Source organism: Panicum virgatum, chromosome 1N, assembly GCF_016808335.1.
Source record: "Panicum virgatum strain AP13 chromosome 1N, P.virgatum_v5, whole genome shotgun sequence".
NCBI lineage: Eukaryota > Viridiplantae > Streptophyta > Magnoliopsida > Poales > Poaceae > Panicum > Panicum virgatum.
In genome coordinates, this window is record NC_053145.1 from 56,168,684 (window position 1) to 56,305,511 (window position 136,828).

The 136,828-nt window shown below is 49.8% G+C and overlaps 14 protein-coding genes and 1 long non-coding RNA gene across 30 annotated transcripts; 3 read left to right on the forward strand and 12 right to left on the reverse strand.

The window, feature by feature from the left end:
* The first annotated feature begins 4,605 nt into the window (after positions 1-4,605).
* Positions 4,606-26,256, forward strand: LOC120656830 (PH, RCC1 and FYVE domains-containing protein 1-like). 6 transcript variants are annotated; one of them, XR_005668003.1, is made up of 10 exons: positions 4,708-4,924; positions 5,461-5,559; positions 6,290-6,653; positions 7,119-7,253; positions 7,466-7,548; positions 7,670-7,775; positions 7,897-7,996; positions 12,824-12,881; positions 14,856-14,942; positions 22,121-22,210. XR_005668003.1 is itself a non-coding variant. In XM_039935010.1 (10 exons), the coding sequence occupies exons 2-10, from the start codon at positions 14,311-14,313 to the stop codon at positions 26,007-26,009; spliced, it is 3,168 nt and encodes a 1,055-aa protein (XP_039790944.1). In that variant the 5' UTR covers positions 14,010-14,268; positions 14,303-14,310; the 3' UTR covers positions 26,010-26,256. The 6 variants fall into 6 exon arrangements, 5 of the variants coding, with proteins under 5 accessions (XP_039790945.1, XP_039790946.1, XP_039790947.1 ...); XM_039935010.1 differs by lacking the exons at positions 4,708-4,924; positions 5,461-5,559; positions 6,290-6,653; ... (3 more) ...; positions 7,897-7,996; positions 12,824-12,881 and adding exons at positions 14,010-14,268; positions 14,303-14,367; positions 22,312-22,398; ... (3 more) ...; positions 25,441-25,811; positions 25,910-26,256; XM_039935012.1 differs by lacking the exon at positions 12,824-12,881.
* LOC120656833 lies at positions 12,800-13,676 on the reverse strand. Its single transcript, XR_005668007.1, has 2 exons — positions 13,494-13,676; positions 12,800-13,431 (listed from the first exon to the last, which is right to left on the reverse strand). It is a non-coding gene; the product is annotated as an uncharacterized LOC120656833 (long non-coding RNA).
* Positions 14,304-27,096, reverse strand: LOC120656831. Of its 4 annotated transcripts, XR_005668005.1 has the most exons (4): positions 26,501-27,096; positions 21,827-21,890; positions 21,140-21,251; positions 14,304-14,580 (listed from the first exon to the last, which is right to left on the reverse strand). XR_005668005.1 is itself a non-coding variant. In XM_039935015.1 (3 exons), the coding sequence occupies exons 1-3, from the start codon at positions 26,627-26,629 to the stop codon at positions 14,498-14,500; spliced, it is 324 nt and encodes a 107-aa protein (XP_039790949.1). In that variant the 5' UTR covers positions 26,630-27,096; the 3' UTR covers positions 14,304-14,497. The 4 variants fall into 4 exon arrangements, 1 of the variants encoding a protein (XP_039790949.1); XR_005668006.1 differs by lacking the exon at positions 21,140-21,251; XM_039935015.1 differs by lacking the exon at positions 21,827-21,890.
* Positions 27,097-32,191: 5,095 nt separating this feature from the next.
* On the reverse strand, positions 32,192-35,167 carry LOC120656834. The gene is made up of 6 exons (XM_039935016.1): positions 34,916-35,167; positions 34,689-34,787; positions 34,445-34,556; positions 34,276-34,337; positions 33,599-34,030; positions 32,192-33,315 (listed from the first exon to the last, which is right to left on the reverse strand). Exons 1-6 carry the CDS (start codon positions 34,928-34,930, stop codon positions 32,635-32,637), a joined length of 1,401 nt encoding a protein of 466 aa, XP_039790950.1. The 5' UTR covers positions 34,931-35,167; the 3' UTR covers positions 32,192-32,634.
* A 7,775-nt stretch (positions 35,168-42,942) lies between these two features.
* Positions 42,943-45,798, reverse strand: LOC120656835 (probable protein phosphatase 2C 25). The gene is made up of 5 exons (XM_039935017.1): positions 45,616-45,798; positions 45,048-45,476; positions 44,016-44,380; positions 43,572-43,808; positions 42,943-43,423 (listed from the first exon to the last, which is right to left on the reverse strand). Exons 2-5 carry the CDS (start codon positions 45,355-45,357, stop codon positions 43,172-43,174), a joined length of 1,164 nt encoding a protein of 387 aa, XP_039790951.1. The 5' UTR covers positions 45,358-45,476; positions 45,616-45,798; the 3' UTR covers positions 42,943-43,171.
* Positions 45,799-50,279: 4,481 nt separating this feature from the next.
* On the forward strand, positions 50,280-54,917 carry LOC120656836 (calcium-dependent protein kinase 5-like). The gene is made up of 7 exons (XM_039935019.1): positions 50,280-51,306; positions 51,972-52,115; positions 52,311-52,463; positions 52,699-52,814; positions 53,160-53,327; positions 53,684-53,908; positions 54,406-54,917. The coding sequence occupies exons 1-7, from the start codon at positions 50,541-50,543 to the stop codon at positions 54,526-54,528; spliced, it is 1,695 nt and encodes a 564-aa protein (XP_039790953.1). The 5' UTR covers positions 50,280-50,540; the 3' UTR covers positions 54,529-54,917.
* A 21,803-nt stretch (positions 54,918-76,720) lies between these two features.
* LOC120656837 (RING-H2 finger protein ATL8-like) lies at positions 76,721-77,668 on the reverse strand. The gene has a single exon (XM_039935020.1). The coding sequence runs from the start codon at positions 77,553-77,555 to the stop codon at positions 77,016-77,018; it is 540 nt and encodes a 179-aa protein (XP_039790954.1). The 5' UTR covers positions 77,556-77,668; the 3' UTR covers positions 76,721-77,015.
* A 7,729-nt stretch (positions 77,669-85,397) lies between these two features.
* LOC120656838 (uncharacterized protein At4g15970-like) lies at positions 85,398-89,367 on the reverse strand. 6 transcript variants are annotated; one of them, XM_039935022.1, is made up of 7 exons: positions 88,940-89,367; positions 87,501-87,866; positions 86,887-87,368; positions 86,648-86,754; positions 86,105-86,419; positions 85,765-85,849; positions 85,398-85,680 (listed from the first exon to the last, which is right to left on the reverse strand). In XM_039935022.1, the coding sequence occupies exons 1-4, from the start codon at positions 89,243-89,245 to the stop codon at positions 86,733-86,735; spliced, it is 1,176 nt and encodes a 391-aa protein (XP_039790956.1). In that variant the 5' UTR covers positions 89,246-89,367; the 3' UTR covers positions 85,398-85,680; positions 85,765-85,849; positions 86,105-86,419; positions 86,648-86,732. The 6 variants fall into 6 exon arrangements, with proteins under 6 accessions (XP_039790956.1, XP_039790957.1, XP_039790959.1 ...); XM_039935023.1 differs by having other exon boundaries at positions 85,761-85,849; XM_039935025.1 differs by lacking the exon at positions 86,105-86,419 and having other exon boundaries at positions 85,794-85,849.
* Positions 89,368-89,703: 336 nt separating this feature from the next.
* On the forward strand, positions 89,704-91,288 carry LOC120656841. 3 transcript variants are annotated; one of them, XM_039935029.1, is made up of 3 exons: positions 89,704-90,056; positions 90,462-90,621; positions 90,840-91,288. In XM_039935029.1, exons 1-3 carry the CDS (start codon positions 89,978-89,980, stop codon positions 91,060-91,062), a joined length of 462 nt encoding a protein of 153 aa, XP_039790963.1. In that variant the 5' UTR covers positions 89,704-89,977; the 3' UTR covers positions 91,063-91,288. The 3 variants fall into 3 exon arrangements, with proteins under 3 accessions (XP_039790963.1, XP_039790964.1, XP_039790962.1); XM_039935030.1 differs by lacking the exon at positions 89,704-90,056 and having other exon boundaries at positions 90,064-90,621; positions 90,691-91,244; XM_039935028.1 differs by lacking the exon at positions 89,704-90,056 and having other exon boundaries at positions 90,081-90,621.
* Positions 91,289-91,318: 30 nt separating this feature from the next.
* Positions 91,319-95,418, reverse strand: LOC120656840 (MYG1 protein C694.04c-like). Its single transcript, XM_039935027.1, has 7 exons — positions 95,074-95,418; positions 94,163-94,309; positions 93,761-93,859; positions 92,936-93,127; positions 92,681-92,800; positions 92,241-92,312; positions 91,319-91,850 (listed from the first exon to the last, which is right to left on the reverse strand). The coding sequence occupies exons 1-7, from the start codon at positions 95,377-95,379 to the stop codon at positions 91,626-91,628; spliced, it is 1,161 nt and encodes a 386-aa protein (XP_039790961.1). The 5' UTR covers positions 95,380-95,418; the 3' UTR covers positions 91,319-91,625.
* A 1,168-nt stretch (positions 95,419-96,586) lies between these two features.
* LOC120656843 (FCS-Like Zinc finger 2-like) lies at positions 96,587-97,549 on the reverse strand. Its single transcript, XM_039935033.1, has 2 exons — positions 97,219-97,549; positions 96,587-97,114 (listed from the first exon to the last, which is right to left on the reverse strand). Exons 1-2 carry the CDS (start codon positions 97,308-97,310, stop codon positions 96,922-96,924), a joined length of 285 nt encoding a protein of 94 aa, XP_039790967.1. The 5' UTR covers positions 97,311-97,549; the 3' UTR covers positions 96,587-96,921.
* A 2,346-nt stretch (positions 97,550-99,895) lies between these two features.
* On the reverse strand, positions 99,896-100,911 carry LOC120656842. The gene is made up of 2 exons (XM_039935032.1): positions 100,414-100,911; positions 99,896-100,280 (listed from the first exon to the last, which is right to left on the reverse strand). Exons 1-2 carry the CDS (start codon positions 100,686-100,688, stop codon positions 100,106-100,108), a joined length of 450 nt encoding a protein of 149 aa, XP_039790966.1. The 5' UTR covers positions 100,689-100,911; the 3' UTR covers positions 99,896-100,105.
* A 5,675-nt stretch (positions 100,912-106,586) lies between these two features.
* Positions 106,587-108,036, reverse strand: LOC120656844 (FCS-Like Zinc finger 2-like). The gene is made up of 3 exons (XM_039935034.1): positions 107,898-108,036; positions 107,297-107,453; positions 106,587-107,197 (listed from the first exon to the last, which is right to left on the reverse strand). Exons 1-3 carry the CDS (start codon positions 107,956-107,958, stop codon positions 107,035-107,037), a joined length of 381 nt encoding a protein of 126 aa, XP_039790968.1. The 5' UTR covers positions 107,959-108,036; the 3' UTR covers positions 106,587-107,034.
* An 18,053-nt stretch (positions 108,037-126,089) lies between these two features.
* On the reverse strand, positions 126,090-127,023 carry LOC120656846 (FCS-Like Zinc finger 1-like). The gene is made up of 2 exons (XM_039935036.1): positions 126,637-127,023; positions 126,090-126,527 (listed from the first exon to the last, which is right to left on the reverse strand). The coding sequence occupies exons 1-2, from the start codon at positions 126,774-126,776 to the stop codon at positions 126,353-126,355; spliced, it is 315 nt and encodes a 104-aa protein (XP_039790970.1). The 5' UTR covers positions 126,777-127,023; the 3' UTR covers positions 126,090-126,352.
* A 6,571-nt stretch (positions 127,024-133,594) lies between these two features.
* Positions 133,595-135,635, reverse strand: LOC120656845 (BOI-related E3 ubiquitin-protein ligase 1-like). The gene is made up of 4 exons (XM_039935035.1): positions 135,198-135,635; positions 134,990-135,081; positions 134,520-134,896; positions 133,595-134,427 (listed from the first exon to the last, which is right to left on the reverse strand). The coding sequence occupies exons 1-4, from the start codon at positions 135,242-135,244 to the stop codon at positions 133,897-133,899; spliced, it is 1,047 nt and encodes a 348-aa protein (XP_039790969.1). The 5' UTR covers positions 135,245-135,635; the 3' UTR covers positions 133,595-133,896.
* Positions 135,636-136,828: the final 1,193 nt, after the last annotated feature.

The following is a 136,828-nucleotide window of genomic DNA, read 5'->3' on the forward strand; positions in this document are numbered from 1 at the left end:
AGGCACGACTGTATGTGGTGTAGCACTCGGCAGGCAAGTATCCTTCATGCAGGGGCCACCAGCGGGCGCAGGGCAGCAAGGCTCGTGCAGTGGTGCTCGTCACAGGAGGAGGACGAGGAGCTCTAGATGGCCTGGTGGTCCCAGTCGTGGAGCCGAAGCCCAAGCCTAGCAAGTCGCCCCTTGGAGCGGAGCTCCTTGCCGCGGCTCGTCGGAGCGGATCAGAGCGGAGGGGCATCGGTGAATGGCGGCTGCCCGGATTTGGCGCGGAGGGGATGACAATGGCCTGGTAAGGTGCCCGGCGCGAGGGGTGAAGCAGAGAAAAGGGACAGATAAAGTGCGGGTGCAAGAATCGAGTAGGAGGGGTATTTTTATCATTTTCTAATTATTCTCTCACCTTCTGAGTTGGGAAATTGTAGTTTATTGGAGGCAGTGTGCTACAAACTAAATCGCGTTTTGGTGATATGCTAGAGACTAAATTGAAGAGTGGAGTGTGCTACGCACAAAATCACATATTGAGAATGTGCCACGGACAACCCTCCCCCCCCGGAAGAAGCCCTCATCTTGGCAGTGACTGCCAGGCAGCCATCGTGACCCCAGGCTCACGAAATCGTTGGCCTGGATGAGCTGCCTGGCCCAGGCAACTTTCTCAGGGTGTCATGCAAATAAGCCCTGACTGTGGCTGCCAGGACTGTGGGTGTGAGTCCGCGGGGCACGGGCTTCATTGGAACTTGGATATACTTGCATTGGCTGCCCGATAGGTACGATGACAACAGTTATTTTTAGCTCCCATAAGAAAAAACAGTTTTGGTTGCAAGCAAGTCATAAACACCTTCCGGTAGTAGCAATTTCTCTGGGTCGCGCACTGGTTTATGTATAATTTCACAAGAGACTAAAGGGTTTGGTCTTTCCTCTCCAAGACCAAACTAATCTTGTAACTTTTTTCTTCTTCTCTTAGCGAAATACGTGATCAGGTGTGGTCGTGAGAAAAACACAATTGTTTACTTAAATTGGAAAAATGTTATCAGGCTTAGATGGCTAACAATAGTTTTTATACTATGTTTGAGTGCAGGGTTAAGAACCAGTTAAAAGATATACTATGTTTGGCATGGTTTCGGTTCTTCCTGAACGACTCTGGCTACGATTTTTCTAGGGAAGCTGAAACTATTTTGAAAAATGTTTGGCAAAACAATTTATTTCTACTCTTCATGAATGGATAGAAGAGGTGAAGTCAGTGAAGCTAGTATTTTGACCTCCTCATACATAGTGTAAGCTATTTTCAGTTTCACGAGGCCCTTCATGCATGAAGTTGCCTGCAAAATGCCTCTTCAGTTTCAGATGAAGTTGGTTGTGAAGCTATTCAAAAATCTATGCTAAGATTCATGCTAAAAAACAATGCTAAGAAGGATCTAAATGTATAGGAAGAAATATCATAAATGAGTTTTTTTGAAAGGGGGGTTGGAAGGTACTCCTTCCTTCCAACCAGTAAGGATGGCAACAGGGCGGGTTCGGATCAGGTGGAGTGTTTGTGCATCCAAAACCGAAACCCGAAGTTAAAACTTGAATCCGCCCCAAACACTCATCCGGGCGAAAACCTATCCCCAAAATCGAAACCCGCGGATCCCCGAAACCCGACGGATAGGAGGAGCCCGAGCTCGAACCCTTGGAGAAGAGAGAGGGAGAGAGAGGAATGGTTGTCGTCGCCTTTGGGGTGGGAGCAGGGTGAGTGAGAGCTGAGAGGGTGGATGGATTCAGGGTTATATATCTAGGGTTTGTAATGGGCTTCTAGTGGCCTGAATTCATTCAGGCTCCAATGGTGGATCCGCGGGTGAAGTTAAGGGGTCCATCCCAAACCCGCTAGATTTTTGATAACCGAACCTGAAAATCTTTAAGGACAAATCAGACCCCGAAATCAAAACTCGTAAATCCGAAATCCGCGGATATCTGCTCCAAATCTGACCCACTGCCATCCTTCCCAACCAATCAGTTATGAACGAATGTACTCTCGTTACGAGAGCCCCACAGACCGTGAACTCATGTCCGCTTGGCCTAAACCTTGCAGATCTACTAGCATGTGTTTGGTTGCTGGGTCGAAGTGGACTGGGATGGGTTCGACCCACTTCGACCCGCGTTTGGTTGCAAAAGGAGGTGGGATAGGTCCAACCTAAAGAGGGTATATTCCTCTCAGATTCGGGTTGGGATGGTCAGTCTAAATCGAGCAGACCACTCCAACCCACTTGCACGCCGTCTCGGCTCTGTGGGGGCAAGCAGGACTCGGTCATGGCGGGAAGAGGTGCGGCCGAGGCGGCAGGGAGCGTGCGGAGGCGAGCCGCCGGCGCGGATGCAGGAGGAGGCGCAGCTGCGGAAGGGAGCGGGCGGACGCGGCGGCCAGGAGCGGGCAGAGGCAGGCCGCCGGCGCGGGTGCGGGAGGAGGAGCGGCCGCGGAGGGGAGCGGGCGTAGGGGCAGATGCGGCGGCCGGGAGCGGGAGGAGCGGCGCCGGCAGAGCTCCGCGCGGAGAAGGGAGGAGCAGCACCGGCCAAGATCCGGACTGAGGGAGGCGGAGGAGGGAGGAGCGGCGCCGGCGGAGCTCCGCGCGGAGAAGGGACGAGCGGCGCCGGCGAAGATCCAGACCGAGGGCGGGCGGAGGAAGGAGGAGCGGCGCCGGTCAGCGAGGGGGCCGCGGCGCCATGCGGGCGGCCGGCTCGGCACATGCTTGAGAGAAGGGGCCGCGGCGCTGTGCGGGCGAGCAGCAGGCCGGCGTGGAGCCAGGAGGGAGGAGGAAGAAGATGAGCAGAGTGAATGACATGTGGGTCCCGCAGTAGGACTTGCTAACGGTGTTAACAAGACTACATCAACCCACATCTATATTCTTGCAACCAAACATAAAATAAGGATCAACCGCAGCCCTCCAACCAAACATCAAATGGAACTAACCCAATCCAAAAAATTTGGGACAGGTTCAATCCATCCCATGTACTCCTAGCCCCCAAACCAAACACACCCCTAGTAAACTGTCAGTCTCTTCCGAATCGCCGTCCTCGGCTCCTAGATGCCAAAAACCTCAGCGCGCAACTTTGGTCGAGCCCAACCCTCCGAACCGTGGCGAACGGGCCTGCGACCGGTTAGTCGACAGCACCTCAGTAGCGCCCTCTCCTCCGGAGGTCTCCGGTTCGATCCCCTATGGGGACGAATTTCGGTGGATTTTCCAGGATTTTCTGGTGGCCTTCAACACATGCTGGAGACTAGTGTCTGAGACCATCTCTTCAATGCAGGCATGTGGGTGTGAGTATAGGGTATAGGTCTTAGCTTGCGCATAGGTGGTGTGTGTGGAGTGTGTGAGTGTGGTGTGTGTGAGTCTATTTATAAGTTCATTATACTTGGAGTAAGACTGACTCCAACAACAACTTTATTTTTTGAAGGCAAATTGCCGATTGCCTCGCGTGTACAGTGTTTTGCTTTTCTTTCCCCCAGCACCAGCTCCAACAGCCAACACGCAACAACAATGGCATTTCTTCCGCTCCCCCATCTCCTCTGCGCCTCGCGCTCGCGCCGCCTCCTCCCCCAGCGGCGAGCGGCGGCGCCTCCCCTGCTCCCTCGCCGCGGTCGACGACGTGCTGCTCCTGGCGGAGGAGGACTCCCTCACGCTCCCCGGGGCCTCGCCCGCGCGCCGCCGCCTGGACAGCGCCGTCGGCGCCGCCACGTTGCGCATGGTGGAGGAGTTCCTGCGGGTCAGGGTCTGGGACGCCTCCCCGCTGTGCGTCGCCGTCGACGAGCTCGCCCTGGCGTCTAGCGGCGCGTCGCTGCTGGTCTTCCCCAGCGCCGACGACAGGACCAGCGACGCGAGCTCCGGCGGGGAGGTCGACGCGTCCGACGGGACCCGGTCGAGGGCCAGCTCCGGCGTGCCTGACGAGTTCGCGGCCCTGTTGGAAGGCAAGGTCTGGCATGAGCTCGACCTCGTCCGCCCCGCGGGCATGTCCGTCCTCCACGAGATCGCCCTTCAGATGGTCCGCGCCGGCTGCACCAAGGAGCTCTTTCGGGCGTTCCTGAACACTCCCTGCGATGTGCTTGACAGGTGAAGCTTCTGGTTTCTGCTGGTCATCAATGGCCCTGCAGTTTCATTGGCCATGCTTGTCTGACGGATGGATCACGATCATGGATGTGCATCAGGTTCTTGTCCTCTCCGGCGGTGGCAGGTCGAGGCAGCGGCGGGGGAGGAGCACCTGCGGATCTGAGGGGCCGACGAGGCGGGGGGCCGTGGCCTCGCGGATCTCGACGGAGGAGGAGGATGCCGCTGACCGGTGGAGGCGAGGGTGCGGGAGCTGAGCAAGGCACGCGCCGGCGACCGGGAACGGCGGCGGAGTCGGGAGGAAGAGGGCAACGGAGCGCGGCAGCGCGACAGAGCGGACACGACGGGGTGACCCCGTCCTCCTCCAGCGCTCTCCTCCGCCGAGCTCCCCTTCCGCCGGCGGCGGCGCATCGAGCGGCTCGGAGGCCCAGGCCGGCGGAGCTCCCCGCCCTCCCTCTCCCTCTCGCTCTCCCTCCCCTCCCCTGCGGCGGGCTCAAATGCATCCGAGGAGAGAGGGATTGCAATTTTACCTCTCCTCTTGTTTGGCTTGTCTGTTGGAACGATTGCTTCGCGTGAACAGTGGCGATTGGAAAGGCAAAATGCATTTGCCCACCGTTGTTGGACTCAGTCTAAGTAGGCCAGTCAAAGAAAAAAAAACCCTCCGAACCGTGCGGCGTGCCCGTGCTCCGCTGCGATATCGATCGCATGGCCGGCGCCGGCGCCGCGCGGAAGATCTCGGCGGTGCTCTACCACTACCCGTGCCCGGACGGCGCGTTCGCCGCGCTCGCCGCCCATCTCTACTTCTCCGCCGCCGCCCGCCCCGTCCGCTTCTTCCCCAACACCGTCTACGACCCCATCAGGTAGCCCCGCCGAACTAAAAGCTGGCCCAACATGATCTGCTGGGAAGTAGGAGTACCCGAGTAACCGAGTTTCAGGGGTTCACTCTTGCAGTGCTGCAGATTTGGACAAAGCTTTACCCTATTGCAACTATCTGACTATAGCTGCAGACATTCAATTCGTTGGTTCCGATCTGCAAATGTGTGGTAATCTGATTGTGAACGGTGTAGATATGTTGAACACGTGCACATAACACAGTGATCGTCTGATGAGAGTTTGATTCGTAACTGAGTCTAGGCATTTTAAAGCTCTGCTTCAGACTATTGGACTTGTGTTGTTAGGGGGAGGGTTCATCTGGTGTTCTGGGCTTAGTATATCATAATCAGAGCTAGATGGAACTACCTCTGTTGGACTTCGTTGAATCATAAAATTCACAGTACCGCTTCTGGTACTTCTGTGGGATGGATCTTAGTGAAACAATCTCTTATGCTGATGCAGTGATGCTGTTGTTCTAGTGTCCTTCTGCAATGACACCACTTTTTTACTATCTGCTTTCCAGGAGTGATTCACTTCCATTGGATGAAATAGAAGATGTTTACCTTCTTGATTTTGTGGGACCTCCTGGTTTTGTCGAAGATATAGCCCGTAAGGTTGAAAGGTATGTAACCATTTGCAGTCAGTTTTCATATCTGAAGATATAGCCCCTGGAAAAAGCTTTGTAAACTTGCTGAACCTATGGTTTTTATGAGCTGCCAAAAGCTCCCTGAAATAAAATCATGGTGGGGATCCCCCCCCCTCCCCCCCTCCATAAAAAAAAGGTAGTCCTGTGTTTTTGTTAGTTGAATCTGGTGCAAAGTTAGGTAATAAGGGCAGGGAGTTCGAATTGATTTATGTAAGTGATTGTAAACTCACCTCTATTCTCAGTTCCCATTTTGTTAAGGGAGATAATGTCATAATCTAGATAAAATCACACAAAGTGTAAAAGTGTTCAAAGCTAGCCTTGGGATTACAAATGTGAGCTGGGGTGCTACTGTAGGTCAATTGTAGATACAGTTTTTCTGGTCACTGCACTGTGGTTTCAAATCCTTATTCTTCTTGAAAAACAATGCACATCACCTCCTCGATGTTCTCATTTACTTTAATGCATATGAAGGTTCACCCAATGTCATGTCTACGGCATGTAACTCAACCGTGGTTACTTTATGGCATATTCTGTTCCATGAAATTCATCACTCAAAAGCTTAAAGGTTTCTATCTAGTTCATTGTATACACATTGCAGTCATTTGAAGCTCTGTGAAGTTATGTATTCAGTCATTTTTGTACTTAGTATTCTTGTAACCCCTGTATGTTTGAATACTGTTGACCCTTAAATGCTTATCCTGTTCAGAGTAACAATTCTAGACCATCATAAGACTGCTTTTGAGAGTTTGTGTCAGAATTCCACACTGGGGCAAAATGTGACCAAGGTGATAGATATGCAGCGTAGTGGAGCAACAATTGCATTTGACTTCTTTAGAAACAAGCTCTTGACAGAAGCTAGCATCTTATGGGGTAGTGAAAGTGATAAAGATGTAGCTGAGATCAAATACGTACCGGACGACAAGGTTGAAACAGTGCACAAGCTTTTCAAGTTTATTGAAGATGGGGATTTGTGGAGATGGAAAATTCCAAACAGCAAGGCCTTCAGCAGTGGACTAAAAAATCTGGATATTGAATTCAACGTCAATGCAAACAGTAAATTGTTTGATCAGGTAATGACCTGCCTGATGTTAGTTCTTTACTGCTACAGTGATTCCTGCATCACCAAAAAAAATGTTGCTCCTTACATCACATGATGCTGTTTCACACCTGAATTATTGTTTTGTTGAAGTTGGCATGATTATCATCTCAAAGAGTCCAAGCTGCATCTAAATGAAACAGTTGCTTAAATAATCACTATAATCATTTGATATTGCATTAGAAAATATTGATTTCACAGTTATTGGTATTAGTTGAACAATATTCATCTGCTCATCTCAAATCTTCTCTAGTCAATGGAAAATTTGTTTAAATTATCAATTGCAGCACAATGTGATAAAGAAATTCAGAAAAATATTTCTTCAGAAGTTATCTTCCAAATCTCCAATACAGTGTAGCTCTGAGCTATTTTCTGGTGCTACTACACATGGTCATCTTCTGCTTCTAATGTTTACTTCACAATACCCTGGTTGTGACAGTTGCTGGAGTTGGATCCTGAGCATGTCATTTCCCGTGGACAAGTGACATTGTTAGAGAAACAAAGATTAATAGACGATTGCCTAGGGAAGTCCTATGAAATTTCACTGGGATGTGGCCAGTTTGGGAATTGTCTGGTAATTCTACTATCCTTACACAGATTGTTTTTCATACTCTTTTTGTTCGCATAGTTCAGCTTTTAGGGACCTTTTCTTTTATTCATACTCTTTCTAATTCCATGCTAGAGGTCTAACATAAAAAACGTGAAATCTTGTATTTCTTTTCCTACCTTTGTATTAACAGGTCGTATTTGTTTACTAATATAGTTTTGCCTTGTATGGTCCATTAGGCTGTTGATGCTGATTCTATTTCAAATTTGAGAAGCGAGCTTGGACATCAGCTAGCTAGCAAAAGCCGTAATTTGAATCTGAGGCAAGTTTTTGATTTATTTATTTATTTCCTTCTATCAATATGTATCCAGAGTCACTTGAAATGTGCATTTGCACTTAACCAAACAATATTGTCATTATGTGAGCTGTGCCCTTTTTTCCAGAGGTATTGGGGCTGTTGTTTACAAAGTCCCTGAGTTGAATAATGACCAGATGCTGAAAATAAGTCTAAGAAGTTTAGAACAAGAAGACACCACTTTAATCTCTCAGGTACATCGGTTCCCTTATGAGGTTTCTAGGACCTCACTTAGCTCATAAAAGGGGTGTATGTCAAGACTCGAAACTGATTCTATCACACAGAGGTTTGATGTTTGATCCTGCTTGCTTGTAGGAATATGGTGGAGGGGGACATCGGAATGCAAGCTCGTTTATGTTGAGCATTACCAAGTTTGACCAGTGGAAGGTTGGAGCTGAACCTTCTCAAACAAAAGGTGCTTAACCATCTGACTTTGTTCATTGTGTTAGAGTATATTAGGCAACTCCGGATATGGTTAGTTTAGAATTGATTGTAATCCCAGGATAACCTTTCTTATCTCTAGGAGAGGCTACTTGCCCTCCAAGCCATGTACTCATATATATACCGACCAAGGAGCTCAAGCAATACATCGACCACATTATACGCATCCTACCTTTTTTACATGGTATCATGAGTTAGGGTTTCGACCTAGGCTTCCGCTTCCGCCGCCGCCGCCGCGCGCAGCCCCCGGGGAGATCGATCTCCACCGGGGGCAGCGCCCTCGTAGGATGTGTGGCGGATCCCTCTGATCCGCCGCGCCGTCGTCGTCCAGTAGCAGCAGGGAACTTACCTCCCCATGGTCGACTAGATCTCAGCAGGCTGCCTCCGCCGTCCATGTCGCCCCCCCTCCCGCGCATCTGGCCCAGCGCTGCCCCTCTCCCCCTGCGCCGCCACCACCGCTGCCTTGGGCGCAGGCGCGCTGCAGCAGAAGGAAGCACGAGGGGCGCTGAGCTGCCGCGCCATCGGGGTACTGCGGTTGGGCCAGTCGCCGCGCCGGAGATGTCGTCGCCGGCGCCACGTCGAGATCCATCGCCGACGGTCGCATCGGTACTCCTCGCCGCGCCGCTCCACCGCCGTCGCCGGCGGACTGCAGCGCCATGGGGGCTCCGCCCTTCCCCGCCGGCTCTCTCTCCTCCGACCGCCGGTCTCCCGTGCAGCAGGAGCAGAGGCGCCGCTCGAACCGCACCTGGCGCCGTCGACCTCACCTCGTCGGGCCTCTCGCCTCCTCTCCTTTTTCTGCCCGTGGTTGACCACGATTGGGAAAGGATAAGGGAGGGGAGGGACATTTGCTAGGTGCACCCGAGCTTGTACCCGCGGTTCTCCAGTTGCTGCTGTTTTTTTCTTTTTCGATCTAAGATCGGTTTGCGTCGCCCTGCCGTTCGTCGCCGCTTCATCGTCGACACCCCCGAAGGACGAGGTTGTCGCTGAGCCCTTCCAGGCTACAGCGACGACGTTCGTGATCAAGCCACCCTACCGGTGTCGTCGCCTTTTCAGGCGGTGGCGCCACTCACCGCCGATCTTCGTCAAGCAGGCGCTCGATCCGCCTCTGCGCCTCCAGCCGTTCTTGCACGGACATCGCCACCGATGTTCCTGAAGGAAGACGTCGTCGCCACCCCTGATCTGAGCATGACACTTGCTGCAACCTGCGTCGTCGCCACCCCTGTCCTAAGCGTGACCTAAGTCGCAAACCGCGCCGTCTACCATCGTCATCGGCCACACCGTCCTGCTGCTGTCTTCGGCAACAAGCTGCTGAGTTTGTGTACTCGAGCACCTCGACGACGCTTCAACCCGCGCCCCCTCCACGGCTTCGACCACGTCCACCTCGACTTCGGCTACTACGGCACTAAAGGGCTATCATCTGCATGAATCTCCAATCAAAGCTTTCGCACCGGCGTTCCGACTGCAGGGGGGATACATTTCCATTGTTCTCCAGTCTGACCGTTCGTGTTGCTACCGCTACGACTGCAGGGGGATGTTAGAGTATATTAGGCTACTCCGGATATTGTTAGTTTAGGATTGATTGTAATTCCAGGATAACCTTCTTTATCTCTAGGAGAGGCTACTTGACCTCCAAGCCATGTACTCCTATATATACCGGCCAAGGGGCTCAAGCAATACATCGACCACATTATACGCATCCTACCTTTCTTACACATTGTTCTCTCCTTATGATAATCAAGAAGCTTCATAGAGAAGGACACAGCACGCAGAGAAACTTATACAGCTTGTCAGCGTGGGCACTTGCTTATACAAAGTTTGGAACCATCAGCGCTATAGGAGGGCTAGCATGTACCAAGCTCTTTTAAGTTATTGAATACATTGCATCGTAGCGATTGGCAACTATAAGCAGGTACATATCTTGTTACATGAAGGATGTGAATTGGTGGTGGCTTGAAATTCAGGCTGGCCTTGAACTGGCTTCTACCGCGTGGGCGGGCCTAGGCCAGCCATACGGTACCAGATGAGCCTCCACCCGAACTGGTGAGTTCGATCCGCTAAGCCCAGCTGAGCTCATTTTGGTTCCTCTTGGAACGCCGGGTGTGCGTGGACAATTCCTCTTTCAGAAACGAGAGATCCTTTTGTTATTTGCATAAAAAAAAAATTGACCAGGACCTGAATACCTGAGTAGGATTCCAAACGGGCTCTTTACGAGATGCCACACATTAAGGCCCCGTTTGGTAGGGCTTCGGTTCTTCCAAAAACAGCTCCGGCTCTGGCTCCTCAGATGAAGCGGCTTTTCTGGTGGAGTTGGAGCCGTTTTAGAAAATGTTTGTCAAAACAGCTTCACTTGTTAGATTGATGTGTAAGCCGCGTGAAGCCATGATTTCATGGTTTCACTTTGCCTGTGTAAGCCGCCGACGGCTTCAGAACCGGCTTCACACGTGAAGCCGGTCCTGAAACAAACGTTTGGGAGGGCTTCACCTGAAGCCGCTCGTGAAGCCGCCGGTGAAGCCCTCCCAAACGGGGCCTAATAAGTATGCTGAGCTGCTGGTCCTGCCTCAAAGAAGTCAGTGTTAATCTGCAACCATAACAGATGCACAGCATCACGTCGCGCGAACAGCGGGATGGCGACGAAAACACAGTTGAGGCCACGAGAGAGAGGCGAGGCCCGCCGCTTGGCAGGCTGCTAGGTCCCAGCCACAAAGGAAGTAGTCGTCCTGCTTGAGGCTGGACGGTGGCCAACCGGCCATGCAAAGCTTACCCCTCCTCGCACTATCTATTTGGGTCCCGACCCGGGCCAGACGCATAGGCCATGGCTGTTCGCCTGTTCCTTGTGTCCGGCACGCGACCACCCCGCAATCATCCATGTCCCACCTCAGCCTTACCACACCACCCCTACAGTGCTTGAAAGACTCGGTTCTCACTTTGCGGTGAGCTTGAGATCTATCGCGGCCAAGGGGACTTGCCGGACCCCCACCGCACGCGCCGGGGAGGGCATTCCCAGGGGAGGGGGACGCTCTCGCTCCAAAGGATGGAAGGAACACTCTTATTACACTCCCGCCCTGGGCACGCTGCTAGCTCCGCGTCGATCTTTTTCCCCCTTTGGCCGGCTTTGGAGAACCAAACCTTTGGTGGCGGAGCATGCGGGGTAACTGGCCGGTAAGGGGCTTGCTTGGGGCTTGGGCATCGTTTTCAAGAGCTTTATGATGTCACGGTGCCCTAAAGAGGAGGCAGCAAGCTAGGTGAGAGTGAGGGCGGCAGCAGCAGCGAGCCAGCACTCGATGCTCCCTTTTGATCCTCCTGTGGCAATGGCAGATGCATGCTCGTCCTCGCACGAATTGTTGCGCTGGCTGGGGACAGTTCTGTGACGGCAATGAGGACCACTAGTAGTCTACACTGCAACATGCACGCGTGAATGGATCCTGGCACAGCTCGTCGTGTTTGGGCGCCAGCTTCATCTGGGCCTGGAGGCTAGCAACTGGTGCAGCCTCCTACTAAAACAGAAGGGGAAGAGAAATGCAAACCACAACACTGACAATTACATGGAGACATGTCACAGGAGCCATGCACTAGTAGTACTCAGGACTGTAAATCCACAATAGCACACACGCGTGTGCGGTGTGGATCTATAGCAGGGCCATACCAAAATGAAATTTACCAACCTCTCCGATTTTTAAGCCCCTCTGTAGTTTTTTTTTTGGGCAAATCTCAGTAGTTCAGTAGCCGTGAGCCCCGCCGCGGTACGTGCCCTACTGGTAGCATCAACCACCACCGTTAATTTAGGCCAAATCACCATTAAGTGAGTCAGTCCAATCAGGCTAGGATTGGTATGGATTCACATGCCTCACACACAGGCCCTGTTTAGATCTTTACAGGTTTTTGCAAAAAAGCCGTAAACTCATTAAAGTGAAACGGAATCTTGCTAATTTGAAGTATTAAATGAAGTCTATTTACAAAAATTTTTGCATGGATGGGCTATAAATCGCGAGACAATTCTAATGAGCCTACTTAATCCATGATTTGCAACAGTAATGCTACAGTAACCATCCGATAATTATTGATTAAATATGGATTAATTAGCATCATTAGATTCGTCTCGCGATTTACAACCCATCTATGCAAAAAGTTTTGCAAATAGACTTCATTTAGTACTTCAAATGCCATCTTTACATCTTTACACAATTTTGCAAAATGAACTAAACACCCCCACAGTTTTCCGCTGCCAATGCAAATCCCACATCTAGCTCATGCCCATCAAGGCCATCATCAATGACAAAGTGAATCATTTGGTTTGCTATATTTAGCATCTAAATTAGATGTAGTGGCGCTACTGCAGTACCTGATCAGAAGCCATAATTAGATGCTACAACAGATCAAGAGCACACACCTAACGTGCTTGATCGCTCTCTTTAGACTCTTACCGTGCAGCAGATGAGCAGGACAGTACTGATACAAGTTGCCGCCAGCATTGTTCAGGCCGTGTTTAGTTAGAACGCAAATTTTTTTTGGAATCTTACTAATTTGAAGTACTAAATGAAGTCTATTTATAAAATTTTTTGTACAGATGGGTTGTAAATCGCGAGACGAATCTAATGATGCTAATTAATTCATGATTAATTAATAATTAGCGGTTGATTACTGTAGCATCACTGTTGCGAATCATGGATTAAGTAGGCTCATTAGATTCGTCTCGCGATTTACAGCTTATCTATGCAAAAAGTTTTGTAAATAGACTTCATTTAGTACTCCATATATGTGTCGAAACATTCTATATGACTTTTTTGTGTTTACGGGTTTATAGGGTGGAAACTAAACAGTGCCTCAATGCCAGAGCAGTGACGTTGCATGGTAAAAGCAAGGTACGAAACCCATCGATTATTACGCTTGCGAGCGCGAGGGACAGGACCAGCTTTACCGTTCCCGCCTGGCGGCCACGCTTTGTCCGTTCCGTTTCACATGGCCATGGTCGCCGCCACCCCCACCCTCTTCTCCACAGCTCCCAGCTGTAATAAACCTGTAACGGCTTCGTCGCCGGCCGTGTTATTACTAATTAACTTAACCCAGCAGTAAATATTTGTGCCTGGCCGATCGCTGTAGGCCGTAGAGGCAGTGGTACGGCGTCCTTGGCGACGCACACGCACGGGACGCGCAGCCGTCAGTTCGCATTCATGCCGACGCGACTGGCGTACGATGAGCCGGCAGTAATTGCGGAGCAATTGCGGAGGCCCGTGGGCATCGCCGTTCGCCACGGCCATGGCCATCGCAGGAGAGGGGACGGCCATGGCGAAGCCGGGTTCTGGCGAAGCCTCCGCCCGAGACGGCATCGTCTGCAAACAGCAGGACATTCTCCGCGCCGGCCAGGAGCATAACTCCAGAAGCAGAAGAATCCTAGCATTAGGCTGCAAAAATCTGCGTAGACTAGTTTAGTGCCAGTTGGTAAAGCGATGTTCAGAGCAACGCAACCATTTTACCTCCGCCTTGCTGGGCTTCTCGGGGCAGCCCGGTCTCATTTTGCCGGGACAGGACGGCCGCGGCCCGGTCTTCTCGGGGCTCTGTGCCTCTGTTTGCAACCGCGACAGATCCTGACATGCAATCCAACATTTCAGAAGCGCCCAGTACAAGCAGTGAGTGAGAGCGTATTCAGGGAAGGATTACACCTCTGCCGTAAGTAATGCTTCTGGCCGGCACGGGGAGATGTCTGCATCGTCTCTGCCTCGTCTCTCTGCTCTTTAGCAGGTATTCCGGCGCATGATTACGTGGAGGGGAGAGAAATTAGGAACGGCCGCGTAGCTCTACGCCGGCTGCGGTGGGCGAAATCGCGCAGCGCGCGTTGCGATTGGACAAGGAGAGAATCTAAGCATTAAATAGCAGCGGGATCCACCCTCTTGCGCGCGCCTTGCCGCCCGCAACCGGCGACGAGCGGGCAGAACTATAAAAACATGCTCTAAAGCGCGCACGTCTGAAACCGCTGCCGTTTCACGTTCCGGCTCCCTCCCTCCCTCGAATCGCGCAGCTCGCCTCCCTCTCAGCCACCGTCCTCCCCTCCCCAAGATCAGCTCTCAGATTTGCACCCTTTCTTTAGTCTTTACCACCTCCTGCTCGCTTTCACCCTTTGCCTGCGCGTCCTCTTTCCGTCGCTTCAATGCCGTCTTTTGCTCCCTCCCACTGTTGATCAGAGGAGGTCTGGACATCGCTCAGGGTGTGCTGCCCTCCTTTGCGTCCGCTTAATCTTTTCTTCCCCCCCCCCCCCCCCCCCCCCCCCCCCCCCCCCCCCCCCCCGTGGCTGCAATGGCTGGCGGCTTTGAGGGGAGGAGCTCGTCCACTACAACCAGAGGAGTCGAGCAGGTACGGAGCCGTTCTGCTTGCGCATTCTTCCAGAGCATTGTGGTAACTCAAGCAGATCTACGCGTAAGACAAGGGCCAGCAGCTTGCGCGCTCCTATGTCTCTTCTTTTCTTTTGCTGCTTGTTCCAGTTTCATCTCTGCATTTCGCTTAAAATGAAGGAGATGTTCTTCCTCTTCTTCGCGTCACTTTCTCCGGGGGAAGCCAGTAAACACCCTGCATTTTGTTCAGAACAAGGCATGTGAATTAGACAGTATGATGCGCATGATTTCTTATGAATGCGTAATGTGATTGTGCACATGACGTTTCCTTCTGTGCATGTCCCAGCTCTGTTCAGTACCTATATTTTCCTGCCTGAATCTTTTTGGATTTATGGATTCGCATGACAATATCAATGCTGGAAAAGACGCAACTTAGATAGAATATAGTTTCATGTTTTTTTTTGAAAAACTACAGTTTCATATTTTTGGTAGCTTGTTTCCTTCCTACAGGCCATTGTTTCTCTCAAGAAGGGTGCTCATCTTCTGAAATGTGGCAAGAGAGGGAAACCCAAATTCTGCACTGTCAGGCTATCTTATGTGAGTAGCTTTGACTCTGTAATTATGCAGTGCACAATGCTTCAAGGTTACATGTTCTTCCATTTGCTTCCATTTTTTTTTATTTTTTAAGAGATTGTGCTATGCAACCTTGCATTTGTGTGTCTTTTTCTTGGCCAACTAAAGACCTATATAGGCTAACAGTGACACCTCCAGAATTGTAGAGTCTGCTACCTGACTATCTAAGGAGAAGAGATTGATGAGGGCAGCATCGACCTTTCAGAACTTTTAACACGAAATGCCATCTATAGGAACATATATCTATCTACATTTTCTATATCATTTTTCTTAAGAAGGAAGAGATAACTTGGAAGTTTTGTATTAAGAAGAGAAGGAGCACCCGCATTCGAGCAGGAGAGAACTCAATTCTGGGTGATGGGTGATAGATAATTACCCATGCTCATGCTTGCTTTTTCCATGGCTAGTAATAGTAGTAGCACTAGCTTGTACTCAGTCAAACCTGCCATTTACTGTTGGGCGACAAAGAACTGTTGTGCATAGTAGCTGTCGGGTACCACGATTAGGGACACCCTAATCGGGGTACTAAGATCACCCTAAAAAACACAAACACATGTTAGGCGACTGAGCCCACGAAGGCCCACGGCCTCTTTCCAATCTGGAAGGAGGGAAAGAACTCAAAGAAGCCTAGCATGCGGCCCATCTGCGACCCCCTCGGACCCGCGAGGCGATCTCCGCCTCGCTCGAGGGTAGCGAATCTACCCTCGAGCGGGCGAAACATCTCCGCCTCGCTCGAGGCCACCCCTCGACGAAGAAGACAAACGTCCTTGCCGCTCACCCGCCCGTCCTACGGAGGCATTGAATGCCAACCACTCCTCCACAACACCCAGGACAGACGGCGTCAGGCTGCCATTCCCCACAATGGCTGTGACCGGAGTCCCGTCCGCCAACTCCGGCCACTGCTCCGCCATCCCGGACACTGTGGCGGCACTGTGGGAACCTGCAACGCGGGACGAGACGTGCTCGGCACAGTTTCCGCTACTATTCTGCCAACTCCGGCTGTCCGGACTCCACCTCACCACACGTATGGCCCCGGGGCCGCCTCCCGGTCGGGAAGGGGTCCGGCGTCGCCACATGCTCCTCAAGGAGGGACGCTCAGCACTAGCAGCCGGAGGCCCGGACCTCCCCCCTCGAGGGGTCCGGGATCTTCACGTGACCCCCGGACCTCCTTAGTGCACACGCCAGCACTACGTCCAGAGGGGTCCGGGACCGCCACGCACCTCATCGCCGCTGGTGCACATATATACGCAAGACCCTGACCTGCAGGGCCCAAGGAGCGCCACCACACCACATCTGGAGGACTGTACACCCCACAGCGACGACCACGCCGCCTGCCGGGGCTGGCAGGACGCCGGCGCGATCTCCGCAAGACCAAGGACGATATCCAGGACGACTGCCACGCCCGACGCCATGCCCCACAGTGTACTTCCTACAGTATTCGACCAGTGCACCCTCGCAATTCGGGGGAAAATGACGACTTCCCCGTTCCCCTGCACATGTACACCGTCCCTCCTTGAGACTATAAAAGGAGGGGACGGGCTTCCTTTAAGGGGGATCGTGACCTTGGACGTGGCAATCATCATCACGCGAACACGACGCTCAGCACTCGATATTGGCACTCGTCTCAATCGACTTCTCCTCTAGCAGAGACCTGGGAGCTTCCCTCCCTCTCTCGCCACGCCTGTATCCCCCTACTACAGGCACCACCGGTGCAAGATAATACAGTGCCCTCGCACACCCCCTTGCTAGACGTACGGCCCCGTGGCCGGAACCAGGATAAACCCGTGCGTTACTGTGTTGCCTCTTGCATCAACATCTGGGACGAGGAAACACGCAGCATTACTAGTTGGGATCCGGACCGCCGGGTCAGACACCGACAGTAGCCGCTGCACGTTGCATCATGGTAGCAGTAGATAGCTGTACATGTAATAGTCATGGTTGCATTGTACTGTAGAGCCATGCCTTGTAAATTCTCACTTTGATCGATGTGTCTATAAAGAGGAGAGCAGCTGCAGCTCAGAGTCTTAAGCAGCTCCACTTCGTGTGCTCTTCCTGAGTCCTTCTTCCTCTCATCTTCTTCCTCCACCTGCAAGCAAGAGGGTGTTGTGTGTGTGTGTGAGGGAGTGCCAACAAATGGTATTCAGAGCTTGAGTGTTCGAGCTTGGTGGCCATGGCTTCCCTGTATTGTGAGCATAGGCGCGGGCGTTCTCAGGAGCGTGGCCGTGGGCGCCTGACGACGTACGTCGTGAAGAAGACGGTGCGGGACGTCGGTGGCGCGCAGTACCCCATGCTCACTCGCACAAACTACGCCGAGTGGGTGGTGCTGATGAAGGTGATGCTCAAGGCGAGGCACTTGTGGGCGGCGGTGACCGTGGGCACCGCTGACGAAGAAGACGACCAGTCGGCCATGGAGGCCATTCTCAAGTCGGTGCCGACCGAGTACGTCGTCCCGCTCGGCGCCGAACCTCGGGCGGGCGGAGGAGGTAGAGGAGCAGTGGTACCTCGACACCGGCGCGAGCAACCACATGATCGGTAACCGCGCGGCCTTCTCCGAGCTCGACACCGGAGTCGTCGGCACCGTGAAGTTCGGGGACAACTCCGGCGTCGAAATCCAGGGGCGCGGCACGGTCGTGTTCCAGTGCAAGAATGGCGAGCACAAGGCGCTAACGAATGTGTACTACATCCCCAAGCTCCGGAGTAACATCGTCAGTATTGGCCAGCTCGACGAGCGAGGCTGCCAGGTGTTGATCGACGGCGGCGTGCTCTGGATCAGGGACCGCGAGCGGAAGCTGCTCGCCAAGGTCGAGCGCGGCAGGAATCGCCTCTACACCTTGGCGCTGCGCATTGCGCGCCCGGTGTGCTTGGCGGCAAGGTGCGACGATGCGGCGTGGCGCTGGCACGCACGCTTCGGCCATTTGAGCTTCAATGCTCTGGCCAGGATGGCGCGACATGGCATGGTGCGAGGACTGCCACTGATCGAGCATGCCGGCGAGCTGTGCGACAGCTGCCTTGCCGGGAAGCAGAGGAGGCTGCCGTTTCCCAAGAAGGCGAGCTACCGCGCTGGCGATACCCTCGAGCTCGTCCACGGCGACCTCTGCGGGCCAATCACGCCGGCAACGCACGGCGGGCGTCGCTACTTCCTGCTCCTGGTGGACTATTGCAGCCGCTTCATGTGGTTGCACCTCCTGTCGAGCAAGGATGAGGCGCCGGCGGCGATCAAGGAGTTCCAGACGCAGGTGGAGACGGAGACGGGGAAGAAGCTGCGCGTACTGCGGACGGATCGCGGTGGCGAGTTCACCTCGATCGAATTCAGCCTCTACTGCGCGGGACAGGGCTTGGAACGCCACCTCACGGCGCCGTACTCGCCTCAGCAGAACGGCGTCGTCGAGAGGAGGAACCAGACGGTGGTCGGCATGGTGAGGAGCATGCTCAAGGCCAAGAGGATGCCGCCGGCGTTCTGGGCGAGGCGGTGAGCACGGCAGTGTTCATCCTGAACCGCGCGCCCACCAAGAGCTTGGAGGGCACGACGCCATTCGAGGCCTGGCACGGGAGGAAGCCGGACGTGTCCTTCCTCAGGTCATTCGGCTGCGTCGGGCACGTGAAGAAGACGAAGCCCAACCTCAACAAGCTGGAAGACAGGAGCACTCCCATGGTGTTCCTAAGGTACGAGCGCGAGAGCAAGGCTTATCGGCTCTACGACCCGGCCAGCAGCAAGGTGGTCGTGTCCCGCGACGTCGTCTTCGACGAGGCGGCGTGCAAGGGTGGGAGTCCGGCGATGGGGAAGCGACGCCAGGCGGCCTGAGCAGCTCTTTCACCGTCGAGTACATGGTGTACCCGGTGCGGGCTAGCTGGATCACGACGAAGGGGAAGCAACACCCTCGAGAGCGGCACAGGGGGTGCCCTCGAGCGAGTCGCAGGGGGCACCCTCGAGTACGACACAGGGGGCACCCTCGAGCGAGTCGCAGGGGACACCCTCGAGAGCGGCACAGGGGGCACCCTCGAGCGAGTCACAGGGGACACCCTCGAGTGCGACACAGGGGCACCCTCGAGCGAGTCGCAGGGGACACCGTCGAGAGCGGCACAGGGGGCACCCTCGAGCGAGTCGCTGGGGGAACCCTCGAGTGCGACACAGGGGGCACCCTCGAGCGAGGCGCAGGGGACACCCTCGAGAGCGGGGCAGGGGACTCCGATCTCCGCCGCAACGACCACCGTTTCGTCGATTCGCTTCGTCACGCCTCCGCCGAGCGCCTCCTCGAACTTCGACGCCGATTACTCCAGCGAGCCACTCCGATTCCGTCTGGTGGATGACATCGTTGGCATGGGGAGTCCGCCCGGGCAGGCGGCCCATGTGCTGGACGACCTCGAGTTGCATCTGGGCAGCGCAGAGGAGCCACCAAACTTCGCCGCAGCAGAACAGGAGGCACGCTGGTGGGCGGCGATGCTGGAGGAGATGGCGGCAGTGGAGGAGAACCGCACGTGGGAGCTGGTGGATCCGCCGGCCGGTTGCCGGCCAATTGGGCTCAAGTGGGTGGTCAAGGTGAAGCGGAACGAGCGCGGCGAGGTGGTGCGGCACAAGGCGCGGCTCGTCGCCAAGGGATTCGTGCAGCGCGAGGGCATCGACTTCGAGGAAGTCTTTGCGCCGTGGCGCGCATGGAGTCCGTGCGCTTGCTGTTGGCGCTGGCGGCGGTGAGGTGCTGGAAGGTCCATCACCTGGACGTGAAATCGGCATTCCTCAACGGAGAGCTCGCCGAGGAGGTGTACGTGCAGCAGCCGCCGGGATTTGTCATCGCCGGCGAGGAGCACAGGGTGCTCCGCCTGCGCAAGGCCCTGTACGTGCTGCGTCAGGCACCGCGCGCGTGGAACATCAAGCTCGACGCCTGCCTCGCGTCGCTCGGCTTCACCAAGTGCGCCACCGAGCACGCCCTCTACACACGGCGGTCGAAGGGAGGCCTGGTGATTGTCGTCGTGTACGTCGACGACCTCATCGTCACCGGAGCTGAGCAGCGAGACATCGACGCGTTCAAGGAGAAGATGAAGTCGATGTTCCGCATGTCAGACCTCGGTCTGCTCACCTACTACCTCGGCATTGAGGTGGAGCAGACCGAGAATGCCATCACGCTCCGCCAGAGCGCCTACGCGAGGAAGCTGCTGGAGCGGAGCGGATTGGGCGAGTGCAAGGCGTGCCAGACGCCCATGGAGGAGAAGGTGAAGCTGTCAAAGGACAGCACTGCCCCCTTGGTGGACGCCACGAGCTACCGGAGCATCGTCGGCGCACTGCGTTACCTCACGCACACGAGGCCGGACATTGGGTTCGCTGTGGGGTACGTGAGCCGATTCATGGCAGAGCCGCGGGAGGATTACCTCGCCGCGGTCAAGCATCTGCTCCGCTATGTGGCAGGGACGCGCGACTACGGGCTCGTCTACCCAAGGAGGAGCAGAGGAGAGCTGGAGCTGATTGGGTTCAACGACAGCGACATGGCGGGCGACGTTGATGGACGAAGGAGCACGACTGGTGTGCTCTTCTTCCTTGGAGCGTGCTCGATCTCCTGGCAATCGATGAAACAGAAGGTCGTTGCGCTGAGCACTTGCGAGGCAGAGTACATTGCGGCGGCGACGGCATGTTGCCAGGGAGTTTGGCTGGGGCGGCTGCTGGCAGAGCTCACCGGAGAAGAAGCTCGGGCACCCATCCTGATGGTGGACAACCAGTCCGCCATCGCCTTAGCAAAGAACCCCGTCCACCACGACCGGAGCAAGCACATCGACACCAAGTATCACTTCATCCGTGATTGCGTCGATGGTGGACAGATCAGGCTTGAGTATGTCGAGACAGCTCGACAGCTCGGGGACATCCTCACCAAACCACTTGGGCGCATTCGACTCACAGAGTTGAGGACCAAGATTGGAGTTGTGTAGATCAAGCAAGAGCAGTGCAATTAGGGGAAGAATTGATAGATAATTACCCATGCTCATGCTTGCTTTTTCCATGCCTAGTAGTAGTAGCACTAGCTTATACTCAGTCAAGCCTGCCATTTACTCTTGGGCGACAAAGGACTGTTGTGCATAGTAGCCGCTGCAAGTTGCAGCATGGTAGCAGTAGATGGTTGTACATATAATAGTCATGGCTGCATTGTACTGTAGAGCCATGCCTTGTAAATTCTCACTTTGATCGGTGTGTCTATAAAGAGGAGAGCAGCTGCAGCTCAGAGTCTTAAGCAGCTCCACTTCGTGTGCTCTTCCTGAGTCCTTCTTCTTCCTCTCATCTTCTTCCTCCACCTGCGAGCAAAAGGGTGTTGTGTGTGTGTGAGGGAGTGCCAACAATGGGGGCGTACAACCATAACTCCCAAAAATTGGGATAGGCTCATTTCCTCTATATATGTAGAAATTCCATGGAGCTATCCTAACACGCAGTCCATGCGAAATTTATACCGGTGGTAGATTAAATGTCATTAAGATAATCTTTTCAGTTACTCAAGCATCTTCTTCGGTAGCAATGGTTAGAGTCCCATCGATTATTCTGCCCGACTTTCCACTGATCATTTATAGGTATATCCATGTCCCCTTGATGTTGACACACACAAAAGCAAAGCAGATGCTACAGTTCTGTTGGTGATTTTCAAATGGCCAAGCTAATTCCTACACCTACGATACATTTTGTACCAAGATAAACTTGCAAGCCAATTTGGCTCCAACAAAATCAACCAAGTAAGAACAATCAATCCCAACAGTACATTTGTCTCATTTAAGCTACGCAAAGATTAACTACAGGTTTACCACAGCGACAAAATTATGCTCTTCTCCTGATTAAGCAAGGAGAAAACAACAGAAAAACAAATAGAGACTGAACTTACAACAAAAAAGGGGAAACTGATAACCAGCTGAGGCTTTCATAGGCTACTGTTTCTCCTTGTCCTCCTGTCCAACAATATCGGAAGCCATTATAAAAAGAAATATTGGAAGCATGCTCAGCTTTGGGTTTACTAGGTTTCTGAAGCTTGCTATGTATATCAGTTGAGTAAACTGAAAATGAATGCCTTCCGCTTTTGCATACTATTTTACTAAAATATTTAATATATGAAAATTTGCTCCTTTGGGTCATATACTCACAAGTCACAATAATGTATTTGACATTCTCCTATTTGCAGGATGAGAGAACACTAATATGGTACTCCAAAGAGAGAGAAAAACGTTTATGCTTGAATTCTGTGTCCAGTGTAATTCTTGGACAGAAGACTGTATGTGATTTTCCTTTTTACCAAATATATGCTATTATTCCTCAGCAGTAACACATTATGGTTGGAAGACACTGATTTTCTGAGAATTCAATATTTTACAGACAAAACTTTTGCGCCTGCAATGGCCAGAAAAGGAACCTCACTCCCTGTCAGTTATATACAATAACGGTGACTCCTCACTTGACTTGGTATGCCCTACTCCTTTGGCCACATAGTTTGGAAGTCTATAGTCTATTTACATATAGTGATTTATTTGGCAATAATGTTTAACCAGGTCTGCAAAGATAGAGGTCAAGCTGAATGTTGGTATTTAGGCCTTACAGCCCTAATATCAGCACCATGCACACCACTACTTCTGGTAAATTCAACAAACAGCCGTCGGATAAACAGCTGCACAAATAGCCCTCCCAGCTATATTCAGCAAAGGAGTAGGCTCTTTTCTGTGCATGATGGAAGAAATTTCACAAAGGTTCATTCTTGAATTCATGCATGCCATGATTTTTGTGATAGTGTTGTCTAAGTGCGAGTTTGACATTGCTAGTGAAGTTTGTTAGGGATGTATTGAGTCAACCATTTCAAACTTCGGTTACATATTACTTCAAATGTATTGAACTTGGAAATTAGAAAATGATAATAGTAGAGTTGTCTTGCAATTATTTTCATCAATATAAAGTCAAAGTTGTATTTTGAAGACCATGCCGAAGTCCGAAACATCACTTGTGAGTTGTGACTGGAGGAAGTATGGTCTAATTGCATCTTGTTTTTACTTGCAATTTTGTAAATGACAACTTACCCAATCAATTTACCCATGAAGGTACACTCACTACATGGCAGTCCTAAGTTGATACAGAACAGATACTTGCATAGTAATTTGGATTGCTCAGAACCGTTCTTTTCTCCAAGACAGAGAGCATGGTCAGACCTTGACTCCTACTTGGAAAAGATTACTCCCGAATTGGTAAATCGAGTGAAAAACAATTTGAGGGACATAAAATCTGCTGAAAAAATTAAGGACCAAAGAATTACGCAAATGCCTAAACTCAAACAATCTGAGGGATCAGATGCAGCACCATATTATCTGAAGGACATCTTTGTCTGGGGTGATGTTCTGGGTCATATGCTAGATCATGGATATGTTTCAGCAGCTAATGTCTCACTTCCAAAGTTGTTGAAATCAGCACAGATTTTTGATGTGCAGAGTATTGCCTGTGGAGAGAAACACGCAGCAATAGTTACTAAGCAAGGTCAGGTATTCTCATGGGGTGAGGAGAAAGGTGGGAGATTGGGACATAAAACAAGTGATAGTGTCTCTCATCCTAAAATCATTGACTCTCTTTCCTCCATACCGGTGAAAGCTATTGCATTTGGGGCAAAGCACACCTGCGCAGTTTCAGTTTCAGGAGAACTTTATGAATGGGGTGAAGGGATTCACAGCCTAGGGTTGTGGAATGATCAGTGTCGAATAAGCCAGTGGTTCCCGCATAAATTGATCGGTACTTCAGATTGCATCTCTGTGTCAAAGATTGCATGTGGTCAGTGGCACACAGCTATCATAACATCCACCGGCCAGCTGTTCACATATGGAGATGGTACATTTGGTGTTCTTGGACATGGTGACACATGTACTGTTGCTCAGCCGAAAGAAGTGGAGTCCTTGAGAGGGTTAAGAACCACGTCTGTCGCATGTGGGCCATGGCACACATCTGCTATTGTGGAAACATCAGGAACTCCCAAGAGCAATGCTCCTGGTGGGAAGCTGTACACATGGGGTGATGCTGGTGGAGGGAAGCTGGGACATACTGACAAAAAATCGAAGCTTGTACCAACTCGTGTTGAATCACTCGTTGACTGTGATTTTACTCAGGTATCCTGCGGTATGTCAATAACAGTTGTGCTAACAATAACAGGTGTTGTATTTACTATTGGAAGCAAGGAGCATGGACTATTAGGGAATCCTCGACCTGAGAACACATCTATTTGCAAGGTTGAAGGGGCACTTAAGACTGAGTTTGTGAGAGATGTATCCTGCGGCTCTTTCCATGTTGCGGTCTTGACAATGAATGGGAAAGTCTTTACATGGGGCAAAGGCACACAAGGGCAACTTGGTTTAGGGGATTATATCGACAGGAGGTCCCCAACTTTAGTGGAGGCCCTGGAAGATAAACAGGTGGACAGTATAATTTGTTGCTCCAATTTCACTGTTGTAGTTTGTGCGCATAAGGCAATCTCGTGCAAGGAACAATCTGTATGCAGCAGTTGCCGGTTGGAATTTCGGTTTACAAGGAAGAAGCACAACTGCTACAACTGTGGTTCCATGTTCTGCAATTCCTGCAGCAGCAACAAAGTTGCAAGGGCAGCCCTAGCACCAGATAAGAGCAAAAGGTGTCGTCTTTGTGATGCTTGTTTTAATGAGCTGAATAAAACTGCAGGACAAAGAAAAATGAGTTCCGGATCTAAGATCCAACAACAAACATCTTTAACAGAATTAAGAACATACACACCTAAGTTATCATGCATGCTTAAGGAAGCAAATTTCATCATGGAAAAAATGGGCTCTGGACACAGCCCTAACCAGAGAAATCAGGAATTGACCACTCTGAATCAAGTGCAAAAACAGAGGTGGGGACAAGTAGACTGTCCCAATCAATTCATATGTGCACGAGACAGCATTCCATATTGTTTGACATCAAAGAAACAGGCAATCGATGTTTGTTGTACAGGGAGAATGATTGATCCAGTGTCGCAAAGGATTGCTACCCCTTTGCCACAAGCTACAAATGATAAGAGAAAAGGACAAGATTTGATGGAAAAGATACTGCTGGGAGAAGTGAAACAGCTTCAAGCACAGGTATTTTCTGAAATTTTTAATTTTCTAGGGGGGCTCAGCCTCATATTAACTTTTATATCTTTGTACCAAATGATTTTGTTGTTTTTATTCTATATTTGAAATCATTGATTTTCTTGAGACGTATGGTGATCTTGCTCTTATCTAAGCAGGTAACCACTCTAGCAGAAGAATGCCGGCATAGGAGCTTAAAAGTTCAGTTGTATAAACGAGAACTTGAGGAAACGTGGTTGATAGTCAAGGATGAGGCCACAAAGTGCAAGGCTGCAAAAGATATAATAAAGATTTTAACAAATCAGGTAAATTTGACTTATAACAAATACTAATCTGTTTAAGACTCTTTCTGTCAGATGTCAAATAAGTTATCTCCTGCAAACTTATGCAGAGGAATGCTTTATCAAAGAAACTTTTAGATGGTCTGGAACTAGATAATTCCAGTATCATACCTGACCCGCCCGACAAAGCTATTGTCACTGGAAAAATTCAACAGATAAACAGCATCAGGGATCAATGCAACATAGAGGAAGTGGATATGCAATCTAAAGCATCTTCTAACACTGTTGCGGTGGATGACTCAGCTGTGCATCAGAATGGTAGAAGAGCCTCCAATAGCAGCAGAGGTTTTGATGGAGGAACAGATAGCACAGTTGCTCCTACTGACTCCAATGGCGTGATTGAGCAAATTGAGCGTGGAGTGTACATTACAGTGGTTACATCCCCCAGTGGTAAGAAGGGAATCAAGCGCATCCGGTTCAGGTGAACCGCCAAAACCCTTGGCGATACTTTTCAGTCATCGTGATTTTCTTATAAATTGAATAATTTTTATGATATTTTGATCATCGTTGATCTCACAGCCGGAAGCATTTTGGAGAGGCGGAGGCGCAAAAATGGTGGGAAGAGAATGAGGGCAGGGTATTTGCAAGGTACAGCAGCATGGAGTACCTGGCAACATAATCTAGTAATGAAAAATGTACAGAAGCTGCCAGTTTTTGTGACAATATCAGTAGGAACATGTATACAGCACCATGATACAGTTCAGATGTAGGATAGATGAGGTAGAAGGAATCATGGTAATTTCAGGAACTCATCATTTGCTTCCTAGCAGATGAACTGCATTTTATCCTTGCTGTGGATTTAACTTAGGCTCATGATTTTGCTTCAACTCAATTCTAATTCTACACGAACTTTTTTTGAACGAGAATTCTACGCGAATTTTGTTCGAGCGACAATTCTACACGAATCTAAGCTTGTGTTCGATTGCTGATGGGATCAAGCTGGTGTCTGAAATTCGGATTCCTGACGCAGGAGTAAATTTGTTGGCCGCACCGGTTGGCTGTCATTCAGATCAAGTGTAACATTGTAGCATACTAGCATGGATCGGGACGGGATCCCTTCCCCAACCATAGTTCACTCAGAGTTAAACAATATACCGAGCAGAGGCGTACCTGAAGTCCAGAACTGCTCGCTGTAGCCGCCTGGGCGCATCCCACCCGGCGGGCGGCGGCGCCTTCTGTCGTTAGGGCGGCCAACGAGACCTCTCCCCTCCCGCGGCGCGCCCCAGCCGCTACAGCCATCTCTGCATCGCCTCCAGCCCCGCCGCGAGGAACCGCTCATCGGTGGAGCAGTACCCAATTTGGATCTCGGAGATTTCGTTTCAGCTTTCGAGCTCCGAAATGCAGCCTTGGCCCGTGACATAGGCCTCCTCTGTCCGTGCTTCCGGCGGCCTCCAACTTCGCATTACAGATTGGCGTGGAGCCGAGCCAGCACTCGCCTCGTAAGCAGCAGCAGCAGACCGTCGCCGAGCGTCTTCGTCGTGTCACGGCTGTGGTTGGCGCTGCAGGAAGAGCTGCCCCGTGAGCTGCGGCGGAGGCGTGGGCAGGGCCGGGGAGAGCTATAGTTCGCGTGAATTTGAGGGAGGTTCGCGCGGAAAATATTGCGGCGGCGGTACGGGAAATCGCCGGCGGCCACGGCGCCATCCGGAAATCCATCTGTTCGCTCTTTCAAGACGAACAATGTTTACCTATACTGTTGGCATAACTGTCTTCTTTGCCCGTTGGTGTCTTGCACTCTTGCTTGGCAAGGAGTACCTGGCAAAATGGGAATTGTACAGGAGTTGACAGTTTTTGTGACAATGGCTTTGTTTGGCGTTCTACAAATTCTAGCGAGCACATTTTCCGAAAAGAGAATCTCGTATGCATGGTGTACTAAATGAAGTCTATTTGTAAAATCTTTTCAGAGATGGGTGTAACTTTTCGCGACGAATCTAATGACGGTAATTAATCGATGATTTGCTACAATGATGTTATAGTAACCATCCCCTAATCGTGCATCAAAGACCTCATTAGATTCTTCAAGGTCACTAGCGCAGGGGTTCTAAAGTTAATTTTGTAAACTGGTTTTGTTTGACACCGTAATTAGCGGTCAAATATTACTATTCCTAGCGTGGCCTAACATGTCAAACAAAGTCAATGTCAGTAGCCAGTAGGTACATGTACAGAAATAGTATAGATGAGATAGAAGGAATATGTGGCAGCCCCGATTAAATTAATCCGGCTTAAGTGCACTAACCATCACCGAAGCGGCAACCAGAGTTAACACGCACTTAAAATGGAATAATCCGGCAGTGCTGTCGGGTAAAATCCCGATTAAACCACTTGGAACAGGATCGACAAAGCAGTCCAGAGAATGCAACATTCCAAAAATTTTACAATACAGAGTATGAAACTGATTGTTATTATTACAAACCGAGTTTTAATTTATAAAAGTACAACAGAGTTCAAGTTTGACGAAAAACGAACGATAGTCTAGCGTCGAAACCAGACGTCATGATGAAGCCCGTACATGACGTCAACCGTAACCTCCGATGTACCACCTGAAAAACAAAGCCACAAGCAAGGCTGAGTATACTAATACTCAGCAAGGCTTACCCGACTAAGGGTATACTTAGCCCTTAATCTAGACATGCAAAGCTTTTGGCTTGAGGGGTTTGTTTTGCCGAAAAACAGTAAAGAGTAGATCCTTAATTGCAGGTTTTAGCTTTCAGGTTCTAGTTCAATTAATCATTCTAGGTGAGCATTTATCTAATAGCATACATGGTGAAAACAATTATCTTTTATCATCCAACCAGCCAAATTCATTATCATCATCATCTTCCACTTCTTACTCTATGTGGCAAAATGGTTAACCAGTCTCATTGCCCGTGAGCGGCGGAACGATTCGAATCGATTTTGTTAACCTGTCCACGCAGACCTAAACACACGTCACGTGGTTACTCCCAGAGTCACACGTGAAACTTTTCCCTTCAATTTCCGCTTCACGGAACATGCCCACCACCCTCGACTACAGAGCCTGGCTCTGCACCCGTCATCCCAGATGAGACCAAAGTCAAGACAGTGGGGAGGTATGTTCCGGCCTCGATTCAATCCAGTACTTAAGCTTACCGATTACCATATTCTCGGCATGTGTCTAGTACGTTCAAACGCTTAACCACCACTATCACACACTGCGGCCTTAGCATTTTCTACACTAAACAGACGGGGTCTCATCCAGAAACATAGTACCCTGACCCCACCCATAGACCTTATATTCTGCAGTATGTAGTAGAGAACCTATCATCTCGCGAGCGGCAAAAAACCACTCGACTTTTACCGGTCCTAATTAGCAGGGCATCTACTCGCACTAAACTTCTAGTAACCAGTACCTGAGTACCTAGGATCATGCATCTAAGGTTCCAGTCAACTCCTGTAAATGTAAATGCATAGATATATAATAGGAACATAATTTGAATAGCATTTAAAATATTGGGATTGATGCACCGGGGCTTGTCTGGGATTAACACTATGTCAGTGTTAGTTAAAGGATAGTTGCTCGGCGAGCATCTTCCTCCGGTCGTGCACATCGAGATCCGTCCGTCCATCTTCTAGACGTGTCCACCATTCACCATCTTCTGGCTCGGCTCCAACATCACATCCTTCACGTGGTTCATCTATCGTACCTAAATGAAATGCAACAATACATATGTATGAATGCAAAGTTTCAAGTTGTTTAGCGATTTAGGTGTTATTATTTTTCCTTCACGATAAAGTTGTAGTCCAACATAAAGTGAGTTGGTAGGGGAAACTTGTCAATTAATATTTCCTGGGCAGTTATTTATAGAGTAGTTATTTAACACAATTTAGTTCATAAAAAAACGGGGTGGATTTCAAAATCTTACTAACTCATGTAACACCAGCACCTTAACAAAGACTAGTCCACCAGTGTGTAATCCAACAATAAAGTTCCTCCTAACTAAAGGTTAAATTGTATAGGTCAAATAGTGCAAGTAATGGTAGTGAAAATTTAACTGAACGTTTACTATCCTAAGACGAGATTACTATAATTTTTTTAGATTTAAAAGATCAGTACACAAGGCATGAAAAAAGATAAAACAAGTGATAGCTACATTAATCAAGTTTAAATTATACCAGCAATTATATTGAGTTTCAGGGGCTCAAACTTTACTGTCATGATTATGTACTCAATGAAAAGCTCTAGTAAAGAAAATATGAGATTTTTCTAATGAAGGAAACTAGGGTTTTTTATTTACAAAGTTTATTCATGAATAAATTAAAAGGACTAGTTATACATTACTAAAAATTTCCAAAAATTTTCGATAGCATCTAGAAAAAAAGTTAAGACTGTTGTAAAAATTTCAGCTCAAGAAAACTAGTATAGAACCCTATGGATTTATTTCTATTTAACATAGGCATAAACAAGATCTAATGAAACCTATAGCTAGAGTTGTCAAAATGTCCTCAAATTTTTACAGTAAGCTACTGATCTTGGGTGTAGCACACTGTCCGAAAATCAGCTAAAGATAGCGGGTAGAACTTGAGATACATACAAATGTGGATAAAACTAATATTTAATATAGAGATAAAACTATTTTTCAAATGCAAAAGTGGATGTAACAGAAGTTGTAGATCTAGGTGCAAGGATTTCATAACATTTGAGTTTATATTTTTCGATTTTTATAAGAATTTATATCGATTTTTACAAGTTTGTTGTTTTTGAAAACAAAAAGGAAATAAAGATTCGCGGCTAGGCCCCTGGAAAAATTGAAAGCCTTGCAGAATGGCCCTTGGCCGGAGGGAGGGAACAGAGGAGGGCGACAGGGGGCGGCGCCGGCCGGTTTCCGGCGGCTAGGCACGACGGGGGCGAGGGACCCGGGGTGGGGGAGGTAGAGGAGACCTAGAGCTACCTCTGGGTGGTTTCGGCGCGGCTCGGGGCGGCCTGTGGCGGCGGCGCCACGTGCTCCGGTGGCCGGCGGTGGGCCTGTGCCGCGGCGGCGCCACTCCGGCGAGGGGGAAGCGGCGAGGCTTGGCCGACCAGGGCGACGAGGGGGAGCTTTTGGTGGGGTCGGTTTAGGCCGAGGAGGACCGGGGTGGGGGCTCCGCGGGAGCAGGCGGCGTTGCTCCGATGGCCCTGGGCGGCGGTGACCGGGTCGGGGAGCATTGATGGAAGGTGAGGAAGGGGTCTGTGGCCTCGATTTGGGCTGAGATGGTGGTTCCGCGGCGATGTAGGGGCGGCGACGGCGACGCTCGGGGTGCAGGGGCGAGCTCGATTTGGCTCGGAGATGGGAAGGGAGAGGAGATGGAGGTCGGGAACGTGCGCTGCGCGAGCTCAAGGGGGAGGAGAGGGCCGAGGGCGCATGGAGATGGAGAAGGGGCGCACGGCACGGCGCGTCGTCGCCGTGGCGCTTCGAGCGGCCGGCCTCGGCGTGCGCGCAGGGAGAGCGCCGCGTGGTGGGGTCGAGAAGCGTCGGGGAGGATCAGGGAGCGGGGAGGCGAGTTTGGCCGGGGAGGGCGGCGCGTGGCCGGCGGCGAGACGGCGACGAACGGTGAGGCGACGGCGTTGCGACAGGGAAGGAGGAGATGGTGGTGATGGCAATCTCGTAAATAAAATGAAGTTCAAAAATTCCATTTTGTAAACTAAATTTTTCTCCCTATTCCAAAGGTCAAGTGAAAAACTTTTAAATACGAATGTTGTTCAAAACTTCAAATACTACAACTTTCATTTCAGGCACGAATTCATTTGAATCTCAATTTGAAAGATAAAATTTGAAACTTGAGTGCATTTGAAAATGTCCAATACACTTTGAAATTCAAATTTTTCTCCCATTTTCGTGTGGCAACTCGAAAAACTTTGAACACGAAAGTTGTTCGTCATTTAAAACTCTACAACTTTGGTTTTAGACAAAAGTTCATTTGAGCAACGATTTGAATTTCATTTTTAAAACCCGTTTGTTTCAATTTGAAAGATATTTTAAACATTTAAAAACTTTGATTTGAAGAACTCGTCATTTTATGTGTAAAATTTTATTTTCTCCCCTTGACATCAACTAGAGTTTGGTTTACCATGATGTTAGTGATATGTCAATTCAATTTCAGATGCAAACTTGCATCATTTTAAAAGTTATTTAAAATTTTCATCTGAGTTCAAATACACATAAACACACATACATAGAGACATTCATGCATACACGTACATTCATTTCAATGCTTCTTGGTTAATGATGCATGATGACAGGTTTAACATTTCTTGCTTAGCATTTTAAAACTCTGGGATGTCACAGAATCATGAACTGCAGTGTATCCTTGCAGCGGATTCCTATGCCCATAGTTTTACTTCAATTCGATTCAAATCCCGCACGAATTGGAATTTGTTGGCTGCACCGGTTGGCGACGATTCAGATCAACTGTAAGCTTGTAGCATGGCATCCCTTCCACTACCCTAGACTCGAACAATGCACAGAGCATAAGCAGAGACGTACCGGAATGGCTACTCGGATTTGATCGATCACACTCACGGGCTTCCCATTTGAAATTGTGCAGTGTCTTTGAGGACCCGAACCGAACCCAAATTCAGGACAGCACAATGCCTCGTTCAGAGATTCAGACTTAACAGAGCGTGGAACTTTCTGTTCGTGCTCTGCCCATTACATTTCGTTTCAGATGGTACAAGCCTAGCTTTACTTCTACTCACTTCATCCCAAATAATTGTACATCTAGAGTTTAAAATTTGTTCTATAAAATTACTACTTTGACCCATCTTTCATAAAATATAAGAGTATACAGAATCTCCCAAAAGACAGAATATTTTGGTAATTTCACATCATACATTAGTTTCCGTGTCCAATCTTAGAAATGCATTTATTTTGAGACGGAGGGATTACATGTGATCAGACTACAAGGGAGTAGTCTATCCCAGGTTCCACAGTCAGCTACTGACCCAGAACCTCCCAAGCTGGAGCAAAATTACACGACCACACAGCGAACAAAAAGCGGAATATTATACAAGTTTTACCTATACACGTATATACCGAGGAGGCGAGTACCGACCAGGGCTGCTCGTCCATTTCTTGAAAACTCCCGTGGTTGGTCTCCCAGCTGCTTCAAGGCTATCTGGCATCAGCCCATAGTCATATGCACATGTCCAGCAGCAAAAGAAACCGGAGCAAACCTAGCAAACACCCAAAAATAGTATCGTGACTTCCGTTCGCGGACTGTCACGTATCGTTGCTTCCTTTTGCCGACTGTCGCTACAAGCACAGCCTCGTGAGCTCGCCGTCGGCCTCCTCCCCGGCCGCCACGGGCCGCGGCGCCTCGCTCTCCGCCGCGCACCGCTTGTACGGCACGAACCCTCTCCGGCTGAAGGAAGCCGAGCTCGCGCACCTCGCCAGGCGCGGGACGGGAACCGCTGCGGCAGCCGGCGGCACCGCGTCGCTCTCGCCGGTGTTTTCTTGCCCGGGGCCGTGGGACTCCGCGGCGTCCGAGTTCTGCGCCGCCGCCGACGCCGCCGGCACGGCGCTGGAGGCCGTGTTCGAGCCCGTCAGCGACCCTTCCCTCCGCGTGCGTTTGTGATCGAGAGGCTCTGAAGTCTGGTGGTGGTGGAGCTGCTGCTGGTGCTGGGCCGAAGGCGCCGCCTGCGGGTAGAACAGCGCGCACGGCAGGCCGCCGTTGTAGGCGAGCCACGGCACCACGGACTGCGCGGCGAAACCGTCGGGCTGCGGAACGAAGCACATGAGCTGCTGCACGGTGCCCGGCCATGGATTCCACGAGCTGCCTCCTGCTGCAACGATCGCAGGTGAAGCACCTATTTTCAGGTCTATGCCGCTTTGCGGGTGCCCATAGGAATCCTTCACCACAACTTTCTTTCCGAACAATTTAAAGACCGGAGCATCTGTTCCTACGCCAGACACTTCTTTTGCATCGCCGAACACCTGAAATTTCAGGTTCGAGAAACATGTAAGATTTTGAAGGTCACAATTCATTGAAGCGGTGTACATTATTTATGCACAAAACAGCGAGCAAAGGACATAGGCAATCATACAACTTTGATGCAGAGAAATCTAACATCTCTGTGTGGAGATTTCAAAGTGATTTCAGCAGAACAATTTTAGCCATGGAGTCCATGGTATGTAGCCAGATTGAAAGAATTTATGCTTCACGGCCACGAATTAATAAATCATGAAGCTGCCTAACTGCTCAAGAAAGAGAATATACCTTGGCATTTGCTGTTCTCGTCGCCAACTCAGCTGTTACTGCGCTTGGCGACACGCCGCCGTCCTCTCCGCCGACGGACGAGGCCGGCGAGTCCCCGCCGTTGCCATGCTCCTCTGAACCGGCGGCTGACTGGGCCGGCGACCTGCTCCCGCTCGAGCTGTTCGCGAACACGCTGCCCAACTCCTCCGCTCGTAACACCGTCCGCGCGGTGGTCAGCACCGACGTCGGCGACCCGTCGTCCTGGTCGCGCAGGGAGTGCGTCCGCAGGGGCGGCTTCTCCAGCTGCCAAAGCGCCGGCACGTGCTTCTTGGCCGCGCCGTCCACCTTGCGCGGGTACGGGTGGGCCGGCTTCCTCTTGGGCCGCGGCGGCGGGATCTGGATCGCCGGCGCTGCGCCCGCGGCGGCGTTGCTCCCCGACGATTCCCTGACGACCTGCAGCATCACGGCGCGATTCCGACATCAGAAAAGGGCGCCCGTCAGGAACGCGAGACGACCGACTGCTCTACTACCATGATCGATTGGGAGGGTGTCTTACTTGGGCAGCCAGTCAAGTGACACACACACACACCCCATTGATTGATCATGGCAACACCATAATTGATCGAATCATGGCAGACGGGCAGAGATGAGAGAATTGGTTTGTTTACACGGGGGGAGAGTCGGGACGGTTACACGACCTTGGTGAAGAACTTCTGCGCGTGGCTCCGGATTTGCACGGCGGTCTTGGTGCCGATGCGCTCTGCAGGCGCACAGAGAAAAACGAGGGTGAGCGTTCGGCGGCTTCGGCGGCGTGAGCGTGACCAAGCACCCTCCCGGGAGGGACCGGCACGGCACGGCGGCGCGTACCTTGGATGCGGCGCCAGGCGCGGCCGTGCAGCTGCAGGGCCTCGAGGAAGCGCCGGTGCTCGTCCTCCGTCCACTTCTCCCGCTGCTTGGTGATCGTGTACGGCTTCCGTGCCTGGTGGTCGGGCAAAGCGTGGAGGCGAGAGATTTTCAGAACACGCGGGCAGGCACGGATTTTCCGCCACCAGCTCGGGGCGCGGGAACAATGGAAAAGGGAGCGGAGGGCGGGCGGCGGCCCTTGCCGTACCTTGGGCACGCGCTCCTCGCCGGATAAATCCATGTCGCCGGTATCGAGGGGATCCTTACGGTGATCGACGGTGCCCTCGTCGGTTTCCATCTGATGTTCCTGCGGAAACAGCAGGGGAGAACATCCAATGATCAGGTCCCAAGAACACCTCCCAAGCCCAACCGCCGTCGCGAAGCGATCCCTCCCATTCACGCCAAGAAAACAAGACGCAAAGATCAACGAATTACCTCCAAACAGAGCATCTCCGGTTGCCACCACTGGAACTGGAAGGCTCGGCTCGACCCGCCGCAAATATCGCGGCAGCCTCGGCCCGGCGCGAGCTCTTGTCGCTGATGAGGACGGGGCGGGGCGAGCGTGGGGAGGAAGAAGGAGGGGCAACCGGGCAGGGGTAGAGGCAGGGCCGCAGGGGACGGGAGAAAAAGAGCATGGGCGAGGGCGCCACGTCGGACGGGATTTTTCCGCTTTCCCCGTCGTGTGTTTTTATCCCCCTCCCTCGCTTCTCGTGGCTGCGTTTCCGGCCGGAATTATAAAATCCAATACGGTGGGTGGGGGGGGGGGGGGGGATTGGAGAGGGTTCGGGAGGCCGCCCGTGCTCGTGGCTGTGGCTGCTCCTCCGGCCCCCGTCGCTGTCACGTGCCGCTATTGCAAATGCTCCCTCTCCCGGTCTCCCCTGCCCCGAGCCTCTAGAATTTTAACTCGTGGCGTGGGGTGGGGAGATAGCATCCTCAAGTGTAGGCCCCACATGCAGGCTCGTAGCAGAGCACGGGTGAGGCCTCCTCCAACGCCTGACACAATGCCGGCTCATGCAGACTTTTTTACCGACGTGGAAGAAAGAGAACGAGGCCGTGTTTGTTTTTCAATAGCATAGCATACCACACATTTCCTGAGAAAAGAATCTTCAATGCATGGAGTATTAAACGAAGTTTATTTGTAAAACCTTTTCATGGATGGGTGTAATTTTTCACGACGAATCTAATGATAGTAATTAATCGATGATTGGCTACAGTGATACTACAGTAACTATCTTCTAATCGTGCGGTCAAAGACCTCATTAGGTTCGTCTCGCGAAGTAGTACAGCGCTGTGGAGTTAGTTTTGTAAATTACCTTTATTTAGTACCCCTAATTATTGGTCAAAATTTTTGTGCTATTTGTGCTAGGGCAAACCAAACAGGGCCCGAGAGAAAGCAACGCGCTCGTGCCTGCAAGAGCTAGCTCGCACAGCTCCCCGTAAAGCCCATCGTCTCTGACAAATACTGTGCAGCCGGTGATTTCTCTTATTTTATTCTCTCTCCGCCACGTCGAGTAGCTCATGGCTACAGTTGTTGGAGGCGGCCTGATGGCGGGCGTGCAGTATGGTGGAGGATCTGGATGCACGTTTTACGCTGTGCGGTACTGCGCGCGGTTTGCGTGTGAACATGTGCAAATCGAGATGAATGGTGTTATATTTCTACGGACAGTTGAACACTTGATGCTTTTCTACGCGACCTGGCTAGGCTTTGGCATCTCCCCAACTCCCAAGTCAAGAGTAAACTCTCGAATCAGCAAAGAAATGGGGTGGGATCAACTGGCCGCGTCACGAAACACCTGGACGAGACAATAACTTTGTGCAATATCAGGAGCAGATCGAAGAAAGCTACTGCTAGGACAAGTCAACACACAAAAAAAGGAAAACTTGTAGTGGCGTAAAAGGAAAACGAAAGAGAGAAATTCCGTGACCATAAGAATCGGGGAAATATCTTTTTTGAAAAAAGAATCGGCGAAATATCTCAGCCTCTAAATTTGGAGCCACAGGAGCGAGGGCGCCTGCGCGGACGGATAAAAAGCGCGGGGCTTTCGCTGCGCTTTTTATGACACGACACCCGCGCCCCCCAGGCCGCGGTCGCGCTCGCCGGGCCCGCTCGACACGCGGCGGGAGCCTCTGGAAACGGAGCGGGGCGGCCGGTCGCGGCCGCCGCTGGGGGCGCGCTCTGGCCACAGGTGGCGCGGCTCCTGTCCACAAGCTCCCCACCGGGTTTGGCGACGCACAACGCAACCCTCGAAATCTCCTGGCCACACGTTTTGTCCTGGGGGAGAAGGCCCCGGCGCCAACCTCGTCGCCCCTCGAGGGGATGACGCGTGGGGCCGTGGCCCACGGCACCATTTGTCCGCAACAGGGCAGCGCGTGGTGTGATTTACTATTTTGCTTGCTCGCGCGGGGGAAGCGGCAGGAACGGGGGAGGCGAAGGGGCTCGTACTCGTAGTGCGCCGTGGGGACTTCGGTGGGTCCGTGGGTGCCTACACTCTGTCATCGGCCCATCGCTCAACACGTTGAAGCCTGTAGTTCTCAAAAAAAAAAACACGTTGAAGCCTGTGGTTTCTGTCCGTCTTGGATTGGGCAGGTTGGCTCATCGGCTCTGTCGAAGCCGGTTTCATCCACTTCATGCGGATTTTGCTTAGCGGGGGAGTCTTGGCTTTTCTTTTCATCGACAGCACTCTAAATAGGGAACGTGTCACATGTGAATCAATCTCTTTGTGTAATCGTGAAAACTTCCAATCTAGACCACACGATAACATTCTAGAGGAATGGAAGGTTGAGTAATTTTACACTTAACGGTCCGTCTCTAATCACACTTTTGGAACCCCTCCAACTTCTCTGCGGACCTCCTTGGATGTTGATTATATGGTTCAGATTAGAAGTTTGCACGATTGCACGAAGGGATTGATTTGCACATGATACGTTACCCTCTAAATATATATAGTTTCTAAGTATATGTCGTTTTTGAATTCCGAGAAACAACTTTGACTAAATATATATTAAAAATATTAATATTTATAGTAGTATCATTAGAAAGATTTTTGAATCTAATGTTTTTAATAAATTTATTTGAAGATACAAATATTGCACATGTTTTCTACAAATTGAGTTAAACTTATGGGAGGCACACCAATAATGATAGTTATTTAGAGACGGGAGGAGTAGATGTCAACCACGGAGTAGTATTTTTAGATCAGAGGTTCAACCACGTCCCTTGCTGTATGGTGCCTTAAGAAATTGTCTAGAGACATTCTGGCATGTTCTCATCCCTTGCATCATGCATCAACCTCAAGCCTAACAAACTGCGGTTTCAAGGTCAGACACTGCCCCCAACCCAACGATTCGAGCTGAGCTCCCTTTCGCGGGGTTGGAGTTTTGGACCTCTCGTAAGCAAATCTGACGATAAGCATTGGCATAGCCCTATGCCACCAGAAGAAGACGACTGGTTCCTAACACCAAAACCTGCAAAAAATAAAATCCCAACCGTTCTTCTTTTTGAAGGAAAAAAATCCTAACCGTATGAGCTGAGTACGGTTTGCGCGTCTGTATTTTATAAGAAACAATCAAAGAAAGGAGCTCGAATGGCGATAGATCCTGAGCAGAGGATGTCTCCCATTTCGTTCCTCGATCATATATATCCATTGGCATCAGGTCGGCCCGTTGCCTTTATTTGTCGCATGAAACGTACGAAACGGGAATGCGTTCCGCTGGACCCTTCGAGGCCACAAGCATGCATGACTGCATCAGTGATGTAATGTTGGCTGCTAGCCAACTGGCTTGGATTTGCTTGTGTGGCTGGGGTGCAGGAGTTGGGCATGCATGCTCCTGGCATGTTACCTATCTATGTATAGTGGCAAACCGAGTCTGCTTTCGGTGAGTAGGGATGGCAATTGCACCCGCGGATGCGGGTATCCGCGGATTTTAGACCCGACGGGTGCGGATGCGGGTTCGATATTCCACCCGTGGGTGGACCCGCACCCGCACCCGCATATTGCTGGTGCGGGTTTGAGATTCCACCCGCGGGTGGACCCGCACCCATCCACAAACAAAGAAACTCTAACCCAACGTGCTTAGGTAAGGCTTATTCCAACTATCCTAACTATAAAATGAGCACAAAAATTTATAGATTTATTGTTAGTTTGTCGTTAAAACTTTGAATTTGGGAATTTGTTGTTAGTTTGCCCTTATTACTTATAGAAATGTAATGTTTGACTATTTAAATTAAAGGTTTTGTGCATTTTTATTATATCTTTTGTCACACCCGCGGGCACCCGAAACCCGCCCAAAACCCGCGGGTGCGGGTGCGGGTGTAGAAATGCACCCGCGGGTCTACCTGCGGGCGGGTTTTTTCCAACCCCGCGGGTTTGCCTACGGGCGGGTTTTCATCAAACCCGCACCCACATCCGCGGGTGCCATCCCTATCGGTGAGCCATTTCTCCCTTTGCCCCTACGGGATGAGATGAGGACATGAGGTGTCGTTAGCCATGCAAATGAAAAAAACTCGAAACCGTATTACGCTTTAGTTACATAGAAATGTAATAAGTACCGGGCAAAACATTAGTATGTTTTAACATAAGCGGTAAAAGGTTCCATAAATTTCATCTCATTTTTGGGGGTAAAAAGTTTGGCGCAACGAAGCTACACTTTTTCTGGACTTTTGAAGCAGTTCCTCCTGAGTCAAATGTCAATAGCGAAGAAAATTCCAAGGACCGTTAGGCACAGTTTTCCTTCTTTCACAACTCTTGGTTTGAACCGTACCCCCAGCCGCGAGAATCGTGGCACTCCTGCCCCTGCCCTTTGCTTCAACGCAACAGACGGGGTCACGGGGCCGCCCATTGCCTCTGACCAACGCCCATGGTGTGCACCAGCAGTACTCCAGCAGCTCCCAGCATCGCATCGGCCTCGCCTTTGAATCTATGATTCTATTCTACTTGGCGCTCGCCTCGCCACTATCCGGCGGACACTTGGCGGCGCTGCGGCGGCCTGCGGGCGCCACCTCGAGCCGCGACGCCGCGCGAGATCTTTGCTGGCAGCTGGCCCTACCACCGGGGACGAGCATGTGGTCGTGACGCACGCGCACCCGCGCCGGCTCCCGAAGCCTCCGCCGCACTTGGGAAGACGCTCCAGGCTCCAGCTCACGGCCGCCTCAGGTCGTCGGCACCGGGGCCAGGCGCGCCGCGGCCCCGCCTGGCCGGCGGCGGCACATGTGGCTGAGAAGGGAGCAGCTCGCACCCTGCAGCGGAACGTAGCTGTCTGTCGCGCCCACGGCGGTTACACGTCCGCTCCGGTTTGATAATGCCGGGCGATCGCTTGGCATCATCAGTCGCCAGCCGCCGTTCACTGCGGGGGACGCACGAGCCTCGTGTCATCTTTCCTCGCCAGGATATTTCGGTGTGACCAAAGAATTGGCTCCTAGCGTGATGGTGTATCCGGTTCCATAACAAGATGGACGTTGACATTTCAGGCGGTGGATCCATAATTTTGTGGGAAAAAAGTTCTGCTCAAGCTTAACAAATGTTCTCATACCCTATTTGTTTCGCTAGGATAAAATTTTGATGAAGAATTCTTCCATTAAACTCTCTCTGAAACAATAGAAAAACAGAGAAAAATTAGAAGATCGAGATTCTAAAGTGAACTTTCGTACGAATCCCTTTGGAATAAAGGATTGAGTATCTACAAATCCTAAAAAGATCTTTGAGGGATTCGATGGAGATCGAACCTTATGAGAAGTTTCCTTTGTCACCCTCTCTCATCAAATTTCCGTATCTCTACTGTACTCCATTCAAATGCCCACAATAGTTTCCTTTGTTTTCTCATTCCGTAGAATTCAAATTTTAGCTCCTCCTATCCCTATGTTTTTCTTATCCCTGTGTTTCTAGAATCCTGCATTATAAAGAGATCGTTAAGGTACAATTTTTCTGGTACAAATCCGATGACACCACATTTATATTAAAAATACAATTTTATAGTATAATTTTGTATCATGTAAATTAAATATTAATTGAGTAATTCTTGGTCAAAACTTTGTCGTAACGAAATGAAATGCACCTTATGATTTGAGATGGAGGGGATTTGACTCATATCCTATTTGCTTATTCTATACTCTGGATCATATATATGAGTATTTCGTACTTCAGTACTTTCTGTAAGAGAAAACATCAGTACATCGCACTATTTTTTCCCAAAAAATACCATAGACGCAAATGTTCCAGGTCACGTGCTGGTGTGAGTCAAGGAGACACACAGGGCCAAGGTACGGCCCACGGCCGCCGCCACCTCCGCTTGCCGCGCCGTCGAGGTAGGAGAGGTGGTGAAGCGGAAGCGGCCACCGCATGTGGGAGATGGAGGGAGCTGCCGGCGGCGAGGTCGCACGCGGCCGGGGTGGTGGTCGAGTCAGTGATCTTTAGGGTTTCAAATTTCCAGGAGTGGACTGGTATGAGCGGCTTCCATGGCCGGTGGCTACAGCCTATAGAGGGGAGGTTGGGGGTGGGGGGCGGTCCGGCGGTGGAGGCAAGGCGGCAGGGGCAAGAAGAAAGCTAGGGTGAGGAAGCGTACTAGGTTAGCGTCGGCGGGTGTGGACAGCAGCGGCGGAAGCGGGGGAGTGTAGCCGCCCATGACAGCCCCAATGCTGAAATTACAGTCGACTGTAACTTTCTCCTCCACCGGTCGATTTTTATCCACGTGCGCGGGGCCCACTATCTCTCCTCCTCCCCACTCCTCTCCTTTCCCCTTCACGTTTTCCTTTCCGTGGATCCGACCGCGGGCGCGGCTCCCTTCCCCTCCCCGTTCCTCTCTCCCCTCCCCTTAATCTCTCCATGGCGGCCCGCGGCGCCGGGGGCCGGCGGCCGGAGGCGCGGTGGGGCCGGCGCTCGCCCCCGGCGCCGACGGTGGGTCGGCGGGAGGCACGGCGCTCGCCCCCAGCGCCAGATCCATTTTTGTTTTTTTTGCAAAAAAATTTTCTACAATTTTTTTGAATTCCTTTGATTTCCGGATGAATATTTTTTAATGATGCCAAGAAATTCATCAAAGCTTTTTTGTTTTGAATGTAAAAGTTTTCTGGTCAGTTTTTTTGTCTCTTGAAATTTTTTCTTTCAAATTTTTCTCGTCAATTTCTTTCGCTTCCTCAATTTTTTTCTCTTGAAATTTTTTTCAGAAAATGTTTTATCACAAACGACAAAAAAGTTTAAAAAAAAAGAAAAAACAGTCGAAAAATCGACCGTACGGACAGAAACTGACGATCCCCGTTAACTAGCGAGGCCCCATGATGGCCCAGTGGAGCCACCGCTGCGAGAGTTCGGCTTTTCGTCACACCTGCGACTCGGAATAGCCCCCCGAAATGTGAGGGCCTATGCCGTGTTTGGTTTGGGCTGAAAAAATTTCGCAAAAACTTTTTGCGCCTATGACCACTAATTTAGATTATTAAATAAAGTCTAATTATAAAACCATCTGCAGGACCCCACGTGTAAATCGCGAGACGAATCTAATGAGGCCTGTGACCGCGTGATTAGCGAATAATTGCTGTAGCATCACTGTAGCAAATTATCAATTAATTACTGTCATTAGATTCGTCGCGAAAAGTTACACCCATCTTTGAAAAAAATTTACAAATAAATTTTATTTAGTACTTCTTACGGACATTCGTCTTTTTATGTAAAATTGACGGGACTCCTAACCAAACACGGCCCTAAGCAATCAGAATAGCTGGGCCACTCCGTACACCTGCTGAATGAAGCCCTGCCTGCGTGCGACAATTGCGACCAAAGATTTTATTTATTTATTTATTTTATGACCAAGAGCAATTGGAATCTTACTAATTTGAAGTACTAAATGAAGTCTATTTACAAAATTTTTTGCACAGATGGATTGTAAATCGCGAGACGAGTCTAATGATGCTAATTAATCCATGATTAATCAATAATTAGCGAATGGTTACTGTAGTATCACTGTTGCAAATCATGGATTAAGTAGGCTCATTAGATTCGTCTCGCGATTTACAACACATCTATGCAAAAAGTTTTGTAAATAGACTTCATTTAGTACTTCATGCATGTGTCGAAATATTCGATGTGATGGTTTTTTTGCGTTTACGGGGTGGAAACTAAACAGGGCCTTGGGGTGGATATGCCATGATCCTAATGACATTTCACAATCTAAATTGTTCTTATATATTTTTAGCTCAAAATTAAATAAAATTAAAGTCCGACTGTTTTGGAATCCAACGCTTAGATAATACAATTAAAATTTTAAGGCCCTTTACCACCCCTAACCCAGCGGACCTGCTCTGCGTCTCAGAAACACCCAGCTGCAGGAGCACGAGAACAATCACACTTAAAATATATATGTCACCTACCGGTTGGACTAAGACATGAACAACGCACAATTCTAGTAACTAAAAGTCTAAAACAACTCTAAAGAACTCAGCTATACGTTCAAGGCTTTAAGACAATCAATTCCAGGCGTTCACAACTGCACAGAACATTTCACATCATCAATATTAATTGTACTAAATATCACCTAACAACATGAGCATCTTATTTCGAGCAATATCAGGCCTCACAAATGTGCCATAAAGTATTTGGAGTACTGGGCAAAAACAAAACTGAAAACGAGCCTGGTGATGCATAACACTCTGATAGTCAGATGCTACTGGAATGCCGTTCATCAAAATTGTGCTGCTAAATTAGCCGGTCAGGATATGGCAGTTACATCTGAAAACCTCGAGGGGCCAACTGAATCCACAAACCCACGGACTGAGAGTTCTGGCACAGAAGCATCCCTGTGTTGCAGTAGTCCATGATCAATGTAGACAACAACTACTGTAATGTCATCATGGAAGAAGCGGCGCACTCCCTTTTCAACTTTCTTCAGATCGTCATATCTCATTTCCCTCTTCTGTGCAGCTTGTTTCAATGCTGCTCTTACTAGTCTCTTTGCAATTCCCTATCAGAATAATGGAACTTAGACTTGAAGATTTCTAATATGGAGAACTAACTGTTGCTACATAGATCTTTGCCCAAACACCAACACGGGGAAAAAAAGATTGATTTATGCACATGTAACTATGTAAGCAAAGATACCAAAGACATACTCTTCGTGGATTGTTGTAGACAATTTCAACGGCTTGCTGATTTGTCAGGTGCTCCCAAAGACCATCAGTTGCAAAAATAATAAATTTATCTTGTGGATGAAGCGCTCTTGTACATATAGAAGGCTCTGATGTAAGAACAGGCCGGCGGAGAGGCTCAGGAAGGCGGAAACGAGTAATGGAGGGATCAAGAGCGAATTCCCGCCTCTTCAAATAAGCATCCCCAATTGTCCTTGAAACCTATAAGAAAAGACCAGCAAAAATTACCATAAGGACATCATTAAGTTTGGCACGAAATTCTCTTTCCAACAAGCTAAAATATTACTAGTATGTCACCAAGAAACAATAAAACTGAGTTCAATTTACTGAGAAAAAAATGAAACATCAAGCACCCTACACCTTTTAACAAAAAAAAAATATTTGTCGTGGTAACAGCTGTTCACCAACCTGAATTATGCCCTTAATGCGCCAAACACCATGCTTGAGAACAACAATCTGAGAATCATCTGGATGGCGTGATATAAGTTCCTGCCTCACTTCCTCCACACTTGCATTATGATCTATTGTGAGTGGCTCAGCAACAATCTTGTTTGATCTACCTAAACTGCCAACTACAGCCCTGGAATCACCTAGATTAGCAACATACAGCGTCCCTCTCCATATGACACCAACGAGACAGCAGGATCCAACTGCTGCAATCAAAGGCTTTATGAAACGTGTTCTCCGCACAAGTGTCAAGAAACCTTCCTCAGTAGCAGAAAATGCACTCCGAACAACGTCCTCAGATATTGTTCCATTTTCTTGAGCAAGCCCTACAAGATAGCAGAGCAGAGGATATTATTTTAGCACAATGAGAATAATGGATCAGACATAGTATGTTTGCCATTTGAAATGATATGAATCAGGTCACGGTATTCACAACCCACATGTACTTAGAAGCACCTCAACAAAATAAATCGGTCTGCCAGTATTACACAACATCAAGTTGAGCAACTGAACACAACAAGAATCTACCTAATCTGCTATTGCAAAGGACCACGAATACTGATAGCTCGTCCAATGATCAGAATCCACTCAGTCACTGGCAAGAGTATTGCGTTGCCCATTTCTGCTCATGAAACAACAGCATACTTAATAAGTGGAAGTAATCCATCATGTATTGCAACGAGAAAAAAAAAGCTATCAGCAAGGTAGCTCCAATTTTCCAAAGATTAGGAGTTCATATTCGAAAAATAGAAGTTATAATTTCCCTCAAGAAAACATTAGCCACACCGTTGGCAAAACAGTAGATTTTTTTTTGAGGAAACAAAACAGAAACAAAACAGTAGCTGTTCGCAAAACAGCTCTAAGAGGGAATAGTGGCCGGTCACTAGTAACAGCAAAAATGTATAAAAAGGTGCAAAACCTTGGGGAAAATAATCAATGTTGTACAAGTGAATTGAGTGCTTCATTCACAAGTTGAGGGCGGTGATTACTTACGGATAAGGTGCGCGAAGAGGTGGTCAGATATAAAGCGGGAGGCCTCGGCGCCGCCGTGGCCGTCGTAGACGCCGACGAAGGTCGCGGCAGCGCCTGTCTCCACCTGGCTATGGTCCTCCAACGTCTCGTTAGCCTGCGCGACGGCGAACGAGAACTCACCGGCCGCGTGGCGCCCAATGTCCCGCGACCAGAGCAGGTCGTCGGCGACGCCGCCGCGGCCATTGTCGCTGCCGTCCTCATCCTTCCTCGTACGCGCGTGCCTCCGGACCGGGCCCAAGCACGCGGCAATCTTCGTCAGCCACGACCACATCCCTCATTTCCCTCCTGCCACGCCACTCCAGGAGCCCCAGAACCGCACCGAATGGGGAATTCGCCCCCCTTCCTAGCGTGTCTCGGAGATCAGAATACCCAAGAACCAGCAAAATTCACCTGCGGCAAGGCGCAAATCAGAGATCGAAGGGCGATTCCCCGTCCTCGCTTACATAAATTGAAACGCAGCATCCGACGAGGAACACTACAGATTATTCCTCCTCGCCGAGCACGAGAATCGTAGGAGAAAAAAGCTTACCGAGACGCCCCGCGCGTATTCGTGCAATGATCGGAATTCGCCTTATGGAACCAGAGAAACCATCGGCTCATGGAGATTTGACTCTGGAGTTCGGATCGCCAGTGGGGTGGGGGCGGAGACCGATCAGTTCTTCGGTCTGGAAGAGGTGGACAGGCGGCGGCTCAGCGTGAGTTTTGCAGGGGACCGGGATTAGCAGAGAAGCGATTTATAGAGCCGTTTTGCCAGAACGCCCCTGAGGTTGAGGTAATTTACGAGCGTGGCACCCTGGAGAAAAGTGCAAAAAAGTGTAGGAAAAGAAAGGCAAAAGCGCTCACCTGTGACCGCGACTGGAATCGTTGGATTGGGAGGGTCCTTGACTCTCTCTGGCTACTGCAAAGGAGCGCACGGATTATTTCACGCGTAGTACACTTTTACCAGTTTTTGGATTGTACGAGTACATTTCTCACAGCGCTGGGGCAAGATGGCCAAGAAGAAGCGCCCATCTCGATCATGAAATACTTGGACGGTTCGGTAATGTCATCAGTCATCTTTACATCTTTACCTCAAAGTTGTTTTGTTCGGTCGGAAAAAAATAGTTTTGTTCTGTAGAAAAAAAGTTGTTTTGCTGCGACACTGAACTGTATTTTCTTGTCTGGATAGTTTGCTTCCCTGCGAACAGTAGTATGGGAAAACCTTGCCCCTGCTCTAAGCGGTAAAAGCGTGCACAAACGCTGTGTTTGCTTGGCTTGTCAGCCAACCAGCCAGCAGTACTGTTTTCTCATACTAAATCAGGACCAGCCACCAGTCAGTCAGCAGTACTGTTATCTCATAACAAATCAGCACTAGCCATCAGCCATAACCAAGCGAACACAGTGAAAATCTTCCGCTGTCATTCAACAGAAGCACTCCTCACGACGTTGAGATCGTACAGAGAGACGGTGCAGCAAGCAAAAGGCTCCTCGCCGTGGTCGATCCTCCGATCTCCGAGCTCCCTCCAGATCAGGCCATGATGTGAAAAAAGCGCGAAAAAGGCTCAGAAAAGGCGCCCACGGAATGAGGTCAGAGCAGCAAGAACCCCGCGCGGACGTCCGGACGGCCGCGTCAGCCAACACCCAACCCCAACCGTAACAAAAAGTCGAAGCCAGCCACGGCCGGAACGAACGGCCCTGAGTGAACCAAAGCACGCAGCACAATCTTCCAGAGCAAGTCACCCCAGACTAGAGGCTGTGCTGTGCGTCCGCGTCACTGCTCCATGCATGCCTCCATGCACCATGCAGAGGAGCGGCCGGTTTTCAGCTTCAGCTCGGTCCGGGGGAGGAGAGGAGAGTGCCGGCCGCGATAAGCAGGGCTAGCGATAACGGCCTCGGCCCGGCCGTCCCCCGCGCGTCACCAGCAACCTGTGACTCTCTGAGCCGTGGCGCCGCTTTGATCGTGCACGCAGGAGTGGGTGGTCCAGCCAGCGGGGGCGCGTGCGCGTGGCCTGTTTTCTCTGAGGTCTTGCAACGTCTGTCGGGCATGCACACGCCGGTAGGCTGGCGTGTGGCGATCTCCGGCTCCGGCGATCGAAAGGCGCGGCTGCTGATGTGATAAGGCCAGGCAGGGGAAGGCGGGGTGCAGATCGGTGGGCCGCCCCCGCGCGCCCGGCCGGCGAGGTCAACGGTCGCTGTGCCCAGTGCCCCTCGAGAGCGGACGAGCGGTGGCCGTAGGGATGTAGCGGGCGGGCGGGCGGGGCGCAATGATGGCGAGCGCAGCGGTGGACGTGCACGCGTGGGTCTCGAGGCGGGACGACGTGACCTGTGATCCGAGTCAGAAGGCACTAGCGCCATTGTCCGGATCTGAAGATGACGAGTGGTGTGGTAAGCCGTCAGCCCCTCATCGGCGTAGCACGCCGGCGAAGATCACCATCCCTCACTGCTCAAAGGCGATTGCCGATAAGTGACTGACGCAGCCAGGCGATCGAGCGAACCGTCTGTGAGCTTTGACCCCGGGTCTCCTTTTCAGCAGCAGTGAGTGCTTGCAGCGGCGAGGCGTGGGTTTGGTCTTGGATGGTTTTCTGGTTCCGCGTCTCTTTCCTCTACCTATTACATGTGGCTGAACCTTCTTGTGAGCAAATTAATAATCCGCGGCACGGCTTATCACATGACAGTACTATCTAGCTAGGTCGTCAAGGTGGTTGGTGGAGCTTGAACTCTGGTCAACTTTTCATCTCGGAAAACAGATCAACTCGGTTTTCTTGGAAATAAATTAGATAAATTCGATTTCGGAAACCGGCAAACCAATATGAAAAATGTTGAGCGGATGGCCCATTTTTGTTTAAAGCATGGGCCACTAGTGTATTAAATAAGGATCGTGGCCCGTGGGCCTCTCGCACTTTTGTTCATAGTCTTCGTATAATTGGCCGATCGTACAGCCCAACGTTTGGCTCCAAAGCGCTCGAGCGCGAATGTGTAAATCATCTATCTGCTCTCCAAATTAGTGCTGCTACTACTAAATAAAGCACTAAAGCAGCAGGAGAAGCAATGATGGCCGATAAGCTTTGTGTGTTGAAACGGATCCCTTCCTCAGCCGGTGACGATCAGCTCCTCCACGACCACGATCGCATCCAGAGCGTGTGAGCCATCGATACTCGAGCGAGAGCCTCGCGCGGAGGAGCCCCTTTTCTCCCGCTGTTGGCAGTTGGCACCACCCCTCCAGACCGCCTCTTTCTCAGCGCCCATCATTTCCACTCCACTCCCCGTGGCCTCCTCGAGCGCACCGCCAAGCCGACGAGTGCTACTCCGTAGTCCGTACAAGCTTCACTGCCGATCGGGGCCCATTCCCATGTGGCGCCCGCATGGCAGCCGCACACAGGATGCCGGGGCGCGCGCGCGACGAGCAGCAGCACGCTCCTGATCCCCCGCCGCCGCACTTTGCCCCGTAGCAGCAGCTTGCGGTGCGCACGGTTGGCCGTGTGGTACTGTGGTCCTTGGTCCTCCGACGAGTCCGTCCGATCTTACTGGTCAGTTCGACGACACTTCGATCAATATCATAACATGCTGTGAACAAGCTGAATGCTAAGACAAAGAGAGAAGAGAAAAGAGAGAAGAAATGAATTGTAAATTTACAGCTGGCTTCAACATAAGAATTACAAAAATTGTATGAGAGAGATAAGTGTGGACTATGTATGAATGGTGAAAAACTACCATTGCACGAATAGCCTGAGAGATAGGCTGCAAAGATCCAAACAACCAGCAGTTGGCCATATTATTAACCTTGATCTAATAAAGCCTCCAAAACCCCTGCTGCTGGTGCCTAGTAGACCTTTTTGAAGCAATTACTGGAAGAATACCAGATTGAACTTTTAACTAAATTTATAGAAAAAATAATAATATCCATGATACAAAATAAATTTAGTTGAAGATATAAGTACTAATACTATTTAATATAAATTTGGTTAAATTTGAACGAGTTTCATTGTCACAGATTCTATATTTTTTTTGAACGGAGTGAGTAGTAGAATTCAGTGTTGCAAAAAATGTAATGCTCCACACGTAAGGTAGTTGCCCAATGCCTACGCAAATACGCAATGGCGCAAGTAGAATTCTTGTAAACTTTTTTGTTCTTTTGGAAATAACGTCACTCCACGAATGAGCCAAATGAGGGAAACCTTAGCGCAAAAGAAATGAAAAGAAGGAAACTTTTCAGTGGCAGCAAGGAAAGAGAACACTCCACCAGCCGAACAGCGCTACAGTGTTTCTTTCTCACATTCCTCCAGCTCCAACCTACCGAACAGTATTTTTCTCTCACAGCACTCCAGCTCCAGACTCACCAGTTTTTGCAGCAGCAGCTGCGCTGAGTGGCAACTTAGGGGCTGATTGGTTTGCTACATGCAGCTCAACCAGGCCCGTCAGATGCAGGCTTCACAAGATTGGTTTACTGGTTCACCTCCTCAACCAGGCTGCGCGCATGCAAAAGATGCCTCTCGGCCAGGCTCTGGAGTCTGGAGGAACGAGCAAATCGGCCGTTTCCTGGGAACCAGGCTCCGGTGGTGCAAGCGTGAGCGCATGGGAAAGCGTGCAGACGCAGAAAATCACTTTTGCGTAGGCCCCGTTTAGTTGCGCTCCGTAAAATTTTTGAAAAAGCATCTTTCAACATTTGAAGTACTAAACATAAACTAATCACAAAATAAATTACAGAACTCGTCTGTAAATCGCGAGACGAATCTAATGAGTCTAATTAATCCGTCATTAGAGGTTGTTTATTGTAGCATTATTGTAGCAATTTAGCTTCTGATTACGGCCTAATTAGGTTCATTAGATTCGTCTCGCGATTTACAGGCAGCAGTCGTAATGCGTTTTTTTATTTCGTCTAGATTTAAGTCTCCATGCAAGTGCCGGAAATTTTTTTTGGAATTTTGATTTTTTAACTAAACACGGCCTTAGACATGCAAGTAACCAAACAGCATCTCATCTCGACCTGTATTCCTGCGTACGCAAACCAATCAAGCGGCCGTGGTACCTGACGAGCCTGGCCACAGCAGGCCTGCACGCAGCATGCGAGCCAAGTTGTGCCCATCCACAAACCAATCAGCCCCTTAGTATATCCTGTCCCGATCCAACAGGAGAGCAGCGCCAGCCAGAGGAGACACCGCGCGACCGCAGCAAAGCAGCCTTCGCTTCGCTTTCCTCGCGGCGTGACCGCGAAGTCGCCGTGAACCCTCCCCTCCCCTCCCCCTCCACTCCATCCAGGGCTCCAGGCCTCTAGCGCGCAAGCCCCGCCGTGCTCCCTTATCCCCTCCCCCGCGCCGACATCCGCCGCCAATTCGCACCCGAGGCGCTCGCCCCTTCCCGCACCTCCGATTCCGCCTCCGTTCGCCGGCCGCGCCGCGCCGCGGCTTCCTCGCCTGGACACTGGAGAGGCCGTGAGGTACATGCGCGAGGGGTCGCCGCGCCCGCGCCCGGGGTGTGATGGGCAACACGTGCGGCGTCACGCTGAGATCCAAGTACTTCGCCAGTTTCCGCGGCGGCGCGTCGCAGCGTCACGACGCGGCGGGGTACGCCCCCGTCGCCAACAGCGCCGCGGCGGCCGGTGACCCCGCGCCGCACGGGAACGGGAAGCGGGCCGCGCGCCCGGCCGAGGCGGGGGAGGGGGCGGCGGCGGACGGGTCCGCGCCGCCCCCCGCACCTGGCATGCGGCGCGGGACGCCGGCCCCCGCGGAGCTCACGGCCAACGTGCTCGGCCACCCGACCCCGAGCCTCCGCGACCACTACGCGCTGGGCCGCAAGCTCGGCCAGGGCCAGTTCGGAACCACCTACCTCTGTACGGACCTCGCCACGGGCGTGGACTACGCCTGCAAGTCCATCGCCAAGCGGAAGCTCATCACCAAGGAGGACGTCGAGGACGTGCGCCGCGAGATCCAGATTATGCACCACCTCGCGGGGCACCGGAACGTCGTCGCCATCAAGGGCGCGTACGAGGACCAGCAGTACGTCCACATCGTCATGGACCTCTGCGCGGGAGGGGAGCTCTTCGACCGCATCATACAACGAGGGCACTACAGCGAGCGCAAGGCGGCGGAGCTTACGCGCATCATCGTTGGTGTCGTCGAGGCGTGTCACGCGCTCGGGGTCATGCACAGGGATCTAAAGCCCGAGAACTTCTTGCTCGCCAACAAGGATGACGACATGTCCCTCAAGGCTATCGACTTCGGCCTCTCGGTTTTCTTCAAGCCTGGTGAGTCACTGTCGGTTGTTGTGTCCATTGTGCTTGTTTTGTCATGACGCTAATTGGTGAAATATTGATATGGTCAGCATTGACTTAGTGCTAGACATGTGTTATATATGCTTTAGTTTAGTACTGGAGACTGGATCGTGCAAAAAGGAGATTCTATTTGGGAATAACACTACTGTTAAGGGAATGATGCGCTTTAGTTTTATTACCTTTCAATTTCTCAACAATTATGTCATTGCAACTCTGAGAAATGATTTGTTGTGCATTGCAATCGTTACTCCATGTGATACTTAATTACTTACATAAGGATTTGTTATGCAACCCATTTGTGACTTAATGTCACTGTGTTTCAGGAGAATCATGACAATTTTTGTTATTGAGATTACTGGTACACAAAAATATTAAAGATAAGGGAAGCATTCCTGGAAAAGACTTATTCAAAATAACATTACTGAACTGAATGGCAAAATGTTATGGCAGTTATTTTATATCTGAGGGCAAGTTCTCATGGCATTCAAATGGCCGTATCATTTGTTTCCTTGAGTCGCCATTCTAGTATGTAAAAACAGCCAATACGAAATGCATCCATTTGATTAGGATGTTGATGTTTTCATTTCAATGCTGCACGTATTTAACCATATTTCCCTTCATTTGTTAATTATTTTTAGGTCAAATTTTTACCGATGTTGTGGGGAGCCCTTACTATGTAGCTCCAGAAGTGCTGCACAAACGGTATGGACCAGAAGCTGATGTGTGGACAGCTGGAGTAATTCTTTACATACTGCTAAGTGGCGTACCACCATTTTGGGCAGGTACTGGTTCAGCTTTATTTTCTTTCTATCCTAAGCTAAACGTTTATTGTCAATTTGTAGTCTGTCAAAGGACCCCCACAATGATTTGACCCAGATATTAGCATTCTATTGACTCTCGATGCCAACCCATAGTCATTTTCTAATGGAGAGATCATTTTCTCTTCTGGACTGATTTTCTAAATGTACTTGTTGCAGAGACACAGCAAGGAATATTTGATGCTGTCTTAAAAGGTGTAATTGATTTCGATTCGGATCCCTGGCCTGTAATATCTGAGAGCGCAAAGGATCTTATAAGAAGAATGTTGAATCCTCGCCCAGCAGAGCGCTTGACAGCACATGAAGTTCTATGTTAGTTAGTTTCACCTGTACAGAGCTTCTTTCTACCCTTTTTTCTATTAATTTCGTTGGTTTGTTGAACATAGTGTTCTTTTGTACATTTATTTGGTGCAGATACTAGTACATGCTAATCAGACTGCCTTAAAATATGAACAATGATTGTGCACCCATTTTTAATGCCTAGCATTGATACCTGAATTACATGTACAATTGTTTGGATATCAAAGCCCAATTTTCTTGTGCTCAGGTCATCCGTGGATTTGTGACCGTGGAGTTGCTCCTGATCGGCCTCTTGATCCAGCTGTCCTTTCCCGCATTAAACAGTTCTCGGCAATGAATAAGCTGAAGAAGATGGCTTTGCAGGTGAGTTCATTTTTTTTGTTGGATTATACAGTCTCATTGATTATACTAGTATGTAACAATGCTTGATACTGCATAATAGTGAAGTTCCTGTTATTTGTGTTGTGAAGTCCAGTGTTTCCACTGGATTAGATGTACATTTCATTACTTTGATTGAGATTACGTAAGGTTATCAATTATGTTGGTGGATCAAGAGTACTAGTATTTCTGGTAATGGCCCAAGTTATTAGTATTCTTGATGTATGTTCAGTTATATTATATGGTGGCATCATTCTCATGTTGCTGCATTCTGTTGGAGCACCTGTGCTGAGTTTTCTGCTAATAAAGGATTTGTATTTGTTCTACTAGGTAATTGCTGAGAGCCTTTCGGAGGAGGAAATTGCAGGGCTGAAGGAAATGTTCATGGCAATGGACACAGATAATAGTGGTGCAATTACATATGATGAACTGAAAGAAGGATTGAGAAAATATGGTTCCACACTAAAGGATACTGAAATTCGCGATCTCATGGAGGCGGTAAGAGATCAATTTTTGCTAGGACTTACTTTTGATGTTTAGGGTATTCCACACCTAAATATTTTTTATCATCAATTGTTTTTTTTAAAAAAAATCTGACAAACATTTTCTTATACATTATAGCCATTTTGGTTTTGCGTGTGTCCTTAATACAGTCTCCATATTGAGGGTAGGAGTTATGAACTTATGATGTACGAATTTTAGCTTGAGTACTTTTTTACAAATATAAGTGGGAATTACCACCTGGGTTTGATATTTAGAATCAGTCATAAACAGTGAAGTAACCTACTACATGATAACTGATTACTTTTTTTTGTTCTATTGATTACATTTTTTGTTTTATTTGAATCTTTCAGGCGGATATAGACAACAGTGGGACCATTGATTATATAGAATTCATTGCTGCTACATTGCACCTCAATAAACTGGAGCGTGAGGAACATCTGGTGGCAGCCTTTTCGTATTTTGACAAAGATGGCAGTGGTTACATTACAGTGGATGAGCTTCAGCAAGCTTGCAAAGAGCATAACATGCCAGCTGCTTTTCTTGATGACGTCATTAAAGAAGCTGACCAGGATAATGTAAGTCTACTGGTTTCATACATTAACTTCACATTAGATTGAATTTATATTTTAGTTAAAAATGCATGAAGGATCCACTGAATTCTATTTTATTATCTTTTTAAAGAAACAATGTTGCGTTTGTAGCCATCTTTGGAGTTTGGACAAGAATGCTCTCTGATTGATATATCGAACTGATATGTGCCTCAGCTGCATTGTGTAAAATCTTTGTCAGGAAAAAATTTGATCTGAACGCTTGCTGATTGATATAAACGTGACCTGAAGATGTATTTGTTAACTGTTGCAGAACCTATAAATTCCCATGCCCATTGATATATGGGGTATTTCTTCAGTGCGTTGTTAAAATCAAAATGTTTACAACTTCTGCTTGATGTGTATAATTTGTTACATCACCTTGTACAATGATCTTCTTTTTTTTGTTTTGAAAAGCTAGTGATCGTTTTGTCATACAGCATATGACAGTGACCTGACACCCTTGTTCTGTTTTTCTTAATCAGGATGGCCGCATTGATTATGGGGAATTTGTTGCCATGATGACAAAGGGTAATATGGGAGTTGGGAGAAGAACAATGAGAAACAGCTTGAACATAAGCATGAGAGACGCGCCTGGTGCCCTCTGAAGTCTGAAGAGAACATCCAAGAAGTGCGGCCGCACAGCCTGCAGCCTGCGGAGAGCTTCTTCCAATCCGACGCGGACTCTGCCTACAAATTTTTTAGTTTTAGCATTGTAGGTGTGTGTTTCAGGAATTCAGGGCACTGTAGGGTTACCCCTGTTATTACCTCGGTGAAATGTGTGAAACATTACCACGCATTAGTTGGGTCGCAAATGTTCATATAAGCCGTTGCCCTTCCACTAATCGCGACTTGTTGTCATCTGGACTTGGAGCAGGTCCATAACATAACACCAAAAAATGTTTCAACCTGTAACCGTGGATATTCGAAATCCTGATATGAATAGGAGGAATTTGCAAAGCTGGTTTATGCACATGTAATTCCTAATTTGCTTCAATTGTTTTATCACGTGATGCAATGAGTTAAGGCTGATGTGGTTATTATTATTATTTTTTTTGAAAGAAGGGCAGGAGCACTGCCATATCATATAAGGAGAAGATCATATAAGGAGAAGATAGAGATCAAGTCATAAAGATTGTGATTTCATAAAAAGGAAAGACACAACATAATATGAAAGAAAATTCATACTAAACTAAGATACATCCGGGGCACCGCACGCCCGAAACCGCAAATTAGCCTCCTCTTTAATCAACTGCAACACGGATGTTGGTTGAGCTTCCTTGGCTTCAAAGGTTCTTCGGTTCCTCTCCTTCCAGAGGTTCCAAAAAGTATACATGATCACAGCCGCTTTCGTTCTTCTTTGGTTCTTTTTCAGATTTTGCAGTGACTGAATCCACCAATCCTCAATGGTTGCACCCACTTCCGGCTTCGTTACCGAATCCTGCGTCCAAGTTTGGACGAGCTCCCACACCCTTTGTGCAAAAGGACACTGCAAACAAATGTGCTGGGCTGTTTCAGGCGCTGATCTACAAAGTGAGCAGAGAGGATTGCATGTCCAGTTGCGAGCTTGCAGTCTGTCTGCAGTAAGAATTTTTTCTTGCACAAGTAGCCAAGTGAAGAACCTATGTTTGGGCTCAGCATGGGCTGACCAAATCCATTTTGGTCTGAATGAGGAGAAGGAGCCTTTAAACTGAAATTCATATGCTGATTTTGTCGTGTACTGTCCATCTGCAGTTAGCTTCCAGGTAATTTTGTCCTCACCATCACTTAATTGCACTCCCTGCACTAAGTCCCAAAGCATGACGAACTCGGCCATCTCCTCCACCGTTGACATGCGCCACAGACCCCTCGTCCAGCTTTGATTCTCCAATTGCTCTCTCACTTTCAGTTTCTTGCGCCACGCCAACTTGTAGAGACTTGGTGCAATATCTCTCGGTGCCCTTCCTTGTAACCAGCTTGACTCCCAAAATTGAGCAGTGTTACCGTTTCCCAGCTGCACCGTAGTACACACTCGAAAAAGTTGCCGGTCCACATCATTGACAGGGAGAGTGCCGCCGACCCAAGGTCTGTCAATCTCAATCCACTCAAACCATAACCACCGTAATCTTAGTGCTCTACTAAACAACTCCAGATCAAGCACTCCCAGACCACCAAGCTGCTTTGGCCGTTTCACTCTTGCCCACTGAACCAAGCAATGGCCACCATTTGCATCCGCCGATCCCTTCCACAAGAAGCTGCGCCTAATCTTATCCACTTGCTTGATAGCCCATTTTTGCAGGGGGAAGACTGAGAAAATATGTTGGAAGGGAAGAAAGAACTGAATTGACCAAGGTAAGCCGTCCGGCACGATTCAGGAACCTCCCCTTCCAAGATGGAAGTCGTGCTGCAACCTTATCGATCAAAGGCTGAACGTCAACTCGTCTTATCTGTCTCGTGTGTAGCGGTAGGCCGAGATAAGTGCAAGGGAATGACTTGATTGGGCATTTGAAATCTTCCATAACCGCAGCAAGATCCACGCTGTCACAATGAATTGGATACACAGCACTCTTTGATGTATTTGTCATCAGCCCTGACACCATGCCAAAAGTTGTGAGGATTTCCATCACTTTGGCCACCTCTTCTTTCCTCGGCTTCAAAAACATTGCTGCATCATCTGCGTATAAGCTGAGCCTGAGATTGGCTGACCGAATAGGAAGCTGCTCTAAAGCACCCTCTGCTAGCGCAAGTTGTAATAGGTGCTGCAACGGCTCCATTGCTATGATGAAAAGCATTGGCGAAAGGGGATCGCCCTGACGCAACCCAGTGTGATGTTTGAACCATCTTCCTCTTGAGCCATTTAGAAAAACTGAAGTTGTTGCAGTGCCCAACAAAGTGGATATCCAGCTGCACCACTTGTGACCAAATCCCAGAACTTGCAAGACCTCTAGGAGATAGTCCCATCTGACACTATCAAAAGCTTTTGCAATATCGAGCTTGAGGAACAGAGAAGGTATCTTTGCACGATGCAGCTCCTTGATCAAGTTTTGAGTGTATAGAAAATTGTCGTGAATACTCCTTTTTTTTATAAAAGCACTCTGTGATCTTGATACTAGCTTTTCCAAAAAAGGCACCAGCCGGTTTGCAAGCAGTTTGGACACCAATTTGGCAATGCTATGGGATAAGATGATGGGTCTATAGTCTCCTAATGACTTGGCTTCCCTCTTCTTCGGGATCAAGATAATGTGTGCTGAATTGAGCTGTTTGAAGTGTTGGTCATGCTGGTTGTAGAAGAAGTTTATGGCAGCCATGAGGTCATGCTTGATTATCTGCCAGCTTGCCTTAAAAAAAGCCCCAATGAAGCCATCCGGTCCCGGCGCCTTGTCAGAGGCAATGTCATGCACCACTGAGAAAACCTCCTCCTCTGAAAATTCTTCCTCAAGAGATTGCAGGTCGTGGCTCTGCATCCCAAGTAGTTCCCAATCTAGAGTGTACTGTCGCTGCTCCGTTGTGCCGAACAGCTTGCTGTAGTGCTCAAAAATGAGATTCTCCTTCTCCTTATGCCCAATCAGTACCCCACTGTCAGTATACAGCTGTTGGATGAAGTTCTTCTTTTGTCTTCCATTAATCCTCAGAAAAAACAATCTAGAATTTGCATCTGCCGCTTTGATTGCTGACAGTCTTGATTGTTGCTTTGCCCTAATTTTCTCCACTGCTGAAAGCCCCAAGACTCTTGCCTTCAGGTCCCTCCTTAACTGAATTTCCTGCCCAGTGAGCTGCCTGAATTCCTGGACCACGTCGAGTATGGCAATAAGTTGTTTCGCTGCACACAACAATAGCTTGACGTGTCCAATTTTGGAACGAGACCAGCTTCTCAGCGCCTTTCCTGTTCTTTGTAACTTGGTGTGCAATCTTAGGAATGGGTTTATCACAGAGAGCTCTTGATCCCATGCAGACTGTACCACCTCGCTGTAGCCCTGCACTTTCGGCCAAAACACCTCAAATCTGAATCCCTGGTATCTAGCAATTTCTCTCTTGCCAACCATGAGCAAAGGGCAGTGGTCCGACACAGAAGAGGACAATGCCTGCAAACTGCAGCCAGGTAGCATCAACTCCCATTCCGAAGTACAAAAAGCTCGATCGATACGTGTCTGTGTAACATCATTGGACCAAGTGAACTTTCTCCCTCTCAAGCTTAACTCTCTGAGTTCCAGCTCATTGACCCATGTTCTGAATAACCCCATCATGCGCCTGTTGAGATTGGAGTTGCTTTTATCTTGTGATTGCAGAATTAAGTTGAAATCTCCAATTACTAACCACCTTTCTGACATTGCTTGCTTGATATCCCGTAGCTCTTGCAGAAACTGAATTTTTTCTCCATCCTCCTGAGGCCCATAAACGACTGTTAGCCACCAATCTCCCACCCCGAAAGAAGATTGCAGTTTCGCTGAGACCGAGTGACATCGCACATCCGTCTGTATAATCTTGTAGTAATCCTCATTTATAGATAGAAGGGCCCCACCTCTTGTCCCTAACGCTGGCCGAAAGGCATAATTAGCTCTGAACTTTGGCCCCAAACTCTCACAAACTGTTGCCTCGTCAATCAATTGCATCTTGGTTTCTTGCAGGCAAGCAATAGTGCAGCCAGTATCTGTTGCAAGATCCCTCACTACCTTCCTCCTGGCCGGGTTGTTAAGCCCACGCACATTCCAATTGAGAAGCACACAATGCTGATCAATCATTGTAACTGACAAACACGCGACACCAACTCCTGTCGAGAGGCATAGACGCCCCTGACAGAGCACGAACGCAAGAACAAGGATACGACGAGACACAAACGCTCCCCTCCCAAGGCAAGAAACGAGGCCATGGGAGCACACCCACACAACACACACACACGTACACCCATGCCCATGGTGGCCGCGACATCAAACGTCAGCATGCACAGCCACGGCACTGAGGGAGTCAGTGCCAGAAACATTGTCGATCCCGAAGAACTCACGGTACCCGCCCACGGTATCATCCGGCATGGGATCAGCGAACTTGCTGCAGAAAACTTCAGCGCAGTTGGGGCTAGCCATCTGTTTGCAGTCGAGGAACGAGCTCCTCTTTATGAGTAGGGCAGTTGCCTGCTCCTCCATCGTCAAGTCGGAAGCAGGCCTGTTTGCGAGCCTGGTACTCCTGCGCGACGCTTGCAATGATGTTCCGCCCTTGCCGCTTGTTTTTGCAGTGACTTGCTTCGCAGGCGTGCAGAGCAGCGCCCCATGAATCTTCTTGGTGTACATTAGCTGCTTGTGGGAAGACGATCCTGACACAATCCCAGGATTAAGGACAATAGTAGGAGGGACCTCATCCCCGTAAGCACCAACTGCGCCACCTCCACAATCTCCTGCCCCATCCGGCATCCCTTTGCAAAGCGCACCATCGCTCGGCCCATCAGGTAGCCGGACATGGACCAAGTCAGCCTCCTTCGTTGCCCGCACAACATCAGCCGACGGCGCCACCTCCTTCTCAGACAGTGCATCGATCGACCCAACAGAACTACAGAAGCAAGCGGTCCAACCGTCGCGAGCCCATCAACAAAACCGCCCCCAACGTCAGCCTCCTGGACCTCAGCCGCCTGTAGCCCAACTTCTAATTCAGCAGGCAGCCCAAATCCCTTCACCACCACAGCACCATCAGTAGTGCCATCAATCGCCAACCCAACAACCTTCATAGCCTCCAACACACCTGAGCCCCCCTTTTCTGCTCCAACAGTAGTAGGCCCATCCATCGGCCCATCATGCGATCCATCCGCCGCAAGCCCACCAGCAGAACCGCCCCTGACGTCAGTCACCGTCACAACCTCCACAGCAGGCCCATCCGTCAGCCCGCCATCGGGTGCGTCGCCGAAGGGGTCATGAGCAGTCAAAGAACCTCCGTTCCCCTTGACCGCGCCTGTTTCCGGCTCCCTCGGCACCCCTGCATCCGCGTGCTCTGCCTGCAGTACAGTCTGAACCACTGTCCCTCTGTCCGGAGCTGCCTTCCCAACTGTCAAAGCTGCCTCCTCTTGCATAGGGTCCACGACCTGATCTTCACAGTTTACATGGAAACGGTAATCAGGCACTGCAACGCCAAAAGGTGCCCATTCCTCCACACCCTTTTGTGTCGGCTGATGCAGGCCCCTCCTTGGTCCGCACGCAGTCATCAGAAGGTGAGCCAACCCCAGGTTGGCCGCCGTCTTCCTCCTCTCCGATGGTGCCATGAGCCCTGCTGCCATGTCGGCTAGAAGGTCTTCATCCACCAGCACCATCGCCACGCGAGCTGGACGACCTACGCAGGAGACGGGCGTCCCGGAAATTCGGCAGTGACCTCTGCATGAAGCCATCTCCATGACCTCCTCCCCTCGGCGGCGAGCGGTCCCGGCCACTCCCGCGCTAGACGATCATGCACTGAAACTCTAGTAGCTCTTCGCTGCCCATCAGGAACTCCACAATCCCAGAGGAAACGGTGGCACACCGGCCACTCCTGCTCCGGCTCATGGTCAGGAATCCCACTGGTGGAGCTGTGATAGCTCTGATGAGGAGGGCTGCGACTGTAATCCAACACACGATCCACATGAATCAGAACATCATAGTCCAGCATCTTTGCCGGACCATCCCTGAGATCCGGCCACTCCATGTTGCCTGGACGAATAGAGTACTCCTCAGTCTCCTAAACCGGCACCGCAATCTGAAGAACCCCGGTTTTAGCGATCGCATCCGGATCGGAAGTCCAGAGCCATAAGCAAAAACACCCGATCTCCTCATCTCTCTCCCTCTCATCATCAACCCCATCCACAGAAACGGGTCCCCGAAACAGCTGCCTCACAGTCTCAATCTGATGGCCATGTTGGATTGATCTCCACCAGTTGGCCCAATGGCCAACTGGGCCCTTGACTTGCGTCCTGATCGGGGACGCCCAGCCCAACACGGCTGGTGGGCCCCCATCGCGCAGTGCCATATAAAAGAGAGAGGTGGGGTTGGTGGCTCTAGACACGAGGTTCGTCGCCACCACTATTCCCACCATCCTAACCCTAATCCGATCTAGAGAGGGGGCGCTGAAGCGATGGGAAGCCGCCGCCACAGCACCACCATCGTCCACCTCGACTCCGAGTTCGTCGTCCTCGATCCCCGACGCCATGGGGAGCTTCATCAGCCACTCCGGCGCGTCTACGGCGGCGCCATGGCAAACAGAGATGGCTACCAGCAAGGTTAAAGTGTTTACTCATTCGATCTACTGCTAGTTGATCCTGGAAATTCTAACATTGGTATCAGAGCCTACTCAAGTGAGTAGATCGAGATGGCAAAAAGAGGATTCGTTCTCGAATCGAAAGAAAACAAAACATATTGATCTTGGATCGAGGAAGAAACAAAGAAAGGAAATTCTGATTTCGAATCGGAAGAACAGTTCACCCAAACCCTAGTTGGTCGGGCGGATTCGAAACAGTTGCATCACTTCGATGCGAATCAGAGAAGAACGGAAAGATTTCGATGCAATCGAAGAACACAGAACGGGTTTTGACCAAACTCTAACCAAATCGGATGGGGAAAAGAACGAAGAAAAAGGTGGCGGGCCTTACTTGGTCACGCCGACGGGACCACCGCCAGCCATTGCTGTGCGGGGAATAGCTACCCCAGGCGCCGGCTCGCCGGCACACGTCCGCCGTCGCGCGGGAGAGACCCGGGCCGCCGTGCTCGAGGGATCTCCGTCTCGCCGCGCGAGCTTGGGCTCCAGGCACCGTCGCAGAACCGCTCGACGGCGGCGCGCTCACGCAAGGGCGAGCGCGCGCGCCGGCGAAAGGGCCTGCGGCGGCACCACCATCACCACCTGCCGCCACGGGCGAACCCCGCCGCAGCTCGCTAGCTCAGGTCGCGGCGCACAGAGGGAAAAGAAAGGAAGGTCCGGCAAATAGCCCTGGCATGGCGACTGGAGCCCGCGACAGCGTCGGTTAGAGCCGACGGCGGCGGCGCCGCCGACCCGGACCGGGAAAGGAGGAAGACAGAATGAGGCTAGGGTTTTGGGGAGCACCGCCGTCGGGCAGTTTTGATCCGCGAGAAGGGCGCTCGGCCATCGGATTCGATCCGACGGCCAATAGCGATCAACCCTAATCGGGTCGTGGCCGGCCCAGGCGGGAAAACGCTGAGCCGACTGGGCTATGGAGCGGGCCGGGCCGGAAACAAACAGTTTTGGACCATGGGCTATTTTCTCAGTTGGGCCACGAACACATTAAAGAAAGGAACTCAGTTTTATCCTTTTCAGAAGCATTTCTTTATAGATTTTTGTATAGTTTTGATTCTCTAGACAAATTTAAACCAACGGGATAATTTGTTTTAGAGAATAGTAAGGTTTCACAATGATAATGCTTCTGAATATATAATAGAATTTTACATTTATTCTCTGCAAAGTTTTAAAGGTGTTGCTCTTAATTTTAAGAGCTTGATTAAAGAATTTACTTTGAGTAAATTTTGTACAGTTTTATCTCTATTCAATTTTGAACCAACGAGATAGATTGTTTAGAGAGAAAATAAATACAGAGTACAGTTTCTCAAAAGAAAGAAAAGTTTTCCGCTGCCATAAAGAAAGAAAAAGATTTCCAGTGTTATACGGTTGCTATCTTTCAATTAAGTCGGAACCAACGAAAAAATTTAATTGGAAGAATATTCTTAAAGTCTTAAATAAGCCTCCTTGTGGGTAAAAGATAGAAAAGCTTCCGCTGTTTAAAGTCAAAGTTGAGTTTTGGCATTATTCTGCCATTTGAAGTCTCAAAGTTGAGCTTTACTAGACTCATAAAGATAATTCTCAAAGGAGAGAAATTTAAAGTTAATTATAGTATTGTTATTTTCTGACCAACGTTGATGATAACAATATTATAGTTTTTATGAGTCATAGCTTAAAGTTTAAAGTCTCTGGTAAATGTTGCATCAAAGTGACTATTTTTCAGAGAATAGATAAAGAACTGCTCTCAAATTAGAGAAATATATTTTCCAGTTTGCGCTGCAATAAAGTTAATTATCCTTTAATTAAATTCGAACCAACGGGAGAATTTAATTTTGAGGAGCAAATATATATCTTTAAAGTTTATTGAGTTTTCCATACATTAATTCTGTTTCTGCCCATCGGTGATACAGAATTAATGTAAAATATTATTCTATTTCTGCCCAACGGTGATATAGAATTGAACTTAAAGTATTGATTATTGACTTTTCAGACAAAGAGTTCTATGTTGTCCTTGAAGGACGAAAGACAATGAACTGGGTACTTGTGACTCAGAAGGAAATAAGGTCATTACATAAGAGAATATATTCTCCGTAAAAAAACGGCTTGACAGGAAAAGTACTCAGGATATTTATCCAAGAAGAGTAGATAAAGCAATAAGAGTTCATTTTGAGAAATGTCTCTTATGTACCCTCTATCAAGAAGAATTCATTTTGAGTTCATTCAAAGTTGTGATAAGTCAATACATGTTTAATTTGACCAACGTCGGATTAAGCATATGTGTCATGGAATATTCAGATTTATTTCTGAATTTGATATGAACCGATTCTAACAATTTTGTTTGGAAAAGTATGAAATAACCCGCATGACGGGATAAAGTTGGCATAGTGCTAATTCTGCATGACGGGAGAAAGTTGTGATGACTCATGTACTGGTTTATCCCACACTGGGAGAAAAGTTTGGAGTAGCTTTGCCATTCTAGAATTGATCGGACACTTCTATTGTGTCACAGTGATTAAGCACTCAATGAGTTTAAGAAGAATAGAAAGTTACATACGAACCTCAAGATAAGGTTGATACGCGAGCGTGACTCGCTAAATTACTGGTCATAAAGCACTCTGCTGAGTTCTCGAAGTGAAATGTGGAAAAAGTGCTCCCATACGAATTAAGAAATTACTTTGTCCTGCATGACGTAATCATGTGGATGAAGTAATAAAAGTTTCCTCATTCACAAGAGTTATGAATAGATTTCGAAATTGTGGCAGAAAAGTTCATGCCACATTTCGAGGGGGGGGGAGAAATGTGAAACAGTTAAGAAAGATACTTCCCTACACTTTATGATGCGTACTATGCATTGAAAGCAAGAGATGATCTATTAAAGAATGAATGTGACTGTCAGGGGGAGTACAACGGTCACTATACTGATACCTCTATGTAAAGAAATAGTTAAATTCCAGTATTTATGCTGGACGGCCCTCAAAGATAGTAAGATGATACTTACAGAGCACATATAAAATTTTTAACAGACAGAACCCAAACAAAGAGATTTATTGATAGCCATCTTTAAAAGATGGCAAAATCTGGGGGAGCATGGCATGTAGAGATCTAAGACTTGAAGAGAAGTGGGAATTCGTGTCCACTTCGATGATTCGAGAACAGCAAATTTCTCATACGTGCTGATGTTGTATACAACACATGTTGTTAGCTCTTAAAGAAAATGAATAAAGTAAAGAAGGATCTTGTTATGCAGGATCTCATTAGTCTATTGCCGTTTGGCAAATAAGGAGCAACAACAGCCCTATACAAAGTAAAGAAAATCAAATGGATGTTGATTCCACCCCATTTGAAGAGTTACGAGAATTCCATGGGTTAAGGTCATGGAAAAAGAAGTGATTCCTAAAAGAGCCATCACAGTAGGTTATAATGGACCTATAAAATGCAATGTGACTCTAGAGGGAATGTTGAAAGATATAAAGCAAAATTTGTGATAAAAGTTTTAGTGAAAGAGAAGAAAGAACATACGGGATATCACAAATAGTAAATTCATTTATGAATTGAAGAAAGCCACGAGACGGTGGTATCTAAAGTTTAAATGAAACAGTATGAAATTTTGGGTTTCCAAGAGATTGAGGAGGACAATAACTTTTAAGAAAAGTTAAAGAATGGGAATCTGATTTCCACATCTTAAATAAAGATAACATCCTACTTTCTAGTGGTGGTGTTAATATATTGTTATAGATAAAGAACTCTTGTCCTCAAATTTTGATCTTGGTGATGGGTTTTCATTCTACGAATTGAAACACATCAAGATAAAAGGAAGGGGTATTATGGTTACAACAAAGGCATACTTGGAAAAGATTCTAAAGAAATGAAGTATGCATATGAATAAACTTATGCCTGTTCCTATCGTCAAGGGTAATAGTTTTGGGAACTTTAGTGTTCCAGGAACCAATGTGAAATGGAAATAGTTCTAAATGCTCCAGCTGCTGAAAGCATTGTAAGCGCGCAAGAAAAGAACTTACCCTGACATTTTTTGTGTATCCGGGTTATTTTGGCAAAAGTTCAATCCAGATATAGATCACTGGAGTGAAATTGAGAATATCGGCCTCATGCTAAGTTGGAAAGATCAAGTACTCTCAAAAGGTTGTGAGTACAAAAATAGAACTTGTGAAATGTGTAGCGAAATCCACAATTGTCGCTAACTTTCACACTTGGAGGTTTTGTGTGGAAAAGCTCCAAAAATGAAACAATTATCATCAATGTGATGCAAAGACATGGTATAGCATGATACGAGGCCGAGGGACAGGCAAAATGGTTAAGGGAACCTGTACCCGGAGTTGATAATGGTTGACAACAACAATAACCATTAAAGTAGTTTGCTCCTATGACAACGAGTCAAGTGTGGTGCCAAACACATTGACACAAAGTTATACGTTGTAAAGGAGAAAGTCCAGAATCATGATGAAATGCATTGTGAGTATAAATGACAGAAAGTGTCTGTGGATCTGCTTGCTGAAGGCTTGCCGCCCAGTGTGTACAGAGAACACACAGTCGACATGGGTTTATGGTATAGCCTATGTTTTCCGGACGATAAATGGCCCAAAGTTAAAGGATCTGTTTTAGAACAGAGACGTGTATTGTAGCTGTTGAATCTATTGGCAACTGATCGTGACGATGAAGCTGCTCTATGCATTAATCTGTGATGAAATGTGAAAAGGAATAAAAGATATAAAGTTGAAAGAATAAGGTGAGATCAAGGGGGAGAATGTTGGATTGATCTCCACCAGTTGGCCCAACGGCCAACTGGGCCCTTGACTTGCGTCCTGATCGGGGACGCCCAGCCCAACACGGCTGGTGGGCCCCCATCGCGCAGTGCCATATAAAAGAGAGAGGTGGGGTTGGTGGCTCTAGACACGAGGTTCGTCGCCGCCACTATTCCCACCATCCTAACCCTAATCCGATCTAGAGAGGGGGCGCTGAAGCGATGGGAAGCCGCCGCCACAGCACCACCATCGTCCACCTCGACTCCGAGTTCGTCGTCCTCGAGCCCCGACGCCATGGGGAGCTTCATCAGCCACTCCGGCGCATCTACGGCGGCGCCATGGCAAACAGAGATGGCTACCAGCAAGGTTAAAGTGTTTACTCATTCGATCTACTGCTAGTTGATCCTGGAAATTCTAATAGGCCATGCCTAGGAACACCCTCAAGACAGACACAAACGCAAAAGCACAGGGAACTGGACATAGCATTCACCTGTTTCGTCCACGGCATCACGCGCAGGCCGATGCGGCCCACAGAGAGCACACACGCCGCCAGAGCCTCGTTGCGCAGCTGGGGGCTCAGAAAACGGAGGAGGGACGTCGCCGGCTTCAGCCGGACGACCGTCAGCTCGTGCTCCGGGATGCGAAGCTGATGGATAACATCCCGGCGCACGGTCTCGCACGTCAGCCACACGCGAGCGTCCAGCTGGACCGCGACGAGAGAAAGAGTGGTGACATCGTGCTCTGCCGCACGAAGCTGTCCCGTCCACACCGTGCAGGCGGTCACCCGCTCAGGCCGCCTCTCCAGCGCGCCCCGGATGGGGTCAAGCAGGGGCTCCATCTTCTTGTTGTCGCCGGTCCGCCCCGCAAGTGGAGGAACGATAGTCGGCGTAGCAGCGGAATTGCCCCAAGCCGCGCGAGCCCAGTGCACGAGTGCAGTAGCGTGCCCTGTGCCCCGACCGCGAGCAGAGCACGCACCTCGGCGGGTCGCGGCACTGGGCAATGCGGTGATCGGAGGCGAAACAGTTGAAGCAGCGGCCGTCAGCTCTCGCGCGGAGGAGCTCAAGGAAGTTGCAGGGTGCGGGCTGGGGGCCGAGCCTGTCGTGAATGGTGTTCACGCGATGCCCTAGGCGTTGGTGAGCACAAACACGCTGTGGTTCAAGCCGTCCCCAGACACTGCGTCGAGCGACCTCCTTTCCTCTCCTGTCACCTACCTCGGTCCACTTGAATTCGCCAGTCTTGGTCCGCTCCTGATTGGTGCGCCGCTTGAATGTCTTTGGTCGTAGCAGGGCTTTTTTGTAGGATACACGATGACCCGCCGGCTTAAAGACAGTCGAGCGTAGTGCCCAGGTCTCCCTGGCTGTGCCGCCGCCCTCAGCCCGGGAAACCCTCGAACGCCGGTCATCAATGGCGCCATCCGTCTTCAATGCATCATCGTCTTGTCTTGTCTTGTCTTGGGCAGTGGGGAAGCCTCTACCGAGCTGGGGCTAGAGTCGTAGTGTAGATCTAGCGCGTCCTCGCAGAGAGGCGAGCGGGCGCTAGGCTGCTGGGTGGGAGTAGTCGCCGGCATGAGAAGTGCCGGCGAGGTGTTCGGTGAGGGCGGAACGGGAGGATCGGGAGAGGGACGCATGGTTCTCCTTCCGAGGCTTGCAAACATCGTGCTGGGGATTTTCTGCTCCATTCACCGCAAGGGAACCACTATGTGATCTGTCATGTGGTTATTCTGCAACTCGAATCATTCAGTGAATTCAGCAATGTTCTACAAGTGAATTGAGTGCTTCATTCACAAGTTTGTTGAAATCCATGGCAGGCTTCTTTTCAAAAAAATGGTCCTCATCTTCGACTAGAGATCGAGCTGGTTGCCTATGGTCGACGATGCAGCATTCTGGCGCATGAGAGAGAGGAGAGCCTACAGCGCCATGCGTGGCCCAACCAATGAGGTTGCAGGAGAGATATGGAGGTTGAGGCTTGATAGAGGCAAGGCCCAAGCCTGGATTTTAGAAGGGTGCCGACGGGGAAGAGGCGGCTAACAGATCAACCGGAGTTGTCGCAGCGGCGCGAGTGGTGCAGGCAGCCGCCGGCTGTTATGGCTGGGCATTCGGGTTACCCGAAAATTTCGGGTTGGGTTTTTCGGGTTTTAAAAATTTCGGGTTTTGAAAACTGAAACCCGAAATTCGCTGGAAATATTCAAAACCCGAAAATTCGGGTACCCGAAAATTCGGGTTCGGGTTTACCCGATCTACCCGAGATAGAAGAGGAACGAGAAGCTGAGTTCTTGGATCTTGGACATACATTGGAAGATTCCTCCGTCGCTGGTGCCGTTCTTCACTCGTCTTCCCGGCCAGAGAAGCCCTTGCCCCTGATTGCAGCACCGCCGGGCACTAGATGCCGATTGCTGGGAGCTCGAGGAGGCCGTCGCGCTGCCGGTGGGCGCTGGGCGGTGTCGCGGTGGCCGGCTCCCGGCTGGGCTCCGCGCTGCGGCGTGGCGGGCGGCGGCGGGGCGCTGCGCTGGGCGGCTGGGGTCTGTCGAATCCCCCACGCCCACCGGCCGCTGCACGCCCGTGCACCACCGGATGTGCAGATCCCCACGGCTGAGGCCCCCTCCTCCTCCCACGCCCCTCCCGTGCCCGCGCCGTCGTAGGCCATGGTCGCTCCCGCTGCCGTCGCCGGCCATGGTCGTGTCGTGCGGGCGTGCGGCCGTGTGGGACTGCAGGGGTGCGGCCGTGCGGGACTGCGTGGGGGCTGGGGGCGCTTGGTTAGGGTTAGGAATTAGGATGGTGGCGTGGTGCCGTGGTGGGCTCTGGTGGGTTGGGCTGCAACAAATCAACAATGAACAAACATATTTGGGCTGGGCTATATTTCGGGTTTTTCGGGTATTTCGGGTACCGTGGCTCAATACCCGAATTACCCGTATTAATTTCGGGTACCGTCGGTTGAAACCCGGATTAGGGTTCGGGTTTTTCGGGCTCGGGTTTTTCGGGTTCGGACTCGGGTTTTTCGGGTTCGGATTTCGGGTATCGGGTTTTCTGCCCAGCCATACCGGCTGTAGAGAGCCGTGAGGGATGAGCGGCAGGGGCGATCGATCATTGGCGTGTCATGACCCTTATGGGCCAGAAGCATTGTGTACGTGGGTGATTGTAGTGGGCCGTGTTGGGCCGAGTGGTTATCAGGAAGAAGCCTCATTGTACCCCGAGAGCAAAGTATAAAGGCCTCGTTTCCTGTAAGCTGACGGTTATGAACCGAATAGAAGATTCTGTCCCCGATCCCGTTCTTCTTCCTCTCGCTGCCTCCCTGCTTCTGCTCTATTCCCTCTGATTCTTTGTGTTCTTGATTGATTCTTCCATTTCTCTACCCGGGACCGTAACAATTGGTACCAGAGCCTCCTTCTGATCTTAGTATCAGAAATTCCGCCATCTTTTTTTTCCGATCCCCTGTTTCTCGATTCGGTTCACATTTCGTCGCCGAGTTCGTTCCCGACCTGGGCCGCCTCCCCCGCGTCCTTGGTCTGCTCTGCCGGATTCGATCCTACTCCGGCGTCCTCGCCCCGCCCACCGACTTTCAGTCGGCGGCGGCCACCGCAAATCGGCGGTTAGCCAGTCCGGCGCCGCCGACCACCCCGCGCGCGCCGCTTAGGTTTAGTACGGGAACGTTTGGTGCTCGTTCCGTGCGAGCTCTTTGCCGCCGACGACCTCGCTCTAGCGCCTCGGAAACCCACTAAGTTCGAGGCCCAGATGGCGACCTCCATGGAGGATCTCGCGATGAAGTTCAGCAGCTTTGAGACGCTGGTGTCGCAAGCCCTGGACAAGCTGACCAGCCTTGAGGTCAGGAAGACTGCGGCGGAAGACGCCACCGACAAGCTGCTCGCCCAGTCTGAGCGCTTGGCGTCAAGGCTTCATCACCTCGAGTCCGCGCCCTTCCCCAACCCGCCGCCTATGTACTCATCGCGACCAGCTACAGCGCCTCCACACCAACCGTCGAGGTGGACGAATCCCCTCGATCTTAACTTGGCTCCCCCGCCGGTGACGCGCCCACCTGTGTCAACCGAGGAGCGGCCCCGTGGGCACCACGATGATAATCGCCACCGGGATGTTGGCGGTGGGATCCTCGGTGCCCATCCGCCACGCCCGGTCACGGGAATGGTTCCTGACCCTATCTCCCCTCATTTGAGTTCGCATGATGGACATCGGGAGGGATCGGGGCGCTCTGCTCCGCTTCCGAAGATCGAGTTCCCGAAATTTCATGGCGACAATCCCAGACTGTGGCGTGACCAGTGTGAAATGTATTTCGAGGTCTATGCGGTGAGCGACTAGCTGAAGACCCGATTCGCGGCTCTCAATTTCAGAGGTTCAGCAGCGGCGTGGCTCCATACATTTGAGCGGCGTGGTCGTGTGTTGGATTGGGAGTAGTTCTGCACTGCAGTTTTCACCCAATTTGACAAGGACCAGTACCAGTTCCTCCTCCGCCAGCTGGATTCATTGTGTCAGATAGGATCGGTTTCGGAATATTTGGCTAGATTTGAGGAGTTATCTCATGGCATTCTGTTATATAATCCAGCGTATGATGATACATACTTTGTTTCTCGGTTTCTGGGAGGATTAACTGAGGAAATCCGTTCTGTCATTGCTCTCCATCAACCTGCTGATGTTCTGAAGGCTAGTGCTCTGGCTATGCTCCAAGAAGAGGAATTAGATCATTCCAAGCGAAGATCTGTGTCCAAGGACTACCAAAAGCCTCAGTATCGTCCTCAAGTCTCTACTGACAAAGCCAAGTTCAGTACTCCAGATAAGCAGGTCATCAGTAAACCCAAGTCTGACAAAGGGGACTCTGAAGATAAACTGAAAACACTAATGGCTTACAGAAGGAAGAATGGTTTGTGCTACAAGTGTGGTGAGAAGTGGGGTCACAACCACAAGTGTCCTCCACAGGCCGCCCTTCATGTTATCGAGGAAGTTCTTGATGCTCTGGATCAGTCTGATGACATTGAGACAGTGGACAGTGAGGGGGACTCTGAACCTGATATGGTGATGGCTGTGGGTGACCAGCCCTCCATCAAGCGAAGAACCATGAGACTGAATGGCCGAGTTGGCAATCAGGAAGTCTTGATTCTTGTGGATTCCGGCAGTGTGGCCACGTTTATTAGTGAACAATTGGCCAACAAACTGCAGCAACCTATTCAACACTGTGATGTAGCTACATTCATAGCGGCTGATGGTAGCCCTATGTCCTGCACATGAAGAGTCCCTGACCTGTGCTGGGGAACACAAGGACATTTATTCTCGGTTAATCCAGGAGTTCTTCCACTACAATGTTATGATATGATACTTGGGGCCAACTGGTTGGAAGAGTCTAGTCCCATGTGGGTCAATTGGAAGGAAAAAGTGATGAAATTCACTCATCAAGGTACCAGGATTAAATTGTGCGGAGTCTCTAATACAACCACAAAGTATTCTGCTATTAGTCTGGGAAAGCTCAAAGGGATGATCAGATGAGGAGCTATTACACATTGCATTCAGCTCAAGCAAATTACTGCCAGCACACAGGCAGATACCCAGAATCCAAGCATACATGCTGTGACTCCTACAGCTATTCAGCACCCAATACCAGAAGTGGAGCAACTTCTCTCTCGGTACACTCATCTTTTCTAGGAACCATCCACTCTTTCACCTGTCAGGCACTGTGATCATAACATCACTTTGATCCCTGGAGCTCAACTAGTAAATGTAAGGCCATATAGATACGCCCCATCACAGAAGACAGAGATAGAGAGACAGCTTACTGAGATGATCAAACAAGGAGTAATCAGGTCAAGCTCTAGTCCTTATGCATCTCCTGTTTTACTAGTTAAGAAAAAAGATGGTACCTAGAGATTATGTGTAGATTATCGACATCTGAATAGCATTACAGTCAAGAACAAGCACCCACTTCCAATTGTTGATGAATTAATTGATGAATTGGCTGGAGCTCACTGGTTTTCTAAGTTGGACTTCAGATCTGGGTATCACCAAATCAGAATTTCTCATGGAGATGAACACAAGACAACATTCAGGGCCTTTATGAGTTTATGGTAATGCCTTTTGGGCTTACCAATGCCCCTGCTACATTCCAGAGTATTATGAACCAAATATTTGAACCTGTGCTCAGAAAAGGAGTCCTAGTCTTCATGGATGACATATTGGTATATTCTGCTACACTAGAGGAGCATTTGCAGTTGCTGACCACTTTGTTTGACACTATTCACCAACACTAGTTTTTCATCAAGCTTTCCAAGTGCTCTGTTGCCCAACAACACATTGAATATCTGGGCCACTGCATCTCTGCAGCAGGTGTATCTACAGAGCCCTCCAAAATAGTTGCTGTTCAACAGTGGCCAACACCTACCAATTTGAAGCAACTCAGGGGTTTTCTTGGGCTTATTGGATATTATAGGAAATTTATCAGGCACTATGGCATGATATCTCGGCCTCTCACCTTGTTGCTCAAGAAGGGGACACCCTTTGTGTGGACCTCTATGACAGATGAAGCCTTTCAGCTACTGAAAAAAGCCTTGGTTGAAGCTCCAGTCTTGGCTATCCCTGATTTCACCAAGACCTTCATTTTGGAAACAGATGCTTGTGATTATGGTCTAGGAGCTGTCCTTATGCAAGATGGCCATCCAGTGGCTTATCTGAGCAAACCATTATGTGCAAAGAATCAAGCCCTCTCTACATATGAGAAAGAGTGCATGGCCATCCTCATGGCAGTTGAAAAGTGGCGCCCATATTTACAGCACAGGGAACTCTTAATCAGAATAGATCACAAAAGCTTGCTCTACTTGACTAAGCAAAGGGTCCACACCAAATTGCAACACAAGGCCTTGCTCAAGCTTATGGACCTTCAGTACAAGATTGTGTACAAGAAAAGTATCTCTAATGCTGCTGCAGATGCTTTGTCAAGATGTCCAGTGTCAGAATCTCTTATGACTGTGTCCTTCTGCACACCTGCCTGGCAGGATAACCTGATGCAAGGTTACCATGATAATGCTCAGGATAAACAGCTCCGCACAGAATTGTCTGTTCATTCCTCCAATGACAGAGGATTTACCCTAGTGGAGGGACTGATTCGGTTTAAGGGCAGAGTTTGGGTAGGTCGTAATGAATTAGCCCAACAGCATGTGATGCAAGCCATGCACAGCAGTGGCATTGGAGGCCACTCTGGTTTTCATGCAACCTATCATCGGATTAAAGTATTATTTGCCTGGCCCAAGATGAAAGCAACAATCAGAACCTTTGTGCAACAGTGTGCAGTGTGTCAGCAAGCCAAAGTAGAACATGTCAAAACACCAGGTTTACTCCAACCCTTGCCAGTACCTACTGCACCTTGGTCAGTAGTCAGCATGGACTTCATTGAGGGTTTGCCATTATCTTACAAGCATGATGTGATCTTGGTTGTGGTGGACAAGTTCACAAAGTATGGGCATTTTATAGCTCTCTCTCATCCTTTCTCAGCACTGCAAGTGGCTCAAGCCTTTATGAGCAATGTGTACAAACTGCATGGTTTACCTACGGCCATCATTTCAGATCGAGACAAGATTTTCACTAGCCATGTTTGGCAACAACTTTTCAAGCTGTCTAACACACAATTGCTCATGAGCTCTTCTTACCACCCTCAAACGGATGGCCAAACCGAAAGACTCAATCAATGTCTGGAGGGTTTTCTGAGGTGTACTGTACATCCCTGTCCAAAGCAATGGTCCAGATGGCTTCCACTTGCAGAATACTGGTATAATACCTCGTTTCATTCAGCCTTGCAACTCTCACCGTTTGAGGTCTTATATGATCATCCCCCGCGGCATTTTGGCATTGACAATCTGGACACTTGTTCTGTGCCGGATCTGGAACAATGGTTGAAAGAGAGGGAGTTACTGACTGCTTTAATACAACAGCAGTTGCATAGAGCCCAACAAAGAATGAAGCATCAAGCTGATAAGGGACGTTCTGAAAGAGAATTTACACCTGGTGAGATGGTTTTCCTTAAGCTGCAGCCCTACATTCAGTCATCAGTAGCCACTCGAGTAAATCACAAGTTATCATTCCGGTTCTTTGGTCCCTTTCGCATTTTACAACGTGTGGGCAAGGTCGCGTACAAGCTGGATCTGCCCAAGGACTCCAAGATTCATAATGTGGTGCACGTGTCCCAGTTGAAGAAATTTGTGCCTCCACACACCCAAGTTACTTCTGATCTTTCAGCTATTCCTGATGATTGTACTGATCCACCTTCCCCAGTAGCAGTTTTGGACTCCAGAGTAGTCCTGCATGGGTCTTCTACACTCACTAAACTGTTGGTGCAATGGTCGGATCAACCTGCTTCCTTAGCAACTTGGGAAGAGCTCCATGACCTTCATCGTCGCTACCCAGCTGCCACAGCTTGCGGTCAAGCTGTGTTTCAAGGGGGGAGTAGTGTCATGACCCTTATGGGCTAGAAGCATTGTGTATGTGGGTGATTGTAGTGGGCCGTGTTGGGCCGAGTGGTTATCAGGCAGAAGCCTCGTTGTACCCTGATAGCCAAGTATAAAGGCCTCGTTTCCTGTAAGCTGACGGTTATGAACCGAATAGAAGATTTTGTCCCCAATCCCGTTCTTCTTCCTCTCACTGCCTCCCTGCTTCTGCTCTATTCCCTCTGATTCTTCGTGTTTTTAATTGATTCTTCCATTTCTCTACCCAGGACCGTAACAAGGCAGCGGTGTGAGGGTAGGGAGCTATCTGGTAGATGTAGGCCAGCGTCGGCGTGAGCACCAGAATAGGCGAGACGATCGGGGCACCACGGCGAGGTCGAGGCGGGAGACGGGCCGACAGCGGAGGAGGCGGCGGAGCTGCACAGAACTTTCGCAGTTTACCCCCCAAAATATGCAAATAACCACCTAATTATATGCAAATACTCCCCTATGTTTTTACAAATAACCCCCTGGTAACTCTAATGTCCAAAGTCTCCAAGACGACGGGAAACGGACGCCCCATGCACTCGTTCGTCTCGCCATCGCCATCCAAGACGCAACCCACCGCTCACGAGTGCGCGACATGGCATGGCGCCGCAGGCCAGCGGTGGCTCGAGCAACCAGCCGTTGACTCCCGGCAACTTGCCCGCGGGTCCAACAAGCCGCCGCCAGCGCGGCAGCGCAGCGAAGGATACAAACACCTGCCGTTGTCCCCCCTCAATGATGCCACAGCCATTTGCTCCAGGGAAGGGAGATATGGTTAACAAAAGCCTCAGTGCGCGGGTCAAATCCCCATGGCCACTCAGCTGAGCCGGGCGGTCGAGGGCTGGCTCGAGCTAATGCGCGCGGCAACACTTGGAACTCGAACTCCAAGGTCCAAGCACGCGACCTGCCCATGTGCGCAGCCGCCTCCTCCGGTGAAGCTTCGTCTCCACCCATCCGTGGCGGCGTCCTTTCCACCGCCGGCGTCGTCATCAGGGCACGCTTTCCCCGTCCGCGAGGAAGCATCCGACGACGCCGGAGCGCCCAACGAAGTTTCAAGAAGATCTCGTTTTAAAAACGCCACCAGATGGGCTCCAGAATTTTCCGAGATGCATCATCGACAGATGGGGATTTTTATATGAACTCTGATCGTGCCCATGGTTGGCTGGCACGGTGCCAAGGCAAAAGAGTGAGCTTGGCCTTCTCGCGAGCGATTGGGCTTCATCCAGCCGCCTCAGCAACATCAGCCTAACCAACCCCACTAACCGTCAGTGCACCGCCATCCATGGATGGATGCGAGTGAAAGTGCAGATGAGAAACCACAAAATATATTGTCTTTTGGATTAAACTAGCTCGCTGGTTTGACTTGCCAGCATACACAAGTGCCAAGGTATTGGTTGACCCAAGTGATCTAACACTGCCACTGGCCACTGGAAACTAGCAGGAGGAGTGTTTGTGTGGTCCTTTTTTGTTTGCTTGCTGCACACTTTCTTCTTCCAACGCTGGTTAACTAGTGACATGTGAGCATTATGGTTTGCATGGTGCATTTGCTTAGGCGGCTGAGCCACTTCAATTGGGATGGTGGCTCACCTGGGCTTTGTTTGGATCGCGCTACATTCTAGCGCGCACGTTTTCCGAAAAGAGAATCTCGCATGTATGGAGTCTTTTGTAGTTCAGGGGGTAAAACTTTTTCAGAGATGGATGTAACTTTTCGCGACGAATCTAATGACAATAATTAATTGATGATTGACTACAATGATGTTATAGTAACCATCCTATAATCACGCGGTCAAATGTCTCATTAAATTTTTCATACTTCCTTTGGCTCGTGGTCGTGGAAGAGAGGTTGCGAGCGTCGGAGCGTGGTTGACTCCTTTGGACCCGGCCGAGAGGTCGTGATCGGATAGAGATTTCCAAGGATTCGGCCCCCGGCTCTCATTTGCCCTACCACTCTGCAGGGAAGATTCACTGTTGTTTATCAGTGCTCATTGTGAAAACCGATGCTTTATTGCTTTTCCTCTCATCAAAAGAAAAAAAAGCGATGTTTTGCCTTTAGTCTTCTGATCAAGTGATCATATCCATATATGTGCTTCCTAAGAAATCATGAGATGGCACTGTATTTTCTTGCAGACAACTGCTGCTACTTGTAAAAAAGGTGACAGGCCTTTTTGATGGTATAAACGGGGAAAAAACTCGCAAAAATAATGGAAGTCACTCGAATATCTTAGCGATGACCAGTGCTTTATGATCTTGCAATACGGACTCAATTTTCGGATTGTTGACTCTCTTGAACACCGGCCTGTAACTGAAATTCAAACGAGCATTCCTGATGCACAGCTGAATTAACAGTTAGTCGAGACTCGAATTCACATCCTCTTCAGTCCAACTTATGATCATTTAATTCAGACACTCCCAACAGAAACTACTAGATTCAAGCCTTATATCATTGCACATATGTACAGATAATTTACAAGGACAATGTTTATCCATCAATCAGGTAGGTACACACATCTTGATGCTTTGTCCTCCCCATTGCCAGGCCCCAGCTAATCACTACTCACAGTCTCACACCTACAAAGGAATGGAACCTACAAGGCTAAAAAAAAGAAGTTCACCATTCACCAATGAGCTTGCGCACTGGGTCCAATTCCTGTACTGAGTGCGCATGGCACTAGGCCAAGAACGTCGTCCCCTCGGCGCTGCAGGGCGCCTTCCAGAGCGCGCTGATGCCGAGGCCGGGGCGCGCGCCGCAGCGGCGGCACCGCTCGCCGGCCGGCAGCTCGGCGGCCAGCACGCGCCGGCAGGACGGGCAGGAGGAGTGCCCGCGCAGCCACGTGTCGACGCAGGCGGCGTGGAACGCGTGGCCGCACTGCGGCAGCACGCGCATGGCCTGGCCGTCCTCGAACTCGGCGAGGCAGATGGCGCACTCGTCCGCCCCTTCCCCCGCCGGCTTGCCGTCGGGGACGTACGTGACCGTCGGCAGTGAGCGCAGCACCTCCTTGACGCCCTTGTTCGCCACGGCCTCGCCCGGCGGCGCCCGGGCCGCCGCGGCCCAGCGCCGCGAGCACGCGCACCGGGCGACGAGGCCGAGGCCGAGGACGCAGACGAGCGCGCAGAGCAGCCCGGCGAGGATGAGGATCATGTCCGAGTTGAGGGAGTCCGCCGGCGCGCCCGAGCCGGCCGGTGGCGCTTCGATGAGTAGTCTCGCCATGGCTTTGCACTAGCGGAGAAGGCGCGAGACCGCGAGTCGCGAGCTGAGCTCTGCTGTCGTTGGCTGATGCAGAGGCTCTGGGCAGGCAGCGTGAGAAGTGTGTTGGAAGGGGTTGGTTTGGTTGCGCTTTTATAGAGCGCCGGCCGCTGTTGATCCGTGACTTTTGGTCTTTAAAAAAAGAGAAAGGAAACGGAGGCACAGCAGGTCAGTGGAGAATGCTTTGTGTGGTGGTTTGGGCCCGTTTAGTTGGCGAAAAGATATTGTAGCACGTTTCGTTGTTATTTAACAAATAATGTCCAATCATAAATTAATTAGGCTTAAAAGATTCATCTCGTGCTAATCAGTTATACTGTGTAATTAGTTGTTTTTTAACTACATTTAATACTTCATGCATGTGTCGAAAGATTCGATATTACATGTACTATAGGAAAAATTTTGGGAACTAAACGGGGCCATCTGAAAGCAGGGAATCCTTTTGGGTTTCAATAGCCCCTCGCCGTTTCAGGGCTTAAACTGGAACTCGTAATGCTCTCTTTCAGTACTTCTTTTAGCCAAACATCTATAACTAGTGAGACTCCGGGTGAGGTGACTTCTAATCTTTTCAAAATTCCTGATTTTTAAAAATGATTTACAATAATATCTACAGTGTTAGATATCCATCTAACCATAAACGCTATGTTCGGCTGGTTGGTCAGCCAACCAGCCAGCAATGCTTCTCTCTCATACAAGACCAGTATCAACCAACAGCTAGCCAGCAGTATTTTTCTCTCACAACAAATCAACACCGGTCACTGGCCACCTGAACAGAGTCAAGTCTCTTCCCATACCATCCCCATGTAAACTGTTTCAAAATACCATCCCCATGTAAACCGCATGATGGCATAAACCACAAACCACACACAATCATATTTGGTTGACATATATGTGCCCGCCCTATTGTCACATTTCTATAACATCAGAGTTTAGATTTTAGAACAGGCCCTCCAACTGCACTCCCATGATAGGGCTGAACGTGGCGATTTTTTCCACAACCGTCCCCCTCAACAATTTTGAGCAATTGAAGCTGCTGAAGAATCAAACTTACATCTCGAACCGTTTTACACAAACTTATGCGACGAACTGTTAAAATCTGCTTGCTTGCCATTGCTGCCGCTAGTTCCTTCCCTCTGCTAGATCCATAATCCATTGCCTTGCACCTCCTCGACACGGCGAGCCCAAATGGGATCGATTTCCAACAAACATTTTTGTCAGCTACACGAGCAAAGACCTGAATCGTACGCCGTCATCACGGCACCACGAAACAGATCCGCCAGGACCCAGAAAAGAGGGACACTTGTCCGTCCCAGGAGCCGCGCGAGCAGCGCACTCCGCCGCGGGTACAGGCGCTTTCGGTTTCCCCCGCGCTACCTGTCACCCCGCCATCGATCGCCTCCATGTGCCGCGCCAGCGCCACTGACGCATCGCCCGGCACCGGCAGGCCGGCACGTATGCGCCCCGAAAGGCGCGGCGCGTCGGGCGGCGTTGCCGTTTCCGTGGCACCGGAAAGACGATGCGTGCGGTGCGCGGCGAGGAACGCGACGCGAGCAGCGGCTACGGCGCCGGGCGCCGGCGGTCTGCCGGTAAACGCCGCCGCGTGCGCGGTGACGTGCGCAGCGCACATCCGGATGCCGAGCGACGGACGGCCGCGCTCGCTCGCCGCGGGGTCTTTCCCCGGGGAAACGGGCGCGGCGGAGCCCGGCCTTTCTCCGGCGACCCGCCTCCCGTCGAGGCCGCGGGCCTTGCCGCTTCGGTCGCCGATCGGGTGGTTCGTGGTAGTGGCGAGCCAACCCAAAGCGGCCTCCACTACGCGCGGCTTCGCACATGGGTGATGGGTGAGGCCCGGGCCTTTTCGCGCGGCACATGCCGATCACATGCCCGCCCGGCCGGCCGGCTCTGGCCTGCGGGTACTACGACCGCACTGTCGGGTGGATCATGGGTCGACGTGTGGATCTCGGCGGAGGACGAGACGAGCGCTCGGTGCTCGCGTGTGGTGATCTGTCGATGCGCGGCGGTTGGGTTCGTCTGGGTGGGGGGGGGGGGGGGGGGGGGGCGCCGCTTTTTCGGCCCTGATTCCTGAGACCGCATGTTCCCCGGCCCGATCTTTCCTGCTTGCTTTTGCTGAAAGGGGCAAGAGCCGCGGCGAACTTTCAGTTGCTGCCCGGGATGGTCCTGCGACCTGCGCGAGCACGAGCACGGGGGCTGCTACGTGTGCGGCGCAGAGACGGCCGGGGGTACACCCTGCACCCAGCACAGTAATCGACTGAATGATGGTCTCAATTGGAAGAAACAGTTTCGTTTCCTACTTGTTTGTAGCGAGAAAATGCAAGAGAATGAGATAGGGCGAGCTGTTTTGGCGTCTCACTGAATATGACCGAGATGCCGAATTCATCTTCGAAGGATTAAAAGAGGGACATCCGAGATCGCAAGGGCTAGGTTTATGCGACGGTCCCCTCGGCTCTTTAAAAAAAGAGGATCGCCCCCCTTGCCCGGAAGGCCGGAACAGTCTGTTTCAGGAGATGGGGACTGATCCCAAAGGTGAGCAACGCTCAGTCGCCTAATTGCCTTCGGAATCCACCTGAAACAGCCTTGTTACTACCACCTCACGTTAATGGCGGCCCTGCTTTCTCTCGGGGGTCCCCATTAGACCCTGCAAACCAAAGCATGGCACAATATCGATCCACAGAGATCTGTTGGATGGGACGGGGCACAGCCTACACACACATTTCCAACTGTACAATGATTTCGATAGGGAGGCACTTCCAGCAGTGAATACCAGAGTCGCAATCGCAGTGATTAAAAGCTAGGCAATTTTGCAAAAAGACCTCGAATGTTCGAAAAATTATAACTAAACACAGCTCTTCCCGACAGTACACTACCTATGTTCATATATTTTCCACATAGTATCTCGAACTAATATTTATTTAGACACAAAAAATGAGAAACTCGATAATGCTCGGACCTTTAAAAGTCCCCCAAGTCACTTTTCCAATAGCCCTCCTCACAGCCAGGGTCGGGCCCAAGATTTGAGAAATGGGTATTCAAAATTTTAAAAGGTGTAATTTATTTTGACAGGCCAAATTTCATAAATTATAATGATAATTTTTAAAACAAAGATCAAATTTATCACTAGTCAGCTCACCTTGCGCTCTTTCGCTCAGACCCGCTTCTGGTTGCTCGCTCAAGCCCCAAAGGCCAAGGACTGCTGGAGCGGCGGAGCTGTGCAGGCCTTGCCGCACTAGAGAAGGGGCAGCGCCGTGCCTGGGCTGCGTGCGCCACGTCATGCACGCCCAAGCTCTGCGTCCTTGCCGAGCTGTGACTATCCTGGCTGCTACCCGCGTCTCATGGCCCACCCGGCTGCCAAGCCCATGACGCCATCCGTGTGGAGCCCCTACCGCCGTTCATCCTCAAAACCGACGAGCCCCTGCCTCTGTTTGGCCTCATCGCGTCCTCACGACCGTGATCACCGATTCGAGGAGCTAGGGTTTTGCAGATGGGAATTGGCAATCGAGGGACCAAGAGGGTGCACGGGCGCTTGGCCTGTCGACCAAGCTAGCTCACTGTCTATCTGACCACTAATGGACATGTGGGTCATTGGTGGGAGGGGTGGGATGTGGGCTGCTGTAGCAGCACCGTCCAAATTAAACCGGCTTAAATGCACTAACCATCATCTTAATATTTAATCCAGTTACTGTGCACTTAAAACGGTGTAACCTGACAGGCTGTCGGGTAAAATCCCGATTAAACTACTGTACTCCAGGATCGCAATTGCACTTAGACCCGTACGAAGACGAGCACAGGTGTTACCAGCATACAGAAATCTTCAAATTAATTTACAACACAGGTTTTACATAAAAGTCTTAAAACAAGCGACAGAGTTTAAAACACAGCGGAAGTTTAAAACTGAGCTCGAAATACAATACGATAACTACGACGACGATAAAAGGTGAGCTCCACATCCTGCCCACCGATGTGACGCCAACCTGCCCAAACTTCACGGGGAAGACGGGGCCCACTCGACGGTCCACCCAGGAGGAAGCGGCTGTCCAATCCAGGACGCACAGATCTCCTCGAAGTCAGCGGGGACACAACCTACTTAAAAGGGTACAACAACAACCCTGAGTATACTAATACTCAGCAAGGCTTACCCGACTTTGGGTATACATAGCCCATTACCTAGACATGCAAGGCTTTTTGGCTCTGGAGTTCTTTTGCTGAAAGGCAGCTAGATGTGATTCCTTACTTTCAATATTTTAGCTCCATTTAGTATAGCGAGTATTAACTAAATTTGTCTAAACATCTAGAGCACACATGGTGGAATAGATTATCTTTCAGTAACTCACAAACCAACATTTTTCATTCCTCTTTCATTCCACTTTCTTACTACGATGTGACAAAGTGACCAAGGTTTTCTTAACCGAGAGAGACGGCGAATCGATCCGATTTAATCTTATAAGGTGGACCTAACTCACACGACACGCGTAAACCCCGTCGGGCCACACACGTCAACTGTTCCCATCATCACCCCGACGTCTGAATCACGCCTGCCAAAACCCAGGTGAAGGGTCCCTCACAGCGAACTCCCAGAGAACTAGGAGGCGACATACACTCCAACACCCGCCATCATCCCACTCCCAGAGTAGCAGGTCGCGATTCAAAGTATCGTTGCAAATCAGGTAATTAGCTTACCGGTTTCGACTACCTCCTACTTCCGGCATGTGGTTAGTACTGTTCAAACTCAGTCAACACTGCCAATAACGGAACGGTCCTCAATCGACATAGGCGGAGATTTCTTTGCATCCATTCCATACCATTAATTCCAACTCATTTCCGCCCGGTCTCCAATTCTCTTTACTCAACAAAACATTTCAAAGCCAAGGCTAAGGGATCGAGATCCTAAACTCGCGAGTGACAGTAATCACTCGACTTCTACCGTAATCCTATTTAGCAGAGCATTTCTATCGACACCTGCATCCTAGTATAGGCCCACGGTACCTAGGGGAAAACATGCATACTATGGTTCCATTCAACTCCTAGAACATAAATGCACAATACTTAAATAAACATTGAATAATTAAAATTATGGTTATGCTCCGGGGCTTACCTTGCAGGTCAGCGGGGTTAACGAAGTCTGCTGGAGCGTGCTCAACGGCGACCTCCTACTGCTCTCCTGCTCGTGGCTCCTGGACCGGCTCAGCAACTAGCTCGTGGACAGCTTCGTTCGCGGCGTCTACACGAATAAAATATGACATGCAACCGTTAGGACACAGAGCAATGCATAAGCACTTATGATGCGATGCAAAGATTAACTCAATAGCCTGAAGTGTTTCCTTCGAAATAACAACTACTAAACTTGCTTGCTTAGGGCAGCAGTGATTAAATCAGAGGCTTGATTTGCATGCAAGAGACAAACAACTAACAACATAAGGTACCAACTCAACGTGAAAGCAAATACGGCATGACACCCAACCTTTCCAATATTTAAAGCTGCTAACAAAACATTGAATTAACCCTAACAAGTAAACGAAGTATAAATAGATCTACCTAAAAGTGTACAACACTAGCACCTGAAATTTTTACAGTGGATTACACATGCAAGGAGTAATCCACTGCGAATTTTTCATAATTTTTAGAGTTGTAGAACAAGTGGTACAAAATAAACTAGGTTAAACACAAATTGAATTTTCATCAGAGCAAAAGTGACAATTGCTCTGCACAGCTATTTTTCTTCTAAAGATCTAGATTTTAGAAACCTAACAAAATTGACTTTGCATTTTTAGGAGTTTTCTACGAATTTCTATGCAATTAAGAACATTTCAGCAAAAAAAATAGAAATGGAAAACATGAAAAGGGGGGGTGACAGCCGGGCCCCACTTGCCAGGGAGCCCAGCCCGCCCCCTCCTCTGCTTTGCGCCGCACGCCATAGGGTGCGGCCGGCAGGCCGCGGTGGCACTCCCCTCCGGCGGGGCCGACCGGCGGCGCTGCGGCGGGGCCCTACGGCCGGGACGGGCAGGCTGCCCCCGGGGCGCACGGCGGGGCCCCCGCGCACACACAGGACGGCCCCGCGACCGCGCGGCGGCGACACCAAGCCGGGGCGGCGGCGGCTAGCGGCGGCGCCGAGCCGTTCCGGCTACGGCGGCGCAAGGCTGCCGCGGCAAGGGGCGGCGCGAGCTACGGGGAGGCCGAGCGGCCCTAGGGCGCGCGGAGGTGGCGCCCAGGGAGGAGTAGAGGGGGCTGGCAGCGCGCGCGCGGCGGGCGGCGCGTTCGCGGCTGCGCGGCGGCGATTCGACGGCGGCGGCCGCGGATTAGGGTGGGCAGAGCGTCGGAGAGGGAGATAGGGTTGCGGCCGAGCTCACCGTGGATCGATTTTGCGCGGAGGAAGGCCGGAAGGGGGTCGTCGACGTGAGGGCGAAGCTCGGGGCGGAGCTTGACGGAGGTCGGCGATGGCGAGCGGCGGTCTGAGCTCGATTTCGGCCGGGAAAATAACTCGAACGGGCTCGGGGAGGGGCGGAGTGGTTGCAAGGTGAGGTCGCGCGACTCCAAGCACGACGAATCGAGGCGGGGTGGCGAGCTTTGGCCGGTGCGACGAACGACGACGGCTCCAGCTCGTCTCTGCGCTACGCATGAGCTCGAGGAAGGAGAAGACGATGGAAGGGGGAAAACCGGAGACGGCACCGCGACCGGATAAGGACGCGCAGTACGGCGTGCGAGGATCGTCGACGGCCGACACGTGGAGGCGGCGCCGACGAGCACAGTCGCCAGTATGGCCGGCAAACGTCACAGTGCCGAGCAGTAGATCGTCTGTTCACTCGTTTAAATGATTTTAGCCCGAGTTTGATCAGTTGAAACTCAAAATTCTATATGGGAACATGAAATTTGGCCAAAATAAAAGTTGTAGAGGAAAAGAAGATCTACAACTTTCGTTTTGGGCGGAAGTTGATTTGGAGCTCAGATCAAGGACAAAAACGAGATCGAACACAGCTAAGTAGATGTTTACTATGCGAACGCGATTAGCGTTAACGACGAATTTGAGTCCACGATTAGTGAGTTAACTCATGATTAGCGAGACGATTAACACAAGGGTGTTACAGCTGCTATGATTTTTCAGCACGAAGTAGGAAAGAAGTTTGGAAGCTTATTATTTTGTATAATATTCGTATTTTTGCTCTATATACATATGATACACTACATATATAATTTTTTTTGCCAAAAACAATTCTTTTGTTCTAGTTTGCAGAAGAATTTGAAGTAAGTAGGGATGAACTCATCATCTTCAGGATAGAATCACAACAAGCTAGAATAGCTCAGTTGGCAAGAGCGTGTGGCTGTTAACAACCCACGAGGTCGGAGTATAGAATCACAACAAGCAGCTCAGTTGGCCAGAATTTGAATCAAGGAGGGATGAGGTATGTTCGTTCCCTCGATCCCCTCCTTTATTTGTCGATGCCGAGCTTTGAGAAAAGGCAGTGGGTGCTGCAACTTTAGATCCATGGTGATTAGGACTGGCAAAGCATGCGGGCGTCTTGGATAAAGACTCTAGTCTTCAGATAAGATAAGATTTGCCTTAGGTGGGTGGCATGGGAGGGCGATTTTATCTTTTCTAGTCATCTGAGAATAGCAACACTAGGGACTGCAGCGTCTGATGCACATGGCTGAAACATCCAGGAGACGGATCATCCAGAAGAAAAAGTGATAGCATTTATGGGCACCCGCCAAAAGACTAGGGGGAGTTTTTATGTTTGGCACTACAAATTAGTTTAAATGACTGTACAAATTTCATTCTTCTCATTTTCCACATCATAAGTAAATTGAAGAATAAATCGATATTTCTCCATGAAATTGTTCACGTCAAGTAATGCCCAAAACCGAGACCACTTGATGAGCAATTGCTTCATGTATCAAATTTTCTGACTATCAACATGAGAGACACCCTCACCTGGAAAACGGGGAGTATGGGACCATGCCAATAACAGGTGTGCTGTCACTTGTCCCATGTTCAGAAGTCAAAACCCCCCTTGCCTCTTGCCGCTGCTTACTACACAGGCAAAACACCTGCCACTTGATGCAATTTGACATATTCACATATATGCTGCAGTTCGAGAACAACCATCTTAGAACCAAAGTTTTGGGAACTGCAAATAATATATAAGGGGAGAAGGAATCTTCTACCCACGGTTGATTTTCCAAAGATGAGATGCATACGGTAAGTCAAAGGTATAAATTTGGAAGCAATGGTACTGATCCGGCACCAGCTTTTCCTGAAAGACAAGATTCGCATGTAAGCTGCTATCCAATGGACAAGACATCCCGGCAATTTACACAACCATTTCTCATGTAGATTGAAAGTCCTAGTGTCTTAAAAGATGACAAGAGTTCCAGCTCAATATTAGATTGGGGAACCCAAATATTTACAGAATAGCTTCGTTAGAGCAGAGTACTGGACAATTCCGGTCCTATCACACAGTTCCAAGTCCAACAAATAACATCTAGTGACATACTACTCCATCAGATACCTTTCTCCAAGAATACTCTTTGATTCATGCACCACTTGTAGCATACTCCCTCCTTCCACGTTTGTAGGGCGGATGAGCAAAATCAGCTTTTCTACATATAAAGGGCGCGGCCTCGGAACAGCCTCAGTCACCCAGCAGCCCCTCTCCTTGGTAACCCACATAATTACGCGGAGGACCTTGCATGAATAAGGATGGGATTCAAGGGGCGCTGCATGCCTTCATGCAAATCACGTGGCATAGCCGCATAGGACGGGAGTAAATGCTAGCTCATGACCCAGCTCCTGCCTTGGTCTCTGGAGTAGGAGCTCATCCGCCCTACAAATGTGGAATGAGTACTTAATAAAATTTGATCCAAAAATCTGTCACGCTCTCGTAATGGTTGAGGCAGTGTAGTTACTACATCTCTTATGGTGTCCCTTATTGTTTAGCCCTGTGCAGGCTCTTAAGATTAAGTGCATGCTTAGGCTAGCAACAGTGACTACTAGATAAAATATACTGAAGTAAATAAAACAGAAGAAATGGGGTAGCAAGCACAAAACTAACCTTTGAAGTATTTCCTTCCGTAAGCATACATTAAAGCATTGACATGTTTTGCAGTAGTGAACTGTTTCAACTCCACAAGCATGCCTCATGGGCTTAATAACGACAGGCTGAAAATATATATCAAACATTCAGAATGCCATCATCATAAATAAGATTGTCCTCACAGAATACCTGCTACACTTCACTGAACCACAATGTTTTTCATGAAATAAAAACTCAAATCGAAGGAGGCATCACACCTGCAATTTTGTGGTACCCTCCATGACAATGCTCCAAAAATTTTTAGGCTTGGTGGCATCGACATATAGTTCCTCCAGTCTTCCATCATGATTCTCAGGTCATGAATTTTGCTCTGCAGTCCAATACAGCAGTTTGCATGCATGGTGCAAACCTTGTTTAAATCTCTGCTTGGCTCACAGATGCCACCAAAGTACGATGTACTTAAGAACTTAATTGTCAGACCAATATCTGTAGTGTAAGGATCATGCTTTATAAAATTAAATACGTCCTGATCATGGTACCCAGGATACCTAAATCGAGAAGAATACCAAAACTTGTAAAACTCTATGCTTTGATCATTTGACTTCACATAGTTGAATCCTCCATTTGCTATGTTCCTCAAGTCCGTTGCATTGCCCACATAGTGATCACATGCAATCTGGAAGTCTCCATCAGAATAAAAGAATGGAAAAGGATTGCGGAACCACATGATATCAGCATCCTGAAATGCCGGGGGGGGGGGGGGGGGGGTAGTTATATCAAGTGAAACCACCAATAAGAAACCCACAGTGAACTGTTCAAAAGCTGAATATCAATGCAATAGTACAGGATGAATGTAAAGGCATAAGTTTACCGAGAAAACGAAGCTGTAACCTTTTTCAAGCACTAGCCGTAAGAAATCCAGCCTTTTCCACATCATTTCAAGATACCCAGTGGTCTGAAACCTCTTCTCTTCAGAAAAATCCACATCTTCAGTTGTAAGAGCAAAGCAGTAGGGATGGATCTTGACACATCGCTTATATGCCTTCCAGTCAAATGCTACTATCACAAGATGTCTCAAAAGTGAACTAGTACCAACGCCACGATGGAAACTGTCAATGAAAAGGTCTATCACTGAGCCTGGTGAAGCCCATGCAGCATTGAGGGTCGTCAATATTACGGTCTTATCGTCCATAGAAGCCTCCTGCAGAACCAGCTCTAGTCTGAGATCTTCACTGTCCTACAACAATAACAACTGTGTTAACTGAGATGCAAAAGTTACAAGCTCTGCATCGTGGCTGAACTTAATATCATATTAATCAACAGGCTAAAGTTGGAAGTAAATCCTTGACTGGAGCATAAGAGCAACAAAAACATCAGGTTTATTTATAACATAACAGAAGGACATTATTTAGTTGAGAGCATAAGAGACCATTCACAAGTTTGCACCAGAAATGCACTAATGTATTTTTAATTCACAACATAGCACAGGACAAGCAGTTGGCACTTGTTTATTCCACTCAGAGTACTCCAACTGAGGCCAGCTCCAGTGGTGGTTCGATTTTGCTTTCCAATTTCAGCGAACCTTGGTTCGGTTCGGTAGCTGTTGTGTTGAGTTCGGTTTATAGTCCCGAGAAGAAATACTAAATTAATCAAACAACCCTGTGTGCATGTCCGACTCTATGCTTTCTCACCTAAAGCCGAATATTTTCACTGTGTTCGGCTGCTAGGCTGCTGCAGCTGCTTGCTGCTGGCAGCTAGGCGTTGGCGCGGCTGCTGCTGGCTGCTGCAGCTGCAGCCTACTCCCTAGCAGCCGAACACAGTATTTATTAGGTTTGAAGACCGCTCGGTTCGCATCTTAAACATGATTCGCTTTTTCTAGAGTTCGCTTATGGCTCGGTGGCCGCAGTGTTTGAAACGAACCATGAGAGGCGCACGGTTCGTTTTCGACCAACGCTGGAGCTGGCCTGAGAAGTAGGCTTCCAAAATCAAGTATCATAAAAAATGACCAGTTTGTCCAATAAGGCAACAACGTTCACAATTATTAAGATATCAGGAATCGTTCCATGATCTCCAAGGTAACCCACGCAAACACCACTATATCAGGGTCAGGATGCAGGAATTGCTAGGTCTGAGATGCGAAATTAACAGGATAGGGAATGTCGAAACCGCATTTTGTTGCCTAAAAGTAGCGAACATGAACAATACCCAAAAACATGCTAATCACAAGGAACAACTAGGATCAATAGAATTCCGTAAGACAGAGTGGAAACCTTAAAAAAAAGGTAACAGAAAGGAGGAGGCAAACCCCACCAGATCGTCTGCGGGGAAGGGATCGTCGTCGCCGTCCTCCGCGGGGATCTCAACTGGAGGAAGCGGCGACGGGTCCCACTGCAACAAGGGCCGGCGAGCCCGCGGGATGTACACCGGCGCCGTAGCATCCACGGCGGCGCGGTACAGCACGGCGCAGGGCAGCGCCACCGCGGCGGCAAGGAAGAGCACCGCCGCCACTCTCCGCAGCGCCGACGCGCGCGAAGGCCGCAGCGGCGAGTTCCCTCCGAAGCGGCGCGGGGACGTGGCGGAGGGTTGGGCCAGGGCCGTGCGCGGCGGCCTCCCCATTGCAGGCAGGCGGTGGCCGCGACGGCGGGGGGCGGGCCCGGGCCACCGACGCGTCGGCGAGGGCTTCAGACGGGATGAGGAGCCAGTCGCTCAGTCTAACGGTCGCGGGAGGCGCAAACCAGCCAGGATCCGGGACCGGGCTTCGTAGGCGTAAAGTGGCAACCGCGAAGGCGGAAACCGCCTTTCCCTCAGATCGGTGGAGCACGCAGCGCACGTGAGAGAGAACACTGCCAGATGCGCCACCGCGCGTGCGAGGGTGCCGTGGCAATCCAGCGCCGCTCACGTGTCCCGAGCGGAAACACACCCGCAGCCTCTACACTCTATGACCGTGCGGGCCATGCGCCGGCTGACTCTCGCGGGATCCACTTGTCAGTGAATAGAGTACATCCTCCGCGCTTCTCAGGCGCTGTGTACAGACACAGCCACAGCCCACAAAGGGACCGCTAGCGGCAAGCCGTTGGCCGCATCAAACTACCGCGGGGGCCAACGAACTTTGCTTCTCCTTCCCGCATGTTCTCTCGTCTTCCTCCTCCACTCGTCGTCCACCACTTGACCCCTCCTCCTGCAGCTCCGGATCTGGAAGGCCGGGGGAAGTCGCACGCTGGCGGAAGGGAAACGGCGCAATTGAGCCGAAGCAGAGGAGTACAGGGCCGTTGAGGCGCAGGCCTCTGTGAGAGTTCGGGACAGAGGCATCGCGTAGCTGCCGTTGGGGAAAGCTCAATCAATCAATACATGGATTGGCTGCCTGGAGAGTTGTGCCTCAAGATCTTCCAGCTCCTGGATCACCAGTCCCTTGCCTCCGCTCCCCAAGGTTTGACGCCTCCCTCCCTCGTCAGTCATGATTCTTGCATCCCAGCGTGGCAGGCTGGCAGCGATTGCAATTGTGCTGTAATTCTGAATCCCCCACGGTCTGAATTCTCAACTATCTTGCGTTAAAAAAAATTGCGTTCAACTGTCCACTTTAATTAAGACAAACCTCATTTGGTTAATAATGACAGTTCCGATTTTAATTGGAGAGCCACTGACTCATTTGTGGTCTCCAATTCTCAAATCGGTTCAACTGTACATGCTGACCCCTGTACTTACTGAAGCCTGAAAATTGCTCCTGGCATTGCATCGAGAGATAGCTTGATGGTAGCAGTGTATTCTGTGCCGGAGTTTCGTTTTGGTGAGATACACATAGCCCTTGACTGGGACGATGCTGCTCCGAGCTCAGTTTGCAGGAAATGGAGGGCGTTGACCTCGGACGATGAGCTGTGGCGCAAGCTGTTCAGCGACAGGTGGGGCACGGACGCCGCGGCGTTCTACGCGCCGGAGGGCTCCAAGTCCTGGAAGGACGTCTTCGTCGTGCAGGACCGGTGCGATCGCTACGGACTGTAAGCCATTCACTCATCTGTTTGACTGTTTCACAACTTCTGATGCTGTCTTTTTTTTTTGTGGAAAAGCGTCTGTTGTTGCCAATTGCCACCAGCACTCAGCAGCTTGTGCTCCTGCTGCTGCTGTACACCAACAGTTCCGGCATGGCCTGCATCTCCTTTTGTTCGGCATGTGCATGCGTGTGACTTGCCGTGTGATCGTGCCACGTTCTTCTCAGGGGTGTCAGGATCATCAGGGAAGGGAAGGACTACTACCTGATCTACCAGGGCGAGATCCAGCGGTACCTGGGCTCGCGCCAGGACACGGATGGTGATGGCGGCAAGGACGCGCCGCGGCAGGACGCTGACGACGACGAGCAGCGGCAGATAGCGAACCGGATCCTGTTCTTCCTGGGGGATCTGGAGGCGGCCTGTGCGGACGCCAAACGTGTCAAGGCGTGATCGTGAACGCATTTATCCTGTGCGGCTCTCCAGAGCACATTGCCGCCGCCAGTGTATGTTGCATAATTGCATAGCTCGTGCATAGTTTTGTTCTGTACTACATGCATAGTGCTTCACCCTCAGTTTATTTGTACAAAATCATGTACTCATGTGATTCACCCTGTGTAAAGTCGAGTTGATCATATGCTTTGTTTGTATGACACTTTGGTCTATCATTGCACACCCAGAACCATGGTGACTGCCAAACAAGGGCCGCAAAAAATAAGTTCCACCATTCTTTTTAATAAATTATCAGATTCTAGTCATTACCCGATTCAAAGGAGAAAAAAGGAAGAAGAATCGACCTCTTCTGTAAAATGAGGATAACAGAATACGAACTCTCAATGTCAGCTACAATTACGGGTCAATGATAACCTGGGCGAAGGCCCAATTCCATACTGTGCTGAAGCTCCGACGTTTACCAAACAAATGGTAACATGGGCAATGTGTGCTGAAGCTCCGACGTGTTTACCAAACAAATGGTAACATGGGCAAGACTGTCACTGATGGATGATCTGGTTGAATCAGCATTTGAGAGCAGCTCTTGCCATCTCCAACGCTCCCTCGTAGGTCTTGTTGCCGCCAATGAAGCCACTCATATGGACAAACACACATCCTGGAATGCCAGTTTCCGCAGACAGTTCATCATCTCTCATGCCCCTCCACTTCTCTGCCAGAGCCTTTCGGCTCTCGAACCTGTCAGGAGCAACAGCAACGGCTTGCACTCGCCAGCTCTTGCTCCTCTCATCCTGCAATTATGTGGCGAAAATCAAATACATATGTGGCATGGTGTTGAGTTCAATGTCGCCAGGCTAAGAAAACATAAATAAAAAAACTGAAAAAAATTAAGGCAGGGCCAAGGAGATACCTTGGTTATAAGTTATAACTTATGAGACTGACTTTGAAGCTATTTGATCAGAGAATACAAAACGTTGGGGAAACAAGCAATACCAAACAATTAACAATCAGCGGCCAGTGAACATAAGTTTATGGAAACTTGTTTTTCTGTCGTGGCTATGTTGTTGTTGTTGTTTTTTTTCTGTCGTGGCTGAGAAACAATCAGTTTATGGCTACAACAACAGCTACTAATTGCATCATAAATGAACTAAGATGTGTCTGAGAAGGGAAGGACTCTTTACCTGATACAGCACATACTTGGTCAGAGGATCAATCTTCAGCTCCTCTTCAAGCTCAAATAGATGAAGCTTCCACTGTCATTTTAATACAAATATGCACTTGTTTAAGTTACATGTTCAAGTTCAACATGGCAGTCAATCAACTTAAGCAAGTTCAAAGACATAATATCACTAAATTTAGTTACAATTGGTGAACATGGGTCAGCCGAAGTTTGAAGTAGGTAAAGCACAAGCCCCATTTTTTCTTGTTATTTTGGGTGCCACAGATTTCAAATGTCCCTTTTAAATGGCATAACAATATTGAGCACATAAACGATTGTAAAATAAAACCAGACAGGTCTAACATCTATAGCTTTGTTTAGTATCCGAAACAGAGGCTAAAAATTCAGTTCTGGATGTTGGTACGATCAATATTTATGTGACACAGAAGGTCAAGATCTTACCGGGCAGAATCTATCCAAAACCATGATTTCTCCACTTGGGTCAGCCTTTCCTCTTGATAACAAACACTCCAGGACAATAGATCTTGCAGGTAACCATGATTTAACATGAAAGCAAACACTCTGGCATTGGAGATGAATAATACAGTCATATAAAAAGAGGACTGCTAGCAAAACAAATAATCTGATAAGAGATTCTTATGGACTGAATAAACAGAACACATTATGGCACCAAGGCATGAGTCAAGTGTCAAATACCTCCAAAAATTCACTTCCAGCTAACATCATGGCCTGTTGAAATGCTGCGTTCTCCTTCTCAGGTGACTGGTCTGGATCAGTCCAGTCCGGATTTAGACGTCCAACGCGCGAAGACAAGTGTGTATTGTTCACATACTTTGGTGGTTGGTCTGTGTCATATTGATTGATTCCATTGTCAATTGCATCAAGTGCCTGCAACATGATCAGTGTATTGTGTGTTGCTTCTTTAGCCATAAAAAACAATTGGTAAGAACTCATAAACACATGGAAGAGTACAAAAGTACAACTAGATCTGTCCCGATAACATGATGTCTGATGATAGTTGTGTGATTGAAGTTTGCCAATTGTAAACAAAAAGCACAACCAGCAAATAGTGACATTTGGTTGTTGGTTCATTAACATTTTCTTTCAGATTGAAGAAGTGGTAAAATCTTGCCTCTGACCAACTCAAAAGAGTTTATCCTACAATGATGGGCTCGGCAAAGTAGGACATTCAACAACCCTAAGCGCAGAAACATGATCATGTGCACTAGGTTTTACACAATATCTGAAAAAAATTACACAGTCTATAACTTCCTAAGCAATGAGAAAACATACATCACCTGCTGATATGTCCACAGTTCATGAGATCCAATCAAAATAGTAGATATATAGGGGGGGAATGCTGAAATATAATTAACTGGTGTCTATGAAGTTTCTCAGTAGTGTATGTCAGACATATGTTCTAGAATTGCAAGACTAAGTAGGAGCTGATGATAATTACCATTTCAATCCAATAAAAAAAAGGTATACTGAACTATATTGGTCATGTAATCAGATTCACACCTCAACAAAGCTTTTATATACTGCAAGATACAAGCGGTGAACATCTTCATGATCCTCATTAACTCCAAGCTCCTTAGCAATTATCTCCTTACCAAAATGCTGCAATATCAGGCAAGTTCAAAAAATAAGCACTGTATTTATGTAAAAAATAAAGACAAGATAAATGCAAGAGTACTAAAAACAATATTCAATGTGCAACTTGTAAGCCTCGGCAACCTAGCAAATTATACGAATGTTATGACACAAAATAAAAGTCCTGCATCCAACCAAGGATCCACCTGATGCTGTGTGGTGCAGTTGAAAAGACTTAACTTTGGGGGATTATATGCCTAACTTTTATTGCTGATTGCTCTGGCGTTGCTTAGAGAGGAATTCAAAATTAGCATTGTCCATGGGGAGTACCTTGTAGATAAGTCCAGCACTGCTAAGTTTTGTGTTGAATCCATGTCCAAAAACCTCATTGAAGCCCTTCTGGTGATGATCATATCGATGCCTGCTGGGATCATAGACACCACCGACATCAAGCACGGCATCCAGTGTATCAAGGATCTATTGCAAAGTTCAATAAGAAATGGAGGTGAACAAGTTAGTGGAATTGCAAGGTACAACACTAATTATTGCACTTATATACCAATATCAGATTCAGAGGTAATGAAGGAATGCAATGGATTCCTCCATGTATACAAAGGTGATTCAACAGCATGCTAAACAAAGCAACACATTAAGCATACATATGCATGTTGAATTCATGTCCCAGATAACAGGAGGTAGAAAGCACGGTCACCAAATTTCTAAGGTTTCAATTCAGAACTTATAATGGAGCAGTGTGAAATCTAAGCAAGAGCAAGGGTATCACTGATGTGTTGGGGATCTTCGTCCATTTCTCTCAGTATCAGAATATTAGTGCACATGAACACACTGAAATTTGGAAATATCAACACTACTTAGAGGTGCAAATTGGTGATCCTTAGGTGCACCTCCAACCCTCTTTAGTTCAAAGTTTTGTACTAATTTTCCAAATTGAGATCTCAATTTGAAAAAATTAGTACAAAATTTTAAACTAAATAGGATTGGAGGTGCACCTAAGGGTCACCAATTAACACCCCTAACACTATTCAACAACACAAATTCGTATATGAGGATACATAAAGTCTGCTAAGTCTCCGAATACTCGCACAGAAACCTGTACGCCAGGGCCCCCAAAGCCCCAGACACAAGCAACCTTCACTGCCCACAACGAAACTGGCGGGGAGAAGAGAACCCTACCCAGGAATGCTACGCTAATCGAGCCAGTAGGGAAGCGAGGAAGGGACCTGCGAGTCGCGAGTGCGGACGACGTCGGCGCCGGCGAACTGGGAGGTGAGGCGGATGAGGAAGCAGCCGAGCGCCTCGTCGCAGTGGAAGCTGCCGTTGTGGGTCCCCACTCGCTTGGCGCTCCCAGCGCCGTCCTCGCCGCCGGCTGGAGCGGACGAGTAGACCCTCAGCCTCTTCGGCGAGGAGGCGGCCGCCGGCGAGAGAGACGCCATGGTGGGGAAAGGGCTCCGGATTTGGGATCGCCCGGTGCCGAGGAGAGGAGACCTGACGGCTCGCTGCGACACCCTCCAGGAGGCGGCGAGCATGCTACTAGGTTTTCCCGTGCGGCGCGAGCGTTCGGGTGTCAGCTTTGAGAAATTGAAAACCAGAGTTCCTCAAAAGTTCGTCAAAGAAAATTCTCGAAGCCAGTTTTACCCGGCCCATAAAAGTGGCCGAACAGAAGCCGAGATCGTATAAGAGGCCGGAATCCCACGCTGTAAATGGGCTTAATATATATATGAAGTCCACCCAGATCTGTTCGGATTTTTTTCATTTTTGTATTTAAAAAAAATTAAAATTTCAAAAATATATGGCGGTTTCGAAAAATTTCAAAACTATACCCCTGTCGCCCCTTTCCTGGGCGACAGGGGCCTGTCGCCCTCTGGCTGGGCGACAGGATCTAAATGTAAAAAATAATTTACATTTAGGTCCTTGCGCCTGGGACGCATTAAACAACGAAATTGTAAAATAGATATAAAATTGTAGGAAAATCAGAAAAATACAAACTCAACTGTTATGGATTCTATGAAACAAGATCCACAACTTTTGTTATATAAAGTTTTTCATTTGATCAATATATCTTGCTCTATTTTAAATACTAGTTTAATACACTTTTATTTAATTCTCAAGATCCATCCTTTGGATGCATGTCATCTTTGGCCAGAGTGTTGCATATGGTAAGCATAGGCTTGTGCAAAATTGGTAGGCCTAGAAAACATTTCTAGAATAAGTTTTTAAATTAAATCTTGCAATATGTCTAGTTTAAATGAGTTATTTATCCATGCTGCTATACTGAGTTTTAGAAGCCATAACTTTTACAGTACCATTATTTTATTTCCTAAGAGCTACAAAAAAAGTTTGGTAAATTTTAGATAAGCACAACTAGACCAAATTAATTAGACTCATTAGATTCATCTCGCGATTTACAATCCATTAGTGCAAAAAAATTTATAAATAAATTTTATTTAATACTCTAAAATAACAAGATTTCTTTTCAAATCTGTTACCAAAATGATCTAAACACACCTACCATCGTGACACTCGTCAGTATTCCTGCGAGTATCACAGCGCGAGGTGTCGTCAGCTAACCACCTGCCGGCCGGTCCGGTTTGCATCGAATGGTCACGCGACACCAGTCGCAAGAAACCGCCACGAGATGTTGTAACCAGGAAACTTTCGTACACGCGATGATAACCATTCATACGTACAGATATAGACGTGTCGGCATTTCTGAAAGCGTTTCCAAACACACGATGCTGCAGTAGCCACCATTATTATTTCCTCATTATTAGACTAACCAATAACATTACTCCATGCGTGACAAGGTACGTGCGTGCAGTATGCATACATCATGGATCAGGATCACCAAACAACCAGCACACCAAAAGAAACAAAAAAGCAACCACCACGCACCACCGGATGGTCCTAAGGGTTTTCATCATCAAAAAACACAAACCCGTCCGTGTACATGAAGGTGGCGACCTCCGGTACGTGGTGCGTTTCGTAAGGTAGAGAAATACTCCTAGATGGAAAGGGAGGGAGAAAAAAAAAAGGAAAACGCCATGCTTAGATTCGAGAGAAGTTTCTCGTTACAGGGCCAGGATGGACCCGGCCCGGACCTTGCCGCCGCGCTCCTGCGGGCCTTCCGCTTCCCTGGCGGGCAGCGTCCCATGCGTGACCGCCTTGGCGCTGGCGCCGCTCGCCCTCTCCTTCCTCTCCGCCGCCTCGTCCGCCGCCATCTGCGCGCTCCGGCACTCGTCGCTGCAAAACGCCGTGTCCCCTCTGTTCGCCGATCAAGAGACGGTGGCACGCGCGGCTGGTTAGGGCGCCGCTCCAACGGAGGGAAAAAAAAAACAGGGGAAGAATGGAATAAGGTGGCACCGCACCTGTACATGAAGATGTCGCGGTTGCCGGCGAGCGGCCTCCGGCAGAGGAAGCACGCGTCTAAGAAATGCACGCCGTGCCCCGCTCCCCCCATCGATCTCTTCTCCCGCTGGCTGTCCAACCTATCTACCGCGTCGGTCGCCGAGCGCCACCGGCTAGCGAGATCGGGAGCGTGCGTTCCGCCGACTCCGGCGAGATCGGGAGTCTTCCTCCTCGCCCGCAGCCGCTGCCGCTGCAAATCGTCCGTGCTCTTTTTCCTGCCCCCCGTGCTTCCCTGCGCGTCTGCGTCGAATGCGTGGTGATGCTTGGTGGGGAGGCAACGCGAGGTGGTGCGCGCTGGCGTTTAATAATGGCGGAGGCAGGGTTGCCCTTGCGCGGTTGCGCCAGCCGCCCAGCCCACCACCCAGGACCAGGCGGGGAGATCGTAATGGGCCCACCATGTCAGGCGGCGTCACCTGGAACCCCGCGTGGTGGCTTGGCCGGCGCGCGCTGGTCAGTGGTCACGGCCAGGGTGCGGGTCCACGGGCCCCACGCTCCCGATTCGTCCACTTGCTGCGTGCGCTCCAGCTTTCCCGGGGAACTGTCACGACTTGACCCGCGCCTAGCCGCTGGCCCCACTTGCCAGCGAGACCTGGACATCGGGAGCAGGGGATGTGACGACGACGCGTCGACGCGACTTGCCGGAATTCCCCCGCGCGCAGGATGAATCTTCGCGTCAAAGTCGTCGTGCCCCCCGTGCGCCCGTGGGATCACAGCAGCCTTGCGTTGCAGAGCATACAATTGGCCCTGTTTAGATCACGGACCATAAACTCGTAAACAAAAAAAAGCACATCAAATATTTGGACACATGCTAAATGAAGTTTATTTACAAAACTTTTTGTATGAATGAGCTGTAAATCGCGAGACGAATCTAATGAGACTACTTAATTCATGATTTGCAACAATAATGCTACAGTAATCATCCGCTAATTATGAATTAGTCATTAATTAATTAGCATCATTAAATTCGTCTCACAATTTACAACTCATCTGTGCAAAAAAAATTGTAAATAGATTTCATTTAGTACAAATTAGCAAGATTTCATCGTAAAAAAAAATTTGCGTTCCATCTAAAGAGGACAAAAAATGCGAGTCCAACGTGGGGAATCTCCAGCGCGGCGCTGCTGCACGAGACTCCGAAGATCTCGCGCAACTTGTGCAGCAATGCGGTTCCGAACTCTGAAGCCGGCTGCTTGCCCCTCGCCTCTGAACCTTTTGATGCGCTTCGACGCGCCTGCCGTATCAACGAACGATTCGTGGATGAACTTGCCCGAGAATTTTTCGTGGGGCGCATCTGGCACCACGCGCCATCCTCGAGCGAGAAGGGAGGCACGGATTCGTCGGTCGGCGTTCGGTGCGGCATGGACCGCAGTGTTCGGGGAGGCATTTTCCCGAGTAGTTGGGCTACTCGCGTCGAAGCATCAACCGGCCTGCGCTGCAGCGAGAGCGAGCCAGTGATCGCATTGCTCCGTGGCCTGGATTCGCGAAACGCTGGGAAGACCTTGACCCCCCCCCCCCCCCCCCCCCCCCCCCCCCCCCCCCCCCCCCCCCCGAGTGCCTCGATCAGTAGTAGACGTCTGCGGCATGGGCGTTTGTGCAGCGCTTGTCCAAGGATCTTTCTGTGCCAGTGCTTTTGCACAGTTGATGTGTTCCATCCATTGACCGGTAGTACAAGTGGCCGTGCTTGCTTCAGCGGTTCGTTCGGGGATACAGACAGCTATTGGTAGTTACCGCTGAAACTATAAGAGTTTGATTGGTTGGCTACCAAATTCTAGACATGCCAACGTTTTGACTAGGTAAAAGTTGTTAATTTTTTTTACCAGCACTTAGTTTGCTACCGAAAGCTGTCAATATCTCACATTTAGCTTATCAAAATGGCAGCAATTTTTTTTGCCTATATTTTACTTTGCCAAAACTTTGGCATGCCAAAATTTGGGTAGCAAGCCAATCAGACTCTAACGGCCAAAACAGCATCGGTCGCTCAGCTTCAGCTGAAAGCAACTCGTCGAATGGTGGTGAACTGATGGATCTGTAGATCACTAAGCTTAAAGTCTGCAGCTAGACGGCAGGTGGAAATGGAACGCGTGTGTACGAGACCGAAGACCGCTTCAGACTGTCCCCTCCTGGATTCCACAATCCGCGGCTGCTCAAGCCAGGAGAGCGCACGGTTTGGTTCCACATGCAGAGACGGAACCGCAAGGCTGGATCTTTCCCTTTCGAGTCCCCGCCGGCCGCTGTTTTCCTCGCGCTTCTTTGGCAGTTGCCAGTTGCTCGCTCCCGTCAATCCAGGCCTGGCTGTGTCAAGCAGGCTATTATTGGAGCCGTCTCGCCGTAATTCTAGCGCCATTGCATGGTACTGCTTTTGCAACGGTACACTAATTTTTGATGCTGTGTATAAATTTGGTCAAACTTAAATTATTTAGCTTCTCAAAAAACGAGAGTTGCATTTTTTTTAAGATGGAAGGAGTAAATTGTAAACCGTTTTGCGGAAATCACACGCAATTCTTCCACAAAATCACGCAGGAGCTTTGTGGAAAAGATCAGAGCTCATTCGCTGGCTCCAATGGCCCTGGACTCTATCAGGATTAGGAATCGATGGAACGAAAACGAGCGAGGCTTGGATTGCTCATCGTGGTTGCATTGCAGGACACAAAAAAGACCTCCGCTACCTTTCATTTTCGCGTCGGATGCAGACGGAAACAAAGGGGTCGTGGCTACTTGGTCCTTGGGGCAAGAATCCTTGCCTAGTAGTACTAGGAATGTGCAAGAATTCATTCGTCATCCTTGGGTGCGTGGGGGGGGACGAGTCCGGAACCGGCGCGCGACGAGGATCCGTCGTGATCTCCGCGTCTAGTGCTGTGGCTGGAGCTGCCGCTGGGGACGGTGTTCCCGCTGCGCCATCACCGCCGCCGCCGCCGCCTGCTGCGCAGCCAGGAGGGCGTGCTGCTTCTTCCTCCGGTGCCTCACGCGGTCCATCTCGATCTGCTCCCTCCTGCACTCGTCGCTGCAGAACGGCGTGTCCCCTCTGCGCTCCCGGCCGAGAGGGCGGCGCACGCACGCACGCACGCAACGGCGGGGTGTTAATCGCTTCCTGAACGGCCCGCAATGGAAAGCAGCAATACTAGGAGCGGCGGCGCTAGCAGGCGAGGCGTGCCGACCTGTACATGAAGATGTCGCCGCAGAGCGCCTTGCGGCAGAGGGTGCACTCGTCCAGGAATTGGTTCGGCTCCTCGGCCTCCGTGTCGGGGACGCAGAACACGGACGGCGCGCGCCGCGCGGACGAGGGGCTCCGGCCGTCCTCCGCCGCCCTCGCGGTGCCCTCCGTGGAGCGCCGCGGCCGGTGGGCCTGCGCGCTGCCGCCGCCGCCGCTGGAGAACACCGCCGCGAAGTCCGGGTTGCCGAACGCGTGGAAGTAGGACGACGTGAACTCCATCCGGCCGGCGCCGGCGTCCCCCAGGCACGAAGCGCGCGCGCGCGGGCCGGTCGGTCCAGGAGCTGTCACACCGCACACGGCCGGAGGCGCAGGCCGGCAGCTGGGGCTTGGAGGGAGGAGGGGGCTGAGAGGGTAGGTTTTAAACGAAGCCAAAGAGGGTAACGGCTTGGCGGTTAATTAACCAACTCCTACCTGGCTTTAGCGAGAACCAATGGATGAAATGCATGTGGTTAAATCTGGCTGACTTGCATGATTGCATCGTGCTTTGGCATACAGCTCTATTTACCTCGCGTCTGCATCACCTAAAGATAGGTAACACTAGTAGTCGCTTTAGCATCTGTTATAAGCATTTGTCAGTCGTTTACAGTTCAATCGTGTTTGCTAGGAGCAATCTTAAACTCTGGTGGTTGCTTGGGTGACATTTCAAGTTCAAACACAAGTAACTTTCTCCGATTAGAAATACGAGTTCATCTATTATCTTATTATTTGGCCAACAAACGGAGCCTCCATGTTCGCTCTCAAGGCCTAGAAATTCCCACGTTAATCGAAAAAAATAAAAAAATAAAAATTACCCACCACTGCCATTATGATAAAAATAGCCTAAAATACCTCTGCATCTAATTAAAAATCACCCACCAATGCCATTATGAAAAATTAAATATAAAATATCATTTAACTATGTGTCAGTTGCAAACTTATACTATTAATAGAAACTAAAGGTAACAACAATCAATCAAAATAAAATAAAAATAAAAATAATTATATGCATAATATTATTAAAGCTCAACAAATCAAATTGTTATTATAAGTAGATCATATTTGAATTGTTTTAACCAACAATAAGACATAACTTACGATAATGAACAGGATGATGTATGGTAAAAAATTATATAATCTTTAAGTAAGAATATAATGACATGCGAATTTTTGAATTTTCAATACTAGTCGCGCAAATGTGTGCGGGCTATTCGCCTAGTTGGAAATAAATCGGCATGATCTCATCTCAAGATCATGATTTGACTAGCAACATCTCAAGATCGAAGATAAGTTCAGGGGCAAAATGAACTACATAAACTAAATAGGACAATGTATTATCATTTTTGTAATAAAAACTAGTGATGCTAATGTTATGTTGTCATTATATTAAAAATTTACATATTCTTGATCCAAGGTGAAAAGGTTTGATTTATATTTTATCTAGCGGCGGACTTATATCTTCAATCGGAGAAAGTACTTCAAAACTACATACCGTAGAATTTGTCGCTCTTCATGTCGTGGTCATGAGTTCCTTGACAAATGACAAGTGGGATATTTCTCCCTGCCTCATCAAAAAAAAAAAATCTCCCATGGCGACATGCTGAGGACATTGTTTTCTAGAACCGAAGTACCCAATCCCTGCTGCTACCAATCGTGTATATTCATGAACATATTGACGTTCCAATCAGATGAGTGTTAACCCACATGATGACATACTAAATGGTCCGCTAACCAAGCTCTCCCATCACACAGCCACTGGCTGACTGGCGAGCAAATGGTTCCGTGCACGCCGCTTCTAGAAAACAACGACGCCATCGACGATCTTTTACACCGCGAACTGGCGTCCACTTCGCCGTCGACGATGCGCCTGCGCTCGCCGGGCGATCCAGCGACTAAACTATCCCGGCGTCGCCGCTCGGTTGGTCGCTCTGCGTCGTGGGGTCGGGCCCCTGTCTCTCCTCGCGTGGCGCGGCAGCGGGCGCAGGAGGCGCGCGCGCAGCAGCAGCCAGCAGCCGGCCCGGCCGGCGCACGGCTGGCCGCGGCGCGACGCGCCGACAGGCGCTCGCGCGGGCCGGGCGCTCGCGCGTTGCCCCCCGGGCGCCCGGCACTCGCCGCCGGCACGAGGGGCGCCGTGGTCTCGGCCTCTGGGATGTCGTAACGTGTCAGGAATCTGGCGCCGGGAGGAGCTCCGCCCTCCGCAAGCGTGCCTAGAACGATTCTCTCTCTCGCTCGCTTTGGAGCGTGCAAGGTGGGCACATCGTTGCAACTTGCCGAGCGCCATCGGCGGGGGGAACGAAAACAAGAATAATTACGTCATGTTTAGTTCCAAAAAATTTTCCTACAGTATTCATAGTATCCATTACATCAAATCTTCGGACACATGCATGAAACATTAAATACAGTTAAAAAATAACTAATTATACAATTTAAATGTAAACGACGAAACAAATCTTTTAAACCTAATTAGTCCATGATTAAATATTAGTTACCAAACAACAACAAAAGTACTATGGTACTAAAATCTAAACATTTTCGTGAACTACAAGGTCTTAATCAACGGAGCTCGTCGATCATCGGTGGGGAACTTTTTGATTTGTTAACTCCAAAGAGCACTTTTCTGAAGCATTGTTCATCAGTACTTCTGATGGGTAATTATATGACCAATTATGGTCGTAAAAGTCGGATGTGATCTTGCAGGGTTCGAGATTGATTTCTGCGGCATGCCCGTCGTACAGAATAGTACTGTAACATCCAGCCTCGCAGACAGTCTGCTTGGGGCCGCGGACGGTCCGCGACAGCCCTGCTTCAACCACTCCAAGACCGAGGTTCGTCGATCGCCGCCACGTGCCGACCGACGAGCTCGTCCCTGCCCATTCCTGTATGCCGCATTGAAGTCGCGCACCGCCCTCCACCCACCCCGCGCCCACTCCCTCTCTCTCTCTCGGTTCACTCTCCCTCTCCCTCCCGACGCCATGGGCGACGTTTGAGCGCCCTCCCCTTCACCGGCCAAATCCGCGCATTCCCCCCATGAATTTCAAATCCACCGCACCAGAAGCTCGACCACCTCCCTAGCTCCCTCCTCAACCCCTCCAACCACAGCCACAAACCCCCACCTCGCCGGAAATCTCGGATTCCCCGGCCGTCGGTCTTAGTTTGGTCCAAACTCGACCTCACCGTGGAACTCCATCGTCTGAGCACCGTTTCCTTTGCCCAAGGGCTCAAATCGATTGTAAGTGAGTCGCTAATGCTCATGCTCCCCTCGTTCCTCCACGTTCTTGTTGTTTCCACGCACGTTCACGACGATGTCGTTTTGACCTCCACGAGCCGCACGTCGCTAACTAGGTTAGGCTTGAGTTCTTCGCGTGCATCACCCATGCCCATGTGCGCCTCGTCCAGTAGATGGTGTAGTGCTAGCCTCGCCGTCGGTCGGGCCACCGTCGGCGGGAACGGCGCGCCGCGGCGCCACACCGGCCTCACTGGTGGCGGTGCGCGGTGTCAAAAGATAGGAATCGCGGACGGTCCGCCTAGGAGGGCCGGACAGTCCGCAAGTCAAGTTAGAAGTTGTCCAGAGATGATGTTGTCTCTGGTGTTTTCGTAGAATTGAACTGCGGACGGTCCGCTATTGGAGAGCGAACAGTCCGCCGTTGAGTTCGAAATTTGTCCAGAGACGATGTTGTCTCTGGTGGGTTTCGCAGGGTTGAACTGCGGACGGTCCGCTAATGGAGAGCGGACAGTCCGTAGTAGAGTCTAAAAATTTGTCCAGAGACGTTGTCGTCTCTGGTGGACTGACAGAGTGAACTGCGGACGGTCCGCCAAGGAGGGCCGGACGGTCCGCAGTAGAGTTTAGAATTTGTCCAGAGACGTCGTTGCCTCTGGTGGTTTTGCGGAGTTAAACTGAGGACGGTTCGCTGTTTGAGAGCGGATAGTCCGCCATATAGATTTGAAAATTGTCCAGAGAGGTAGTTGGTTTTGGTGGGTCTGCAGAGTTGAACCGCGGACGGTCCGCCACTTGGGTGCGGACAGTCTTCAGGGCATTTCAGTTTGAAGTGTAGTAGTTACATCATTGAGCTACACTCAATTATTTCATATGCATCCGTGTAGCATCCGCCGTTGAGGACGTCGTGTTTGAGGTGATTGCGGCACCGCAGGAGCAGCCGGAGCAAGCCCAGGAGGAGAGGCGTGAGAACCCAGCCCAAGGCCCGCCTGACCCTAGCTCTGAGCAACAGCCCGAAGGCAAGCCCCGGTGCACATCCGATTATTTCAAATCATGACACCTTTATATGTCTCTATTATTTGTGCATTAGGTTTAGGAATTGTTTGAAACCCTAGTTGCATGATCCCTAGGTCTCCTTGAGTTATACTAGTATGTATAGGACGATAGAAGTGCTATGCTTAATGGTTTCCGGTAGAAGACGAGTGCTCTCCTGCCACTCGCGAGATATAAGATGATTAGAAGTCGAGTATTTCCGGTTAATCGCGAGATATATGATATATGGCTATTTCCGTACATGAATATTTGAGTATGATTTGAGATAAATGGATAATGTGAGACCGGACGGGGAAATGATGACAATGTATAGGTATGGCAGCAGGACAGGGTTCCTGGGTGTCTTAGCCCCGTCTGTGTCGATTAAGGACCGTCCGTTGTTGGCAGAGCTGATCGGGGATGGAACTGTACTAACCGCATACCGGGAGTAGGAGGTAGTCGAAACCGGTAAGCCTAGTACTGCCCTGCTTCGAAAGTACATGACTCCTTCCCACCCCTTAGGGTAGTCGAGTGGCCGCGGAGAATTGGCTTGCATTTATTTACTTTTGGTGGTCTCTCGTAGGGCTCGGCTGACTATACCCTGGTGGGGCGGTCCTGTAGTTCGTGGCGGGGACGGGAATGGTTGGTGTGTGTGGTCCGACGGGCCTAAGCGTGCCGTGTTGGTTAGGCCTACCTTGCAAGGTTAAATCGAATCGATTCGCCGTGTCTCGCGGATATGAGGGCCTCGATCTCTTTGTCGCCTCGTAGAAATGAATTAGAAATGTTAGGGATAAATGATGGAACTGTTTTGAATCATTATTGTAATGCTCCAACATGATTATTGTAGATATGCTAACATTAGAGGGGAGTTTTTCTATATAGAACATGTGGCTAAAACATTGAAAGTAAAGATTCAACTATAGATGCTTTTCTGCAAAACAACCCGCTGGCCAGAAAGCCGTGCATGTCTAGATAGGGGCTATATATACCCCTGGTCGGGTAAGCCTTGCCGAGTATTAGTAAACTCAGGGTTTGTTGCCACAATTATTTCAGGACACCCGGACGTTGACTTCTGTCCCTGCTGCGTTAAGTTCATCCGTCGGGACGCAGTGGGATGGGAGGTTGTGGAGCCCGACGCCTAGTTAGGGGACTTCTCGTTGTACACTTTAGGCAGATGTAGGCCTTTTACATCTATTCGAACTCTAGATTCGGTGGTGTAAAGTTGTAGATTATGCAGGTATTTAAACTTGGTTTGAAAAACTTATGGCAGAATCTCGTGTATATTGTTGTATTTTCAAATATGTGTCGTGATTGTACCATCTGCGCTCACCTTCGCGTGAGACTATCGGTGGTGTTTCGATCGAGACGTGGGCTGAGAAAGGACTGCCAAATTAAACCATTAAGCTAATGCGTCCGATGTGTTCAAATGACGGCCATTACGCTTAATTTAGAGTTTTAATTTGGCAGTTCTGTCGCAAGTACGCCCCCTAGCCTCCAGGGGTTGCTTCTTCTACGCTGCACTGGAAGTGTTTTTCAGTTTAGCTCAGACTGAAGAAATGTGTGTAGCTGTCATCGTACTGAGCAGGAAGCGACGTTTTTTTAATTTTCAGTTTTGGGTGAGACGTTTTCTAAACAGCTCATGGACACAAGAAGTGGCATACGCCATGAGTATATGATATGCCAGGGAGGCACGAATGATCAGTTTATTTAGGTGGTTTGTACCTACTGTGTGTTCAGCCTGGACATGATGGTGACAGGTTAGGGGACGGTATGGCTCGCTTTTTGCAGTGTCCGGCGCATTGCAGAATCTTTTTGCTCTCTCCAGGTTGATGATGCAGAGTTCATCGCTTGATGGTTCCTGAAGTTTCTGTAATCCCTTGCGAGTTGATACTGAGTATGGAAAAGCTGTGAATATGGAAAAGCCACAGCTCGCGCTTGACGGTATTTGTTCATGACAGTTCGTACCAGAATGTTGGAGTACATGGCAATCGCCCACAAACATACACAAACCCCAGCTATGCCCGTGCTTGATCGCGCCGAGCAACGGAACAAAAACCTGGACTAATAATTCGGTAATCCACACAAAAACTGGGCCAAGGGACGACATGTCATGTTCTCTGAGACAACAGGGAGGGGCAAGGCTCCCTCCTCGCGTCCCCTCAGTCTCAACCGCTGAAGCAGCTTCTCGTGGCGTCTTGTTCGTTGGCAACCAACGAGCTAGCTGGAGGCCACATGCGTGCCACGAACTCGAGGCATCGACGATTCGACATGCGCCAATCAGTTCAGGCACTCGTATGTGTCGTAGTAGTAGGGGTTCGATTGGATGCCGCCGGCTCGATCGATCTACCGCGCCCAGAGGGGGATCCTCTGCGGGCTGCTGCTCTGCCGCTGCCGCCGCTCCCGCTCCCTCGTCGCGGCGGCGGGCAGCTTGGACCCCCTCTCCGTCGCCTCGTCGGCCTCGATCTGCTGCTGCCGGCAATCCTCGCTGCAGAACGGGGTGTCGCCCCTGCACATCCACGCGCGCGCGCGCACCGATCAACAACCAGAACGACGGCTCCTCGCAAATTTACCACTTTTGGTAAGTGTGTTGGCGTTTGACAGTTACCTGTACATGAAGATGTCCTTGTTCCCACCGAGATGCCGCCGGCACCGGAAGCAGGCGGCGAGGTAGTGGTGCCGGAGCTCACCGGCGTCGCGGGACGCGCGGCGGGGCCTCGGCGACGGCGAGCTCGGGTCGCGAGGCACGGCGTGGCCCGGGAAGGCTTTCTCCAACCATTCCCCCCATCCAACTCCCCCCAAACGTACTATTTACTATATTTTACTACCTCCCTCCAAAAGATTCCTCCCCCTATAACTCCTTCTCTCCAACCATTCTCCCCATATCTATTCCCCCTATATACTATCACTCATTAACTAACTATTTATTTAACATTTTTAAATTTTAAAAAAATCATATAGTATTTGTACTGTCATAATACGTATTATCATCGTGTTACGGGGCTCAAACAAGATTAATATCGTGAAAAAACGGTGTGATTAGAGATATAGGGGGAGTTGAAACTCACCCCATACGTGGGGGGAGTTTCAACTCCCCCTCTATATAGGGGGAGCTGTGGGGGGAGCCGTTGGAGGGCTCGCTCCCCCCAAAGCCCCCCCTACGTGGGGTGGGGGGCGGTTTACAGGGAGGCGTTGGAGAACGCCGAAGCCCACCTCGACGTAGCCGGCGCTCTGCCCGGAGCTGGGGAAGTAGTAGTAGTAGTCCTCCATTGGTTCCTTTGGATCGTCACTGCTTTTCCCTCTTGCTTATTGGCCGGGACCCAGGACAAGGGAGGAGGAGGAAGAAGGTGGTGGAGTTCGCTGGGGGCGAGACGAGCGCAGCTTATAAAGGGAGGAGGACAGGGGACGGGTGCGCTTTTCGTTTTGGACCCTCTATTTTCTGTGGGGTTCCACGGTGCACACTCTGCTCGACGGCTTGAGGTGGTTTTTGTTCTTGCTAGAATACCGGGGTTTGGAGGACCTTGTGGTTTGGTTTGCGTTGTTATTGTTTTTCAGGTATTTCTTTTGTTTTTGAGTTCCTTGGTTAGTAGGTTATAAGCAACAACAAAGAACCAATTTTTTGTTGAATGTAAAAAATTGGTAGGAAATTATTTTACTCCCTCACTTTGGTTGCGAGGCAACTCGCTAGAAAACGTAATGCTAGGTTAATTCAGCCATAAAACTATTAATGTATTTGTAAACAAGTACATTGATTGTACGAAAACTAAAAGTGGATTTATGTCAGTACTTTAACAATCAAATATAAGTTGTTCTAATAAGATGTATCAAAAGTAAAGTTTATATTTGTCTAGAAAGAATGAAATATGTTGTTTTAAATATGCATGATATATATTTCAAATAAAGATGGAGGAAGAAGATGGTGGTGCTTGGTGGGAGCAAAGAGGCTCTGGCAATTGATTCTCAAGATCAGTCGCTTGCTTCTATGTGGTTTTGTACCCTTTGTTTTTTCTTCGGCTTCAGCCATCTAATTTCATACTCTGCTTTATCAATATATATTTTAGGAAAACTCTATCTATATATTGAACTGCAAATCTCTTGCATGTTCTTTATTTTAGACATTTCCAAGCAGACTCAATGATTGATCTCAATTAACTAGAAGAAAACATGTATAAGAGAGTATATAACATGACATTTTGTCACACGATGATTGAAACAAAAACTAAAGTGGGCAAGCAAAGGTGAGATGCCACGATAACTTTACTACTTTAGCATACATGTACACTTCTTTTCCTTGCTCACTAGTGAGATGCTAATACCATAGTGCCTTTGTAAAAGGGGAAAATACAATAGAAAAGACAACAAGCCAGTCGTAGAACAAGGACATAAAGCTGGAGGCTCACGCATTCTGAAGGTTCCTCACAATCACGGGAGCAAAACAATCTAACAATGCAAACATCCTCCAATGAGAGGTGGATCCTCCAAGGAGAATAAGGGGAAGGTGGTTAGGCAACTGGCCAAGTTGCAACAAAATCTAAAGCTGGCTCCTTTGAGTGCTGTGTGGCGAATCCGGCGGCCGAGCAAAACCAGGGTGCAAGGTGGCTGCCCTGCTATTAGTATAACGAGCAGCAACTCCTCGTGGGGCACCAAATCCAGGTATTCTATGCGTTTTCCGTTGGTGTTGAGAAGTTCAAGTACATGGACCGTCCAATTTGAAGCCTATATTAAAGTTGGATTCTAGAGCTCACTAGCTCGGTAGGCTCCAGGTTTTGTTTGGGGGTGGCCCTAAGTCGGAAGGGGGTGGTGTACTGAGCTGGGCTGGCTTTGCTTGGACTCAAAACAATAATATTTGAGTTAAGGTGCAAATTGCGAGTTGAACTTAGGTTTTAAGTACTGTAAGATAGGGTTTAGTCAAAAGGATAGGGTCAACTTTGCTGTATTGAACTTCAGGTCTGTCGGGGACCATGACTAGGGGCACCCTAATTGGGGTATTAAAATCACCCTAAAAACACAAATACACATTAGGCAACTGGGCCCACGAAGGCTTACGGCCTCCTTCTAATCTGGAAGAAAGGAAAGGACTCAAAGAAGCCCAGCACGCGGCCCATCCGCACCCCCCTCGGACCCGCGGGGTGATCTCTGTCTCGCTCGAGGGCTCCCATCGAGACCCTCGACCGCGCCCCGCGTCTCCGCCTCGCTCGAGGGTAGCGAGCCTACCCTCGGGGAGGCGAATCGTCTCCGCCTCGCTCGAGGGTAGCGAACCTACCCTCGAGCGGGGCGAATTGTCTCCGACTCGCTCGAGGCTACCCCTCGACAAAGAGGACAAACGGCCCTTCCGCTCACCCGCCCGTCGTACGGAGGCATTAAATGCCAACCACTCCCCTACAGCGCCCAGGACAGACGGCGTCAGGCCGCCATTCCCCACAGTGGTTGTGACCGGAGTCCCGTCCGCCAACTCCGGTCACTGCTCCGCCATCCCGGATGCTGTAGCAACACTGTGGGAACCTGCGACGCGGTACGAGACGTGCTCGGCACAGCTCCCGTCACTATTCTACCAACTCCTGCTGTCCGGACTCCACCTCACCACACCTACGGCCCCGGACCCGTCCCCTACTCGGGAAGGGGTCCGGTGTCGCCACGTGTCCCCCAAGGAGGGGTGCTCAGCTCTAGCAGCCGGAGGCCCGGACCTCCCCCCTCGAGGGGGTCCGGGACCTCCACGTGACCCCCGGACCTCCTTAGTGCACGCGCTAGCACTCCGCCCAGGGGGGTCCGGGACCGCCACGTGCCCCACTACCGCTGGCGCACATATATATGCGAAACCCTGGCATGCAGGGCCCACGGAGCGCCGCCACGCCACATTTGGAAGACGGTACACCCTACAGCGACGACCACGCCGCCTGCTGGGGGCTGGCAGGACGCCGGCGCGATCTTCGCAAGACCAAGGATGATATCCAGGACGACTGCCACGCCCGATGCTATGCCCCACAGTGTACTTCCCACAGTGCTCGACCACTGCACCCCCGCGATTTGGGGGAAAGACGACGACTTTCACGATCCCCTGCACATGTACATCGTCCCTCCTTGTGTCTATAAAAGGAGGAGGCAGGCTTCCTTTAAGGGGGTCGTCGCGCGCGATCAGATCCATTCGATACTACACAACACTCAGCACCACTGAGCACCCGATATTGGCATTCGCCTCAATCAACTTCTCCTCTAGCAGAGATTTGGGAGCTTCCCTCCCTCTCTTGACTCGCCTGTACACCTACTAAAGGCACCTCCGGTGCAAGATAATATAGTATCCTCGCACACCCCCTTGCTGGACGTACGGCCCCGTGGCCGGAACCAGGATAAACCCGTGTGTTACTGTGTTGCCTCTTGCATCAACATCTGGGACGAGGAAACACGCGGCATCATCACTAGTTGGGTCTGGACCGCCGGGTCAGGACGCCGACAAGGTCCCATAATAAGTGGTATTTGTATTTTTTAACAAAAACAAGGACATGAAACGCGAGTAAAGTATAGGTTTTGCACGTTTGATTTCTGTTGTACGTGAACGACATTCATGACAAGGTACTTTTCTTCAGTCCTACAGAAACCTCGTCCTCTTTTGGCGAAACACTCGTATACACACACAAAAAGTAGGCCAGTGGCAAACTTGAGGGCAGACAAGGAATTTTAAAAAGAATCAAGGCCAATATATGCAATATACACTAGTGTATACTATATATGTTTGGTGTGGACGTGTTTGAAAAATTGGTCTATTATTTTTCAAAACAATGGTTGAATACAGTGATTGTGCACCCCACTCTTTTTTCCCCGAAAGAATCGAGTTGTATTAAACCGTAGGGGAACAGTACAACCCAACCCTTTTACAGAAAAGACCCTTAAGAAACTAGAAATTACAACAGCCACACCAAGTTTCAGGGTCTTCACGTCTTCTTCCTCGATTCCGGACGTCCGCCGGAGCCAAGGCTATAGCCGCCGTCTGCACCAACGACGAAGTCCACAAGGTGGAGATCGCAGAGGAGGACTTACTGCTGGGCGATGAAGCCGAGTAAATGGCCTCCCAAGCACATCGGCCATCCCCGCCATCAGTAAAGACCGGCAAGACTGTCTAGCAACGACCAGCAACAGCACACTGTCCGCCACCGCCGGCAAAGCACCCCACGGCCGGAATCCAACTCCCACAGACGGGAAGACTGTGTGTCCCTGTCAACTGTCGCTTTCATGACACCCCCAATACGCTGGGTGCATCCCTTATATTCCTTCTCCTTGCAAAAAAAAATTCTGGATCTCTCATTGCAAATTAGTAAAATACTTATGACGGGCAGCATGAGGTAAGAACCATTATTAAAATGTGAAGTGGAGGTGCCATTCTGCGTGCATGCATCAGCAACCCATTTCTACGACGGCACGAGCCAAAGCCAGGCGCACGCGTGCAGCACGTACCAGGACTCCAGGTCCAGGAGTGGTACGCACACGTCGTCGATCGATGAAACTGATGGAACGCCACAGGCCGCCTTATTACACGCGCACGGCGAGCCTGTATTAGCTGCTGCTCCTGCTCGTGTGCGAGCGCAGCGTCGTTTTCGCCGGGGACTCGACGGGAACGAACGTTTGGTTCTCGGCGGAACGAGTTGGGGACGCCGCCTTGGCTACGCCGTTTTCGCGCGCGAGAGAAAACGCGGTTGCAGTTTAAGTCCTGTTGGCCACCAATCCGGCCGTTCTGCCAGTGCCAGGTCGCGTCGGCCGACCTGGGAGGCAAAACAAGGTGAAGGTGTCACAAGGGGATTCAGGGGTCGGTCCACCGCGCGCGGTGGGGGCACCGGTGCGCCGACGAGGTGAGAGCGAGGCGCCTCATGGAGCAAGTCCCGGCCCACAGGCACGGTAGCTAGGTAGATGGTGGCTGATACCGCCGCACGTGTGCCGGCCCACAAACGTCGATCACAAAATCTATATATATATAAAAAACATTCTGCTAGCACACCCGTTTCCTGCCATTGGACTGCAGGAGGCTGGGGGCGCCCCGTTTGCAAGCAAGCAAGCTAGCTATAAAAAAAGAGGTACGGTGATCAGCTACTACTTAATACGTGCGGTGATATGTTGGTTATCGCTGGAACCATGTGCCAGTCCCAAGCTGCTAGTCTACAGCATCAGGCAGCATCAAAGTTCTGATGAAGTCTGAACAACTAATGCAACTTTCTGCCCTCGAAATGTAGGGCATGCACTTGCCTTTATGATTTGGTATGACAATAATAGAGACACGGCCCCATCCCCGGCACAAGTATGAGAAATTTATAAGTGGCGATCATAGCTAATAATATAATCAAAATTGCTTATGTTGCATGTCTCTCGTTTGTTAAGTATATTCTTACACATCCAGATCTACGTCTAGTGAAAATTAACGTGCAAGCTCCAAATCCATTGGTTTTAGTAAGAATTGTTAATTACTCATCGTCCTAAGTTTGATCGATTACAAATCTCAGTACAAGCACAACAAATCTCTTATTGTTGGGCCCTCGCGTCGTCTCGCTTGAGGCGACTCGGGGGCGCAATAGGCGAGCGCCCAGCCACCCGTCCGACTTGGCCGCCGCCGCCGCCGGCCGGCGGTGGTGGCGGCGGCCAGCGGCGGCGCCAAGCGACAGTCATGCGCAGTTTCCACACCCCCCCCTCTCCCCTCTCCTCTCTCCGACTCTCCCTCCTCCGGTCTTCCTCCTTTTTCCTTCACCTCCATGCCCCTGTGAGGTGCTGTTGAGGGACTGCCTAATCTGCGTATGGGGAGTATGGATCTGTGCCATGGGCATCCGGATCTGCTATTTCCCTCGCTCGTTGGCGGGTCCCGTCGTCCATGCCCCCTGCGGCCGGCGGGTCGACTGTGCTATGAGCAGGCGGGCGGGCGCGTCTGTTCTGCTTTTGGGGTGGCTGGATTCGTGCCCCCGGCGACCGGATCTACGCGTCCCCCGGCAATTAGCGTCCGTTGGGTGCTCCTCAGCGGGCCGGCAACTCTCACGGGCTGTGGCACCTGCTTCGGCGGGCTTCGGCGGCCGCAGGATGCAACCTCTGTGCTTGCCCGCGCCTTGCTGCTCGCGCGAGCCGTCAAGGGCTCAAGCAGTAGGGAAAAGGGGCGGTGCTGGTGCCCCTCGGCGGCGCCCGGGGGCTCCTCAGTGGCACATGCCCAGTGCCTCCACGGCCGGATCCGGTGGCTCCCCGGTGGCGGCGGTCACTCGACGCATGCAGCTCCTGCAGCTCGGAAGGCGGCGGCTTCTCGGCTCCACAGGCCGCCGACCTTCCTTGCCGCCGCGACACTGGGTGCGACCCGTGCGGTTCTTCAGCAACAGTAGGTTAAATCTTGTTGCATGCCGATTGAGGAGTTGGTTGTGGGAAAGACCGATCTGGGAACCTCTGGAGGCTGGTTGCATGCCGGGGCTGAGTACGTGCAGTGGGATGCTTTGGTGAAAGCCTTTGCCAGCGACCTTGCTGGTGCCGATGGTGGCGGCGTCCTAGGGCGTCGTTCCTCCGTTGGGGGCGCCATCTTGAGTTGTATACTACTGTACGGGGTTCTCTGGGTAAAAACCCTGTCCATGTTTGGACGAGCGACGGCGGCGCCACTGGCGTCGTTTCCTCTTTGTAGGCGTCGTCTCTTGAGACCCAACTCGACCTCCGGCGGTAGCCAGGGGTTGTCTCATCATTGCCGGGCTGGCTGCTTGCAGCGCACCATGGCGATTGTCAGTGCGGCGTGGGGCTGCGTCGAAGGACGACGCTTGCAGCACCGGTATCACGGGACGGCTAGGCTTGCAGCGAACTCAGTTCATCATCGGAAGACGGCGCTAGCGACTACCCTGGCTTCCTAACTTCTGTGTTGTTGCTTTCAGTGGTTGTGCCACAGTTCTACCCTTATGCTGGGGTGTAGTGTTTTTCTATTCGTGGTTTTGCCACAAATTGGCCCTTGTGCTTGGGCTGGGTGTTGGTTTAGACCTAGTTTAGCTAGGTTGTTGTTGAGGTTTTAGCCCGGTTTCCCTAAATTAACCGGGCACGGGTTTTGTCTTATTTTTCTTAAAAATGAGGCCTTTGATCTGTGGTTTGCCACACTTTTGAATACAATTCAGGTGGGGATACTCCCCCCCGGTGACCATTCAAAAAAAATCTCAGTACAATATGGTTCTTCATCAAACGCCACATGGAGCAAGAGCAACTAATAATGTCCCATGAGCACATGCATACGAATGGTAGGCAGATTGGTGGCGCTGCCGCACGAGTTGATCGCAAAACACTTTGGCAAACATTGATCGCAAAACCTCTGTTGACAGCCAATTCTAACAGTTCAGAGGCCGACCGGTCAGACCGGTCTGTCCAGTTGTAATCCGAGTAAGCTTCGTTTTATTTTGTAAATTCTTGTATAAACCGACTTGGAGAGGGGTACGACTTCACCGGCCTATAAATATAAAGGCTAAGGCCGATTGAGGTATTTCCAATCGAATCAATACAAAAATCGCATTACTTTTTATCTCTCAAACCCTAACATTTTCCAACCCCAAATTGCTTTCTTCCTTCATCTCGACGGCGTTTGAAGACATTCTGAGTGGCCTGCCGACCTCAGAGCAACCCTAGCTGCACAAGCTCCGACGGGGTCCCTCCCGAGCTCGCGTTTCAGGTCATCGCGGTTCTCTGCTCCACACCGGTCAGACCGGTCTGTGGAACCGGTCAGACCGGTCCGCTAGGGTTCTGTTGGTTCAGATCGTTTTGATGATCTCCTGCGTGTTCTAGCGCATTCGAGTGTATTGGCGCGATTCTGTGTCAACACACTTTTTGGCGACTCCGCTGGGGAAAGATTAATCTGGTTTCAAAACCGATCTAATCTGGTCCTCAAAGAAGATGGGCTCTTCAGAGATCAACAAGGATAACATCATCACGACTACGATGGAGGAGCTCACCGAAGAGGAGCGCAAGGCCTACCTTCTTGTGGAGGAGCACGTCAAGGCACAATTCTTGAAGGGCTTCAAGAAGGATCGTGGTGGCCTCGTCAAGACGGTGGAGTAGTTCGTACTGCCGTCTCTCAAGCTTACCAAAGATAAGGTTGAAGAGATACCCAATGTAAGCCTCTCTTCCTCTGATATTTTTGATAAGATGTCATCTATGATGGATCAAAAGATTGTTGCTGCACAAGCCGCTGCGGGTGATGTTTTAATTAAGTTGAGTAGTGATATTGATGCGCTTAAAGGTAAACAACCCATATCAGATCCTAACTCATCAGATCCGAGTTCGGCTACCCCTGAGTTCACATCTGAACCACTTTATGGTATGCCGCCGAACTCGTTCTCAGGGCAAACCTTGTCACCGTCGACTATGCACACAACACCAGCCGGACCGGTCTCACCGACCAGTCAGACCGATCCGACCGGTCAGACCGGTTACGCAACCGGTCAGACCGGTTACTCAGGGATAGTGCCGTCACTAGTGCCCCTCGAGACGATTCCAAATTCGGCTGCCTCTGGCCGAACTAATGAATTGTCACTGTATACACCACCTCGCACTACTGCTGTAACTGGAGGATCGCGAGGATCTGGACCTAACCAAGGACCGATCCCAACTTCTTCACAGACGATGTCGCATGGAAATTCTAATGCACATCGTTTTTTTAGTTTTATACCAGCCAGCACTATCAGGCCGATCTCCTTAAGTTCAAAGAAGATCTGGCAAATGCGATTAAAAGTAAGCTTGGGGTGGATATGGGTACTACGCGTTTATATCAAAAACCTTATCCCGCTGAGTTTGATTTTGTTTCTTTTCCTGCTGGTTGGAGTATTCCTGAGTTTACTAAATTTAATGGTGACGATTCTCGGACAACTTGGGAACACGTTAGTCAATATGTTTTGCAGTTGGGAGAAGCCGGTTTTACTGATGCTTTACGTGTGCGTTTATTTTCTTTATCTTTGACTGAAACGGCTTTCTCTTGGTTTTCCTCGCTTGCTCCTAATTCTATTCGCAATTGGGCTCAGTTGGAGCGTAATTTTCATGATCACTTCTTTAGTGGGGAAACAGAAGCGAAATTGTTGGACTTAACATCGATTAAGCAAGGACGTGATGAATCTTCTTCAGATTATTTCAAAAGATTTAAAGAAATTAAAAATCGGTGTTTTAGTTTGACGATTTTTGAAAAAGATTTAGCGTATTTGACATTTAATGGTTTACGTTCTTATTTGAAAGAGAAACTCGAGGGCTTTGAATATCATACTATGAATTTCTTGTAAGTCAAAGTCATGGGTTTAGAGTTTAAACTTAAAAATACCAAAGATAATTTCAAGCCTCATCGGTCCAACACACATATTCTTGATCATGATTCGGATAGTTCGGACGATGATAGCAAAGAAGTATATGCTGCTGAGTTTGTTTGGCCATCGAAGGCCAAACCCGGTTCAGTACCGTCTCTCAAGCCGATTCAAAAGAATCGGCAAGAGGAGCTAAAATTTACTTTTGGTGTCTCTAAGTGTGATCGGATTTTTGATGAATTACTTAAGAATGGTAACATCCGATTGTCACATGCTATTCCATCTCCCGATGAACTTAAACAACATGCATATTGTAAGTGGCATAACTCTACATCTCATGCTACTAATGATTGTAATGTTTTTCGTCGACAGGTACAATCGGCCATTAATGAATGACGATTGGTACTTTCTGAGATACAAATTGACAAGGCTCATTTTCCTTTTCATACACTGGAATTGAACAATCCAAAGGTGCTCATTCGGCCGGAACAAACCGAAGGAGCTAAGGGGAAGAATATTGTCATCGGTGATCCAAGACCGATGAATACAAGTGACAAGATCCTTGCCCGAGAAGTTATCAAAGAGAAGACTGATGATGGCAAGGATACTCTGGAGATCATTGTCAGAAATCCCAGACTCGGGGGGCAAGGAAGCTCTCCACCAGAAAATCGGTCTGCTGATCAAGCACGACCGGTCAGACCAGTCCGACCGGTCAGACCGGTTCCTCCAGCCGGTCAGACCGCTCTGGTGACCGTCCCCGAACTTTCAAGCCGAAACGTCCAGAAGTGGGTACTTGGAAGACCAACGAGGTGAAGATGCAGGGAAGAGCTGCTAATCAGAAGCCCACCTTCAACCAGTTGTGGAACAAGTACACAAAGGCCATTCAAAAAGATCTGCCGTTAAAAAAGAGACCGCGATCACCGCCGCGTCAAGATCGTCCTGTGTCCCCAAGGAGGGAATCCAGTAGGCGCAGAGGTGATGTTGTCACATTGTATCCTACCCAGAAGATGTATGCTACCATGCCATGGGTGCCACCGGCGTCAAATGCAACAAATCTGGCGTGGGAGCATGAAGGGATATGGATGCAGTGTTTCCCGATGCCTTATCCTCCACATTATCAAAGGAAAAGCTCCAGGGTGCCCGTGCACGACTAATTGGGACCACGCCAATCTGGTCCAATGCAGCAGGCTGCACCGGTCAGACCGGTCACCTCTGACCGGTCAGACCGGTCACCTCTGACCGGTCAGACCGATCTCACCAGAGGCCAGGCGAGGCTCCTGTTCCAAGGTTTGAGTATCGCATCAAGGAGCAGAAGCCTGTTGCTCATCCAGAGAAGCCTAAAGCCAATGCTGTGGTTCAGATCGGCAAAATAGAAGTGCCCATAAAAGATGCGGGCAAAGAGCCGATGGTTATTGAAGAATCGGTTGATGTTCCTTCACAAAAGCCGGTCATGGCTAATGATCATGAAGCCGGTAGCAGCAAGGGCGCAGCGGACAAGTACCATCAACCTAGGTGGTGTCCGTCATGTTTAACTCATACACAGAAGAGGAAGCTGCAACGCCTTCGCAACAAAGAAAAGAATGAGCAAGAAGAAGAGAAGATGAGGGATGAGGACTTCAACAGATACAGGCCCATGTTCCCTCAGAGCAAGGTTTGGAAGGTCAAGATAGCTGATCAGACAGCCAGACTGGTAGGACCGCCACAACCGACCGGTCAGACGGACCGGTGAGACCGCTCTAACCAACCGGTCAGACCGGTCGAGTCTACTGCAGAGCCAGCAGCTGAATCGGCACTATCTGTTTTGGTTGCTTCTGTTGATGAAGCCCCAGCAGTTCCTCTGACAGCAGAAGACAATGAATTGGTGGATTATGAAGCGTCTCCGGAACACACCAACTTGGAGATCAACGTGGTGCATTTGTTCTCGGATTACTTCGTGGTTCCGGAGGAGGATTTGGCTCATCTTCAGTTTGGGCCACGTGAAGCTGTGTACCAGAAGCCAAGCGAGAAGGACAACCACCTCAATGCTCTTTACATGAAGGGACACATCAACGGGAAGCCGGTGACTTGCATGCTAGTGGATGGTGGGGCCATTGTAAATCTTATGCCCTACTCGTTATACAAGAAGCTCGGTGGCCAAGACGAGGACTTAATCAAGACAAACATGACGATCAATGGTGTTGGCGGAAGCGAGCCCTTTAGCGCCAAGGGAGTTTCCTCCATGGAGCTCACTATTGGAAGCAAGACGCTTGCTACAACCTTCTTCGTCTCGGAGGTGTAAGGTAATTACAATTTGATTCTTGGGAGGGATTGGACACATGCAAATCAGTGCGTTCCTTCTACCTTGCATCAGTTTCTTGTTCAGTGGATCGGCGATGAGGTTGAGATTGTCCATGCGGACACTTCGTCCTTTGTCGCTTTAGCCGATTCAGATTCTATTAGTGCACACGACAACATCAAGTGTTTATCGGACGTGGATCTATCCGATTATGATTTGATCAGTTGCATTAAGGATGATTTTGTTTCTGCTGTACTAAAGCCGATGGGTAAACGGCTGAATCATTTAATGTAATTCAGATGAGTACAACAGAAGCTCCAGAAGCGACCGGTCAGACCGCTTGTGCCGACCGGTCAGACCGGTCCAGTCCCGTTCGGCGCACAGGACCGACCGGTCAGACCGGTCTAACGCAGAGTGGCTGCAGCAGAGGCTAGATCAATATCGGGTGCGTACAAACGATATGTGTGAAGCCATTGGAGATTCTGATGATCTAGATAAGCTGGGCTAAGGGTTTACATTGGCCGATCCTTTAGAAAAGGTAGACATTGGTGATGGAACTATTCCTGGGCCGACCTTTGTAAACAAAAATTTATCGGTTGAAAATAAAGCCGATTTAGTTAATTTGTTGAAAGAATATGTTGATTGCTTTGCTTGGGAGTATCATGAAATGCCTGATTTGAGTCGTGATCATGTTGAGCATCGCTTACCAATTAAAGCCGATTTTAGACCTTATAAACAACCGGTTAGATGTTTCAATCCTATTATATATGACCGAATTAAAGCTGAAATTAATCGTTTACTTGATGCTGGGTTTATTCTGTCTCGTCGTTATGCTGATTGGATCTCTAATATTGTGCCCGTTGAGAAAAAAATATTCGGGGAAAATTAGAGTGTGCATTGATTTTAGAGATCTTAATAAAGCTACTCCCAAAGATGAGTATCCTATGCCTATAGCCGATATGTTGATCAATGAGGCTTCCGGACAGCGTGTCATTAGTTTTCTTGATGGTAACGCCGGTTACAATCAAATATTCATGGCCGAAGAAGATATATCTAAAACGGCATTTAGATGTCCAGGATTTATTGGCTTGTTTGAGTGGGTTGTTATGACTTTTGGTTTGAAAAATGCGGGTGCTACTTATCAAAGAGCTATGAATTTAATCTTTCATGATTTGCTTGGTGTCATCTTGGTGGTGTACATTGATGATATTGTCATTAAATCGGCAGGTTTGGATCATCATTTAGCCGATTTGAGACTTGCTCTTGAGAGATTGCGCCAATATTGTTTGAAAATGAATCCACTCAAATGTGCTTTTAGTGTATCGGCTGGAAAGTTTCTTGGCTTCATTATTCATGAGAAGGGAACAGAGGTTGATCCTAAAAGAATTGAAGCCATGAGGAAGGTTGAAGCCCCTACATGCAAGAAGGATTTACAGAAGTTCTTGGGCAAGGTAAATCTTTTGAGAAGATTTATATCTAACTTGTCCGGAAAGATCGATGATTTTACTCCTATTCTTCGATTAAAAGATGAAACCGAATTTACTTGGGGGGCAAAACAGCAAGAAGCGTTTGAGAAGATCAAAATTTATTTGTCTTCGCCACCCGTACTCAAAGCATCTAGGAGAGGAGACCTTTCAGACTTTATGTGGCTGCTGAAGACAAGGTTATTGGGGCTGTTTTGACTCAAAAAATCGAAGTGAAGGAGTATATTATTACATATTTAAGCCGACGACTTATTGATGCAGAGACGAGGTATACATTTATTGAGAAGTTGTGTTTGTCTCTTTATTATGCTTGTACCAAATTAAGGTATTATCTACTATCTAGTACTTGCATAGTAGTATGTCAAATCGATGTGATCAAACATGTGCTACAAAAACCGATTTTGAGTGGTAGAATCGGCAAGTCGGTTTATGCTTTGGTTGAATATGATTTGGCTTGTGAACCTTTAAAATCTATGAGAGGCCAAATTGTAGCGGATTTTATTGTTGAGCATCGGATTAATGACAAGTATGATCTAGAAGTCGGATATATTACTTGCACACCATGGAAGTTGTACTTTGATGGATCGGTTTGTGATGATGGTCAAGGGATTGGTGCTGTTCTTATTTCTCCGAATGGTGCCGTTTTTGAATTTTCAAACCGATTGGAAGAAGAGTGCACAAATAACCAAGTTGAATATGAGACTCTTCTATTTGGCTTGGAATTATTGCAATCCATAGGCATGAAGCATGTTGAAGCCTTTGGAGATTCTCTTCTGGTGGTGCAGCAAGTATCTAAGGTATGCCAGTGCTATAATGGTTCTCTAAATGCATATCTTGATAAATGCCTCGATATTATTTCTTTCTTCGATGAATTTATTATTAAACATATTCCGAGAGAAGAGAATGGAAATGCAAATACTCTGGCTCAGCAAGCATCTGGCTATAATGTTACGAAAAAATATTTCAACATTCGCAAGCCGATGTAAACGAAAACCGAGTGTTTGGTTCTAGACGCACCGGTCCGACCGGTCAGCGAGACCGGTCTGACCGCCCAGGTCCAGAGACCGGTCTGACCGGTAATGCAGCTGTTGGTTCTGATTTGGCCAAGAAAGATGATTCAATTGTCTCGGCCGAAGCTCAAGATTGGAGGGTCCCTCTTATATCATATTTGAGAGATCCTGGTCGTGGAGCGGAGAGAAATATTCGGCGTATGGCTTTCAAGTATGTTTTAATTGATGATGAGCTTTATCGTCGAACTGCCAAAGATTTGCTTCTCAAGTGTTTAGACTCGGATCATGCTCGGGTTGCTTTGGGTGAGGTTCATGAAGGTATTTGTTGTACTCATCAATCGGCTCCCAAAATGAAGTGGTTACTTAGAAGAGCTGGTTTCTATTGGCCCACCATGCTATCTGATTGTTTCAAATACTATAAAGGGTGTGAAGAATGTCAGCGGTTTGGTGCCTACTGCGTTAATACATCCTATTATTAAACCATGGCCGTTCCGAGGTTGGGGTTGGATTTCATTGGATAAATTAATCCTCCATCTTCAAAGTGGCATCGCTTCGTGTTGGTTGCTACGGATTATTTTACTAAATGGACCGAAGCGGTTCCTTTGAAGAATATGACACATAAGGAGGTAATTGAGTTTATTACTGAGCATATTATTCATAGATTCGGCATTCCACAAACTTTGACAACGGATCAAGGTTCTTCATTTATATCAAAAGAGGTGCGTGTCTTTGCCGAATCTTACAAGATTAAGTTGCTCAATTCATCTCCATACTATGCTCAGGCCAATGGGCAGGCCGAGTCTAGTAATAAGATTTTGATCAAACTTGTCAAGAAAAAGATAGAAGAAAATCCTAAGAGGTGGCATGAAGTGTTATCCGAAGCATTGTGGGCTCATCGTATATCTAGGCATGGTGCTACTAAGGTTACTCCTTTTGAGCTTGTGTATGGTCAAGATGCCGTTTTACCCGTTGAGATAAATCTAGATGCATATAGATTGGCAAAGCAAAATGACCTCTCCGCTGTTGATTACCATGATTTGATGATGGATAATATTGATGAGGTGACCGACAAGTGTTTGAAGGCTTTAAAGGAGATTGAGAAAGACAAGCTTCGGGTGGCCAGAGCTTACAACAAAAAGGTAAAACTTAAATCTTTTCAGGTTGGGGATCTGATTTGGAAGACAATTTTGCCTCTTGGGATGAAAAACAACAAGTTTGGCAAATGGTCGCATAATTGGGAGGGTACATACAAGATTATCAAAATTATCTCCGGTAATTCGTATATGGTGGAGACGGTGCAAGGTGAGCGTCTACCAAAGGCTATCAATGGGAGGTACTTGAAGAAGTTCTATCCTAGCGTATGATAAAGTGCATGAGGACGAAGATGGCCAGTATTGGATATCGCCCTTAGTTTTATTTTTAGATTTGTATGCTCTGTGTAAAACATGTACATCAGGATAGTTCTTGATTTTTGGCTTGTGAAACTCACCAAAAAGCAGGGGGCATATGTTGACAGCCAATTCTGGCAGTTCAGAGGCCGAGTAGGCTTCGTTTTATTTTGGAAATTCTTGTATAAACCAACTTGGAGAGTTGTATGACTTCCCGGCCTATAAATATAAAGTCTAAGGCCGATTGAGGTATTCCCAATCGAATCAATACAAAAATCGCATTACTTTTTATCTCCCAAATCCTAACCTTTTCCAACCCTAAATTGCTTTCTTTCTTCGTCTCGACGGCGTTTGAAGTCGTTCTGAGTGGCCTGCCGGCCTCAGAACAACCCTAGCTGCGCAAGCTCCGACGGGGTCTCTCCCGAGCTCGCGTTTCTAGGTCATCACAGTTCTCTGCTCCACACCGGTCAGACCGGTCTGTGGAACCGGTCAGACCAGTCCGCCAAGGTTCTGCTGGTTCAGATCGTTTTGACGATCTCCTATGCGTTCTAGTGTATTCGAGTGTGTTGGCGCGATTCTGTGTCAATAACCTAAAAAAAATATCGATCACAACCCCTGCTCTCTCGTGGTCATGGAGGAGCCTCGTGCTTCAATTTTTAATTAAGAGCAGCGAAACACCAGCTCACTGCCTAACTGACGCGACGGATCTCTTTCCTGTCCCCCGGCTGGAACGGTGGAACCATGTGCCGGCCTCCCGAGCTACTTTTTTTTTTTAAATTAAAGGCAGGAGCGATGCCGTATCATTTAAGATCAAGAAGCAAGTGGAGTTCAAACAAGAGTGATATTACATAAAACTTGAGGAACTCTAACACCGGTAACTAAAAGTCTAAAAAACATTAAACTGCAATGTCTCCAAAAGTCTACAAAACATTTAACTGCCATCTCTTCTTTAATCAGGAAGAACACCTGAAGGGAGCTTATTCTGTTTTTTTCCTGCAGTGTACATCATTAGAGCTGCCTTGACGAGTAGTGTATTCTCCGTTGACACGAGGTCACGGCGGGAGTTCGGCGACGGCTTTTTAAAAGTGTTTGTTGGTGGACGACGCGCACCTTCACGTTGTCTTTCCTTCTGGCTGTGTTCTTTGTTTTTTCTGTATGTAGTCTTCCGTGACTATCTACTTGTATTTTCTTCTTATTTATCAATGAAATGGGCACCATCTTGTGCCGGTTCGTTAAAAAAAAAAAAGTTCCCTGTTCCACCGGTCCTCCACCCAGGTTCAAGTCAGGCAACGTGATTAGAGATCCTGACCATCCCGAGCTATACTATTCGCCTACGGTGTAGGGCCACGCGCGTCTTGCTTACCTCTAAGCTTCGCTAACTCTAAACTAGTGCAACCTGCTTCCAGTCCTCGAAAAATTTAGGGACTCGTCGCCTTTACAAAAGTCTCGGCCGCACTTTGGTCGCGTCACCATGGAATGGCATCTGGTTTGGTGGTGGGCTGGTGGCCAACGTCGTAGTTCAGTACAGTTGATTGAGAACTCGCACCTGAAGGAGAGAATGTGCATGGGCGGCGCGCCACACCTGCACGTACAGGAAGTTTCAAAATCCGACCGGACCGGCCTAACCGCCGCCCTCCGGTACCGGTTTACCGGACCGGTTAGGCCGGTAACCGGTGGAAACCGGTTGAATTCAAATTCAAATTCAAATAAATTCAAATTTTCCAGTGCAACCGGTTCCGACCGGTTTACCGGCCGGTTTGACCGGTTTACCGGCCGGTTTTACCGGTTTACCGGTCGGTTTGACCGGTTTGGAATTCAAAAGCTCCCGTGCAACCGGTTTACCGGCCGGTTTTACCGGTTTACCGGCCGGTTTGACCGGTTTGATCGGTGGGCCTTCATGGGCCGGCCCATTTTTTTTCTTTTTCTTTTTTGATTTAACTTTAAATTCCCACAAATTATACTAAATTAATGAATTTTTGAGAAAATTTGACACCATTAGATTCATCACACCTTGAAGTATTTTTAGAAATTTTTTGAGAATTTTTCATTTTTAAAATTCAAATTTAAAATTTGAATTTTGGCCGGTTGGGTACCGGCCGGAACCGGAACCGGTCCGGACCGGTTTGACCGGTAACCGCGGTAACCGGACCGGTTCCGGCCGGTTTGGTGAACCCTACTAGCGGGTGACCAGTCACTCGCCGTTCCGCGGGAAAAAAAAAAAGGGTGCACCGGTGCACCCCCGCCGCGATACACAACGGTAATGCTTCCAGCTCGTTTTCCCAGCCCGCAGAGATCGGCTCGGCTCGGCTTCAGCGCCCGGCTGAGCCTTCGTCGTCCGATCGTACTGGAACGATATCGGAGCCGGACATCCATTTTTTTTTCCCGTTCCGCGCACGGAGAGCCTGAATTTTTCGCAGGAGAGAAAAAGAACCATGCGCCGCACGGCGAATCCGTATGGGCCTAGTGGAGCAATCGGATTGGCCCGTCTGCCTCCAGTAATTTGTTTCTCCGTCCGTGTCGTGAAGTGCCTGGGCCCCCCTGCTGGCTGGGTTGTCCGTGATTCGAAAGGTCCGGGGCCGTCCCGGCATCTAGTAGTACTTCGGCCGGTTAGACGGGCCGCACACGTTCTTCCCCAAATTTTAGAAATGGTGGAATGGCGTTCGTGTTGTTTTCCCTGGGAAAATTTAGTTATAATTGTTTCATTTGTTTCATTGTTTGGTATGATAAATAATAATATTAGTTTCCATATATTTGGCTAAAGTTGAAATAGGTTAATTTAGTATAGTAGAAAGTTAGAATTTCGTTTTTTTTGAACGGAAGGGAGTAAATCTTTTGAGAAGAGCGAGTCTCAAAATGGGCCAACACAGGCGCTTCTCTACTTCAGACACCCATCCCATTTCCCCAGGATCGGCCGGGCACACATTTTCCCCAGGCTCGGGCGTCCAGTTTTCTCTCGGATTCAAGCTAAGGTCCTCAGGAAGGGCGAGATCAGAAGCATACTGATTGCAAAGGGACAACATTGAAATGCTGGGAAATGCCGTCATGTACACCCGTTTCTCTCACACTCTCACTAGTTACAGGCAAGAAAACGTGATCCGCAACAACGAGAAAGGAAGAACAGAAAAAGATACTCGAGGTCGAGGGCGCGTCGTTGCTTTGCTTGCATCCATATTCTGCCGCCACTCATCAGTCATCTCGATCGGGCTGTTGGCTCCATCGGACGCTGCTCTGTGCCAGCTGGGGGTTAGATCGCAACGGGCACGTCTGCCGCGATGTGGACGCGGCCGGGCTGGGCGGCCGCCGGCGCCGCGCGCCTATGCTCCGTCTTGAAGTTGAAGGGCTTGTTCTTCCGGGCGCCCACGCCGTCGCTCACCATCCGGCGGTACCTGCACTCCTCGCTGCAGAACGGCGTGTCCCCTCTGTTGTTTCGCAATCCGAACACACGACTCGAATCAACAAACAAAATCCGCATTGCGCCGGAAAACTTGAAGCAAGCATACAGCCAGGCGCCAGAGGCAGACAACAAACCTGTACATGAAGATGTCGCGGTCCCCGGCCAGGCGCTTCCCGCAGAGGGAGCATGCGTCCATGGCGCAGCGGCAGGTCTCGGCGCACTCGAGCGGCTCGATGTTGAAGAATGAGGAGGAGGAGGAGGAAGAGGAAGCCATTGTTTTCAGGGCAGGAGCTGAGCCTGTGGAAGTGAGGAGGCCAAGCCTTGGGGGAACTGCACCAGCTACTGGACTGAATCACTGAACTGAACGGGTCTCGAAGGTTGCTGCCAACGACTAACAGAGCAAGAGTCTTTCCCCTTCTTTATAGAGGAGTAGAGCAGGGAGAGGACGGGGAAGAAAAGGCTGGTGCCTGTTCGCGTTAGGTGCCGGGTGGATGCGCGTGAAACCACGGCTAGATTTTCCAGGAACCTCTACTCCTCCCTCCCGGTCCGGCCGGGCCCCTTGTTCGTACCCGCCAGCATCGCAGCCGGCCAGCGCACATTCTGGCCGTGCGAGTGACGCTAGGGCCGGGCAACAAGAAAGAAAGGCAAGGCGCAGCGCCGCCGGGTTTTGTTCGCTTACCCGCGGGCCAGGCCCCCCGGCCCTCGCCCCGCCTCGGTCGCGCCGGCGGGTGTCAACTGCGATGCCGCAGGATCCACCAGAAGATAGTCTGCAGCAGCGACAACAACGGGGAATCCGATTCTTTATTGGCCTACGCTCGACTCTGGCTATTTTTAGATTCAAAATTTCTCTCTCCAAACTTCACTATTTATTTATCACATCAAAATTTTTGCCTCATGCATGGAGTATTAAATTTAGGTAAATAAAAAAACTAATTGTATAGTTTTGATGTACACGACGAGACGAATCTTTTAAGACTAGTTAGATCACGATAGGACAACAATTACCATAAACAAACAAAAAATACTATAGTGTACTACATTGTCCGATGTAATCCTTTTTTACTACCATTTTACGAATCTAGACACCTCCGTGGGGGCTCTTTCTTTTCGCCGCGCTGCTGGCTGGCTGGCGGTCGACTACTACTCTGGCGTCGCCACGTGTTGTATATTTGCTTTCGCCCCGAGGCCTCCTCCAACGGCCAACGACGTCGCCGGATAAATCATTTTTCTAATCAATGAACAGTGTTGGGCCTCACGCATTCCTTGCCCAGCAAGCCTGTGCTCCTCACGGGCACGCGACCCGAGGTCTGTTTGCAACTGTGCCGCACCAGCGACGTCGCCCGCGCTGACGGTTAACCGATGGAGGAGGCCTGATCAGGACACCTTCGGTTTGCAGTTTGGTTTAGTCTTTAGTCTAGTGCAATTGAGCGACGGCTGTGCTAGATAGAGTCTCAAGCCCATCCTTGGCAGTGGAGACGTCACGCTGTTGGCTGAACGATGGGAACAACCGGGGGCTATCGGGCCAAGAGTTCGCGGAGAAAAATGGGCAAAAGGGCGAGGAAGCTGTGCTCGGGACGGGCGGACGGCGGCACACTCCGATGCCGGCACGGCCGGCTACTGCCGCGGCTTTGCTACTATGTGCTATGCTCGGTGTGCTCGCCTCTTACCACGCGCCGCGCCGTGTCTCTTTGTCTTGGCCTCGTTGGGTTTTTACTCAGAACTTTAGGCCGTGATATGTTTTGCAAAAGAAATTTGCGATAAAATCTTGCTAATTTGAAGTACTAAATGAAGTTTATTTACAAAATTTTTTACACAAATGGGTTGTAAATCGTGAGACGAATCTAATGATGCTAATTAATTCATGATTAATTAATAATTAGCGGATGGTTACTGTAGCATCGCTGTTGCAAATCATGGATTAAGTAAGCTCATTAGATTCGTCTCGCGATTTACAGCACATCTATGCAAAAATTTTGTAAATAGACTTCTTTAGTACTCCATGCTGTCGAAACATTCGATGCGATGTTTTTTTTGTGTTTACGGGGTTTATGGGGATTGGCTATGTTGCTCGGATACGCGGATACGGATACCGGTACGCGATACGGGGATACTCCGATACGCCATTTTTCTAAAAACAAGGATACGGGGATACGTCAATATATATAAAAAAATAAAAAAAAATAAAAGTTTCAGGAACAAGAATGTGAGAAAATAGAAGTTTCAGAAACTATAATGCATCATAAACTCATATATTCATATGTTCTATAATTATTAGAAATGGAAAGGGGCAAAGGAAAAAAGAACCAACCTTATCTTATTCTTACCTGTTCGTCTGTTCCACGAATGGATGTCGGTGTATTCTTCCTCAACCTCCGACACTCTCTCTCTTTCTCTGTGTAGCGGCCAACTCCGGCTGCCGCGGCTCCTCCTCTCCCTCTCTTGCGGCCGCGCGGGCCGTCCAGAGGCGTGCTCTGGCGGCCGTGGCGGCCCGCCAGTGGCGAGCTCCAGCAGGGCAGCACCACCCTAAATAGTGCTTTAATAGATGTGCGGGCCTCTGTCTGGACAGGCCGCGCAGCCGCTGGAGCAGTAGGAGGCACGGACGGGTGGGCGGGCGGAGGTGACGGCAAGGGAGCGACGAGCGATGGGGAAGGAACAGGAGGAGGCACGGGGGTGGCCGGGCGGCGGTGACGGCAAGGGAGCGATGAGCAGCAGGGAAGGAGCAGGAGGAGGCGTGGGCGGGTGGCCGAGCGGCGGTGACAGCAAGGGAGCCGTGCGAGGCTGCTGTGGGCCTGCGGCTGCGCGAGTGGGGATGAGAGGGTGGCATAGCTGAACGGAGAACCTTTATACAAAGCGATTGAGTGGTGTTGTTAGGGTTTGAAGGTATCGGACAGATATCCCACGAGTATCCGATTTATTTTTATTATTTGAAAATACCGAAATAGTCCGATACTTACGGGATACGTATCCGGGAATATCCGTGAATTATGGGTATCCGATACCGGTATGTGAGTTTTGCGAAGTATCCGCGTATCATAGCGGATACGAACTAAACAGAGCCTTAGTTACCGGTGGTTCCGGGGCCACGAGCCGAGGGCTGCACACGCGCTGCGACAAGGCAAACGTGCCTGGCAAGGCCGATGCCGCGTCGTGCCGTGCGATTGGGTGTTGACCCGGCCTGGAACGAGGTCTGCTTGTCCTTGACGAGACCTTGACCCCACGGCGACCGACCGAGCTGGACCTGAATTACGCCGTCGTCCCTCGTGGATAGTGGCGAAAGGTTGCCGTGCGACGCACGGGTGACGGATAGCGGAGGAGGTTCCTGCGTCCGCGCCACGCACGGGCTGCGCAGCGTAGAAAATATCCGGGGCGCATAGCACACGGAGGGTGGCACAAGATTTCCGCCTGCGCTGATACCTCGGTCGAGCTTGACGGCCATGATCATAGATGCGCAGGTGGTGTTCCTACTTCCTCTACTCCGGTGCAGTTAATTTTTAGGAAAAAATCTAATTTACATCCTTGAACTATCGCAAAAGTTCGATTTTTAACTTTAAACTACAAAATCGGATAAGATAGACCATCCAACTATCGAAACCGAGCAAATTTGGCCAGGTTTTGAAAGTGGTTTTCTATTTTATAAAAATTAAAAATATTTAAATTTAAACTAAAAATTCATAAGCAATTTATTTTAAATAAAAATAAAAATAAAAAATGGGTATCATAATTTTTCTAAAAATGTAACCTATCTATTGGCATTGTACTTGTCATTTATTTGAATCTATTTTTTATGTTCATAGTATTTGGTTGCTTGTAGTTATGCCTATTATTTTTTAATAAATAAGATTCAAATAGAGCAATATAGATAGGTTATATTTTTAGAACAATTTTGATACTAGTGTCATATTTTTCTATTTTAAAATGAATTAGTTTTGATTTTATAGATCTCGTTAGAATTTCTTTTAATTTTTCTTAAAAATATAAAATCACCTTCAAAACCACCCTAAGGGCCAAATTTGTCCGATTTTGATAGTTGAATAGCCTATCTTATCTAGTATTATAGTTTAAGGTTGAAAATCAGACTTTTGCGGTAGTTCAAGGGTGCAAGCCGGACTTTTCCAACTTTTAAGAGGGTCTCCATTTCATAGATGAAATGATGCGCAGGCCGTTGGTAACAAAGTGCTAGGCGCGTTAGGCCCAACACGTGATCCAGTTCGGGCGCTTTTTTCATTTTTATATTTAAAAAAAATAAAATTTCAAAAATATATGCCGAATAGGGAAATTTTCAAAAATGGGTGTCTGTCGCCTGGGCGACAGGTGGACCTAAATGTAAAAAAATTGCATTTAGGTCCTGGCACCTAGGGCGCATTAAAGAGTGAACTTGTAAAATCTATATAAAATCGTAGAAAAATCAAAAAAAATACAAACTCAACTGTTCTGGATTCTATGAAACAAGATCTACAACTTTTGTTACATAAAGTTTTTTAGTTGATCAATGTATTTTACTCTATTTTAAATACCAGTTTAATGCACTTTTATTTAAATCTCAAGATCCATCCTTTGGATGCATGTCATTTTTGGCCAGAGTGTTGAATATGGTGAGCATACGCTTGTACAAAATTGGTAGGCCCAAAAAACATTTCTAGGATAAGTTTTTAAATTAGATCTTGCAATATGTCTAGTTTAAATGAGTTATTTATCCATGCTGCTATACTGAGTATTAGAAGCCATAACTTTTATAGTACCATTATTTTATTTTCTAAGAGCTATAAAACAAATTTGGTAAATTTTAGATAAGCACAACTAGACCAAATGAATTATTTCAGATTTTTCTAGGTACAAGAACTATTTTTCTTGATTTAGATACATTGATCAAATAAAAAATTTTATGTAACAAAAGTTGTAGATATTATTTCATAGAATACAGAACAGTTGAGTTTGTATTTTTTCCGATATTTCTACGATTTTATATCGATTTTACAAGTTCACTGTTTAATGCGCCCTGGGCGCCAGGATCTAAATGTAAATTTCCATTAGGGAGGCGACAGACACCCATTTTTGAAAATTTCCCTATTTGACATATATTTTTGAAATTTTGTTTTTTAAAAATATAAAAATGAAAAAAGGCCCAGTTCGGGCTCGGGAATGCCATCGTTCACTAGGCCAAAAATGAGTTTCATGGCCCATCAAGCAAGGCTGCAGCAGCGTTCAGCAGGTTGCCCATATTGTTCGGCCACTGGCCCGTTGCACGCAGGCTCGGCCTACCGTATACTTTTGTCTCGACGATATTGTAGGCTTTCTTTCTTTCAGACTTGCTCAGCACGTATAAAAGATTAGAAAGAGTGCGCAAAGAAGTTGACTGATGGCAAGCGAATTCGTTTTTGAGCTTAGTTGTCTCATATAGAAGATCCAAACTTTCTGTTTCTTGCTGATGCATGAGAGGAGGCAAACATTGACACAAAAGTTTTGCATTCACGTATTCTAACAGCAATTGCTGGATAGATCATCACCTAAACATGAGGGTCAACGAGCATGCTGCACCCATAATATTCTTGGAGGTTGGCCTGCTGATGCGCGACGGGGGTTGACAAAAGCGGATGCCGTTCTAAACATTATCATCGAGAGAGCCCGTCGGTCGCAACTCGTAAGCCTAATTTGGACGGGTTCCCACTCCATCCGCGCATCCATAGCCTTTCTGTGGAAGCATTCCTTCTTTCTCCCCGGATCAGCCGGTAGGAAGGGCACGCCCCTGGCATGGGATTGGGGACGGAGCGCGACGCGTCGGGCGGTCGAGCCATCAACCACAAGGCCAGGTGACAAGGAAGGATCAGGTGCGGCGCGACGACCACGATGTGGTTCGCGGTAATCCCGTGAGGCACCGGATCGGATCTCTGGCCCCTGGCCGTAACAGCGACCGGCCGATCGATTGTTCCCCCGAAACCCCGTGATCGAGAGAAGAATCAGATCGGATACGCATGGCCGCATGGGCATCGACGCTGAAGGAGACGGCACATCGGGCGGGGTTCGCACTGGATGGGGGTGGTGACTGCGCGGACAGGGCTCGGTCACGGCGCCATGGCGCGGCTCACAGGCAAGCCGTGCTGGTCGTGCGACGGGTTCGTGCCTGCCACACCGCGTGATGTGTGTGAGGGTTATCGGTTAATGCGTGCAGGACAAGCCTTTATGAGGCGTACTGACGAGAGGGAATCGGTACGCTTTGGACGGACAAAACTATTGATTAGAAACTGACGCCCGAATTCATGCGCTCCCCACGGCCCTTGTAGTTGTACCTGTACGGGCCCCCATGCCCCGCCCCGCCCCGGCGTCGCCTCCTTCAAGTCTTGGCGTCGGCACGAAGAAAGAAACAGAGCATCCGGAGATGCGCACGTCGAGACGGCGAGTTGGAGTACGAGCCATGCTACGGTCTAGCGTAGAAAAGGAGAGTGGCATGCACGTGGTGGTGCCTGCCGATGCGGGTTGGCGACGGCGAGCAGCAGCCGTAGCCGAAGCCACGGGAGGAGGGACAGTCTGACAGGCCTCCACCCACCCACACCCCCCGCGCCCGGCCGTTCCTCGTGGCGGGTTGCTGCGGACTGACAGATCACGCGCCGGATCTCCCCCCCGTGCCACCTCAGATCCGCTTCCCAACATGACGACCGCCACCGACGGGTCGGGGGCCACGCACCTCCATCCCCGGCCCGCGCCGTGCGCCCCGCAGTAACTGACCTCTCGCGCCGCGGGCGTCCGTTCGTCGGTTCCCTCTTCCTCCCTCCCACGTCCCACGCCGGGGATCGGCCGAGGGCGCCGTCAACCGGCCGGCCGCGCCGCGCACCGATCGGCCACGGAGATCTCGCCATCTGAGGAATGCCGCCGCGCTCTGCTGCAGCTGCAGGCCTGGGGTCGCATCGGACGTGGCGACGTCACGAGGCGGCACGGCGGTTGCGATCGCTTTGGGCACGCTCGCCCGCCCGCTCATCGCCGTATCCGCGGTTGCGCGGACGTCAAGACAAGCGCGGCGAGCAAATTTGGCGCAAGCATGGGAAAAACCTGCACTCTGATTAGTGGCGTCCAGGAAGAAGCGACGGGTTGAGATAGAAAGAAATCAAAGATGCGCGGCACCGTTCACCTGCTGCACTTGCTGCTTATACTAGTATTAACAATGAACTTATCAATTGAATTCTCCTAAACCCCTAGTATAAAAAGGAGATTTGAGGAAGGGATGCTCGAAATCGATATGAACAAAAACTTGGGAAGAAAAAAAGAAAGGGGAAGATTCTAGCTTTCCTACGGCTTCTCTCTTTTTTTTTCTCTCGTTTTTTGGGAAGGCATTGATGGGTTCCTGCACAACATGCACTCACCGGCTCACGGGATGGATGGCCGGATGAGGCGAGGACGACAGCTCAACAGAGGATGGCCTCCACGCTCCCCGTGCGCACGCACAGGCACACCGGGCACGCCATGGCGGCGTCCGCGTCGCCGGCGGCGAAGCACTCGCCGCACAGGGAGAGGTGCCTGCAGGGGAGGAGCACCACGGAGGCCGGCCTGAGGCGGCAGACGAGGCACGCGCGGTCCGACGACGGCCCCGTGCGGCGGGGGTCCACGTACGCCGACGACGAGGACTCCACGGGGCCCGCGTCGCCCGCGGCGGCGAGCTCCTCGACCGACGCACGCGCCGCGGCCGCGGCCTGCTGGAGCTGGGCGTGCAGGGTGACCGCGGCGGCCTGCTCCGACAGCGCCCTCGCCTGCCACGCCGCCGCCTCGCCACGGAGGCGGACGAGCCGCTCCTCCAGCTCGGCGCCGCGCCGCGCCTCGCGCTCCGCTTCCGCCGCCTTCTCCCGGAGCCGGCGCGCGGCGGACTGGTCTGCCTTGACCAGAATCGCCCGGTTGTGGCGCCGCAGCCGATCGGCCATCGCCCGCCTGAGCTGCTCGCCCTGTGCCCACGAACGTCCGGGCGCATCAGGATTGGAACCAAGAAACGAACTTGCGACGAGGACAAAACGGATTGCGGGGGGCTACAATTTACCTGCTCCCGGATGAACCGGTCGATCTCGTCATCATGCTGCTTCACCTGCGCGGCAAGCTCGTCGGAGACTGAGGCGAACAGCGATTGCGACGACGAGTGGCGCAGGACATTCATCATCTGTTTGCTCTCCTGTTGTTGTTGTTGTTGTTGCTGCTGCTGCTGCTCGTCGAATGCCAGGCGGAGGCCAGTCGACACGAGCGCGGTCGCGGCGGGAGACGGGGACGACAAGACCCTGTTCTGGCTCTGGAAGCGCGCCATGTTCGCAAACGACGTCGACTGCTGCGGCTGGAGTGTGAACAGATTGACGTACTCCTCCTTGGCCGCCGGCGGCGGCGGCGCCATGGGCTCCCTGGGCCGCTTCCTCCGATTCCCACTCGCTGCAAAGAAACCGAAACCGTCACAATCCAAGAACCGTAGGGCCGCGGCACGGCGTGCAGCGACGTCCTCCTAATCAACATCGGCACACACACCTCCACCGCTGGAGAAGTAGACTGCCGCCGGCGATACTCCGGCGAGCTGCGGCGGCCTGGGCATGTCCATCTCCTTCCTCTCCGGCTCACCTCTGCTACAAAGACCAACCCGTGAGACCACTCGCCACGAATCGAAGACCTCGACCTCTGCTCGGGCGGGGGGAGGAGCGTGACGACGCGCCCTGGGGCGGAGTGGGAGGAGGCGCACCTGTCGTGGAAGAGGAGATTGGACGGGTACTGCGCCTGTACTGCCATTGTTAAGGAGGGGCGGGAGGCAGGCAGGGGCGGAACGAGAAACGGATGGGTGGTGGGTTGGCGCAGCGGGCGGGAGGTCACGGAGAAGAAAACTTCCTCTTCGTGTTTTTAATAGCTTGGCAGCCGGGGAGGAGGAGCCGAGTCCAATTCCGCGCACCCACTTCGCACGCTCGCTTTTAAAAACCTCCCCCTCCCTCCCTCCCTCGCTCGCTCGGAACGGAACGGAGCGGAGCGGAGCGGGGGGATCGCGTCGCGCGCTGCCTCGGCGGCGGCGGGCGGGCGAACGGACGGCGCGAGATGAGCGAACGGGGAAGAGCCGGGGGGCTCGCTTCGCTCGGCTAAAATTGCTCGCGGTCGTGGCGACGAAGGTACGGGGCGGGGCGGATGGTTAAAATTAGGCGGCGGATCGCAGTGGACGTGGTGGTGGGGGGTGATTTACAGCGCGATTTGGTGGCGTAAATGCGGGGGTGAGATTAACCTGGGTGGTTTCGCTACGCAGTGGAGTAATGGATGATGGCGGAGGCGTTTGGAAAAGTCAGGTGGGGGAGGGAGGCGTTGGAGGAATGCGAGGAGAGGAGGGAGGAGGAGCCTTCCTTGATGCGCTCACTGGCTTTGACGTTAATCTTTGGGGAATTAGCTGGGCTGCCGGAATAAAGGGGCGCGGTAGAATGCTCTGTCAAGCAAACGCACTCCTGCATTTGTGACCAGCTAAAGATATCGGCCATGAATGTTCTGTGCCACCTAATTTAAGCCATTTTGGCATTTAGTAGTAGCATCTTATTCGGGGCTTGTTTGCTTGTTGGGTTAGAATTTGGGACGATCATTTTAGGTGAATCAGATCCGGAACAACTGGCCGATTGGGTGTGATCTTGGGAGTTTGAGACAATGCCTTTGTGGCATATGATTGATTAATCTAGGATTTTCATGTCTGTATCCCCCCCCCCCTTTTGCAAAAAGGATTGTCATGTGGTATGGACATATTTTGTGAATAAGTGACATTTAGGATATCAGCATTCATCTATTAAATGTAGCAAAACGTGCTTATACAAAAATATTTCAGGACAAATATACTAGTACCATTTTCAAATATCTGAACACGATGCATAATGAGTAATTGTAGTACCAAAGTAAATATCTGAACACGATACATAAAGAGTGAGTTTTTTTTATTTATTTATTTTTCGATTTATCAAAAATATATGTCTTGTTTTTTTTCAAAAATATCACCCAGCCGCCGGTTCATCCGGCGGAAGGTTGTTACCGCCGGATGAACCGGCCGTAGGATCGCTCCGCGATGGGCCGAGCCTTACCACCGGTTGAAACGGCGGTAGGTAGAACCTACTGCCGGATGATCCGGCGGTAAGCACCTACCGCCGGTTCAATCGGCGGTAAGGTCCGGCCCTTTAAACCGCGCGCGCCCGTCCCCCAGCGCCGCCGCCCGCTCGCTCCGCCCGCGCCGCCAACGCCGCCGCCCGCCCGCTCCGCCCGCGACGCCGCCCGCCCGCGCCGCCGCCCGCTCCGCCCGCGCCGCCGCCCGCCCGCCCCCCGCGCGGCTCCCGCACGCGCGCCGGGCGCTCGCAGCGC

Bases quoted from the DNA above. Each gene is read 5' to 3' on its own strand.
- LOC120656836 (XM_039935019.1), top strand. From the start codon at position 50,541: ATGGGCAACACGTGCGGCGTCACGCTGAGATCCAAGTACTTCGCCAGT. The intron at 52,464-52,698 runs GTTAGTTAGTTT...TCTTGTGCTCAG, and splicing joins GACAGCACATGAAGTTCTAT to GTCATCCGTGGATTTGTGAC. The intron at 53,328-53,683 runs GTAAGAGATCAA...TGAATCTTTCAG, and splicing joins TTCGCGATCTCATGGAGGCG to GCGGATATAGACAACAGTGG.
- LOC120656843 (XM_039935033.1), bottom strand. From the start codon at position 97,310: ATGGGGGGAGCGGGGCACGGCGTGCATTTCTTAGACGCGTGCTTCCTC. The intron at 97,115-97,218 runs GTGCGGTGCCAC...ATCGGCGAACAG, and splicing joins CGCGACATCTTCATGTACAG to AGGGGACACGGCGTTTTGCA.
- LOC120656834 (XM_039935016.1), bottom strand. The intron at 34,557-34,688 runs GTACGGCAAGGG...CCCGACCACCAG, and splicing joins GCGAGGAGCGCGTGCCCAAG to GCACGGAAGCCGTACACGAT. The intron at 34,338-34,444 runs GTACGCGCCGCC...GTGCGCCTGCAG, and splicing joins CGCCTGGCGCCGCATCCAAG to AGCGCATCGGCACCAAGACC.
- LOC120656838 (XM_039935025.1), bottom strand. From the start codon at position 89,245: ATGGGGAGGCCGCCGCGCACGGCCCTGGCCCAACCCTCCGCCACGTCC. The intron at 87,369-87,500 runs GTAAACTTATGC...CCGGCATTTCAG, and splicing joins GTTACAGCTTCGTTTTCTCG to GATGCTGATATCATGTGGTT. The intron at 86,755-86,886 runs GTGTGATGCCTC...ATATATTTTCAG, and splicing joins AGGGTACCACAAAATTGCAG to CCTGTCGTTATTAAGCCCAT.
- LOC120656835 (XM_039935017.1), bottom strand. From the start codon at position 45,357: ATGTGGTCGTGGCTGACGAAGATTGCCGCGTGCTTGGGCCCGGTCCGG. The intron at 44,381-45,047 runs GTAAGTAATCAC...GCTATCTTGTAG, and splicing joins CCTCTTCGCGCACCTTATCC to GGCTTGCTCAAGAAAATGGA. The intron at 43,424-43,571 runs GTATGTCTTTGG...TTATTCTGATAG, and splicing joins TCTACAACAATCCACGAAGA to GGAATTGCAAAGAGACTAGT.
- LOC120656845 (XM_039935035.1), bottom strand. From the start codon at position 135,244: ATGGCAGTACAGGCGCAGTACCCGTCCAATCTCCTCTTCCACGACAG. The intron at 135,082-135,197 runs GTGCGCCTCCTC...TCTTTGTAGCAG, and splicing joins AATCTCCTCTTCCACGACAG to AGGTGAGCCGGAGAGGAAGG. The intron at 134,428-134,519 runs GTAAATTGTAGC...TCGTGGGCACAG, and splicing joins ACCGGTTCATCCGGGAGCAG to GGCGAGCAGCTCAGGCGGGC.
- LOC120656837 (XM_039935020.1), bottom strand. From the start codon at position 77,555: ATGGCGAGACTACTCATCGAAGCGCCACCGGCCGGCTCGGGCGCGCCG.
- LOC120656830 (XM_039935010.1), top strand. From the start codon at position 14,311: ATGGCTGGCGGCTTTGAGGGGAGGAGCTCGTCCACTACAACCAGAGGA. The intron at 25,355-25,440 runs GTAAATTTGACT...AAACTTATGCAG, and splicing joins TAAAGATTTTAACAAATCAG to AGGAATGCTTTATCAAAGAA. The intron at 25,812-25,909 runs GTGAACCGCCAA...TTGATCTCACAG, and splicing joins ATCAAGCGCATCCGGTTCAG to CCGGAAGCATTTTGGAGAGG.
- LOC120656844 (XM_039935034.1), bottom strand. From the start codon at position 107,958: ATGGAGGACTACTACTACTACTTCCCCAGCTCCGGGCAGAGCGCCGGC. The intron at 107,454-107,897 runs GCTTCGGCGTTC...GGTTGGAGAAAG, and splicing joins CGCCGGCTACGTCGAGGTGG to CCTTCCCGGGCCACGCCGTG. The intron at 107,198-107,296 runs GTAACTGTCAAA...GTGGATGTGCAG, and splicing joins AAGGACATCTTCATGTACAG to GGGCGACACCCCGTTCTGCA.
- LOC120656831 (XM_039935015.1), bottom strand. From the start codon at position 26,629: ATGGCTGTAGCGGCTGGGGCGCGCCGCGGGAGGGGAGAGGTCTCGTTG. The intron at 21,252-26,500 runs GTACGCCTCTGC...TTTTGCTCGCAG, and splicing joins CGAGCAGTTCTGGACTTCAG to GTGGAGGAAGAAGATGAGAG. The intron at 14,581-21,139 runs GTGAGAATTTAC...AACAAAATGCAG, and splicing joins TTATAGACACACCGATCAAA to GGTGTTTACTGGCTTCCCCC.
- LOC120656841 (XM_039935028.1), top strand. From the start codon at position 90,377: ATGGTAGCAGTGTATTCTGTGCCGGAGTTTCGTTTTGGTGAGATACAC. The intron at 90,622-90,839 runs GTAAGCCATTCA...CGTTCTTCTCAG, and splicing joins CGGTGCGATCGCTACGGACT to GGGTGTCAGGATCATCAGGG.
- LOC120656842 (XM_039935032.1), bottom strand. From the start codon at position 100,688: ATGGAGTTCACGTCGTCCTACTTCCACGCGTTCGGCAACCCGGACTTC. The intron at 100,281-100,413 runs GTCGGCACGCCT...CCGGGAGCGCAG, and splicing joins GGCGACATCTTCATGTACAG to AGGGGACACGCCGTTCTGCA.
- LOC120656846 (XM_039935036.1), bottom strand. From the start codon at position 126,776: ATGGCTTCCTCTTCCTCCTCCTCCTCCTCATTCTTCAACATCGAGCCG. The intron at 126,528-126,636 runs GTTTGTTGTCTG...GCGAAACAACAG, and splicing joins CGCGACATCTTCATGTACAG to AGGGGACACGCCGTTCTGCA.
- LOC120656840 (XM_039935027.1), bottom strand. From the start codon at position 95,379: ATGCTCGCCGCCTCCTGGAGGGTGTCGCAGCGAGCCGTCAGGTCTCCT. The intron at 93,128-93,760 runs GTGTGAATCTGA...ATCATGTTGCAG, and splicing joins TATATAAAAGCTTTGTTGAG to GCACTTGATGCAATTGACAA. The intron at 92,313-92,680 runs GTAAGATCTTGA...TTAAAATGACAG, and splicing joins TTTTGGATAGATTCTGCCCG to TGGAAGCTTCATCTATTTGA.